The 144,179-nt window shown below is 38.7% G+C and overlaps 6 protein-coding genes and 1 pseudogene across 7 annotated transcripts in view; all 7 read right to left on the bottom strand.

The window, feature by feature from the left end:
• Positions 1-8,428: 8,428 nt before the first annotated feature.
• LOC306859033 (antigen WC1.1-like) lies at positions 8,429-25,629 on the bottom strand (the record flags this gene model as incomplete). The annotated part of the gene is made up of 30 exons (XM_079399842.1): positions 8,429-8,769; positions 8,934-8,993; positions 9,076-9,120; positions 9,234-9,287; positions 9,881-9,964; positions 10,063-10,275; positions 10,374-10,688; positions 11,106-11,198; positions 11,285-11,587; positions 11,802-12,119; positions 12,196-12,516; positions 12,651-12,965; positions 13,088-13,399; positions 13,516-13,824; positions 16,452-16,514; positions 16,609-16,671; positions 17,871-17,936; positions 18,372-18,467; positions 18,566-18,766; positions 18,864-19,178; positions 19,313-19,387; positions 19,515-19,814; positions 20,820-21,137; positions 21,214-21,537; positions 21,670-21,984; positions 22,128-22,412; positions 22,643-22,891; positions 23,434-23,748; positions 24,767-24,835; positions 25,467-25,629. The coding sequence occupies 30 exons, from the start codon at positions 25,627-25,629 to the stop codon at positions 8,726-8,728; spliced, it is 6,003 nt and encodes a 2,000-aa protein (XP_079255968.1). The 3' UTR covers positions 8,429-8,725.
• A 7,373-nt stretch (positions 25,630-33,002) lies between these two features.
• LOC306859032 (scavenger receptor cysteine-rich type 1 protein M130-like) lies at positions 33,003-53,394 on the bottom strand (the record flags this gene model as incomplete). Its single annotated transcript, XM_079399841.1, has 14 exons — positions 33,003-33,052; positions 33,395-33,457; positions 41,363-41,458; positions 41,557-41,769; positions 41,867-42,181; positions 42,328-42,399; positions 42,503-42,805; positions 46,370-46,687; positions 46,765-47,088; positions 47,182-47,496; positions 47,606-47,920; positions 48,043-48,357; positions 52,480-52,782; positions 53,085-53,394. The coding sequence occupies 14 exons, from the start codon at positions 53,392-53,394 to the stop codon at positions 33,003-33,005; spliced, it is 3,312 nt and encodes a 1,103-aa protein (XP_079255967.1).
• Positions 53,395-54,773: 1,379 nt separating this feature from the next.
• LOC306859031 (scavenger receptor cysteine-rich type 1 protein M130-like) lies at positions 54,774-99,198 on the bottom strand (the record flags this gene model as incomplete). Its single annotated transcript, XM_079399840.1, has 22 exons — positions 54,774-54,835; positions 54,934-55,200; positions 63,302-63,460; positions 68,014-68,076; positions 68,204-68,269; positions 68,551-68,616; positions 69,647-69,706; positions 69,907-69,990; positions 90,178-90,378; positions 90,494-90,808; positions 92,050-92,121; positions 92,247-92,543; positions 92,983-93,300; positions 93,377-93,700; positions 93,781-94,095; positions 94,192-94,503; positions 94,613-94,924; positions 95,068-95,361; positions 96,097-96,411; positions 97,329-97,643; positions 98,669-99,010; positions 99,153-99,198. 22 exons carry the CDS (start codon positions 99,196-99,198, stop codon positions 54,774-54,776), a joined length of 4,605 nt encoding a protein of 1,534 aa, XP_079255966.1.
• Positions 70,085-82,275, bottom strand: LOC306858493 (scavenger receptor cysteine-rich type 1 protein M130-like; the record flags this gene model as incomplete). The annotated part of the gene is made up of 9 exons (XM_079399059.1): positions 70,085-70,298; positions 70,476-70,716; positions 71,219-71,521; positions 71,676-71,993; positions 72,070-72,393; positions 72,614-72,928; positions 73,449-73,763; positions 77,616-77,948; positions 82,194-82,275. 9 exons carry the CDS (start codon positions 82,273-82,275, stop codon positions 70,085-70,087), a joined length of 2,445 nt encoding a protein of 814 aa, XP_079255185.1.
• A 32-nt stretch (positions 99,199-99,230) lies between the features above and the next one.
• LOC306859029 (antigen WC1.1-like) lies at positions 99,231-123,839 on the bottom strand (the record flags this gene model as incomplete). Its single annotated transcript, XM_079399838.1, has 21 exons — positions 99,231-99,307; positions 101,162-101,224; positions 101,401-101,463; positions 101,591-101,644; positions 101,784-101,858; positions 102,252-102,347; positions 109,506-109,568; positions 109,768-109,830; positions 113,180-113,239; positions 113,613-113,696; positions 113,795-113,998; positions 114,108-114,422; positions 114,582-114,653; positions 114,767-115,069; positions 115,167-115,484; positions 115,561-115,884; positions 116,132-116,446; positions 116,770-117,084; positions 117,263-117,421; positions 123,395-123,559; positions 123,794-123,839. The coding sequence occupies 21 exons, from the start codon at positions 123,837-123,839 to the stop codon at positions 99,231-99,233; spliced, it is 3,234 nt and encodes a 1,077-aa protein (XP_079255964.1).
• LOC306858492 (antigen WC1.1-like) lies at positions 117,569-120,064 on the bottom strand (the record flags this gene model as incomplete). The annotated part of the gene is made up of 7 exons (XM_079399058.1): positions 117,569-117,577; positions 117,676-117,832; positions 117,942-117,978; positions 118,335-118,649; positions 118,783-119,073; positions 119,253-119,567; positions 120,004-120,064. The coding sequence occupies 7 exons, from the start codon at positions 120,062-120,064 to the stop codon at positions 117,569-117,571; spliced, it is 1,185 nt and encodes a 394-aa protein (XP_079255184.1).
• A 2,226-nt stretch (positions 123,840-126,065) lies between the features above and the next one.
• LOC306859028 (scavenger receptor cysteine-rich type 1 protein M130-like) overlaps positions 126,066-144,179 on the bottom strand; it is a 50,027-nt pseudogene continuing 31,913 nt past the window's right edge. Inside the window, exons 6-22 of the transcript in view lie at positions 134,902-135,204; positions 134,570-134,788; positions 133,396-133,710; positions 132,733-133,026; positions 132,325-132,639; positions 131,192-131,506; positions 130,326-130,640; positions 129,786-130,109; positions 129,392-129,709; positions 128,936-129,238; positions 128,107-128,421; positions 127,794-128,003; positions 127,612-127,695; positions 127,352-127,411; positions 126,499-126,564; positions 126,309-126,371; positions 126,066-126,115 (exon numbers count right to left, since the gene is read on the bottom strand). The product of the transcript in view is annotated as a scavenger receptor cysteine-rich type 1 protein M130-like (transcript). The remainder of the gene's footprint in view (positions 126,116-126,308; positions 126,372-126,498; positions 126,565-127,351; positions 127,412-127,611; positions 127,696-127,793; positions 128,004-128,106; positions 128,422-128,935; positions 129,239-129,391; positions 129,710-129,785; positions 130,110-130,325; positions 130,641-131,191; positions 131,507-132,324; positions 132,640-132,732; positions 133,027-133,395; positions 133,711-134,569; positions 134,789-134,901; positions 135,205-144,179) is intronic.

Genomic DNA, 144,179 nt, shown 5'->3' with positions numbered 1-144,179 from the left:
AATGTCCATTGCAACTTTCTGTTGATCTCAAATGGTTTGGGTTTCTAATTCTTGTCATGTATACTCCACTTTGCATTTTTCCTTTTTACTTGCACATGTAGCCTCTTTCTGTAAACATTTAGAGCTCGGTTTGAGTGAATCCTCGCACAAGATTTTAGCAGACAGCATTTTAGCTCTGCTGAAAACCAATCCTGTCTTGTATCTGTCACTCTGTCTGTCTATGAATTTGTATTAGCGCTATCCTGATCAGTGTGAGCCAGAGGTTATTCTGTGATATATGAGTGTTGTCATGTTGAGGGGATGTAGTGGACAGGGTGCTCATCTCTTCATTATGACGGTCATCACAATCACCCTGCAATGCTTCACAGACATTGTGGTTCATGGCTCGATCACGAAGCTGCCAAGCACAGATTATTTTAATGCTGAAAATCAACGAAAAATTGTGGATTGAATAATAAGCGGGAGGACAGGTAGCAATGCTTTCCTTATAACAGCTCTGGTGAACATGTGAACACAATGCTTCCATATGCATCTGACTCATAAACACCGCACATCTTCTTCTGTAATCATCAGCTAAGAGCTGTCATGTCATTTCAAGGTTTAATTATTAGAGGGCATCACACATCTGCTGCTTATATTTCACACATTCTGGATGAGAAGTCCCAGTCAACATGCCCCATCTGACTGCTTTCCTGCACTGACATTATGTGAAAAGAAAATGCATTGAATTTCTATACTTCAGTTACTATTTATAAACATCAAACTATATGTGCAAAAACATGCTCACATAAGCATGAAATGGCTTTATTGCATTATGGTAAAAAGCATGCACAAAAATGCATAAAAAAATATATATTTGAAAAAAATCAAGATAAATTAATATTTAAATATGACAACACTATATATGATTTTCACATTTTTCTAAGCTAATTTTAAAGAACATTACTGATAATTATTAAAGCTAATAATTCTTAGTTTCATTTTTCAATATGCATGTACATACACACACAGTGGTGTGAAAAAGTTTTTGCCTCCTTCCTTTTTTGTTTTGTTTTGTTTGCATATTTGTCACACTTGAATGATTCAGATCAAACTAATTTTAATATTACACAAAGATAACCCGAGTAAATACAAAATGTTGTTCTGAAATAATGATTTCATTTATTAAGGGAAAAAAGCAGTCCAAACCTGCCTGGCACTACGTGAAAAAGTAATTGCCCCCTAAATCTAATAACTGGTTGTGCCACCCTTTGCCGCAACAACTGCAATCAAGCATTTGCGATAACTGGCAATGAGTCTTTCACATTGCTGTGGAGGAATTTTGGCCCACTCTTCTTTGCAGAATTGTTTTAATTCAGACACATTGGAGGGTTTTCAAGCATGAATGGACTGTTTAAGGTCATGCCACAGCATTTCAAATGGACTTAAGTCCGGATTTTGATTTGGCCTCTCCAAAACCTTAATTTTGTTTTTCTTGAAGCATTCAGAGGTGGACTTGCTGGGGTGTTTGGGATCATTGTCCTGCTGCATAACCCAAGTGTTCTTGAGGTAACAAACTGATGGCCATTCTCCTTCAGGACTTTCTGATAGAGTGCAGAATTCATGTTTACATCAATTATGGCAAGTCGTCCAGGTCCTGAGGCCCAAAAGTCCTGGTGAATGTGAGATGGTCCTTTGTGTTCTTTTTGGTCAGCAGTGGCTTTTACCTTGGAACTTTCCCATGGATGCAGTTTTTCATGAACACTGACTTTAATTGAGGCAAGTGAGGCCTGCTCTTTAAATGTTGTTGTGGGTCATTTTATGACCTCCTGGATGAGTCGTCATTGCGCTCTTGGAGTAATTTTGGTAGGCTGGCCACTCCTGGGAAGGTTCACCACTGTTCCAAATTTTCTCCATTCGGTTCGCTGGACACCCAAAGCCTTAGAAATGGCGTTGTAGCCCTTTCCAGATACATGTCAACTATTTTGTTTCTCATCTGTTCTTAAATTTCTTTAGATCGCAGCATGATGTATTGCTCTTTAAGCATGCTTCACTTTGTCAGACAGGTTCTATTTAAGTGATTTCTTGATTAAACAGGTCTGACAGTAAACAAGCCTGGGTGTGGCTAGTGAAATTTAACTCAGCTTTCCAAAATAATGTGGTTAATCACAGTTCTTTCATGATTTAACAGGAGGGGCAATTCATTTTTCACTTAGGGCCAGGTAGGTTTGGACAGCTTTTTTCCCTTGATAAATGAAATCATCATTTAAAAACTGCATTTTGTATTTACATGCATTATCTTTGTGTAATATTAAAATGTATTTGATGATCTGAATCTTTTAAGTGCGACAAATATGCATAAAATAAAAAAATAGGAAGGGGCAAAAACTTTTTCACGGCACTGTATATATATATATATATATATATATATATATATATATATATATATATATTCTTCTACAAAAAAATAAAGAAACTATCTTAGTATCATTTTTCAATATACTTTTTACCACTAATGACTGCTTAGATAATCTCTATCATTGTCCTTAATGAGCATTATGCAGTTTGTTGAAAACAACTTAATCCATTACTGTCTTTATTTCTTGAAACGCTGGTGAGAGCACTCTCACATACAAAGCACAGCGCCGGCTGTCCACGCTACTAACAGAGGTGCCGGCGGTGGATGTTTATTGATATGAGGAACCAGAAATAGACATTTTGCCCCTTGGATCAGGGCACACAAATCATCTTTCATTAGAGCTCTCTTGCCTGATATCCTTTGACACACACACGCACACATACAAATTCATGAATAAACAAGACTGGTGTATTTGTGTGTGTGAAAGGAGGGGAAAACAGTTCACAAAGGGATGCAGTGCAAACTAAGGGCATTATCAAATATATAATGGATCATCATCTAGCTTTCTGAAAATGTTTGAAACATGCTTTTTATAATCTGTTTCCATGTAACACTAGAATAACCTGTTTGAAGTCCGGTACAATTTGAATAAACACCTTCAGATCTTATAGTTTGTGCCGAATGGAGGAATGACTTCTTGAAATTATTCCATATTTTCTCTTACAATATGCAAAGACAACCTTAAGTATCCATTTATAGGTTGATTTTGCTGCAAAAAAGTGAAAACACCGTGTCTATGCATCCCAATGAGCCTAACAGTCTTTATTATTCACAGTTCTGTTTGGTGATGGAGGTGGTGCAGAAATGATGCACTTCAGCTTTAATGATGTTCTAATAAAGCAGGTAAATTGTTCAAGACACACGTCCTATTTATTTAGCACATGTCCTATCCGGTCTACTTGATGCTTGAAACTCTCTAGGATTAGTGATGGCGTCCACTTCATGTGTTATGACAGCATTCCTATCACTTACAGAGCTCCAGCTCTAATTCCCTGGAATACCTTTGACTCGCAATCACTTCACATTGGTGGCACTAAACCTGTGTTTTAATCCAAGCTCCGTATTTCGCATTCGGTCATTCAACATGGTCTTGGATTTAAGCGTGATTCTCTATTCCTGTTCCAGAGTCTAATTTAAGAATGCTATATCATAAATCACTAGTGAAAACAGAGAAACGTGACAGTGAATTTTAATGTTGACATTCATTACAATGATCGAGGAGTGAGCCATGGTAAATACAGACTCATTTCTTTCTCCTGCTGTCTGCACACACCGTCCTGCTCTCATAAGCTCATAAATGGCCTATATGCTATATCCATAAAATACTAAATGGCCATGTTTCCTTATTCATTTTTAACTCATCCATTTTAAAGTAACCTTTAATATACTGATTAATGGTGGGCAGGAATTCTAGATAGACCGAATGATAGAACAGCCAATGACACACGGACGGAACAAACAAATGATGGATGAATGGATGGAGAGACAGACAGATATAATAGACAGATCAAATGAACAAATCAATAAATAAACTAATTATGGATTTTAATGATGGAAATTAATAATGGATCTAGATAAATATATAGATAGACAGACAGACAGAAAGAACAAAATACAGACAGATGGATAGAGACAAATCGATAGAGAGACAGACACAAAAAAAGACAGACAAATGGATGGATGGATACAAACAAATGACAGACAGATTTTCACCACTGTATTCTAATGAATGTACTTTGTATTACGTGAAGTCAGAAAAAAAGGCTATTGTTAAAAATGTTCTGTCCATAGGAAATGGTATTTCTATGAATGAGTGTCCAGACGCCCACTCCACACATCATGAGTCATTGACTGAGACTTGGTGTTCAGAGTCAGTGAGTGCTGCCAACTGTGCATTGTTAGATCACTGCACTGAGGCATAACCCGAATTGACTTTCAGACATGTACACCAAAACACACCAATATACACAGTCTTACTGGAATTTAAACACGCTAATATCAATGCTGTAGGTTTAGAGGTAAAATAAAAATATACCATTTGTTCATAATTATTTAATCATAATTTATAACAATAATTTAATCATAATCCTTCTATATAAACTGAAACATACACATAATGACACAAAGATATCACTAAATTACATCTGTATTGTTGTATAACCTCCCTTCTCAGACATTGGTGCATGCCACCCATTGATTTTCCATACTCTCCAAATTCTTAAATTTGTCTTTAGTCTCATCTGAAAAAACAAACAAACAAACAAAAAAAAAAAACGCTTTGAAACAGCATTTAGCAAATATCTCCAATATGCCCTAAAGTGAGACTGCTCACCATCTGGCTCATAATCACTAGGCTTTTAACAGCAGGCAAAACATCTGTGGTCAGTCTGATGTCCATTACGGGAAGGCAAGGCTCTGCTGTTGGCTTGAACGGTGACAGGCTTGAAATTTGAGAATAAGGATCATCAAGGGGGAGGTAGATTGATGCCCTCATGGTCAGGCTAAAGCTGTTTGATACCGTCGGCTAGACACAGGTCCCATCTCAATTTGGTGAGCAGTGGAGATAAGCCTGCCAGTACTGTGTGTTAAACCGATCCATCCATCCTGGTGCCAATAGAGCGATAAGAAGCCCAGCGTGAGAGTGCGAGCTGGAGGGTTACAGGGATGTCTTGCCTACATTGTAAATTTTAGTATGGTAGCGAGGTGAAAAAAAAAAACTCCAATATAAGATGGCAAAAGAAATACAACTGCCTCCATTTGCAACATATACAACTGCACAAACAACACAATTAAAGGAATAGTTCACCCAAAAATGATCATTTGCTGAAAATGTATTCACCCTCAGGCCATCCAAGATTTAGAAGAGTTTGTTTCTTCATTGGAACAGATTTGATTGGAACAGCATTACATCTCTAGCTCAACAATGGAACCTCTACGGTGAATGGGTGCCGATAGCAAGCAAGCAAGCAAGCTATCTATCTATCTATCATCTTCCACTTCAATTACTGACTAAGAAGTTTAAGGGAATGTTTGAGCCAGAGGGTGTAATGATAGTTTGGGGGTTGCTTATTGTGGACTTGGCCTCCTGCGGTCTCTATGGAAACCCCCGTCTGCTTCTGCAGTCTCTGTAAGAATTTAATAGGTATACCTGCGTTCCCACGGTGACCAGACGGCTGATAAAGCTGGTGTCAGTCACAGCTGTTCTTTGAGAACGCATCCTTTATTGCCAGAGCGCATTCGTGATTTAATTGCTTGTGAGTAACACTTCACATTACAAGACCATCCAGCTAAAGCGCAGTGAATAGATCAGCGATTAATATGACCACAATATCTGTATTGTGGAGCAAAGCAGTGAATTTGGCTACAGCAGAGCAGTATGACCTAACATGGCCCTAATTTGATTATCTTTGGCAATTGAATGAATACGTACTGAATAAAGCCCAAATGTAAATTAAGAATTGGATGATAATTTTGTTGTTGTTTTATATTTTAAGATAAAGGATGGATAGAGAGACAGAGATAAAGACATCACACATATTTTAGTTGTCTAGATCTCCTCAGTCACATGTTTCCACCTTGTGATCATAATGTGAACTGCAGTTGAAAGTGTGGATCATGCAACCTCATCTAACCTCAGTTAATCCCTGCTGTTCCCGTCACTTTCAAGCATGCTGATAAACTTCATAAAAATACATGAATATATAAAAATATATGTAATACAAGCAAGTTAGGTTTACACAACTCTGGTACCAGAGACATAATGAAATTAAAGTTGCATAAAACCTTTGTTTAATTTTAACATTAAGAAATCAAGTTGGTACCCTTGACACAATGAAATCACTTTAACAGTACACAATTCATTTGTGTAATGACAATCAATAATGACAAATAATATCTTGAATGAACATGATTATGTTTAGTAGTCCTAACCCTAACGTGAAGGAAATATTTTGGTCTGGCAAGCAATAAATCATTGAGAAAAAGAGGGCAATTATGTCAGTCGAACACATTTTGATCATGTGGGACCGATGTAAACATTAAAATTAAGTAAATTCAAAGTACTTTTTTCACTGCAGTACAAGATTTAGGTTTTGGGGTTTTAACGTATCCATTTAAACCCCAAATGGATTTAAAATTGATCAATATTTTAGAGGCAGGCAGCTAAATGGTTTAGGCTGTTTGAACAACTTAAAAAAGGTATTGCGCCCATTTTCGACTCCCTGACAAATTATTACCCCCTCTTTGAAATCGCTACCTACTCCTAACACCACCCCTAATCTTAATTCCTCCCCCACACCTAAACCTACCAATACTAGGGGGGTAATAATCTGGCAGGGGTCAGAATCTGGCCCAACACCAGCATCAAACCTATGACAGTAACTTGGCAAATTACTTTATATTTTTAATTCTGATGACTTCATAAATCCTAGCCAGTCCTTGAGCAGACATTCACTGTTTTAATTACACTGAGAAAACTATTTACATGAAATTATAAATGATAAATTTTACTGTTGTTACAGATAAATTCCCAGGATTCTGATTTAAAATAGTTGGAGAATACAAAACTGTTTACAACGCTGAGACATCTCAATCATCTTCAATCACATCTCATAAGTAAATAAGCAAGCAGTTCTCTAACCTGTAAGATCCATAATATTCATATCTGGAGGACTTGTCAGACAATACTTTAGCTGAAAGGGGACGAAAAAAGTCGATTATAAACACTGCATTCACAACTCCAGTCCAATAAACAAACAAAAATCATAAACTAGGCAATTAAGTCCTTTCCTCGTTGTGTGCTCTGTGTGTTGTGTCCAAAAAAAGAGCAACACACTAACAGACTTTTTAATTTATGATGGGAAGACTAACGACAAAACGAATTGGCTATCAGAACAGTAACAACATTAACGTTACTTGATTTATGATTACTCAACTCGGTGTAGTCAGTCATATCAACATATTATAAACACATTTAAAATGGGTTTAGATGTCATAGCTTACGTTTTCATGTAATAAGCCTTATCCATCGTTCGTAATGGGAATATTAAGTTTATTTTTCTAAAGTTAACGCCGTCATTCTTCGTTAAAGTCTGCAAACTGATCTCAAACAATCAATTTACGCCACAACGAGCGCGTGCGCGCCAATCAAATGCCCATATGAATAAGGATTTAAAGAGACCGCAATCGTTTTTATTCAAAACAATACACTCGCTAATATTTGACTATTGTGTTGATATGATATATTGAGAGTTTGCCCCATTTATATTGCTTGTGTGTTATTTCCTAATTCAGCCTCAGGGCTTTTCTTCCCCTACAAATATCACTTCAGATCAGGGCTGTCCAAGCTCGGTCCGGTCCGGTGTCCTGCAGAGTTTAGCTCCAACTTGCCTCAACACACCTGCATGGAAGCTTCTAGTATGCCTAGTAAGAGCTTGATTAGCTGCTTCAGGTGTGTCTAATTAGGGTTGGAGCTAAACTCTGCAGGACACCGGCTCTCCAGGACCGAGTTTGGACAGCCCTGCTTCAGATGCTCTATACCAGGGGTGTCAAACTCAGTTCCTGAAGGGCCATAGCCCTGCAGAGTTTAGCTCCAACCCTAATTAAACACACCTGATCCAGCTAATCAGGCCATTCAGGCTTAATGGGAAACAAGATGGTTTGTGTGTTGGAGAAGGATTGGAACTGCGGCCCTCTAGAAACTGAGTTTGACACCCCAGCTCTATAAGTTACCCTATTGATCGTAATTTGTGAAACTTGCAGGGGAAAATGCTATCATTATATGAAGAAAAAAAAAAAACACAGATAATAGAAGCTCAATCGTGGACACAAAAAAATGTTTTAATTATAATTAAATAAAATTGCAGGAATAAACTGTCTGAAAATAAAAACTGTAACGCCGTTTTATGTCCAGAAGATGGCAGTAAAGTAAAAGCAATATATGACCACCCAAGCAAGGGGTCTTAGGTGTGAGTATTTAGTGTAGAATACTGTACAAATGACAGAGCATGACCAAAGAGAGCCATTCGTTTTGATTCATTGTTATAAAATAGTTTTATTCGGAGGACAACCAAATACTGCTATTATATTCAACTTAGTGAAGGCAGTTAATTAGAATGGGTAACTGTATGGGTAACATATCTATTTATACTATTACATCTAGCTAAATATATTTTTTTCTGGCAGTTGACAGTGTGGATGCTCAACCAGCACCATGGACAGCGACCACTAGCATTCAGCAATAGTGTAAGCAGATTAATACAAAACGATATCAAATAACAATAACAAGAAGAAGAAGAAACAACAACAGAAGCAGTAAATGTAACCAGTTCACACACTCTCTTCAACTTCAACTGGCTCCTCTTCTTCATACTCTGTTGTTACAAAAAAGGAAAGAAGATTAATCTGTAAATTTTGCAATATCTTCGGAATTTAGTCTACACATGCACCAGTTGGTGACTACTTTAGCTGACATGTATATGACATTTGTTTTAGATGAAACATAAAATATGTCTGATTGAAACATCATTAGACTCACCCCTTACAGCTCCAACATTTTGTTCACATATGATATTACCAGAATTCTTCAGAGTTTCTTCTAAAGATGTACAGCAGATGCATATTATGCAAATATTTGTCATGCCAAAACAAATATTAAAAAACTACCCTGTAAAAATCACCTTCTCTCATGGTTGTGGCATCATCATAGGTCTCATTCGTGCAATCTGTGAAAAAATACAGAGACAACATCACTCTCTCTAAACTAGGACTAAGTTATAGTTGCTGTCCTATGTCATATTTATTTTGGAATGATCGTTTTAGTATGAAAAATTCTCACAATTCAGCCTAACGGTGTTTACATATTCTTCTGGAGCCTGTTGGTCCATTTTGTCTGCATAAATGAAAACCAATAAATCATACACTCTTACAAATGTCCATTACAACAGCTCTAAATAAACATAGTGGTGGATTTTGATGTGAGGGGACAACAAGGGTTGGACTCTCATTCTGACGGCACCCATTCACTGCAATAGATCCACTGGTGAGCAAGTGATGTAATGCCTTTTCAATGAAGAAACAAACTCATCTACATCTTGGATAGCCTGAGGGTGTGTGTTTTTATTTTGGGTGAACTTTTCCTGTACTAAGAGAGTTCAGAAATGCTGCCTTGAATATCTACACTTGTTCAAACCTCCCCCACAGACTAACACCTGTGTGCTCTCACCCTGACTGCAGCTTGCACAAACATGTTTTTACGCAAACACAGCGATGTGGTTTTCACTGCTGAATTATGAGGTTAAAAGCAGGAAGCCTAACAGGATTAACATATCTTTAACTCTAACTGTCAAAAAGACATGTAGAATCAATAGACATGTCAGCATAGAAAATTAATTAACAAATACTTTCAGCTATGAATTCATCATTTTGACTATTCACAACAACATTATAAAATGTTTTCATATTAATTCATTTCAACAGACTCACCCCTCTGAGTGAGGTGATTGTGTCTGTGCTGAATCTCCTCATAAACGGCCTCAGTCGTCGTCCTGTGTCTCCTCTTAGAGAGAGCTGTGAGTGTAGACAGACAAACCTGCTGTCAGTTCACAACACATGACTGATCACACACTGAATAAGACACAATATGACAGTCTCTGGATCTCTCCTACCTCTCCTCATCACTCTGTTCTGCTGAATCAGTATAAGCAGTGGCACTAAGAGCAGTAAGAGCACAACTCCCAGTACAATCACAAGCACTGGGGGGACGGAGAGAGACTCTGCTGGAGGAGTTTGTGGAGGAGAGAATGGTGTTGAGCGCACTGGAGGAGAAACTGGAGGAGAAGCTGATGTTGTTGTGGCAGGAGTAGTGAACACTGACAAATCTGTCAAAACAGACACAAACACATTCAAAATCATGATTTTCTTGAATACATAAAAAGATAAAAAAAAATGAATAATATTTCTCAGTGTTTGCTGTGACCTGCACAGGTGAGTCCAGCGTGCTCTTTGTGGGAGCAGTCAGTGTGGTTTTTCAGGGAGAGAGGACAGTCCCACAGGTGAATCTCATTCCCTCTGCACTCGACTCTGTTCAGCCACACAACACCTTCACCAGCACCAAAGACTGAATTCCCATCAGCCCTCAGTGCTGCTCCACAACCCAGCTGCCTGCAGACCACCTGAGCATCGCTGATGTCCCACTGATTATCACAGACTGAGCCCCACACAGCGTTATGATACACCTCCAGCCTCCCAGAGCACCGGCCCTTACCTCCACTCAGTCTGAGAGGAACATAATCTAAAATATACACAGCATTATACACAGCATACACAAAGAGATTCATCAGTTATCACTTAAAGGGATAGTTCACCCAAAAATGAAATTTCTGTTATCATTTACTCACAGGAAGATATTTTGAAGTTTGTGATCAGGCTGTTTTGGGGCACCATTGACTTCCATAGTAAAATATACTATGGAAGTCAATGGTGCCCCAGAACTGCTCTGTTTCTCACATTCTTCAGAATATCTTCCTTTGTGTTCAGTAGAACAAAGACATTTATACAGGTTTGGAACTACTTGAGGGTGAGTAAATGATACCAGAATTTTCATTTTTGGGTGAACTATCCCTTTAACAGACAATTTACAATTATATGGTGAAGAAAAAGCAATTAGCCATTTAATATTGATCTTACTAATAAAACATAACCTACTCACTTGAACACTGTCTTTGGTGAGGAGATGCTGAACATGTCAGATGACTCGGCAGAGACGCAAGACTCTCTTTCGCTGAGATTAGAACATGTGAAACTAAATAAAAACACATGTATTTATTATTTTGATTTACTACAAAAAAATGAAGAAAATCATTATTAAATCATTAAATTAATTCTTACCAAAGCAAGTGATATTAGCCACTTCATTATTGTAACAGCTGTTCTGGCTCCAGGGTAAAGATGGACACTGCCACAATGTTTTGTCATGTTTTCGACATTTAAGATGATCTAACCAATTAGGAGCAGATCTCAGTCCCACTGAATTACTGGGTTCACTGCCAGATCTTCCACAGTTCAGCTCTTGACAGATCAGACTCGCTGTGTCTCTGTCCATCTGGTTGTAACACACATTACCCCAGGATCCATTGTAGAAAACCTCCACATTCCCTTCACAGCCCTCAGTTAACCTGATCTCTTTAAAATCTAGATAAAAAATATTGCATTCAATTTAGTTCTTTGTATTTTTTGGAAATTTCTTTAACTATTAAACTTGAACTAAACTTTAACTAATAAACTAAAAATAATTTGATTCTAAATCCTTCAAGATTAATATTTTCATTTTGGATATTGAAAGCAGCAGCTGCTGGGCAATTATTTGCATTTGTTACTAAAATTTACTAAAATTGTGAGGCTTTACCTGAGCACACGACTCCTACATCCTCCTTGTGTTGACAGTCATGTTTTCCCCAGCCTGGAGAAGAGCAGCTCCACAGGGACGTCTCATTCCCCTCACACTCCACCTCATCCAGCCATATGGGTCCAGAACCAGGACCAAACCAGGCTGGTACCTGCTGGTTACTGAGGGCCACTCCACACTGCAGCTGTCTGCACACCACATGGGCATCTTTAATATCCCAGGAGTCATCACACACTGTCCCCCATGAGCCGCTGTGAAAAACCTCCAGCCTCCCTGCACAGTCTCCCCCAGAACCCACCAGCCTGATGGACCCACGACCTGATATTCAGAGAAAGAAAAACACATTATTGACCACTAACAACTGAAGAATATGCCCAGATGTTGTTCTTCTCACCAAGGCAGGTGATTGACAGCTGTTGTGTGGAGCCGCAGTTGAGAGTTAGTGGAGAGCTGCAGTTCCCCAGATGAGCTTCACTCCCAGAGCACTGGAAGCCCGTCACACACTCATGACTGTGTTCAGGACTGGATGAAGAGGAAGAGAAGTTCAGCACAGAGCCACAGCCCAGCTGTCTGCAGACCACAGAGGATTCAGTGAGACTCCAGGAGTCCAGCAGAACTGTCCTCCAGACCTGATGAATGAAAACCTCCAGCTCCCCCTCACACTGTCTCTCTCCAGACAACCGCACCAGACCATCATGAAGAGCCAGAGAGGAATCTGAGGAGAAGATGTGATGTTTTACTGAACTGGCAGAACAAAGTATTGTAGTTTAAGCACAATTAAATAGTTTATTCCTAATACATAAGACTATTGAGTTTTTTTTCCACTATTGGCATAATGACTCTCTTTACCAGAGCAGATGACTCCAACATCTCGTCTATGAGAACATTCAGCTCGACTCCATGAAGAGATGGAACATTCTGAGAGTTTTGTTTCATTCCCGTCACAATCAAACACATCAGCCCAGATTTCATCACTTCCCTCTCCAAACCAGTCTGATCCCACAACAGACACAGCAATCCCACAATTCAGCTGTCTACAGAGGACACTGGCAGCTCTCATATCCCAGCATGCATCACACACTGTGCCCCATTTACTGAAGTATTGATGTTCAACTCGACCAGAACAGGAGTCTGGACCATTTACCAGTCTGAGATCTGTGTAACCTGTGCAAAGGATATTGAAACAAAACATAACATAGTTTATGAGCACTTACTTTTCTTTGGAAAAGACAGCAAATGTCTTTATCTGTATATTACATGGAAAGAGAGTTCAAATATTACTCAACCAGAGCAAATTACTCCTACAGCACTTTCAGGGGAACAGTGTTTATGTGAAGACTTGGATGTAGAACAGAACACAAAGTATGTTTCATTTCCTCTACACTGAAACTCTTTTTTCCACATCTCAGCATCTCCTTTGCCAAAAGCAGCTGATCCCAGCACCTGTACAGGAGCCCCACAGTCCAGCTCTCTACACACAACCTCTGCATCCTGCTGGTCAAAGGCAGCGTCACACACTGACATCCACTTCTTTATGTTACGAATCTCTATTCTCCCAGCGCAAATATGAGATCCATTAATGAGTCTGGGGAGGCGACCTGTGAGTTTACATTATATAAATAACTATCAATATAATTTCATAGTTAAGATACTGACATCAATTCTGTTAATTTTTGTTTAATCAAAACATTTAGGAAAATTGGACAAGGCTTACCTACGCAGATGACTCCAGCATCTTCATCATGATTACAATTATTTTCACCCCATCCTTTTGATTTACAGTTCTTCAGTGTTGACACTGATCCAGTACAGTTCACTTCATCCATCCATATTGGTCCTGATCCTTGCCCAAAGTGAGCAGCACCAATTGCACGCAATGGTTTACCACAGTTCAGCTCTCTACACACCACTGCAGCATCAGTCATATCCCAACCATCATCACACACTGTTCCCCACTGACCTCTATAAAGAACCTCCACTCTACCACTGCAGGGACTGCTGTCACCAACCAACCTCACATTGCCTGTACACAAGAGCCTTTATTTCTATAAATATCCATACATTTAAAAACAAATTATGCTGCTTTTTGCAGTTCACTTAAGTGGTTCTGTGGTGTAACAAATGACTTTTGCATTTGATTAAATTTACACGAGGTCATAAAAATGGCATGTATAGTATTATAGCACATCAAACCATAGGAATATTTAATGCAATTTTTTTTAAAAAGTGATAATATATATATATATATATATATATATATATATATATATATATATTCATTTGTAAGTCGCTTTGGATAAAAGCGTCTGCTAAATGACTAAATAAATAAATATATATATATATATATATATATATATATATATTATTAAAAATCAATAAATATCAGTCAGGAAATCTAAACAATAATTTATAAAATACAAGACAGAAGATAAATATTATACAAGTTAGCAGTATCCTTATGTTAAATATTTAACTATACTTGCATTAAATATTTTAAAAGGAACAGTTTGATTCTTTATCTTAAAGTACAAATACCTGCAGTAGTGAGTGTGACAACAGTGGACATAAGAAGGATTGTCAGACAGCTCTTCATCTTCCTTTGCTCTGCATTTCAGTACAAACTTTTCATCGGCTTTCTCAGCAATTCTTAAGAAAAAGTGACTTCTGCCTTCCCTAGAGAAAGATAGAGAAAGGGGAGGGCTCTTTTGACAACCTCCAATCACATTTAGAGTTAAACTTTAAGGGAACAGCTTCAGTGACAAATCAGTCAAGACATTTTCGATTATCTTCATATATATCAAGAGAACGTGACTGCTGATGAACAGGACTCCTCCATCTTACAGACACACTACACTGAGAAAAGCTGAAGTAGTCAAAGTGCTGACAAAGTCACCCAGCTGTGATGAGAGTGATTGTGGGAACCACTTAAGTGTACATTCAGCGACATCTGACATCTGCAGAGAAGAGATACAAGCACTGATAACTAACTGCTGATGAGAAACACTGATAAGAAAGAGAGACATATCAAAGGACTATTCCTGAAAGACAACACTGTTATTGTGAAGTGATGTTATTTCACAAAATTATATTGAACATTTATATTTAATGTGCAAAAACACAATGTGTTGAAACAAAATGAATTGTGACTTTCCCCTATTTTAAGCTTATAATAAAAAACAAAACAAAAAAACATGCACATTGGTAGTCTGATTGCAGTCAAATAGAAGTCAAATAGAAAACAACATAAAACATTCAGGGTCTCTAAAGCTTATACATGCCATGTGTGTCTGACTGTCAACATGCTGTGTTCAGTTAAAAGAGTTACCACATTCTTTTGTGCTGTTTGCAAACTTATTTTCAAATTTTCATTCTAATGTTCTTCAGCAAAATAGATAAGTCCACCAATCAAACTTCATTCGTTCCTTCATTCCTATGACATGTTAAAGACAATTATATACAAATTAAATGTTCTCAAAAACTGCTAAGTATACATGATGTGATGTGTAAAAACCTCTGGAAAGAGACATGTAAATATTTTGAAAAAGCCATGAAGGAAAAGCATTTTATTTTTACCAAATCTAATTGATTTAGTACATTTCACACAAAATGTAACAAAACTTTAGATTGCAATTAAAACATATACCCCCGGTTTCACAGACAAGGCTTAAGTTAGTCCTGGACTAAAATGCATGTTTGAGCTGTTTTAACTGAAAGCTTGTTGCACTGACATATCTTAAAATTTGTCAGTGTTATTGTTTTGTCTCAAGAGGCACACCAATAATGTTTTTTGTTTCCTAAGGCACGTTTATAATAGCTAATTAAATGCCCTAACTGAACTAAGATTTAATCCTGCTTTAGTTTAAACCCTGTCTGTGAAACCGGGCCATAGTATATAAAGCCATTTAAACTCTGCACACTAGTTAAGGCTAGATGGTAGACAGATTCGTCTACTGGGCATGCAAACATCAATATAGTGTATTTTTTGTCACACTGTACAACCATAATTACTACTTTTGCATTATTGTAAGGGGTAGGTTTAGGGTTGGGGTAGGTGTAGACATCAATAAAACAATCTAGCAGGTAGAAAACTTTCCACATTCCTGCACAACACAGTGTGGGTGTGGTTTCATTTATTCAGCTCCTCCATGTTTTCTTGGCACCTCCTCCACATCATCATAGTCTGTTATTAGAAATCAAGAGCAAATTCATGTATCAACATACAGTATGCTTTTAAAAAGTATTATAATTAACCCGTCAATATTGGCAGTCCAGTTAAATGAGCTATCATGACCACAGAAATTGATAATATAAACCAATTGTCAGACTGTTTTGTTGTGTTTTTCTCCCCATGTGCTCCCCATGACCCAGTTTATCCCTCCCGTTTGATTTGGTTCAGGTTTGTCCTGTTAATTACCCTCATTTAATTCTGTATTTAAAGTGTTGTCTGTTCCTTGTTTCCTTTGTCCGGTGTTAACGTCATTTTGTGTCTCCTGCCTGCCCTATGTTCACTGCTTTATTGTTCATTAAAGATTGTCAAGTTGAATCTCCTTCGTCTCCTCGCTCCAACACAGCAGCAGCATGACACCAATTATAAAAACTCAATAAAAATTCAGTGTAGTGTGTAAAAAAAAAAAAAAGTCAATAACGTACCCAACATGTCACTCACATATTCCCTGACATTCTCCAGATCATCATACTCCTCCTGAACACCCTCTGATACAAATGTGTCAATTATTAATCTACATACTTTATATGCCACTATAAAGAAATTGATGAAAAACAAAATAAAAACAACAAATAACCTCACCTGTTTTATCATTGAAGAATTGTGGTACGATGATGACATCATCATAGTTTTCTAGTAAGTCATCTAAAACAAAATAATACAATTAAATGCACCCATTAAATGTACATATATTGGGATTTTGAAACAGTGTATATGTATAATTAAAGAGTGTGTGACTTGTTGCTCCTCTAAATTAATAGCAAAGAGAGAATAAATAGAAACTGATTTTACTGTTTAGAGGCTCAGTAGACCAATTGATTAAGTGAAATCAGGGCTGCGTTCAACCTCGACAAAACGGTTCAAAACGTTTATTAAATGAAAACGATGGTGCGTTGAACACCCTGTTCTGATGACGCAAGTGTTGCAACTATGGCATCTGAGAAGGCCATCATTTGTGTTCTTTTTGAAAAATTTTCAGAGCCTGATGAATTCAGTATAAATACAAATACATGTTTAATACTGCAAAATACACTCGATGTTACAATCACTGCCCTTGCCGTCCAGAATAAAAGAGAACATCCCAATCCAGTGAAGGGATTTGTGGAAACTGTGGTTCCTAATTATTGTGATCCAACATTTGCCTCGCTTTTCAGGACGAAAAGAAATTTCAGGTGAAGGATAATCCACTTCTTACCTCTGAGACTGTGTTATGATCTATTATGACCTTATTATTTTTATTGTGAGTATTAGGCTTATCATTATTGCTGATCACTGTTGTTGTGCTATGATATTGTAATATTTACCATTGTATAATCAGAGGAGCATAGAAAAGTTTATGAAAGTGTCACTCCACAATACAATAGCAAAATATATAAATATAGCATTTTTATGTTACATTAATCAGTGTCTAGCACACCTTCCTAAGGAAAGGATATGGATCAGAAGACATTGCAATTACAACATGATATTTAGACTAAAGTTCCAGATGTATACTTGTGCTCTTATTATTTCAGTTATTTTGGCTTTCATGTAAATAATCATGTGCAAACAATATCCTTGCTCAGTTTATTTTGATGTTAATTACATTTACTTACAAATTCATCATCATAATGTTACTATAAAACTCTTACGACAAATATGTCTTCTAATATCTTCAATTGTTGTGTATACCAAGCTGCAGCGGACACATTTGTAAACGACAAGAAAGATGAGAAAACGTATCTCAAACCCCGTTGCACATTGTTGCACACCGTTTCCAGGAAACATGTCGTTCAACCCGGAAACCGTAGCAAAACGTTGGGCACCGGTCTGAGCTTGAACGTGCCCCAGTTGAAGTCACTGACCTGCTGGGCTGTTAGTGGTAGTGACATCATTACAATAGTCAGGTGTGGCTCCTAGTGGAGAATTTCCTTAAGACAACATAGATTAAAGAAAAAAAAAAAGATTCAATAGATCCTTATCTGAATTATGTGCTAAAAGGTTTATATAATTTGACCTCTGTTAATATAACTTGCTAGGGGAATGATTTTAATTAATTTATTTTGCATTAATTTCTGTATGTAGCAAGTAATATTTCAGTCCTCTAAACTGAAAGAAGCTCCTCAGCATTTTCATACTGAGAATGCTGTTCTGAGAAAGAACACTTCCTGTTATGGAGGGTTAAAAACCAAATGACACATTCAGAATCATAAATCAGCCAAAATCCCCACTTTTGTATGACAATTTTCTATTATATAACACACAAAAAGTTCCACAAATTAATCAATATGATTTACTCCACTTACCCATCTGAATAAAGTGATTATGTTGATCTCAAAACATCAGACACTATGACAGTTACTCACCCCTCTGAGTGAAGAAACTGTGTCTATTAGTGGTTCTGTGCTGAATCTCCTCATAAACGGCCTCAGTCGTCGTCCTGTGTCTCCTCTTAGAGAGAGCTGTGAGTGTAGACAGACAAACCTGCTGTCAGTTCACAACACATGACTGATCACACACTGAATAAGACACAATATGACAGTCTCTGGATCTCTCCTACCTCTCCTCATCCCTCTGTTCTGCTGAATCAGTATAAGCAGTGGCACTAAGAGCAGTAAGAGCACAACTCCCAGTACAATCACAAGCACTGGGGGGACGGAGAGAGATGCTGCTGGAGGAGTTTGTGGAGGAGAGACTGATGTTGAGCGCACTGGAGGAGAAACTGATGTTGTTGTGGCAGGAGTAGTGGACACTGACACATCTGTCAAAACAGACACAAACACATAAAAAATGATGATTGTCTTGAACACATAAAAGTGATCTAAATAAGGACATTATTCCTCAGTGTTTGCTGTGACCTGCACAGGTGAGTCCAGAGTGCTCTTTGTGGGAGCAGTCAGTGTGGTTTTTCAGGGAGAGAGGACAGTCCCACAGGTGAATCTCATTCCCTCTGCACTCGACTCTGTTCATCCACACAACACCTTCACCAGCACCAAAGACTGAATTCCCATCAGCCCTCAGTGCTGCTCCACAACCCAGCTGCCTGCAGACCACCTGAGCATCGCTGATGTCCCACTGATCACCACAGACTGAGCCCCACACAGCGTTATGATACACCTCCAGCCTCCCAGAGCACCGGCCCTTACCTCCACTCAGTCTGAGAGGAACATGACCTAAAATATACACAGCATTCATCAAGAGACTCATCAGTTATCACATAACAGGCAATTCACAACTATATAGTGAAGACAAAGCAATTAGCCATTAATTTATTATTGATCTTACTAATAAAGCATTACCTACTCACTTGAACACTGTCTCTGGTGAGGAGATGATGAGGTGGAACATGTCAATTGACTCCGAGGAGACTCATGACTCTCCTCTGACATTACATGTTAAAATTTGTGAACATCACTAATCAAGAACATTATATTTAATACAGAAAATAATCATATTTAAACAAACATGACTTCTCCAAACCATCTTAAATCAGTTAAATATCATCTTACCTGAGCAAGTGAACTTGGTCACTTCATCGTTATTACAGTAGTTTTGACCCCAGGCTAAAGATGGACACTGCCATAAAGAGGAATCACATTGTCGACATTTAAGTTTATCAAGCCAGTTATGAGACTTCAGTCCCACTGAATTACTGGGTTCACTGCCAGATCTTCCACAGTTCAGCTCTTGACAGATCAGACTCGCTGTGTCTCTGTCCATCTGGTTCCAGCACACATTACCCCAGGATCCATTGTAGAAAACCTCCACATTCCCTTCACAGCCCTCAGTTAACCTGATCTCTTTAAACTCTAGATGGAAGAGGATGATAATCAACCTCAACTCTTATTTAACTCCAGTCTGTTAATTAGGAATGGGAATCATAAAGAATTGAACAATTCCTACATTAATGTGTTTGTGTGTGTGTGTTTGTACTTGTTTATGCTACATTGTGGGGACCAAATGTCCCCACAAGGATAGTAAAACCTGAAATTGACTGCAGTCTTCACGAGGAAAAAAAAAACAAAAAAAACAAAATTATGTTTATCTGAAAGTGTAACAATGCAAACAGGTTTTCTGTAAGGGGTAGGTTTAGGGGATAAAAAATATTGTTTGGTCAGTAAAAACAACAACAGAAGTCTATGGAAAGTCCCCACAATTCACAGAAACAAACGTGTGTATGTGTTTATTTTGGAAAAAATAGCTGCAATTCCATTACCAAATAATGAGATGATGTTAGTGATAAAAACTTTTTTAAATAATTCCAACTTTTTAGTGTTCACAGGCTTTTTCGTGGCAATTTGAATGTATTAATGCTAAACACACAAAATTATTTCAGAAATTAAAACTATTTTGTCAAATCAATGCATAATGTGAATCTTTAGCTTCTCTTTGTTACATGAACATCCAGTCATTAACTACACTGATTTAAGTCTCAGTTGTAAAATTCATGTAAAATTCATTCTTAGTCGTTATGGAATCAGACACTTGATATGTCACTGAAAGAACCAAGTCATTTGAGTCATCTGGGAAATCAGACTACTGGCCGTGCTGTGTTCAGCAGTGTTGTGCTGCAGTACCGATGAAGAAGTAGTAAAGCTTTCGTTGACATCAGGAAATTTGATGTGCAAGAATCGTAAATGTAATTTCTTTCTTTGTTTTTGATGAATGATGAAACTGGCTCTGAATAAGAATTGGTTCTTGGTTGATTGAAAGTGCTGTTAACATACAATGCAAATATACTGGATATTGCTAACCATCAGTGCCATATATGGGCTATTGAAATGTTATATTTTAAATTATTGTTTAATGTTTACCTGAGCACACAACTCCTACATCCTCCTTGTGATTACAGTCATGTTTTCCCCAGCCTGGAGAAGAGCAGCTCCACAGGGACGTCTCATTCCCCTCACACTCCACCTCATCCAGCCATATGGGTCCAGAACCAGGACCAAACCAGGCTGGTACCTGCTGGTTACTGAGGGCCACTCCACACTGCAGCTGTCTGCACACCACATGGGCATCTTTAATATTCCAGGAGTCATCACACACTGTTCCCCATGAGCCGCTGTGAAAAACCTCCAGCCTCCCTGCACAGTCTCCCCCAGAACCCACCAGCCTGATGGACCCACGACCTGATATTCAGAGAAAGAAAAATACATTATTGATCACTAACAACTGAAGAATATGCCCAGATGTTGTTTATCTCACCAAGGCAGGTGATTGACAGCTGTTGTGCGGAGCTGCAGTTGAGAGTTTGTGGAGAGCTGCAGTTCCCCAGATGAGCTTCACTCCCAGAGCACTGGAAGCCCGTCACACAATCATGACTGTGTTCAGGACTGGATGAAGAGGAGCCATAGAAGTTCAGCACAGAGCCACAGCCCAGCTGTCTGCAGACCACAGAGGATTCAGTGAGACTCCAGGAGTCCAGCAGAACTGTCCTCCAGACCTGATGGACGAAAACTTCCACCTCCCCCTCACACTGTCTCTCTCCAGACAACCGCACCAGACCATCATGAAGAGCCAGAGAGGAACCTGAGGAGAAGATGTGATGTTTTACTGAACTGGCAGAACAAAGTATTGTAGTTTAAGCACAATTAAATAGTTTATTCCTAATACATAAGCCTATTGAGTTTTTTTCACTATTAGCATAATGACTCTCTTTACCAGAGCAGATGACTCCAACATCTCGTCTATGAGAACATTCAGCTCGACTCCATGAAGAGATGGAACATTCTGAGAGTTTTGTTTCATTCCCATCACAATCAAACACATCAGCCCAGATTTCACCACTTCCCTCTCCAAACCAGTCTGATCCCACAACAGACACAGCAATCCCACAATTCAGCTGTCTACAGAGGACACTGGCAGCTCTCATATCCCAGCATGCATCACACACTGTGCCCCACTCATTGAGGAACTGAAGCTCCACTCTTCCAGAACAAGAGTCTGAACCATTTACAAGCCTGAGATCTGTGTAACCTGAATAAAGAGGGGAGAGAATATAAATAATGTATAATCCAGCTGACAGAGATGTACTTATAATTATACTTAATTAAAAACAAATAAAAAGACACTGAATATTTATACTCAACCAGAGCATATCAGTCCCACAATGTTGTTACTGGTGCAGTTGTGTTTGTGTGATGATGATACTGAACAAAATGAAATCTGAGACTCATTTCCTCTGCACTGAATCTCTTGTGTCCACATCTGAGTGTCTCCTTTGCCAAAAGCAGCTGCTCCCAGCACCTGTACAGGAGCCCCACAGTCCAGCTCTCTACACACAACCTCTGCATCCTGCTGGTCAAAGGCAGCATCACACACTGACATCCAAGTTTGATCATCAAGTATCTCTAACCTCCCAGAGCACAGGTGAGATCCATTAACAAGTCTGGAAGGTTTATCACCTGTTTGTATTACAAACATTAACCACAGTGTAGAGTAGACAAAAAATGCTTGATAGATAAATACCATACCACAGCAGTGCAAAAATTTCATTATAGAATTCCAGAAAAAACACTAATAATTATTTGTCACCATTTGTCCATGGACAACAAATTAAATGATTTACCCAAACAGATGACTCCGGCATCATAATTGTGAGTACAGTCGTGTTTGCTCCATCCTGATGACCCACAGTCCTTCAGTGTAGACTCTGATCCAGTACAAATCACAAGACTCATCCAGATTGGTCCTGATCCTTGCCCAAAATGAGAATCACCCAAAGCATCTATAGGTTCCCCACAGTCCAGTTCTCTACACACCACTGCAGCATCAGACATATCCCAGCCAATATCACACACTGTTCCCCACTGACCTCTATGAAGAACCTCTACTCTACCAGCACAGCGACTGTTGCCATCAACTAACCTCACATTTTTGTTGTCTAAGTGGAAGAGAGAGACTATGAGTAAAAGGTAAGCTACTTAATAGATATTGTTCTTATATTATTTTAATTCTTACCAACACATAGCATCCCTTGGTCATGGTCATGTGAACAGTTGCTTTCTTGTGTTGGTGAGGTTGGACAGAGGTGAATCTGAGACTCATTTCCTCTGCACTGAATCTCTTGTGTCCACATCTGAGCGTCTCCTTTGCCAAAAGCAGCTGCTCCCAGCACCTGTACAGGAGCCCCACAGTCCAGCTCTCTACACACAACCTCTGCATCCTGCTGGTCAAAGGCAGCGTCACACACTGACATCCACGACTGATCATGAAGTATCTCTAACCTCCCAGAGCAACTGGAGTTTTTAGTAAGGCTGAGGCCTGAAGTAGAAAGAGACAGGAATGCTAAATGTTAAGTTGTATAGATTTGGAAAGACATGGGGGTGAGTAAATGACTGAATTAACATTTTTGGGTGAACTGTCCCTTTGAAGCAGGAGGATCATTAGTGATGTAAACACAGAGCAGGTTTTGGAGCAGCTTACCTGAGCAGATGACTCCCGCATCTCTAGTATGATCGCAGTTGTAAATACCCCATTCTACTGACCCACAGTTCTTTAATGTAGACTCTGATCCTGTACATGTTGAGCGATTTGCCCAGATTGGTCCTGATCCTGATCCAAAGTGAGCATCACCCAGAGCATCTACAGGTTCTCCACAGTCCAGCTCTCTACACACCACTGCTGCATCAGCCATATCCCAGCCAATATCACACACTGTTCCCCACTGACCTCTATAAAGAACCTCCACTCTACCAGCACAGCGACTGTGACCATTTACTAACCTCACTCTCATAATGTCTATATAATAAACAGGGACAAATGAGGACAAAAATGGGCAAAGTGTAAAAAATACAGTGACAAATAATTCTATATTTATTTTTAGTTAGGGGACATTAAATTTGAATTATTTGAAAAAAAAAAAGATCAAACCTGCACACACCAGTCCAACATGACTTTCATGAGAACAATTGTTTTCATGTGATGGTGATATTGGACAGAGGTGAATCTGAGATTCATTTCCTCTACACTGAATCTCTTGTAAACCCCACGACTGATCATGAAGGATCTCTAACCTCCCAGAAGAGTGAGATTCTCCAACCAGCCTCACTTCTGAAAGGACAACATTTAAATAAGGGAATTTAAATTCTGCAGCATATATCATAAATCATATTTTCTTTGATCTAATGTAATTTACTATGAAGTTTTAGCAAAACTTCCTCCTCTAGCTCAAAAAGGCCTTCACTGAGAGCAAGCTAAAATTGCTCATATCATATTGGTATGGTTACTTTAATCTGAATACACAGTGTCATTATCACACCGCTCACATTTTCATGTCTACCTTGGCCAGCCAAGTTGCAGTGAGGAAATAAGTATAGATGCTAACAAGCTGATATAGTATAAAAGGTTGTATAAAACTGAAAAGTTAATTTCATACAGTTTGTTTTTCTTATGCTGATCTGACAGCCTGTGTGGTCACTAAGGAGGTGGAAATGGTTAAAGAAAATAAAATTATGACTATTCTACTTTTGGTTAAATTGTTCTGTATAATAAAGACAGGATTTTAGCTTACCTGAACAAATGATATAAGCATTCTTATCAAGACACACATCAGGATAACTTGATTGGACTAATCCACATTTCTTCAGTGTAGACTCAGATCCAGTACACGCTGCATTTTTCATTGAGATCGGTCCTGAGCCTGGCTCAAAACGAGCAACATACAGAGCATCTATAGGTTTTCCACAGTCCAGCTCTCTACACACAACTGCTGCATCAGCCAAATCCCAGCCAGCACCACACACTGTTCCCCACTGACCTCTATGAAGAAGCTCCACTGTACCAGCACAGCGACTGGTACCATTTACCAGTCTCACATTCTTTATGTCTAGCAAAGAGAAAGTGAGAGAGATAGAAAAATTGAGTGGAGAAGATGTAAAATATATTACAATTAAATAAAATAAGACCGATCTGTTACATTTTGAACACCTACCAGAACACATTAAGTCAATGGTTTGCTCATGAGAACAGCTGCTTTTGACTGATAGTGATGTTGGACAGAGGTGAATCTGAGATTCATTTCCTCTGCACTGAATCTCTTGTGTCCACATCTGAGTGTCTCCTTTGCCAAAAGCAGCTGATCCCAGCACCTGTACAGGAGCCCCACAGTCCAGCTCTCTACACACAACCTCTGCATCCTGCTGGTCAAAGGCAGCGTCACACACTGACATCCACGACTGATCATGAAGTATCTCTAACCTCCCAGAGCAGCGAGAACCTCCAACCAACCTGACTTCTAAGACAACAAAGATCAACAAAAATCATGGCTTATAGAAAAATAAAATTAAACTCTTTGAAAAACATAGAAACACTACAAAGATTAACACAAATATGGAATTTTTTATATTTCTTTCTGAAGTCGACATTTTAATAATTAAAATCTTGTATGTAAAATATGTAAAGTGCATTGCCTGAGCAGATGACACCAGCATCTTTTGAATGATCACATCTGCTTTTACCCCATCCCATTGAGCCACAGTTCTTAAGTGTAGACTCTGATCCATAGCACATGACATAACTCATCCAGATTGGCCCTGATCCTGGTCCAAAATGAGCATCATCCAGAGCATCTACAGGTTCTCCACAGTTCAGCTCTCTACACACCACTGCAGCATCAGCCATATCCCAGAAATCATCACACACTGTTCCCCACTGACCTCTATGAAGGACCTCCACTCTACCAGCACAGCGACTGTGACCACCAACCAATCTCACATTCGCATGGTCTAAATATTGAGCAGTAACAAATGAAAGAGAGATGATGGGATGAGAGAGAGAGAGTGAGTGAGTTTAAGGAGCAATTTAAGTTTTTCTATTTAAAGGCACATTCTGGGTTAAACTCAAGTGTCAAAATTACCTTCTACCTCCTTTTCTTTAAAAATATATAAATAAGTAATATTTGATTTCATTTTTTCTTTTGTATATCTCCTCTGAATAGTGAAGTGAAGCTATCCAGCTATTAAAAAAAGGTTGTGTATAAGAGGTTAACTTTTTTTGTCTTGTTTTGTCTCAAATTTTCTTGTGATTTTGACATGCGACAATATATTGTTTGCGCTGATGCATAATGAATGAGCAATTCAGTTTTACTATGGTAAATGTTCATGGGACTCGTTCAAACTAAAACGTGTGTCAGAGACAAACCACTTCCACCAATTTTAAGTAATAAAAAGAACATAAAACTCTGACTAATACTCTGAAAACATTTCAGGAATTAACATCTGTGATCTCATTCCTTATTTACTTACCAGCTGTGATGAGTATTACAACTGCAGACAGTAAAATGAGTGTCAGGCATCTTCCCATCATCCTCAGCATGATTAACTCAACACCCAGTACAAGCTTCTCTAAACTGATGATACAGAAGCACAGGCATCCTCTCAGCCCCCTTAATGAGAGAGAAAGAGACCCAACACCCTCCAATCACACTCGCTATTACCTTATTAGACACAACAGAGGAAATCATCAAACAACTGCAGTGACAAATCAGAGAAGACATTTGTGATATTTCCCATATACATCAAAACTGTCAGAGCTGATGAACTCCTCCTCCTCACTGAACAAGATGCCTCAATTGGGGGGAAGCACACACACACAGGAGACAGGAAACTCTCCAGTTTATTTACAGCATTTGATTCAAACACCTGCAGCCAGAGACAAGATCAAAAATCTGAAAAATACCGTTAGTTTATTTTTATATTTATTCTCTTTATATTGCATACCATTGTAAAATTCGTTTTTTTTTTAATTAATCAGATTTTTAATAAGAAGTACAGTGTTACAATAGAGAACAGCAGAAAATACAGTAATAAAGTTAATCACTTACAAATGACTGAAAACTTTCACCTATATTGAAAATAATTATTGTGATCAATGTGAAATTTGCTTTTAGTTCCTCAATATTGTTTTTTTTTTTTTCAGATGGCCCATAAAGAACATAACTCACACTCTTAACTCTCATGAAGATGAGCATGTTGTTCTCCTTGTGACCAGCAGAGTTTACTGTGCACTATAAACTTATTTCATTAGCATTAATGAAATAATGCTAATGAGCCTATTGTTTAGTGCTTCCTTATACAGCCAGCTAGTTATGAGCTAATTCAACACAATCGGACCCAGTTCTTCTTTTGACAAAAACAGCACGTTGTACTATTAAAATCTAACCAAAACACGATATTTATAGAAGTTGTGAAAACACTTAACCATTTCCTTATAGCTTCAAATCTTCAAACTAGCGCAGTTTAATTAAATATGAAAACAAATTTAGGGCAAACTGCAGTGTTTGTGGGACGTTTTAGTTACAACGTAATTGGATGTCTGGACGTCTCAAAAAAACAAAATACAAATAGACATTACATTATGATTACAAGACTTTAATTGACCTTATGCACGGTTACTTCCTGGTTGTAGATAAGCCAGCTCAGTCATTTCCGGTCAAGAGGAACGCCCTTTGCTCGGTTTCTCTACATAATCCTTTCACAATTAGGAGAAAAGTTTTGTTTGTTTAAGATGACCAAATGTCCACGTATAAAGCTGTGCATTAAGTGATTCAGACTAAATTCAGACTAACAAAACTGGGTCTGTGTTGAATAAAACTTAAACTATGTAGCCTACTTATTAAATTAAATCTAAACATTTCAAAATATTGAATGCATTATTTATTTGTTATACCAAGTTATTTAATTTGTATTTGACTATATAGGTATTTAAATAATTCAGCGTTATAGGCTGACTTTGTGACTTCCTGCACTTGCTATACTTTATACTTCTGTGCAACAAAATACTAAATTTATAATATTTATTTTATATTAAATCAAAAGATGTGAAACATTAAGTTGAAATGGCAGCTGCAGTCAATCAGTGATCATCTACTGCCATGTCTTGGTTATAATGGTAATTTCATTTTCATCTTAAAAAGTCACCGAGATACGTTAATTGCATATTTCTTCATGTGGTCTTCATGAATGAAAAGTAAACCTTTAATAATGGGAATTTTACCGCACAGAGTTGTGAAATAATAAATGCTTAAAAATTTTATAAGATTTTAAAAATGTGTTCATGGCTATGAAGGTAAGATATTGATTATCGAGAACACCATTACAATGTCCTTTCAGAGATTAGCCTAACTGCCTAAACAGTTACGATAGTGTTTATTTGTCAGCATATAAATGTACAGTTATACTTACGTGGGTACTTTCCTGTGATTACCAGACTCTGCATATACAATTATATGTTCTTTAATAACATGAAACTGTATGTTAATTCCGCTATCATTATTTACGGTGTTACAATTATTTTGTTTCTCAGTTTATGATAAGAATGAGGCATGAGAGGTTTCTGCGAGAGTCTCTACCTATATGTAGAACATATAAAATGAGCTTCACCGGAAGATTACGAGCTGGTTTATCTTTATCCGGAAGTTCTAAATAGCGCTCCGTGCATATAGTCAATTCAATGGCAAATCTGTACCAAAACCAGTCTATTTACAACAAATGCCTAACATTTATTTTAAATAAATTGTGGTTTTCAGCTGTGAAGAGACATTAAAGGGATAGTTTAGGCATTCTGCATAATGATAGCTTAGATTTTAAGTAACGCATAAACGTATAGCATGAGATGAAATTAGAGTTGAACCACTGATGTCACATGGACTAGGGCCTAGGCTATTAATGATGTCCTTACCTTTCTGGGCCTTAAACATGGTGGTTCCGTTGCTGTGTATGGACGGTCAGAAAGCTTGAAATATCTTCTGAAATATTATCATTTGTGTTCCAAAGATGAAGGACGACATGAGAGTGAGTAATTGACAGAATTGTCATTTTTGGGTGAACTAAACCTTTAAATCAGCTGCCTTTCCCATAATACATTTCAGCTGCCTCATTCAGACTGGCCTGTTTGTAGACAAACACACATATTATTACAATAAACTGTAAGTTATAATGAATATTATTATGCATACATATGTACATTATTATTTTGATGATGACTGATAATAATAACAACAACAAGAACTACAAGTTTTTGACAATAACAGCATTATTATTATTATTATTACTATATTGAGAAGTATTTAACAACAACAACAGATAACAAGTTTTATAATAATAATGAGCCCATGATCAATCAATTAATCAATAAATATATTTCGGTCCTCACAGACAACTTTTCATAAAATAAATAAATAAACATAATTAATTAAAAAAGGTGTAGGCCGAAGCCTTGCTTATTATGTTAAGTAATACATAGTTAAGTGATGAGCGACACTTTACACTAAGTTAGATAATACAAGATAAATAATGTTACATAAACATTTCCTAAAATATACATACATAATTCAAAACAAACATAACAAAAATGCACATTCCAGCTATTACTTCAGTATTTTAACAACACATTCACAATTTATTGATACGGAGTCATATAAATATTTATCACCTTATTTTAATACATTTTCTTAAATTTGCAAAGTGAATTACATAATTTTAATTCCTTATCACATTTATTTCATAAATTTACCCCTTTGACACCTACTTTTTGCATTAGTTATTGCCCTTACTTTTTTAAACATATACAATCCTCTTAGATTATACTGACTTTCTCTTATTTCTTATTGAATTTATATTGGTTTTATATGTATGACCCCACACCTCCACACAATAAGTAATGAAAGTAGTCAAAGTCTGTTATCATCAAACCATTTTTTGAAAACCATCAGTTAGATTTCCACTGTATTCAGAAACTGTTCCAAATTTTTCCCTGAACAATATAAATTTGTATCATCAGCAAACAAAACAATTTTGAATACTTTAGACACTTTACAAATATTGTTTAAGTAGAGTACAAACAACTTGGGGCTTAGCACCGAACCTTGCGGAACACCACAAGTAACTTTCATTTAATCTGATTCAACATTATTTATTTGTAGAAATTGATATCTGTGTCACGATTGCAGACTGTGACAAAACGAAAAACACCGGAGACGAGGATAAACTCAAACTAAAGTCTTTAATAATCCAAAACGGGGTAACACAAATCAGGAAGACTCACAGAAACACAACATCGATGTTAATCCAGGATGCCAGACAATGGAAAACACAGAGCTTTTAAACACAGTGAACATAATCAGGGAGAACTGAAACAGGTGGGACTGAATTAACGAATGGCGTTTTTCCACTGCGTGGTATAACTCGGATTGGGACGGTTCAGTAGAGTACGGCACGGCTTGGTTAGGCTCGGTTTGCCTTTCCACTGCAGTTTAGTACCGCTTTAGAGTGGGTGGGATTATTCACATGTCGTTGTAGTTGCACTACCTCTACTGCCGGGACTTCTGAAAAACTTTTTCATTCTGCATCACTCCATCAAGCTCTCGCTGGATCCGCTCCTCAGCTATCAACGAGAGGAATGTCTGTACTTCCTCAACAGATTTAAGGCTTTGAGATTTTGCTATCAGTTTGTGTTGGGGGATATCAGCATATGGGGGGTTATCGCTGCTCTCCCTGCTCTCGTCCATGCTAGGCTGCAGGGAGTTCTTGCCCAGAACAGACCCATACCGCCAATCCAAACTGTATGCTAATTGTCAATCATTTTGACAATAGTGTTCCTGACAGAAATCAAGCATAGCGTTAGTTCTGGCAGGTCACATTAGTCAAGCTCACATCAGCTGACTCTCAGCTGATCCCCATCTACCTATAGGAATATGACACCTAAGCATCCATATATAAGGTTCTTCAGTATTATCTGCAGTTTTCACATTGCTCAATAGCTAATTACCCTCATCCATCTCCAACTGTCAGTCAGGATCCAAACTGTATGCTAATTGTCAATCATCTTTGACGATAGTGGTCCTGGCAGAAATATGCTTTTTGTCACATCCTTCATCATGTAACTATAAGATTAGATCACTTTTTCAAATGGAGCTTGTAACAACTTCATATGTGGTGTGGTTGGTCATATTGATTGAAAAAAATGTGGTTGGTCATATTGATTGGAAAAAAGTATGGATTCTGTCTTTGAAATATATAACTAACAAGGTTAGAGAAATCTCATTCAAATTATTACACAGATTTTACCCAGCTAAAGTGTTTTTGAATTAGTTTAAATCAGACGTAGGTACAAGCTGTTATTTTTGTCGTGACCCAAAAGAAACTGATATGCATATCTTCTGGGATTGTCCTCACACACAGCTATTTTGGACTGAATTCTCTAATGTTATCAGTTGCAATGTGCTCCAGGGTTTCTCTTTTTTTAAAAGTGTACTGTTCGGCTTCTTTAATATACAAAAAGATAAAATTAGTGCTGTCAAATGATTAATCACAATTAATCGCATTAAAGGTTTTTGTTTACATATTATAGGTGTGTGTACTGTATATATTTATTATATATATATATATATAAATACACACACACACAGGCATGCATATATTTAACAATAATATGTTATTTTTATATATGAAATATATTTATATATAATATAATATAAATTATATGAATATAAATATATACATGTAAATATATGTAAATATTTTCAAAATATATAGGTGTATGTATTTATATAAACATCATAAATATATACACAGCACACACATATTATGTAAACAAAAACCTTTATTTTGGATGTGATTAATCACTATTAATCGTTTGACAGCACTAGATAAAATTAATGAAATAATTCTATTATTAACCTATTATTACTTCTTGCAAAGTTTCATATTCACCGCAGTAAATTCACTCATCAAAATCCTTTATTTATTGTTTTTAAAAAAGAGGTTCAACAGTATATCCAAACTGTTTCATCTTCCAAGAATCTTAAAAGCTTTTAAGAGTTAATTTATTTCATCCTTTTAATGTATTTTGTTAAAGCTTTCCATTTTGTATTATTTATTTAGCCTATTGTTATATATGTCTATAAATGGTGCTTTGCATGTAATGTCACCTCTTTGTACGTAATGTTGGTATTTTCTGTACGTGTATCTTTGGTACCTTGGCATTAATAAAAAATAACAAAACAAAAAAAATAACCCATATACGTGTTTACCCTAAAGTAGATTCAATGACATTTAGCAAAATGTAAAAATCCACCAGCAGTGGGTATATAGTAATATTTTTATAATTTGAAGTTGCTGTAAACTGTTACAGATTGGGGTTGTGGCAGCTTAAAGGACAAAAATACAGTGGCTGAGAGAGTTCAACACGCTGCAACTTCAGAAAGCACATGCAAATAGAAAAAGCACCAGCAAATTAAGAAGACTTCTTCATCAATTTGACAGCACATGTGTTGCAAATCCTCACAATACAAACAAAGAAACATTCTCCAAATACTCACAACCCAGCCAAATACAGAAACACAAGGAGATGAATCAATGCCATAAGGAAGAATAAGGAATCGAATGATCAGGATGTCAAAATAAACAAAAATCTCACCTTTCAGAGCAAACATTGATAAGTATGTCCAAGCCGTTCACTTTGCTGTTCCCTTAAACATTTCCGATGTGGTCTGTGCAGTGCTTTTCTGTTTTTGTTTGTGTTGTGAGTATTTGCAGCACGTTTTTGTTTTTTGCAGCCTGTTTCTTTATTTGTTTGTGTCGTGAGCATTTGCAGCACGTCTGTTGAGATCAATTGTTGAAGATGTTTACTTAATTTGCATGCGTTTTTTCATTTGCAGCACATTGAGCTCTCTCGACTACCGTACAAAGATTCTGAAGTCATCACACAATATATCCAAAATGATTGAATGTAAATTTATTTTTTGTTACCTCAAATTTCTAAGGCTACACGATAGAAATGTGTCAATGTAAAATGTAGCAATACATTTTGAAAAGGTCACAAAAGCAAAGCATTTTTTCTCTCAGAAATTGCAACTGATTTAGAATATTCTGATACACAGCGTAACATAGAACATCGGTGGATTGCAGCTAAAACATACAGTATATTGAAATCAAACACTTAAACTCTGCAGACCACTTAAAAACATTGATTTGAGGCAGTGGGTGTGGTTTCAATTATTCAGTCCCTCCCTGTTTTCCTGTATCCTCCTCCACATCATCATAGTCTGTTAATAGAAAACAAGAGCAGGTTCATGTATCAGCATGCTTTAAAAAGAATGATCATGAACACAATGTTTGCAGTCTATTTAAATGAGATATTGTGATAGAATAAGAGAAAATTATCATATAAAGCAATTATAAAGACCAAATCAAAATTATTCAGTAACAAAAGGTGTTAATAACGTAGCAAACATGTCCCTCGTATATTCCCTGACATTCTTCACATCATCATACTCCTCCTGAACACCCTCTGATATAAATGTGGATAGTATTAATAACATAAAAAAAACTTTGCATACTTCATACTTTGCATGCCACTATAACCAGAAGCAGTTCAAAAACCACACCTGCTTTATCATTGCAAAACTGTCGTACAATGACAACATCATCATAGTTGTCTGGTAAGTCATCTACAGCAAAATAAAGAAAAAATAAATGTTTCCATCAATGTACAAAATCTTGAATTTTGAAAATGTAGATATGTATAATAAAATGCCTATTAATATAAAGTTTTAAAAATTAGTATTTAATGTAGAAATAATTAAAAGAAATAAACCTGTAGCATTATGTTTCCATTCAGCATTGAGTACATCATCATAAGTCTCTGGTGTGATTTGTAGCTTTACTAAATTGTTTAACAGGAATAAACAGAAATTAATTTATAGTCCAAACTGGTAATTAAATGAAGTGAAATTAAAAAAGCCACTGACCTGTTGGACCTCTAATGGGAGTGGGGTCATTATAGTAGTCAGTTTTCACTTCTACTGCATATTTTGCTTTAAGAAAGAAAATGCATACATACATATTATTATTATATCAATAATGATAATAATAATAATAGCTTTAAAGGAACGCTCCACTTTTTTTGGAAATAGGCTCATTTTACAAGTCCCCAAGAGTTAAACAGTTGAGTTTTATCATTTTTGAATCCATTCAGCCGATCTCCAGGTCTGGCGGTAGCACTTTTAGCTTAGCTTAGCATAGATCGTTGAATTGGATTAGACCATTAGCAACTCGCTCAAAAATTACCAAAGAGTTTCAATAATTTTCCTATTTAAAACTTGACTCGATTCAAACTCTGGCCGTTTGATAATACCTAGAATATCAAAATTGACTGCGGGCGGCAGATCCTTTTCCTATTTAGCACCCAAACTCTGGAACAATCTAACACTGTTCGGGAGGCAGACACAGACTTAAATCTAGATTAAAGACACACCTCTTTAGCCTGGCTTACACATAACACACTAATACGCTTCTATAATTCAAATCCGTTAAAGAATTGTTAGGCTGCATTAATTAGATCAACCGGGAAACACTCCCCATAACACACGATGTACTCGTTACATCGTAAGAAGAATGGCATCTACACTAATATTTGTCTGTTTCTTTCTTTCTCTTTCTTTCTTATTCTGTTTCTCAGTCCGTGTCCAGATCAGATGGTGGATCGTCGCTGGGAGATGATGTCTGTGGCCCTGATCGTCGGTGGAGGCCAGGACACCTGGATGAGCCCCAGAGACCTATCCCCAGTGAAGACCTTGACTAAAAATACAATAAAACTAAAAATAAAACAAAATAACTAAAAATATAATAAAATACCTAACTACATAATACTATTATTGTTAGAAATTGCAACAATATAAAAATAGAAATATAATACATTTATACATTTAATTTTTTAATTACTACAATAATATACAAATATGAATAAATACATTTTAAAATAAATAGTATTATATATATATATATATATATATATATACACAACAGAAATTATAATAAACAAACAAATATATATTATAAAAATAGACAGAAACAATAAATACATTAAACTATACATTACAATTATAGCAAATTAATAAATCACATAAATGAAAATAATGAATAAAACACAAATATAACAAATACATAAAATTATAGATTAAAATGCCCCATCGGGACAAGACTACGGGAATCAGATAAGCCCTTTACACAATCTGACATGGCTGGGGTTGGACTTGAACTGCGGGTTTCGTCTGGCCAGAGGAGAATTGACCCCCCAACTGTGCCTGGTTTCTCCCAAGGTTTTTTTCTCCATTCTGTCACAGAGGGAGTTTTGGTTCCTTGCCATTGTCGCCTCTGGCTTGCTCATTTGGGGACACTTAATTTCTAGCGATTATCGTCAATTTGATTTCACAGATACTATTTAAACTAAACTGAACTAGACAATGACATCTCTGAATTCAATAATGAAATGTCTTTAACTAAAAATTGAGTGTTTAATCTTATAATTATACATTACTGACACTCTATCCTCCAATTTGATACTGTTAAGTGCTTTGACACAATCTGTATTGTTAAAAGCGCTATATAAATAAAGGTGACTTGACCTTTATTTATATATTGCGCAGCGCCTGAAAGTAGTCCCCAGCTAGGTAACTAGTTATTGTATAGCTGGGGACTACTTTCAGGCGCTGCGTAATATTATTGTGCCTGCTGCACCTATAGTACAGCAACAAAGTTCCTTGATTATTACACCGGAATGAGAGTATAGTTCCTAGCCATATCGGTCTAGAAAATTGCAACTTTTCATTATCCATCGGCCTTAATTGAAGCTTGACAGAAGAGTCAAGCTTTAAATAGGAAAATTATCGAAACTCTTTGGTCATTTTTGATGACCAAATCCTAATGGTCTAATCCGATTCACTGATCTATGCTAAAATAAGCTAAACTAAAAGTGCTACCGCCAGAACCGGAGATCGGCTGAATGGATTCAAAAACAGTAAAACTCAACTTTTTAAATCTAGGGGAGTTGTAAAATGAGCCTATTTCCTTTAACATCTAAATTTTACATAAAATACATAAAAATCTAAATTATGTACAGAATGATTTACAATTTAAATTGTTAAGAATGTTTTTAATTAAGTTAACATACATACAGTTCTGTATGTAGCAGGTGACATTATTATATTTCAATCATCTAACCTGAAGAAAGTAGCTCATCAGCATCTTCATACCCAGAATGCTGTTTGGCAGAAACAGCACTTCCTGTTATGTAGTAGTAGAACCATCAGACACATGTTCACAATAAAAAAATCAGCGAAAACTCCCATAAACTTTGGCTCATGTAACACTAACTCTATCATTACGGGTGACACACACAAGGCCCCACAAATAAATCAATGTGATTTACTCCACTCACTGTCTGAATAAAGAGATCACCATGTGGATCTCCACATTTCTGACACTATTGGCACTTTTCCACTGCATGGTACAGCACGGTACGGTTCAGTACGGCTCACTTTTGGGGGGTTTTCCACTGGGTACAGTACCTGGTACCTGGTACTTTTTTTAGTACCACCTCAGCCGAGGTTCCAAGCGAACCATACCGTTACCAAAATGTGACGTGTAAACTCTGCTGATCACTGATTGGCTGAAGAAAATCGTCACTGGCTGCCTCATTGAATTTGTGGCACGAGACACAACAGACCTGCTAGATTTAAAGGGGTCATATGATGCAATTTCAAGTTTTCCTTTCTCTTTGGAGTGTTACAAGCTGATTGTGCATAGATAAGATCCCTGAAGTTGCAAAGACTAAAGTCTCAAAACCAAAGAGATATTCTTTATCAAAGTTAAGACTCTGCTACGCCTCCCTAAAACGCCTCACTCAAACACGCCCCCATATGTCTAGATTAGATTAGATTAGATTCAACTTTATTGTCATTTATGCAGAGTACAAGTACAGAGCTAATGAAATGCAGTTAGCATCTAACCAGAAGTGCAAGAATATAGTGTTTTATATACATATAAGTGCAGAGTAAATGAAGATATGATTTACAGAATGTACAGTGGAATTGCTATATACAGTATTGAGCAGAGTATATACAGAATATAAATAGGAATGCAATGTAGGGATTGTATGTACATTATGAACAGAGTAATGTGGGATTATATATACACATTATGAACAGCAGAGACGTGAGAACAGTGGTACTAAATAAATAAATACAGCTGGATGAGTGTGTGCAAGTATTGATAGAACAATGTATTCTATGCAAAATAACAGTAGTGCAGTATTTTATAGAAATAGTTTACTGTGCTTTGTACAGTAACAACTTTAGACAGTTTATATTGTAATAACTTTAACAATGTGCAGTCTGTGCAAAATATGAGTAGTGCAAATGCATGTGTGTAAAGTACTGTGACCAGTGCAGTAATAAGCAGGTGCAGGTTAGATTGGTGGTGTGGCGTTCAGAAGTGTCACAGCTTCGGGGAAGAAGCTCTTCCTGAGCCTACTAGTGCGAGAGCGTAGGCACCTGTAACGCCTGCCGGATGGAAGGAGGGTGAAAAGTACATGGTTAGGGTGAGAGGCATCCTTGATGATGTTTCTTGCCCTGCCCAGACAGCGCTTATGATAAATGTTCTCAATGGAAGTTAACTGGGTGCCGGTGATCCGTTGAGCAGTTTTCGCCACCCGCTGGAGTGCTTTGCGGTCAGATGCAGAGCAATTGCTGTACCATACTGAGATGCAGTTCGTGAGTATGCTCTCAATGGTACAGCGGTAGAATTCCACCAGGATCCTGGGATTCAGGTGAACTTTCTTAAGGCTCCTTAAGAAGTAAAGGCGCTGCTGTGCCTTTTTGACCAGAGTGGAGGTGTTATGGGACCAGGTGAGGTCATCAGAGATGTGGATGCCAAGGAACTTGAAACTCGACACACGCTCCACTACAGCTCCGTTGATGTAGATGGGTGTGTGTGCATGACTCCTAGTCCGCCTGAAGTCCACAATGATCTCCTTTGTCTTCTGGGTGTTTAGTTGTAGATTATTGGTGGCACACCACACAGCCAGGTGCTGCACCTCATCCCTGTAGGCTGACTCATCGTCATCCTTGATCAGACCTACCACCGTGGTGTCATCTGCAAATTTAATTATGGTGTTGGAGCCATAAACAGGAACACAGTCATGGGTGAAGAGGGAGTACAGGAGAGGGCTCAGTACGCAGCCCTGTGGCACGCCGGTGTTCAGGGTGATGATGGAGGAGGAGAGGTTATCTAACTTAACGGACTGAGGTCTGTTAGTCAGAAAATCTAGAATCCAATTGCAGATGGGTGTGCTGATTCCAAGCTGGCTGAGCTTGGAGATCAGCTTGGAGGGGATTACTGTATTAAATGCAGAACTGAAGTCTATGAACAGCATTCTCACATGTGTGTTTTGACTGTCCAGGTGGGTGAGGGCAGAGTGAAGTACTGTTGAGATGGCGTCCTCTGTTGACCTATTGTGGTGATAGGCAAATTGGAATGGGTCTAGTGTAGCAGGGAGACAGGATTTTAAGTGGGATGCAACCAGTTTCTCCAAATACTTGGCAATGATGGGGGTGAGTGCAACAGGACGGAAGTCGTTAGGGACCGAGGCAGTGGAGTATTTCGGTACTGGTACGATGGTGGAGGTTTTGAAGATAGTGGGGACAGTTGTTTGGGCCAGGGACAGATTGAAAATGTCCGTGAAGACCTCAGCTAGCTGCTCCGCACAGGCTTTAAGCACACGACCAGGTATTCCGTCAGGGCCAGCTGCCTTCCGTGCATTCACCTTACGCAGAGTGGAGTAGACATCTGATGTGGAGAGTGTGAGAGGCAGTTCACTGGGTTGATGCTCAGCTTTGAGTGAGATCTCATTATTTTGATTAAAACGAGCATAAAAGTGATTGAGCTCGTCTGGGAGGGAGGCAGAGCTGGAGGGGGGCACAGAGTTAGGTGGTTTGTAATCTGTGATAGATTGTATGCCTTGCCACATACGCCGGGGTCTGAAGAATTGAAGTGATCTTCAATCTTCTGTTTGTGTGTGAGTTTGGCCTGGCAGGTACCCTTCCTCAGGTTGGCTCTGGCTGAGCTGTAAGCCTCCTGGTCTCCAGACCTGAAGGCTGCATCTCTTGCTTTGAGCAGGAGGCGAACCTCTTTGTTCATCCAGGGCTTCTGATTGGGGAAAATTTTAATTTTTTTGTGTGTGGTCACAGCTGTTGATGTGCTCCATGACAGAGTTGGTGTAAGTGTCAATGTTAATCTGAGAGTTTGTGGTGGCCTGGGCAGCAAACTCACTCCAGTCTGTGTGCTGGAATTGATGTTGAAGAGTGGAGTCAGCACCTTCCAGCCAGATTTTAACAGTCCTTGTTGTAGGTTTCACACATTTGATGACTGGGGTATACTTGGGGAGCAGGAACAAAGATAGGTGATCAGACTGACCCAGGTGGGGGAGGGGTGTGACTTTGTAGGCATCACTCACATTAGTATAAACGTGGTCCAATGTTTTATGTCCCCTTGTAGTGCAGGAGACATTTTGATGGAATTTAGGGAGAACAGATCTAAAAGTGCAGTAATTGAAGTCCCCAGCAACGATAAAGGCTCCATCCGGGTGCAGGGTTTGTAATTTGCTAATAGCAGCACAAAGTTCTTTCATAGCCACGTTAGCATTAGCGTCCGGAGGTACATAAACTGCAGCAGCAACAATGCAAGTGAACTCACGTGGTAAATAGAATGGCCTGCACTTGATAATCAGGAACTCCAGCTCAGAAGAGCAGTAGGTATCAACAATGACAGAGTCTTTACACCATGATTTATTTACATAAATGCATACTCCACCACCCTTGTTTTTACCAGAGGTTGCTGCTACTCTGTCAGCCCTGAAGAGAGAGCGTCCATCCATATGCACCACGCTGTTTGGGACATCGTTGCAGAGCCATGTTTCAGTGAAGAACATAACATTACAGTCCATAAGCCATTTCTGTGTGAGGGTCCAGATCTTTAGTTCGTCCATCTTGTTCATCAGAGACCGTACATTGGCAAGGAAGATGCTGGGCAGAGCTGGTCGATGTGGGTTTAGCCTTAGCTTAGCACGCAGCCCTCCATGCTTTCCCCGTCTTTGTTTACGGTCTCGACGCCGACGCCGAGCACTTCCGGCCGGTACGAGTGATCCGCTTGTCCGCGGTGATCTCAGTAGCTCCGGCGGGAGTTCGCTGAAGTCGAAAGGATGATCTAAAACTATGTTGGAACACTGTTTGTTGATGTCCAAAAGTGACTGTTTACTATAGCTGTAGTTCGCATAACTGAATCGCGCGAACACGAGTGAAATAACCAGGTAAATTAACACTATTTTCCTAAATCTGGTAAGACGCTGAGCCTCGCGATGTGTTCGCGCCGCCATCTTGGTGTCTACATCATGATGTGGAAATATTTGCGTAATGCCACACAAATGTTCACGCAAAGAAAGAAGGCGTGGTTTCAGTAACCGCAGTAGTGTTGATGCAGCCATGACAGGGAAACGCTGTGTGTTTCTATGCGAAAGCAAAAGCACTTTATTTGGCCTTCTGAAAGTAGATGCATTTAGGAATCATTAAGATTACTTAAAACAGAACAGCACAACCCAAATGTTATCATAACGCATTTTATGGACGACAGTTTCGTGAACCTAGAAGAGGAGGTAATTCTGACAATCTGGTGCTTCTGAATCAGCGACTGTATGTTTTGTTATTAGTTTAAGTATTTGTCATTGACTGTTCAAATGCGGAGTTGCGCATCGTGTGTGTGTTTGTGTGTGTGTGTGTGTGTGTGTGTGTGTGTGTGTGTGTGTCGCGTGTGTGTCGCGTGTGAGAGAGGGAGAGGAGAGAGAGAGATGGTCACATCACAGTGGATTCAGCAGTATTAACCGCAGCTTGTGTACTGCAAATACATACAAGCTTCATCACGGAGTCTGTCATGCGACTCCTCTCGAGCTTGAACTGATGGTAAAACTAAGGACATTATTAACGGTCTTTACTTTTATTTTGAGAGCTGAAGCTCGCGATTATGGAAAGGGGCATTACATTTCTGACGAGTGCTTGCGGTGTTCGGCCAATCACAATGCAATGCAATAATGTGTTTTTTGCACATTAAAACATGTCAACATATTCTGTTACACCAAATACACAAAATAATGATCTTTAAAAAAGCATCATATGATCCCTTTAAATCAGCACAGCCAGCAAAGGATCGAACGCAACCGTTTTGACTGAGCACACCTTTCTTTTAACAACCAAAAAATGGCTGTTTCGTTGTCTGTTGAGGAAGTACAGACTGTCCTCTCGTTGATAGCCGAGGAGCGGATCCAGCGAGAGCTTGATGGAGCGATGCGGAATGAAAAAGTTTTTCAGGAGTCACGGCAGTAGAGGCGATACTATAACGACACGTGAATAATCCCGCCCACTCTAAAGCATTACTAAACTGCAAACCGAGCCATGCCGTACCTTTCTGAAACGTGCCGAGCCAAGTCGTACAACGCAGTGGAAAAGCACCAAAAGACATTTACTCACCCCTCTGAGTGAAAAGATTGTGTCTATTGGTGGGTCGGCGCTGAATCTCCTCATAAACGGCCTCAGTCGTCGTCCTGTGTCTCCTCTTAGAGAGAGCTGTGAGTGTAGACAGACAAACCTGCTGTCAGTTCACAACACATGACTGATCACACACTGAATAAGACACAATATGACAGTCTCTGGATCTCTCCTACCTCTCCTCATCACTCTGTTCTGCTGAATCAGTATAAGCAGTGGCACTAAGAGCAGTAAGAGCACAACTCCCAGTACAATCACAAGCACTGGGGGGACGGAGAGAGACGCTGCTAGAGGAGTTTGTGGAGGAGAGACTGATGTTGAGCGCACTGAAGGAGAAACTGAAGGAGAAGCTGATGTTGTTGTGGCAAGAGTAGTGGACACTGACAAATCTGCCAAAACACAAAAAATAATGTATGTCTTAAGTAAACAAATGTTATTAGCTCTAAAATGATCAAATTAATATTATTCCTCAGTGTTTGCTGTGACCTGCACAGGTGAGTCCAGCATGCTCTTTGTGGGAGCAGTCAGTGTGGTTTTTCAGGTAGAGAGGGCAGTCCCACAGGTGAATCTCATTCCCTCTGCACTCGACTCTGTTCAGCCACACAACACCTTCACCAGCACCAAAGACTGAATTCCCATCAGCTCTCAGTGCTCCTCCACAACCCAGCTGCCTGCAGACCACCTGAGCATCGCTGATGTCCCACTGATCAACACAGACTGAGCCCCACACAGCGTTATGATACACCTCCAGCCTCCCAGAGCACCGGCCCTCCCCTCCACTCAGTCTGAGAGGAACATGATCTAAATTCACAGACAAGATGACACACATTGTTTGGTTAACAGAGTTATGCCGGAACAACAGCAGCTACATGCCTTAAGATCAAATTGCATCAACTTATATTGCATATAGCTCTCATGATTTCATGCTCTACATCAAATTAAATTACCTGAACACTGTCTCTGGTAGGGAGATGTAGAGCATGTCAAATAGCTACGAGGGGACTCATGATTCTCCCGTTCTGTAATTATAAACAAAGTCAATATATTTTATATTTATATTTATTCTTTATGCATTGCTGTAGTAATTTTTCAGGCAAAGAATTTTGTCTGCCTTAGTCTTACCTGAGCAGGTGATTTTGGCCACTTCATCTCTATCGCAGTCATTCTGTCCCCACGGTGAAGATGGACATTGCCACACACTTGAATCATGTCGTCGACACTTCACGTCATCCAGCCAGTTATGAGCTGATTTCAGTCTTGGTGTAGAATCAGATAACACACCAGATCTTCCACAGTTCAGCTCTTGACAGATCAGACTCGCTGTGTCACTGTCCATCTGGTTCCAACACACATTACCCCAGGATCCATTGTAGAAAACCTCCATATTCCCTTCACAGCCCTCAGTTAACCTGATCTCTTTAAACTCTAAATAGAAAATTCAAAAATTGGACATTATGGAGATGTAAATCTATTGTTAATCAATCAATCTATCTATCTATCTATAGTGGGGAAAATATTTGATCCCCTGCTGATTTTGTACATTTGCCCACTGACAAAGAAATGATCTCATATAATTTTAATGGTAGGTTTATTTTAACATTGATAGACAGAATAACAAAAAAATCCAGAAAAACGCATTTCAAAAAAGTTATTTTAATACAAATCAGTTTAATGCAGTGGGCCCCTGCTCTGTCGGCCCTGTCCTGGACTCTGGCTCCGCCCTGGCTCCCTGCTCTGTCGGTTTCACTCTGGTTTTCTGCTCCGCCTTGGTCCTCTGTCCTGCCGGCTCTACCTCAGTCCCCAGCCTCTCCACTTCCACGTGGACCTTGCCCTCCGTCCCTCCCCCTGTTCTGCCTCCACTCCAACGCCCTCCTGGATTATATTAAGTTAGGAGCGGCTTCCAGACGGGGGTGGGGGGCTCTGTCACGAATCCTGTCTATGAACTTCCGTTCTATCACCACCAGATGTCACCCGCTCACCACTTGGACTACACTACTGTTGCACTTCACCCCGGAGAAACTTCACTTAATTTATTTGTATGGTCTATGTGGTCATATGGCGTATGCCTGCAAATACGGGACGAACTGCGTTCCGTATATCTTTCATACGGAATGCTTCTCTGATGCCTTTAATACGGCACGATTCCATATTATATGGAACAGGAGAACTGTTCAAGTCGATTAGTCCAATTGTTCTCGAATAACATGCAAACAAATTCTACGAAAAGCACGCAAAAATGGATATGAGACTATATCTCCGCAAGTATGGAGACCAAATTTGGTGTGTGTTATAACAAGCATGACCTGAGGCTACCTGCAGTGTTTTGGCGCTGTGCCACCTAGTGGTCTGGAGATATGAAAAATGCATATTTTTGCTTATAACTTGTGAATGGTTTGGCCAAAAATCACAAAACTCGGCCATTTTGAATTTGGTAGTAAAATGGTATATATTACGAACGCATCAACGTATCTTTATGAAACTCGGTATAGTTCATCAGCACGATGAACCTGAGACGTGTGGTAAAATCAAATATTCGCATGCTTATAACTTTGGGTGTGGTCAACGTATTTTCATGGAAGTCACCTTTTTAGACTCCTGAATCCTTGTCAAGTCCAGTGATACTAAAATTGCCAGATTTTGCCTTATGGTTTGTGCAACATTGCATTTTAGTGCTTAAAAACATTTGCCGATATCTTAGAAACCGTTACTCCGAGCGACACAAAACCACCATAGGAAATTCAAAAACATAGTGTGCCGGCTATACGCTAATACCCAATTGCCAAACTTTTGATAGTAAGTGGCACAAAAATGCAAACAAAGTCAGTGATCAGACATTTGTTCTCTTCTCATATATAAAAATTTCTATAATGACAAAACAAAATGAGATATTTTCACCAAATTTGACATGGTCAAAATGATTCATTCAGGAATGAAGTAAACAGCTCTCTTTATGAATGGGACTTTGAATCATTGATTCACAGGATTCGTTCAAAACGCTGATTCAATCAGAAACTAAACACAGCTGTGCTGCTCAGAGACACACTGCTATGGCTTTAAAGGAAATTATGTTATCTGCAAAACTGAGCAAAAACAGACAATATTGTGTTTAAAATACAACACAATATCAACTTCTTATTTGCTGAACTGTTGTATAAAATCACATTTAAATGTGTCATCAGATGCCCATTTTCCACAAGTTGATATGATTCTTTAGGGTCTTAATGAAAAGTCTATAACATACTTTGGTTAAAATTTCTCAATGGTAGTGTAAAAAACACCCCTTTTAACCTGTCAAAATCAGCTCTGTTTTCTGTGTGGCTCGAGCCCCTGCGCCTCTATGAGGTCCGACGGTAAAGTGCCCTTCTGGTCCGGTGCTGGTCTGTGATTTCTGCCGAGGGTAGTGGTGTTCGATATGACGAAAAATGTCTCCACAATGTGCATTTTTGAAGAACTATCGTAGTAGTGCTACAGTGCACATTCTATCAGTTAACAGTTCTGGTAAAGCCTTGTCGGTTAAACGTTTCATTCACGTGCTGGTCTGACGTGCGCTTTTTCTGAGTACACCCAAAGCGCGCGCACGAAAAAGCCTGTCAAACAGTGCCTGATTACTGAACTAAGTTATCTTTTGTGCTAATACTGTTAATACTGTTAAAACACACAAAGTTTATGTATAGACCCAGTTGGTTATGTCTAAAATGAAAGTAAACAGCTCAGAGAAACGGATGTGTGCCTGTATATTAGATGCGAGCAAGTCTTATAATTAAAGGGATAGTTCACCCTAAAATTAAATTTCTGTCATTATTTACTCACTCACATGTTGTTACAAACATGTATTCATTTCTTTCTTGTGCTGAACACAAAATAAGATATTTTGAAGAATCTGGGTAACCAAACAGTTTCTGGTACACAGTGACTTTGATAGTAGGAAAAAATCCTATGTAAGTCGCTGTGGACCAGCAACTGTTTGGTTTTCCGCATTCTTCAAAATAGCATTTATGTTTAGCAGAAGGAGGAAACTCATTCAGGTTTAAAACAACTTTTGAGTGAGTAAATGATAGTATAAAAATAGCACTATTTTTATTTTTGGGTGAATTATCCCTTAAATGTTAATAAAACACCAAAACACACACACACACACACACACAAATCACTCACTATTTGACTGAAAAACTTTAATACAGTTGCTTTAATAGGAATCTATATAGTGTTTTATTTTTATATTTGTTCATTCAATTTCTTGAATGCTCCTGCTAAATACACCTATTGTAGCCTACCTGAAAATAAAACACTGTTTATATTATTATGTGTATTGGTAATGTGCATCTTTGTTCTCATTTTTTAATAACAAAGATAAAATGATCTTCACCCACTTTGGCCTAAATATCCGCAATATTTTTTTTATATTTTGTTACCTTGAAAGGCTTTGTCTTTATAATAAGGAAATTAGTTTGTCTGTAATGCTCAAACAACTTGAAAAATAGAAAAAAACAGCATGACAAAGAATCGGGATAAAATCAAGAATCGGGATATTTAAAAAAAAAAAAAAAAAGTGATATGATATTTTGCCATTTCGCCCACCCCTAGCCGAAGGGGACGAAACCCATCACCCAGCCCAATCTACACCCCTACCCTGGGTCTGAGTGCCCTTGTAACACCATTTCACCCCTGCCCCTCCGGAGGTCTGTGCAAGCCACTGAAAACCCTTATACTCACTTCTTCTGTAAATGAAGCTGGATCACGAATGATTCGCACGAACATAGAGGCATTTAGGCAGATAGGGGATCATCACATTCCCTTCAAAAATGAAAGTTAATCGTTAACGTTAAAGTTAACGTTAATCCTCTGCATCTACAGTGGCTCAGATGTCGGGAGTAAATGTCGACTGCTATATTCATTACTACATCCAAGAAAAATTACTACATCCTCAGTTGCTTAATCGGAGACATTCTTGACTTCCGTCGACACAATGGCGGACTGATGACTGTATACCTGAGCACACGACTCCTACATCCTCCTTGTGTTGACAGTCATGTTTTCCCCAGCCTGAAGAAGAGCAGCTCCACAGGGACGTCTCATTCCCCTCACACTCCACCTCATCCAGCCATATGGGTCCAGAACCAGGACCAAACCAGGCTGGTACCTGCTGGTTACTGAGGGCCACTCCACACTGCAGCTGTCTGCACACCACATGGGCATCTTTAATATCCCAGGAGTCATCACACACCGTCCCCCATGAGCCGCTGTGAAAAACCTCCAGCCTCCCTGCACAGTCTCCCCCAGAACCCACCAGCCTGATGGACCCGCGGCCTGATATTCAGAGGAAAAAAAAACACATTATTGATTCTGAACAACTGAATAATCTGCACAGATGTTTTTATTCTCACCAAGGCAGGCGATTGACAGCTGTTGTGTGGAGCTGCAGTTGAGAGTTTGTGGAGAGCTGCAGTTCCCCAGATGAGCTTCACTCCCAGAGCACTGGAAGCCCGTCACACACTCATGACTGTGTTCAGGACTGGATGAAGAGGAGTCATAGAAGTTGAGCACAGAGCCACAGCCCAGCTGTCTGCAGACCACAGAGGATTCAGTGAGACTCCAGGAGTCCAGCAGAACTCTCCTCCAGACCTGATGGATGAAAACTTCCAGCTCCCCCTCACACTGTCTCTCTCCAGACAACCGCACACGACCATCATGAAGAGCCAGAGAGGAACCTGAATTGTGTTAGAATGTAATGAAATAGTGTTTATAAAATACATTAAAAAGTTTTACAGTAACACAACGCTCTCAAAGTCTAAAAAGTTTACCAGAGCAGATGACTCCAACATCTCGTCTATGAGAACATTCAGCTCGACTCCATGAAGAGATGGAACATTCTGAGAGTTTTGTTTCATTCCCGTCACAATCAAACATATCAGCCCAGATTTCATCACTTCCCTCTCCAAACCAGTCTGATCCCACAACAGACACAGCAATCCCACAATTCAGCTGTCTACAGAGGACACTTGCAGCTCTCATATCCCAGCATGCATCACACACTGTGCCCCATTTACTCAAGTACTGAAGCTCCACTCTTCCAGAACAGGAGTCGGAACCATTTACCAGTCTGAGATCTGTGTAACCTAAAAAAAAGTGAGTGCTATTAAAGTATAAAACAATTATTATGAAATTCAGATTAAAACGTAGCAGTGCAATTCACAATTCAGAAAAATCTAATTTGTTATGTAGTACCAGAACAAACAAGTCCCACGTTGTTGTCATTTAAGCATTTATGTTCATCTAAAGACATTTTTGGACAGAGCGACAAATGGGATTCATTTCCTCTGCACTGAATCTCTTGTGTCCACATCTGAGCATCTCCTTTCCCAAAAGCAGCTGCTCCCAGCACCTGTACAGGAGCCCCACAGCCCAGCTCTCTACACACAACCTCTGCATCCTGCTGGTCAAAAGCAGCATCACACACTGAAACCCAGCCCTCCACAAGTAGTACTTCCACTCTTCCAGAGCAGAGGTGTGATCCAGAATGAAGCCTTGGCGTTATGTGATCTATGGATAATAACAACTCTGAAATAATCATGGTTCATATCATTTTTATTTACACTGACATCAACCTCACTACATTTTTTTACTACATTTTAATACATTATCTGAAGAAATGCAACACCTACCTGAACAAATAACACCAGCATCTCTGTAATGATCACAGTCATGTTTTTCCCATCCTCTTGATCCGCAGTTCTTAAGGGTAGACTGTGATCCAGGACATAACACAATAGTCATCCAGATTGGTCCTGATCCGGGTCCAAAATGAGCATCACCCAGAGCATCTACAGGTTCTCCACAGTCCAGCTCTCTACACACCACTGCAGCATCAGACATATCCCAGTAATCGTCACACACTGTTCCCCACTGACCTCTATGAAGGACCTCCACTCTACCAGCACAGCGACTCCCACCATTTACCAACCTAACACTCATTCTATCTGTTATTATATAAAAAAGAAAAGAAATAAATGAGCAGGGGTGTGTGAGTAAGAAAGAAACCAGTAAAATTTAATAACCTTTTATGCAATAAAATGATACAATACTGGAATACTTGGTTTTTACAAGTTACAGAGGTGTAAAAATAATAAAAAATTTTACTCAAGTGAAAGTACAGATACTCAGTGAAAATTTTACTCAATTAAAAGTACAAGTATCTCGCCAAAAACATACTTGAGTAAAAGTAAAAAAATACTTCTTTAAATTTTACTCAAGTATTAAAAAAGTAGAAGTACTTTCTTTTCTGGCAGACATTCAGAAGTTTGGTTTAAGGGAGAAAATTAAACAAATTGCAATGGCACAGTTCAAACACGTATATCTAGTGCAACAACAACAATTAAAATGCAGCACAGTGGAACACAGGGAAAGGGATTAAAAGGAAACTCCACCCTCATACCATCCCATATGACTTTCATTTATCAGATGAACACAAATTAAGAGTTTTAGAAAAAAAATCACGTGTATGGGACATCCAAAAATGACACTTCAGAAACTACACAAAGTGAATATGACAGTAACTCATGCAACCCCTGTTAATGAATCAGTGTCTTAAGTGAAATGATAAGGATACAAATACTAATATAATGTGGGTTCTGAAGTGGTTCTGTCCCCTTGCGTTATCTGGACTAAAAATATTTGCATGTGCTCATCTTAAGAAAGAAAATAATAAACATCTGGGATGACACTAGGGTCAGTAAATAATGAGAGAATTTTCATTTTTGGGTGAACTATCCCTTTGAAGAGCAAGATGTGATGCAGAGGATAGAAACATATTCCAGACAGAATACAAGAATGTGTTGAATTAATGAAGAGAGTCATAGAATTAAAACATACAACATTAACATTTTGAAAGGCCAATTTTTTTGTGTTGTCATTTCAACGTCACTGTCTGAAAGGATAATTAATCTTTTAATTGTTTATTTGGGGCTTTTAGAGTTTTTTCTCAGCAAATATTGATAAATAATTATTTGTGACTAATTTGATTAATTAATGAGCAAATCATGTAATCATTAAGATTTAAAAAATATATATTCAAATATTCATTCTAATTCCTACTCAATGTGTCATATAATGACATATTATAAATACAACTTATCCACTACCTGGTGAGAACATCACTAAACACGACTTGCAACTAATTTAACAAACAATGTTTATTTAAACACTTTTGGAGATTTTTAATTAATTAAAAAATATATTTCCACAAAAATATTAATTGTATTTAAATTCTTATCACTGATTTTATTTGCACTCAATCTTGTGCATTCAGCTAATATATTACACATCTAATGGCTCTATCAAAACAGAACAAATAATGAATAAACATTTTTTGGGAAAATGCAACTTTGCTACCTCAATATGCTTCCTCAGATTTGATGGTGAATTTGTGAAGCCAGACATTTACCTGATGAAAGTAATAAGTGAAGTAGAAATGTGTGTGCTCGATGCATGAAAACAATGATCATTGGTTCTCACATCAGGCACGCATGTTTGAGCTTCCGTTTACCATTTAATGTGCATAAGATAAAATAAAAATGTAATGTACTTTTCAAATCCCCCAAAATAATACTTAAGTAATCAAGTAAAATTACTCAAGTATTTTACACCTCTGCCAAGTTGAAACAACAAATGCTTTTGAAGATTATTAAATGGATTTATCTGATATTTTCTGTCTTATGTCTGTGAAATAGGATGTGCTTGTTACTTTTACATAGTCAGAAGTTCTGATCACAGAGTCTATGCATTTTTCTGTGTTTTGCATAACACAGAGACTGCTGTGACATTAATGAAATTGAAACAGAAACAGTTTCAGAGGCTCCTGGGTCATATGGAAGCAGCAGCGGTAGTCACGCCACTGGGCCTGCTTCATATAAGACCGCTTCAACACTGGCTCCATGGCCGAGTCCCAAGGTGGGCGTGGCAACATGGCACTCACCGGGTCCAGGTCACACCAGCCTGCCACCAAACATTCACTCCGTGTCAGACCTTGCATTTCACTGGGCAGGAGTGCCCCTGGAACAGGTCTCCAGGCATGCTGTGGTTTACCTGGATGCCTCTAACATTGGCTGGGGCACGTACGACGGGCATGCAGTGCCGGGGGTTGGGCATCCAACTGCACTGGCACATCAACTGCCTAGAGTTGTTAGCAATACGCCTTGCCTTGAACCGTCTCAGAGGGCTTCTTACGAGATACTTACGTGCTGGCCTGCACGGACAACAAACGACAAGGTGACATCAAACATCAAACGACAAGGTGGTCTATGCTCCCATAGCATGTCGCAACTCACCCGCCACCTCCTCCTCTGGAGTCAGAAGCATCTGAGGTAGAGCCCTGCATCTTAGCCCGGGCCCAGCGGGTCCTGACTTTTTTACTTCGGGCCAATTTTCCCGTCATAGTATGCCTCGGGCCTGTTTTAGGCTTCTCCTTATTTTTGTATTTTAGACATCCATCAATTTGTGATGGAAAAATGCAGAGCTGGTGGAAACAACACGAGTGGAGTGGCTAAGCGAGATCCCAATTCGTCAGTCACTGACATGATGTCTCCATTCCCTCCTTCAGAGGAAAAGGGTTATATATGTAACCAAGACATTTCATTAAATGACCATCCCTACAGTATAAATTCCGGGTATCTCTTGTTCTTTGAAACCACAACAGTGGGGAAGACTGCTGACTTGGCAATGGTTCAGAAGACAATCATTGACACCCTCCACAAAGAGGGTAAGTCACAGATGGTCATTATTGAGAAGGGTGGCTGTTCACAGAGTGCTATATGAAAGCATATTAAATGCAAAGTTGACTGGAAGGAAGAAATTGGGTAGGAAAAGGTGCACAAACAACAGGGATAACCACAAGCTTGAGAATACTGTCAAGCAAAGCCAATTCAAACACTTAAGAGAGCTTCACAAGGAGTGGAATGAAGTTGGAGTCAGTGTATCAAGAGTCACCACGCTCAGACGTCTTCAAGAAAAAGGTTACCAAGTCACTTCTGAAAAAGAAACAACGTCAGAAGCATATTACCTGGGCTAAGGAGAAAAAGAACTAGACATTGCTCAGTGGTCCAAAGTCATTTGGAAATCAAGGTCAGGAGTCTGGAGGAAGACTGGAGAGGCACAGAATCCAAGCTGAAATCCAGTGTGAAGGTTCCACAGTCTGTGATGATTTGGGGTGCCGTGATGTCTGCTGGTGTTGGTCCATTGTGTTTTATCAAGTCCAAAGTCAATGCAGCCGTCTACCAGGAGATTGTGGAGCACTTTATGCTTCCATCTGCTGACAAGTTTTATGGAGATGCTGATTTCCTTTTCCAGCAGGACATTAGCACCTGCCTACACCACTTCCAAGTGGTTTGCTGACCATAATATTACTGTGCTTGATTGGCCAGCCAACATGCTTGACCTGAACCCCATATGAATATATGGGATATTTTCAAGAGAAAGATGAGACAACAGTTGATCCAACAATACAGACGAGCTGAAGGCTCAATAGTGCCTCAGCAGTGCCACAGGCTGATCGCTTCCATGCCACACCTCACTGATGCTGTCATTTGTGCTAAAGGAGCCCGACCAAGTATTGAGTGCATAAATGAACACAGTTTAAAGAACTTGAACTTCTCTGTTTTGCAAATTCTTTCTTTGATTAATCTTAGGAAACATTCTAATATTTTGAGATACTGGATTTGTGACTTTCACAAGCTGTAAGTGTAACTTGTGTAAACATGCTACATAAGCTCTAATCATCCAAATTAAATAATAAAAAAAACGTTTGAAATGTTTTACTTTACATGTAATGAATCTAGAAAATATGAAAGTTTCACTTTTTGAAATAAAAAAAATATATATTTTTCACAATATTCAAATTTTTTGAGATGCACCTGTATACAGTTTTTGGGACACAATTTATTTCAGGTAAACCTGTGTTAATAATGATACCTAAAACTATCTATGTTTTCTTTGACATGTCAATCATGCGGTTATCTTCAATTCAGTGGTTCTTGAAGCTGCAATGTCGACCTTTTACCAATTATTCAAAAGTTCGGTTACACAAGATTATGAGATAAGACTCCTACCAGAGCACAAAAGATCCACATTGCTGTTATATGAGCAGTTGTATTTGGGTGATGTTGATGTTGGGCAGAGGTGAAGCTGAGACTCATTTCCTCTACACTGAATCTCTTGTGTCCACATCTGAGCATCTCCTTTGCCAAAAGCAGCTGCTCCCAGCACCTGTACAGGAGCCCCACAGTCCAGCTCTCTACACACAACCTCTGCATCCTGCTGGTCAAAGGCAGCATCACACACTGACATCCACGTCTGATCATGAAGTATCTCTAACCTCCCAGAGCAGCGAAAACCTCCAATAAGACGAACCCCTGAAACAAAACAAAAAAACAAAAAAAACAAAACATGAACATTACTCAGAATACTGTTTCCGTAACTTCGGCCCAAAACGCTAGAATAGGCTTCAGAATCCCTGTGAATCATATATAGGATAAGCGATTTAGAAAATGAAAGGATGGACATGCCGATACCTAAAAAACTGTTGCAGTACTTTACTATGTATTTTATGTGAAGTACAAATCATGTGGCACCAAACAAATTACATGTGGCACAATTACAAGTCAATGAAAAATACATTTATAAAATAACAGGGTGAGATCTGAAACCTAGTTACCTGAGCAGATGACTCCAGCATCTTTATTGTGATCACAGTTGTGTTTACCCCATCCTATAGATTCACAGTTCTTCAGCCTAGATTCTGATCTAGTGCACATCAGTTTACTCATCCAAATTGGTCCTGATCCTGGTCCAAAATGAGCATCACCCAGAGCATCTACAGGTTCTCCACAGTCCAGCTCTCTACAAACCACTGCAGCATCAGCCATATCCCAGCTATCGTCACACACTGTTCCCCACTGACCTCTATGAAGAACCTCTACTCTACCAGCACAGCGACTGTTGCCATTCACCAGTCTCACACTCATTATGTCTGAATAGATAGAGGGATAGATCCTTTTAAATAATTTTAAATGTAAAAGAAAATATGTAAAAATATGTACATGTAAAAGAAAATGTCATATAAAATACATTTGCCTCTCTTTCATATTCCATCTCTTACCTGCACACACCAGTCCAATATCATTGTCATCAGAACAGCTGTTTTCACGTGATGGTGATGTTGGACAGAAATTAATCTGAGACTCATTTCCTCTGCACTGAATCTCTTGTGTCCACATCTGAGCATCTCCTTTGCCAAAAGCAGCTGCTCCCAGCACCTGTACAGGAGCCCCACAGTCCAGCTCTCTACACACAACCTCTGCATCCTGCTGGTCAAAGGCAGCATCACACACTGACATCCACGTCTGATCATGAAGTATCTCTAACCTCCCAGAGCAGCGAGAACCTCCAACCAACCTGACTTCTTAAAAAATACAAGAGCGAATACAATATAGTAACATTTGCCTTTGAAACAATAGTTTTCCGATGCATTTACTTTTTACTGAATAAATTTTCCATGCATTCATTTTTAAACAATAGCATATGAACAAACTATAACAAGTAAACATCAATTGCTGTGCTGTGTGACATATCCCCAGTGAAGACCTCGACTATAAATACAATAAAACTAAAAATAAAACAAAATAACTAAAAATAGAATAAAATACCTAACTACATAATAGTATTATTGTTAGAAATTGCAACAATATAAAAATAGAAATATAATACATTTATACATTTAAAATCTTAATTAAATCAATAATTAAACAATAAATAAACAATAATATCCTGGCCAGAGGAGAATTGACCCCCCAACTGTGCCTGGTTTCTCCCAAGGTTTTTTTCTCCATTCTGTCACAGAGGGAGTTTTGGTTCCTTGCTGCTGTCGCCTCTGGCTTGCTCAGTTGGGGACACTTAATTTCTAGCGATTATCGTAAATTTGATTTCACAGATACTATTTAAACTAAACTGAGCTAGACAATGACATCACTGAATTCAATAATGAAATGCCTTTAACTGAAAATTGAATCTTATTATTATACATTACTAACACTCTATCCTCCAATTTGATACTGTTAAGTGCTTTGACACAATCTGTATTGTTAAAAGCGCTATATAAATAAAGGTGACTTGACTTGACTTGTAAAGGCAGCTACAGATAAATAAACAAAAGAAAGAAAAGAGTTGGGAAAACTTCAGTCTTGTGTTTCTTAAAACAAGATTATGTTATTTGAATATCTGAATAGTTTGATGAGAGATTTAAATATTTAAGGTCATGTTTATATCACATATTTTTGGAATTGCTAGGAATTAAATAGCATGTGTTGGGTGGTATAGGTGTTACTAAGTGGTTGACAGAATGTTGCTAGTGGGCTTTACAGGGTTGCTGGAGTTGGTAGGCAATTCTAAAGGTGTTCTGAGTGGTTGCTAGAGAAAAATAATACATATAACAGAGGATTGCACTCAGGGTAACCTACCTGAACAGATGACTCCAGTATCCATATTATGATTACAGTTATTTTTACCCCATCCCCTTGATTCACAGTTCTTCAGAGAAGATTCTGTTCCACTACAGAATATATCAGTTGTCCAGATTGGTCCTGATCCTGGTCCAAAATGAGCATCACCCAGAGCATCTATAGGTTCTCCACAGTCCAGCTCTCTACACGTCAATGCAGCATCAGACATATCCCACCAGTTTTCACACACTGTCCCCCACTGACCTCCTTTAAAAACCTCCACTCTACCAGCACAGCGATGAGAACCATCCATCAACCTCACACTTTCACGGTCTACACAAAGCATAACACAAAAAGCAAGAAAAGAGATTTAATTATAAATTTAGCATTAAGTTTATGCACTCTTTTAGTCATAGCCCACCAATGATTCAAATACACAGTGATGTTTGGGATAGGGGACATTTCATTTAAATGTCTTTCTTTTTTTGGATGTGGTTTCTAAAACATTTTCTGTGATGTAACCTAATTTCAGCCAAAAACAAAAAATGTTTTGTGCTTGCCATTCAAGGAAATTAACCTTACCACCAGCACACAGCAGTCCTACAACATTGTCATTACAGCTGTTTTCATGTAATAGTGATGTTGGACAGAGGTGAATCTGAGATTCATTTCCTCTGCACTGAATCTCTTGTGTCCACATCTTTGTGTCTCCTTTGTCAAAAGCAGCTGCTCCCAGCACCTGTACAGGAGCCCCACAGTCCAGCTCTCTACACACAACCTCTGCATCCTGCTGGTCAAAGGCAGCATCACACACTGACATCCACGACTGATCAAGAAGTATCTCTAACCTCCCAGAGCAGCGAGACCCTCCAACCAGTCTGATTTCTATAAAAGAACAGAGAACATTTTAAGTGTAATGTCTGAAGAACAACAGACAAAAGAGGCTCTGTGTCTTAACTTTTAATTAGAACGAAGAACATCTGTGCTGGGAACATTTTGTTTGCCATTCTGGCACTAATCTCTTGTGAGAGAGCTATCAGCGGTGTGTTCTTATTGGCTACTGAGTTTTTGATTGACAGCTTCTTGACCTGAAAGTGAAGACGTCAGTGTTGCGCCCCCAGAGTGGATGTTAACTTCTGTTAGCGGCTTCCTATTTCATTTTAGTGCTATAAAGTTAGGAGTTTTTTTTGGAATTCATTCTGTTGCTACTACTCTGTCAACATAAGCTTTTAGGAGCACAAGCAATCAAACGCGAGAGAAAAAGGCCACATTAAGGGTTAATTATTAAAGTACTGTATATAATACTTGTTATTATATATAATATTTGTTTATTGCTTATGGTTCTTTTGCATTGTCGGGTCTAATTACGTTGAGCTGTTACATTTGAAAGATAATCCTATCATATGTGTGATATATTCAGACGTCAAGTCTCACTCCAACCTGGCAATCAAGCTCATTTCATTACATATTCCACACAAAAGAATGTTCTTGCTGCCAATTGCTTTTATCATGCTGATCTTTTTAGTTATTTTATTAAGTTAACATTATCATGCAACATTTAAAATTGGAAATACATTTTTAACAATCATCAGGTCTTTCAAGTGTGACTTTTATAAATCAGTTGAATGAATGTAAATTAATATATGAATTAATTCAAATAAATTTACATTCTTTATTGTTACTATAGCATATACACAAGTATCAAAGTAAAAGTCTTGGATGCAATTATTTTGTGACAGAAAAAGATCAAAATCCACGAAGCACTAACTGCATAGTATACATATAATGCACAGTATTCTCATAATTTACATTATTATACATAATGCACAAGAACATAATATACAGAATCTCACAGAGTACACCCCTCACATTTTTGTAAATATTTTATTATATCTTTTCATGTGACAACACTGAAAAAATGACACTTTGCTACAATGTAAAGTAGTGAGTGCACAGCTTGTATAACAGTGTACATTTGCTGTCCCCTCAAAATAACTCAACACACAGCCATTAATGTCTAAACCGCTGGCCACAAAAGTGAGTACATCCCTTAGTGAAAATGTCCAAATTGGGCCCAAAGTGTCAATATTTTGTGTGCCACCATTATTTTCCAGCACTGCCTTAACCCCCTTGGGCATGGAGTTCACCAGAGCTTCACAGGTTGCCACAGGGGTCCTCTTCCACTCTCCCATGACAACATCACGGAGCTGGTGGATGTTAGAGACCTTGCGCTCTTCCACCTTCCGTTTGAGGATGTCCCACAGATGTTCAATGGGGTTTAGGTCTGAAGACATGCTTGACCAGTCCATCACCTTTACCCTCAGCTTCTTTAGCAAGGCAGTGGTCGTCTTGGAGGTGCGTTTGGGGTCATTATCATGTTGGAATACTGCCCTGCGGCCCAGTCTCTGCTTCAGTATGTCAAAGTACATGTTGGTAATCATGGTTCCCTCAATGAACTGTAGCTCCCCAGTGCCGGCAGCACTCATGCAGCCCCAGACCATGACACTCCCACCACCATGCTTGACTGTAGGCAAGACACACTTGTCTTTGTACTCCTCACCTGGTTGCCACCACACATGCTTGACACTATCTGAACAAAATAAGTTTATCTTGGTCTCATCAGACCACAGGACATGGTTCCAGTAATCCATGTCCTTAGTCTGCTTGTCTTCAGCAAACTGTTTGCGGGCTTTCTTGTGCATCATCTTTAGAAGAGGCTTCCTTCTGGGACGACAGCCATGCAGACCAATTTGATGCAGTGTGCGGCGTATGGTCTGAGCACTGACAGGCTGACCCCCCACCCCTTCAACCTCTCCAGCAATGCTGGCAGCACTCATACGTCTATTTCCCAAACACAACCTCTGGATATGACGCTGAGCACGTGCACTCAACTTCTTTGGTCAACCATGGTGAGGCCTGTTCTGAGTGGAACCTGTCCTGTTAAACCGCTGTATGGTCTTGGCCACCGTGTTGCAGTTCAGTTTCAGGGTCTTGGCAATCTTCTTATAGCCTAAGCCATATAGCCTAAGCCATCTTTATGTAGAGCAACAATTCTTTTTTTCAGATCCTCAGAGAGTTCTTTGCCATGAGGTGCCATGTTGAACTTCCAGTGACCAGTATGAGAGAGTGTGAGTGATAACACCAAATTTAACACACCTGCTCCCCATTCATACCTGAGACCTTGTAACACTAACGAGTCACATGACACCGGGGAGAGAAAATGGCTTATTGGACCACTTTTGTGGCCAGCGGTTTAGACATTAATGGCTGTGTGTTGAGTTATTTTGAGGGGACAGCAAATGTACACTGTTATACAAGCTGTACACTCACTACTTTACATTGTAGCAAAGTGTAATTTCTTCAGTGTTGTCACATGAAAAGATATAATAAAATATTTACAAAAATGTGAGGGGTGTACTCACTTCTGTTAGATACTGTATGTTTAAAATTTATTCTATGTTTTAAACACTTCAATGATCCTTTCAACATTTCCTGTTACAGTAGAAGTTACAAAACAGTGAAGGAGTATGTTATGAAATGGAGTGCTTTACAGGGATAGTCCACCCCCAAAAAATGACAATTCTCTTATTTACTCACCTTCATGTCATTCCAGATGTATATGACTTTTTATTGACATAAGCACAAAGATTTTTAAGAAAATAATCCATCTCTGAGAATCCACATAACACAAGTAAATTGTAAACCATGCACGTATGACAGTTGAACGGAAGCGATTGTTAATAGTCAAAAGTTTGAATTAATGTTTTTCTTATCTGTTGTTTCACTTCAAAAGGTACTGATTGAACCACTAAGGCCAGATGGATTACTGTCATGGTCGTGGTGTGTTGTTTTTCTTTAGGACTTTAGCATCTTTAGGACTCACAGAGATGGATTATTTGCCTAAAAATCTAAATTTGTGTTTACCTGTTCAGTAGAAAGAAAGTTATATTCATTTGGGACAGCATGAGGGTGAGTAAAAGATGAGAGAATTTTTTTATTTTTGGGTGAACTATCCCCTTAACAATCATATGCCGTTGGTATGCTAATCCAAGATCAGCATAGACTAATAAGAATAAAGTGCAACCTCTTGTGAACTGTTTGTTTTAATCTAGAGCTCCAAAGAAATTAAAATATTTGCATAATATCAGGTGTCTGAAGATCAAGATCCCAGTCATTCAAAGGTGATGTGTCTGAACAAAATAAGATTCATGTCTGATGGGGGAAATGGATCTCTGGTACTACATCCTCTGGGTCAGCATCAGAAGTTTGTTTATGGAAAAGTTGCTCCGCTCCCTGTAAATTGAGAAAGTACATGTACGAGTACACTTCCGGCTTTGCTACTGTTCGGACGCTCTTGCTTATTGCTCTATGCTTTGCTCCCTATTTTTGTACTTTTCTCAGATCTCTCTAAGATTTTAACTTCAGCAGATCAGCACAGTGCTCAAACAACAAATTTTTTGGAAAAAGAGGACTCGTTGCCTCCCACTGCCAGCAATTTACATTCCGGAGAAGGAAAAACACAGCTGTCTACATTCAAACAGACGAGAGAAAATGCCTCTCGTGAAATCTACTTGCTGCATGAATTGCCACAGACTTCTACAAAGGATTGCGGTTCTTGAAACAAAGTTACTTCCTGGACTTCCAAAACAGGCGGAACACACAGCAGATGGTCATCACAGACCCTCTCAGCATACAGCCGGCGAGTCCTGTGAATCTAGTGAATCTCAACAGTTTAAGTGTAGAGGAACAAGCCGAAACTGATCGACAGACTAATCGATGGCACAAACAGGGAGCGAGACCCAAAGGCACTCGAGACATCAGATTGTCATGAGTATCTCGTATTGCTGCCGTAGCATCCTCTACCCCAGATACGGGTATGACAAGACTTGTAAACACTGGTATTCTACCACCCCCTATACATCTTGAGAACAGATTTGAAGCATTAATGAATGCGGGTGAGGAATCCGCAAATGTAGCTAAACACGGATCGAACCAGCCAGTAGCTAACATTGCTACTAACAGGCGCTCAAGGTCGAGCAGACAGCGGCACTCATCTCAGAGCGCAGCCGAGACCAGGACTCTGATAGTGGGTGACTCTATTATCAGAAACATCAGTAGCAGGACTACAACTACATGCTGCTTTCCTCTCTGATGTGAACAAGGAACTTCGGAACATTCTGATGAAGCACAAGACTGTAAATCGAGTCATCATCCATGTGGGGAAGAATGATATTCGGAAAGAGCAGTCAGAACTCCTTAAGAAGGATTTCAGTGAACTCTTTGAAACTCTTCAAAGACTTGAAGTTCAGTCGTTCATCAGTGGACCACTCCCAGCAAGGGGAACTAACAAGTTTTCATAGCTGCTTGAGCTGAATACATGGCTACAAAGAACCTGCGGTATAAAAGGAGTCAACTTCATCGACGACTTCAATCTTTTCTGGAGCCACAGACAACTGTTTAAACTGGATAGCCTCCACCCAAACAAACTTGGTGCAAGAGTGCTAAAGGACAATGGGTCTCATTCATTAACATGCATACGCACAAATTTTGCGTGAAATGTGTGTACAGACGTTTTCACAAATAAATCATGATTCATCAAAAACCTTTTGTACTAAAATTTATTCTAAATGTACGAAAAAATTCAAGAAAAACTTATACCACACGTACGCAATAATCATGTACGCCCGGGGCCTTATAAGCATGTATAAAGAACCCTACATATAATTAGATATGTTATTTACAGGGTGGGTGAAAAGTAACTAGACATTAAAATTGATAATAAAGTAATTAGAGGTCCAAACAACAAATCACCTGATCTATCCTTATATAAATGGTGATTATTATGTCTCACCTTGTGTTTGGAGGCATGGCACACTTGGTACTGCTTGAAGACATTGCGGCACGTGCTCTAAGGAGAGAGCGCATCTTGAGAGAGCGCACAGATATGTTTGCTGAGTGACGAATGGCTGTTCAGTCGCTTTTAAATAGCACATTTTTTCTGGCTTCCACCTCCGACAGCAAAACCTCACATTCATTATCGTTAGAGTTCTTTTTCTTTGTCTTTTGTTTCGGTGCCATAATTGTCTTTCTCTGGACGAGTGCCACTTTGCGGAAAGCCCTTATATGGAGCTGGTTTGGGCGTGTATTATGCTAATCACTAAACTCGTGCACACGGGCGCTCATTTAGAAGACTCCAGATTCACTAACAGAAGAACGAGTTTAAGAATAAGCTCATGTGCGTACGCACGTGTTGTGAATTAGGCGGAAAGTTTTCGTGAGAAGTTCAAATGTGCATATAAATACGAAAAACGTACGCAATTATTAGTGAATGAGACCCAATATCTATTTCTCCCCCAGTCATCCTTCAGTAGTGTGTGCCAATCCACTCGGCCTGAATGGCACACACACACCTTGACAGAGTATGAGTGACCACAGCACTTCATATCAGCTTTCAAGTCATCATGTGGTTGACACATCCCACAAGGACACTGATAACACCACGCAGCCAAAACAACCACTGCTCATGGACATCCCAGCTGAGCATGTCATCTTCAGATCTTCATGATCTAACTGAAGACTGTAACTGTATGTAGATAACCAGGTCCTGTAATGATTGGGCTAAATCAAGACAATTTACCAAGAGTATCCTGATAATGATGATGATATCATTCGTCTGTGCTATTCCTAAAAAATAATCTCAACAATGTAGTGCAGCAGCAGATAAATACTGATAAAATAATAGTAAAAAAAATCTTTATTTATCATTTTATATCACTAAAATGAAATAGGAAGCCGCTAACATCCATACTGGGGGCGCAACACTGACGCCTTCATTTCCAGGTCAAGAAGCTGTCAAACAAAAACTCAGTAGCCAATAAGAACACACCGCTACTAGCCCCGCCCCCACGAGAGATTGGTGCCAGAATTAACATTATGTGCTCAGCAAATGAAAGAGGAGAAAACAGTTGCAAAACAAGCAAAAACGAAGTTAAAGATTTTGGCCGCAATTTTTTTTTTCAGTTTGAATGAAATTTTATATTTATATATATCGTGCATTTGTGACCAGGGCTGCGTTCATAAATGTATAAATCGGTATAAAAAAGGGAAATTGATCAATTTTATTATAGTATAAAATAACTGTTTTCTATGTGAAAATATTTTAAAGTTTAAATATTTTATTTCTGTGATGGCAAAGCTGAATTTTCGAGATGGTCCTCACTGCAGAACACAAGATCCAGGGGGCGTAGTAGGATCTAGATCCAACTCCTCCCACCTTACATATACCTAAACCTACCCGTCTCCACCCCCTGATCCCTAAACCCACCCATCTCCACCCCCTAGATGTGGATCCAACCCCACCCCCTGGATCTTTGTTCTGCAGCGAGGGGCTACTGCAATTTTCAGCATCATTACTCCAGTCTTCAGTGATACATGATCCTTTAGAAATCATTAATATGCCGATTTGCTATTTCACGAGTTCGCCCTTGCGTATAATGAACAGAGTTTAAGGTTTATGCGTATTTGGCGTGCTGTCCGGGGAGAGGGCTCCGAGCTCTGTGAATTACTCCCGAACCCGGGGCACTCCTCCTGTCCGGGGAGAGGGGTCCGAGCTCGGCATTTAGCCCGGACCCAGAGCGCTCCCCCCCGAGCTCCTCCCCACGCTGGGGTAGGAGCGGGCTGATGGTGAGGAGTTGGGGTGGAGGTGGGATGCTGAAAACTGTAGAGAGAATGAAGGTAAGATGGCTTGGTCTATTTATAGAAGTTCTCTCTCGGCTGATGGGATAGACTGAGTGATTGCTGATGGTGAATTGGCCGTGTTAATTATCCGCGCGTGCTCCTCCCGAAATTTGTTAATAAAACATCACTTAATAAATATTTCTCATTACCATCAATGCTGAAAACCTGCTTTTTCAGGTTTCTTTGATGAAGAGAAAACAGCATTTAAGTCCAAAACAGAACTATTTACCTGTCTCTGAAATGTAAAGATTTTGTAACATTATTTAGTATCTTCAAAAGTTTAGGGTCAGTAAGATTTTTGTTTGTTTGTTTGTTTTTAAGAATGAAAGATTAATCATTTTATTCAGCAAGGATGCATTAAATTCATCAAAAGAGACAGTAAAGACTTTATAATGTTAATGATGCTGAAAATTCTAATTCATCAGATAAATGCAGCCTTGGTGAGCAGGAGACTATTTCAAAAACATTTAAAAAGAATTACAGTTCTAAATCATTCATTTTTTACATTTGTTCTTATATAAATGATACATTTTATAAAGGAACTTGCCTGCACAAATGACTCCAGCATCTTTAGCATGAATACAGCTTTGTTTGCCCCATCCTGCCATTTCACAGTGCTTCAGTGTCAACTCTGATCCTGTACATACTACATTAGCCATCCAGATTGGCCCTGAACCGAGTCCAAAGTAAGCATTACCAGGTGCATCCACGATATTCCCACAGTCCAGCTCTCTACACACCACTGCAGCATCTATCAAATCCCACCAATTGTCACACACGGTTCCCCACTGACCTCTATGATGAACCTCCACTCTACCAGCACAGCGACTGTGACCACCAACCAACCTCACATTTTCTGCAAATCCGAGAAAAACAGGAAATATTTTAATTTGGTAGCAACCAATTTACATTTTTTTGTTTGTTTGTAAGTTAATAATTTTGTAATAATTTGTGTATTTCCAGGCAAAAAAAAAAATCCCAGATTTTAAAACTTTTGGACTTTGTATTATATAAATCATGGCATTTCATTCAAAATCAATATGAAAATATTTTAACGAGTCTCTGAAATGGTAGTTTCACTGAACTACAGACACTTACCAGCTGCGTTGAGGGTCAGCAAGGAGGACAAATAAATGAACAGGCATTTCTGTAGCTCCATTGCACTATACGCATACACACTGTTAAATGTAATCCACCTAACACTAATTTTGTTTATTTTCTTTCTGTTTTTTTAAACAAACAAAATACTTTGTGCTCAGCTTCTGTTCCTCTTCAAGAGACACTCACTTAGGGCCCCTCAGTGCCCCTAAAATAAGTGAGTGAGTGAGTGAGAGAGAGAGAGAAAGAGAGAGAGCAACTCACAGCCTCCAATCACACACACTGTTACCTTATTAGACAGAACAGAGGAAATCATCAAACAACTTCACTGACAAATCAGAAGAAGCATTTATTATTTTCACCATATACTGCATATCAAAAGAATGACAGCACTAATGAACAGGATGCCTCCTACACAGCATTTAAGATGCAGATGATGCATTTAAGTCACAAACGGTAAACAGTTTTTTTTCTCTAGGCATTTTAAATTCAAATTTAATATTAAAATAGATCTGATTTAATCTGTGAATACACAATAATTGTACAATATGCAAATATAGCACAAATATAAGCAAATATATATCATTATATTTCATGTTTAAATGTCATTATTATATAGTAACTTTTATTAGAGCAATAAGACTGGATCTGGAACTTTATGGCTGACAATTGTGACTTTACGTCTTGCAATGGTGTCCCTCTATTTTGACCCAACTTCAACTGCAAATTTCTCACAACGTGACTTTATAACTCACAACTGCCGCTTTATTTATGGCAATGTGATTGATAACAGCAATTTATTAATCTCACATATTCTCCCCTAACTTGAGCACACTCTCTTTTACTCCGTCTCATAATACCTATAACTGATTATAAGCACATTTACCAGTTCAAATGCATACAGGAAGACACTCACTCACACACACACAAACAAACACACCAGGGGCATAAAATAGTCACACATGATACAGGAGACTTGAAAGCTTTCAGAGAGAGGAAGCACTCCAGGATAATTACAGCATCAACACCTGCTGAGATGCAGAGACTGATAACTGCTCACTTCAAACTCATCATTTGATTTTCTTCTTACAAGAAATAAAGAAAAATTCTTTAAAAATTGTTACACCAAGCAAATAACATCATTTATACACCATGACTGGTAAACAAGTATCTCATTCCATTTTCTCAGTTTATAGACTTCGATCATTATGCTCAACCATTTAAAACCTGTTAACCAAAAAATTATATATATTTAAAAAATAATAATTTATAGGAATGCATATCTTTATAAATAATTACAAAATATAATTTCCAAACTCCCAAATTTAGGATCAATTTGCAACCCATTCAAGTATATAAATTCTTTTAAATTTGAAAGGTAATTGTTAGCAAAATGGCAAACATCACACAAATCAATGTCTAATTGTAAATAACCCGCTTGCATTCACTATAGCAGCTTGTGTGTTGAATGTGGCAATGCGCTATTCAACCACAAGATAGAAGCAAAACGCTATTTAGTCTAAAGTTAGGCCCTGTCCCAAATGAAACACTTGCGGTCATACGAACTCCAACACGCCACGGCGTGCGCGTGTCTGTTAAATCCACGAGACCTGCGGGTGCTGGATTTATCGATCGGAAACTTCTGAACCAAGTGTGTTTGAAACATCATATTAGCATATGTACAGTGTTTGATCCGCTAAAAAAACTTTTGAACAGAATGAAGATGTCCAAATTTTTCTTATTTTGTAGAAATATAATTTTTTTTCCATTTAGTTCTGCCCTTCGGAAGCAACAGAAGCTACTTGCATGTTTCCTGGAAGACAAATTAAGTACAATTTAGTAATTTACCTTGATCTTCAAATTCAAAAAGTTTTTCAATTGAAAAAAAAAGTCCCTCAATTGTCCTCAGTGTGAAAAGGTGGATCTCAAAATCATACAGTCACTGCACTACACCAACCCTACACCTAAACTTAGCCCTCACAGGAGACTTTGTGCATTTTTAGATTTTCAGAAAAACACCATTTAGTATGTTTTTTAAGCCTTTTGAATTACGGGGACATAGGCAGTGTCCTCATAAACCACCTTCATATTGTAATACCTCTGTCATACCCATGTCATTATACAAATTTGCGTCCTCATAAACCACATAAACATGCACACACGCACACGTGCACACGCACACACACACACACACACACACACAAAACAAAAAATAGTAACAGGAAGCACTCCAGGATATTTACAGCATCAACACCTGCTGAGATATAGAGACTGATAAATGCTCACTTTAAACTTAAATTTAAAACAAGGAATGAAGCAAACGTGATCATTCAAACTTTATAAAATTAAAATTTGGGCAAACAGCTTCCAGCGATTTAAATGTATTTATTACAGAAATACAAGTATTTTGGCCAGTTGCCCCTCAGAATGTCTTGACTTTCTTGGGTCTTTCCAACGGCAATCCACACATCATAATTTTATTTAATTTTAATGATAATATTTCATTGATGAATTATTTTAATTGTCCAACATTTTAATTGTCCACAAAAATCTGTCAAATCAGTTTTAAACTGTGTTTAAAAAAAAAAAAAAAAAAACCTACTGTAAGGGCTTGTGCGTTGATGTAGTAATCCCTTACTCACGCATTAGATGGCAGCAAAAATATCATGGGCAGCCAATGAGCATTTATTACTGCAGTGTGCAGTACTCAAGATGTTAGAAGGTCATGACCCCTACTTATTTATGACTCCTCCCCCACATCATCATAATCTGATGTGTCAAGCTGTGTTCCACATTACAATGTGAGGTTTTATTTCACATGTGTATCAGAGGGAGATCAGGAGGAGTATGATGATGTGAAGAACAACAATGAAGATGAGATAAACCTGTTAATTATATTTGTCTCATCTTTGGTATCTTATAAACTATAAAATAATAATGTTCTGATTTAAATTAAAATTTTAAATGTTAATTGGTTTTGTTTATTATTGTAGATTTTCTGCTAAGGGGACCGGACAACTGCACTGCATCAAAGGGACGATGGACGGGACGGGCCATAAACCATCAGGGCCAGGGCATTAAAAATAGGTCGTGGATGGGTATTCCGACATGACAATGACTCAAACACACGGCCAAGGCAACAAAGGAGTGGCTCAAGAAGAAGCACATTAAGGTCCTGGAGTGGCCTAGCCAGTCTCCAGACCTTAATCCCATAGAAAATCTGTGGAGGGAGTTGAAGGTTCGAGTTGCCAAACGTCAGCCTCAAAACCTTAATGACTTGGGAGGGGTTATACAAAGAGGAGTGGGACAAAAGCCCTTCTGAGATGTGTGCAAACCTGGTGGCCAACTACAAGAAACTTCTGACCTTGTGATTGCCAACAAGGGTTTTGCCACCAAGTACTAAGTCATGTTTTGCGAAGGGGTCAAATACTTATTTCACATATTACAATGCATATCAATTTATAACTTTTATGAAATGCGTTTTTCTGGATTTTTTTGTTGTTGTTGTTGTTGTTATTCTGTCTCTCACTGTACAAATAAACCTACCATTAAAATTATAGACTGATAATTTATTTTTCAGTGGGCAAACGTACAAATCAGCAGGGGATCAAATAATTTTCCCCCCACTGTATGTACATTATTATTTTAATGAAGACGATTACTAATAATCATAAGTTTTTGACAGCAGCAGCAGCAACATCAAATATGTGATCAACTAATTCATAATTACATTATTATTATTATACTATATTGAGAAGTATTTAATGACAACAACAAATAAGTTTTGGTAAATGGTAAAAAAACAGAAATCATAAGACAATTACATATAAATTGATCAAGTGTTAGGAATTTTTTTTTTTTGTTGTTGTTTTTTTGTTCTAAGTATACATGACAGAACAATTGGATTACAAAATCAATGTGATATATTTTTTCTAAATATTGTTTCTGGCTAAAGGTCATTGATTTAAGTACATATACAAAATGTAACAAACAATTGGATTGTAGCGAACACACAGTATATAAGAGCACAAACACTTTAAAAGGATTTGAGGCAGTGGGTGTGCTTTCAGTTATTCAGTCCCTTCATGTTTTCTTGGCACCTCCTCCACATCATCATAGTCTGTTATTAGAAAACAAAAGCATATTAACGCATCAATATATGCTTATAAAATAGTATTAAAATCAACACATCAATATTAGCAGTGACATTAAATGAGGTATTGTGACCACAAAAAAATTAAAACACAAAGCAATTATTAAAACTCAAAAATTCAGTTTAAGGTAAAAAAAAAAAAAGTGCCAATAACGTACCAAACATGTCACTCACATATACCTCGACATTCTTCAGATCATCATACTCCTCCTGAACACCCTCTGATAATATAAATGTCTATTATTAATTACACAAGATTACATATATGCAACTATAATTTGAAGAAAAACTAAAGAAAAAAATGCAACTATGTTTGTATGTACAAGGGTGAAATTTGACACCCCCTACCTGCATTATTATCATTGCAGAACTGTGGTACAATAACAACATCATCATAGTTTACTGGTAAGTCATCTACAACAAAACAATGAAAAATGCAATGCAGTCATTAAGTGTACAAAACTAGATGCATATGCCTAATTAAAATGCATATAAATCAAGTGTTAAAACTTGTAGAAATAATTATAAAAATAATATTAACCTGTACTATGATAATGTTTAAGTCCAACAGTGATTATATCATCATAATTCTCAGGTGTGACTTGTTGCTCTTCTAAATGAGTTAATAGAAAAGACAGTATAAATAGAGGCCCAGTATGTCATTTAATTCAGTCAAATCAGTTGAAGTCACTGACCTGTTGGGCTGTTAGTGGTGGTGGCGTCATTATAGTAGTCAGGTGTGACTCCTAGTGGAGAACTTGCTTAAAACAACATAGATGAACAAAACATACAATAAATCCTTTCTGAATGGTGTATACAACTCTGCTAAGACAACTTGCCAAGTTAATGTTTTTAGTTAATTTAATATTTTATATTTGACATTCATTACTACAGAGCCCTTGAAGGGACATGGTGGTGGGAAGAAAAAATATTTTTCAAATGTTTTGCAGTCCCTCGAGAAACTTTTGCATTCTCTCACAAAACTTTTGATTTCTCTTGGAAATATATTTGCATTCTCTCGCAAAACCAGTTCCTGTTTACAGCTTGCAGTGATCCATACAGCTCCGTATGTTCACAATGGAGTGATTCATAGAGTTTTATTTTTAACTTGGACTCAAATAAAGAAATACTTCAGTGCTTAGTTCAAGGCACGGTTTTGGGACTTTCTAAAACTCTTAATGTGGCTTAATGTTTTAAAACAGTGACATTGGAGGACCAAATTCGATAATAATAAATACTAAAAAAAATATTAGGCTAATATTAATAACATTATTAATAATATTACTATTAATAAAGCAGAATAACCCAGAATATGAATGCAACTCCCTGCACGTTAAGCTTTTTCTCCCCCATAGAAAACGCTTAGGCTATATGAACAAATACGGTGATTTTTTTATAAAATACCAAATCTGATTACAGTTTATATTCCACACAGAAAAGCAGATGAGCCCAGAACGGAACAGCTTGCAGTGGTTCATAAAACGCTTAACGCGGCCTAATGAAGATGATAAAAAAAAGATCAAATATGCTATAGCCCATTATATATGTATTAAAAATATGTACTGTGTACATGCAAGCCCAAAATATGAGCTGAACTGCACGATAAACGTTTTCTCCCCCATAGAAAACGCAAAAGGGAACGCAAATATCTTTGAGAGAACGCAAAAAATACTTTTTCCTCCCACCCCAAATTTTTTTCACTCACCCTGAATTTTTCCCACCACCATGTCCCTTAAAGGGCTCCGTACATTTCTGTATATAGCAAGTAACATAATATTTCAGTCCTCTAACCTGAAAGAAGCTCATCAGCCTCTTCATATCCAGAATGCTGTTCTGCAGAAAGGACACTTCCTGTTATGGAGATTAGAACCATCAGATGCATGTTCACAATCAAAAATCAGCTAAAATCCCCACTTTTAAATTACAATTTCAAATAGCGCACAAAAAAATGTATCCACAAATGAATCAGTGTGATTTACTCCACACACCCCTCTAAATAAATTGATGACCCTGTTAAACTCCACAAATCAGAAACTATGACAGTTACTCACCCCTCTGAGTGAAGTGATTGTGTCTGCGCTGAATCTCCTCATAAACGGCCTCAGTCGTCGTCCTGTGTCTCCTCTTAGAGAGAGCTGTGAGTGTAGACAGACAAACCTGCTGTCAGTTCACAACACATGACTGATCACACACTGAATAAGACACAATATGACAGTGTCTGGATCTCTCCTACCTCTCCTCATCACTCTGTTCTGCTGAATCAGTATAAGCAGTGGCACTAAGAGCAGTAAGAGCACAACTCCCAGTACAATCACAAGCACTGGGGGGACGGAGAGAGACGCTGCTGGAGGAGTTTGTGGAGGAGAGACTGATGTTGAGCGAACTGGAGGAGAAGCTGATGTTGTTGTTGCAGGAGTAGTGGACACTAACACATCTGGGAAATCTGAGAAAAGAGACAAACATTAACACTCATGCAAATTTTTGATATAAATAAACAAATATTATTGCACTAAAATTAGCAAATATTTTGAAGTGTTTGTTGTGACCTGCACAGGTGAGTCCAGCGTGCTCTTTGTGGGAGCAGTCAGTGTGGTTTTTCAGGGAGAGAGGACAGTCCCACAGGTGAATCTCATTCCCTCTGCACTCGACTCTGTTCAGCCACACAACACCTTCACCAGCACCAAAGACTGAATTCCCATCAGCCCTCAGTGCTGCTCCACAACCCAGCTGCCTGCAGACCACCTGAGCATCGCTGATGTCCCACTGATCATCACAGACTGAGCCCCACACAGCGTTATGATACACCTCCAGCCTCCCAGAGCACCGGCCCTTACCTCCACTCAGTCTGAGAGCTAGACGTTCTAAATTATATAGACAAGTCAACACATTATCAGCAGCATAGTATTGTTAGAACAGCAGCACCAGTGTGCGGTGCATGAGATCAAATGCTCCCAGAACACAATTACATTGATACATTACATACAGGAGGTATGGACCAATGTCAGTGCTGGAGAGCCACAGTACTACAAAGTTCAGCTTCAACCCTAATCAAACACACCTGAACCTACTAATCAAGGTCTACTAGAAAGCTACAGGCAGGTGAGTTTTTGTCAAGGTTGGAGCAAAACTCTGAAGGACTATGGCTCTCCAGGATCGACATTGACCACCCCTGACATACAGTATGAGTGTTAAGATATTCTATGCCATCAAATGAACTTACCTGAACACTGTCTCTGGTGGGGAAATGTGGACCAAGTCAAATAGCTTTGAGGGGACTCACTTTTCTGTTCTGTAATTAATGGAAGTTTATATTATATTATATTATATTATATTAGATTATTAGATTAGATTAGATTATAATACCTGAACAGGTGATTGTGGCCACTTCATCCCAATTGCAGTCATTCTGTCCCCAGGGTAAAGATGGACAGTGCCACAGACTTGAATCATGTGGTCGACATTTCACTTCATCCAGCCAGTTACGAGCTGATTTCACTCTTGCTATAGAATTGGAAAAAGCACCAGATCTTCCACAGTTCAGCTCTTGACAGATCAGACTCGCTGTGTCTCTGTCCATCTGGTTCCAGCACACATTTCCCCAGGATCCATTGTAGAAAACCTCCACATTCCCTTCACAGCCCTCAGTTAACCTGATCTCTTTAAACTCTAGATGTAAACAGGAGCATATACTCAGCTTTCACAATACAATGTTTTGACCCACAGTTTTTTTTTTTATTCTTTTTTTTCAACCACCTGTAATAGTTTGTTGAGATATGTGCGCACTACTTTAAATACACTTTTTGTCCCCACAACTGTTTACCTGAGCACACAACTCCTACATCCTCCTTGTGATTACAGTCATGTTTTCCCCAGCCTGGAGAAGAGCAGCTCCACAGGGACGTCTCATTCCCCTCACACTCCACCTCATCCAGCCATATGGGTCCAGAACCAGGACCAAACCAGGCTGGTACCTGCTGGTTACTGAGGGCCACTCCACACTGCAGCTGTCTGCACACCACATGGGCATCTTTAATATCCCAGGAGTCATCACACACTGTCCCCCATGAGCCGCTGTGAAAAACCTCCAGCCTCCCTGCACAGTCTCCCCCAGAACCCAGCAGCCTGATGGACCCGCGACCTGATATTCAGAGAAAGAAAAACATATTATTGATCATGAACAACTGAAGAATCTGCTCAGATGTTGTTTTTCTCACCAAGGCAGGTGATTGACAGCTGTTGTGTGGAGCTGCAGTTGAGAGTTTGTGGAGAGCTGCAGTTCCCCAGATGAGCTTCACTCCCAGAGCACTGGAAGCCCGTCACACACTCATGACTGTGTTCAGGACTGGATGAAGAGGAGCCGTAGAAGTTCAGCACAGAGCCACAGCCCAGCTGTCTGCAGACCACAGAGGATTCAGTGAGACTCCAGGAGTCCAGCAGAACTCTCCTCCAGACCTGATGGATGAAAACTTCCAGCTCCCCCTCACACTGTCTCTCTCCAGACAACTGCACCAGACCATCATGAAGAGACAGAGAGGAACCTGTAGAGAAGAACTGTTTTACAAAAATTTTGCAAGTCTGAGAATACGATTTACATTCAGAAATGAATAATGAGACGAGAGCATTAATATTTTAGACTGAAATTAATGTTTGAAATACATGTAGTGAGATGAATATTGCATTTTTATTATTGAGTCTCTCAGCAGCATAAATAAATCATCATCAGTAAGTATCAGTAAATCGCACAGTTAATGGACTCACTAGAGCAGATGACTCCAACATCTCGTCTATGAGAACATTCAGCTCGACTCCATGAAGAGATGGAACATTCTGAGAGTTTTGTTTCATTCCCATCACAATCAAACACATCAGCCCAGATTTCACCACTTCCCTCTCCAAACCAGTCTGATCCCACAACAGACACAGCAATCCCACAATTTAGCTGTCTACAGAGGACACTGGCAGCTCTCATATCCCAGCATGCATCACACACTGTGCCCCACTCATTGAGGAACTGAAGCTCCACTCTTCCAGAACAAGAGTCTAAACCATTTACCAGTCTGAGATCTGTGTAACCTGGACAAAAAAAAATTCTCATTATGAAAAAATCATATAACATATGTTGATTGAGAAAATCTTTTTCTTTATGTGTGTGACATCGTCAAATAATTATTTACTTTTCAGTAACAATGCAAAAAAAACAACTTAGGGAATAACTTATATAATTATAATAAAATATATTTAAAGTTATAGGATACCCAAATATTAGAGTTCTGTCATCATTTACTCTCCCTCCACTTCTTCCAAACTTGTATGAGTTTCTTTCTTCTGTTAAACACAGAATAAAGTATTTTGAAGAATGTTGGTAACTGAAGAGTTGATGTTAGCCATTGACCTCCATAGTACTTTTTTCATTACAATGGAAGTCAAGAGCTACCATCACCAGTTTGGTTACCAACATACAGGTTTGCAACAACTTCAGGGTGAGTAAACAATCACATAATTTCCCTTTTTGGGTGAACTATTACTTTAAGATTGATTATAGTAAATCTTCCAATACAAATAAAGGAAGAGACACTGAATATTGATTCTTTACCAGAACATTTCAAGACCACATTATTGTCACTGCTGCAGTTGTGTTTGTGTGATGATGATATTGAACAGAATGAAATCTGAGATTCATTTCCTCTACACTGAATCTCTTGTGTCCACATTTGAGTGTCTCCTTTGCCAAAAGCAGCTGATCCCAGCACCTGTACAGGAGCCCCACAGTCCAGCTCTCTACACACAACCTCTGCATCCTGCTGGTCAAAGGCAGCATCACACACTGACATCCACGTCTGATCATGAAGTATCTCTAGCCTCCCAGAGCACAGGTGAAATCCAGCAGCAAGTCTGGAAGGCTTATGACCTGTTTATATTGCATGAGCCACAGTGCACAGTATAGAAAACACATATAATACAGACGTAATGCAGATAAAACATGTAACAATACAGCTATGTTAGTATACAAAATGTTTTCCTCATAAAACACAATAATTCTTTGCATAAACATGAATCCATGGCCAAGAAGTAGGGAAAAAATACTTAAAGGGATAGTTCACCCAAAAATGAAAATTCTGTCATTAATTTCTCACCCTCATGTAGTTCCAAACCCGTAAGACCTCTGTTCATCTTCGGAACACAAATTAAGATATTGTTGATGGAATCTGAGAGGTCTCTGACCCTCCCACAGACAGCAAGTGTCCTTACATGATCAAGGTCCAGAAACGTAGCAAGGAGATTGGTAAAATAATCCATGTGACATCAGGGGTTCAAAGCGTGGCGCCGCTGACAGGATATGCTGTTTACATTCAGTGGATACTCTCCAAAATGGCACCAGGTTGACGCGGAAGAGACAAATTGTTGAATAAAGTCGTTATTTTTTTTTCTTTTGCGCACAAAAAGTATTCTCATAGCTTCGTAAAATTACGGTTGAACCCCCTGATGTCACATGGATTTTTTTACCGATGTCCTTGCTACGTTTCTGGACCTTGATCATGTAAGGACACTTGCTGTCTATGGGAGGGTCAGAGAGCTCATGGGATGAATCAAAAATATCTTAATTTGTGTTCCGAAGATGAACGAAAATCTTACGAGTTTGGAACGGCATGAGGGTGGGTAATTAATTACAGAATTTTAATTTTTGTGTGAACTAACCCTTTAACGCTTAGAAGTACACCATTATTTACCTGAACAGATGACCCCCGCATTTGAATTGGGAGTACATCTATTTATGCTCCATCCTGATGACCTACAGTTCTTCAGTGTAGACTCTGATCCAATACATAATACAGCACTCATCCAGATCGGTCCTGATCCTTGCCCAAAGTTATCATCTGTCAGAGCATCGACAGATTCTCCACAGTCCAGCTCTCTACACACCACTCTGGCTTCAGACATATCCCAGAAATCACCACACACTGTTCCCCACTGACCTCTATGAAAAACCTCCACTCTACCAGCACAGCGACTGTTACCACCAAGCAACCTCACATTCTTTCTCTCTAAGTAACAAAAGAATACAGAGAGAAACTAGGAGTAAAATGTAGAATATTAAAAAGATATTACTCTCATTTTACTTTATTTCTTACCAGCACAGAACAACCCCTGGAAATGATCATCTGAACAATGGTTTTTATAAAGTGATGTTGGACAGAGGTGAATCTGAGACTCATTTCCTCTGCACTGAATCTCTTGTGTCCACATCTGAGTGTCTTCTTTGTCAAAAGCAGCTGATCCCAGCACCTGTACAGGAGCCCCACAGTCCAGCTCTCTACACACAACCTCTGCATCCTGCTGGTCAAAGGCAGCGTCACACACTGACATCCACGTCTGATCATGAAGTATCTCTAACCTCCCAGAGCAACTTGTGTTTCCAATAAGTCTGGCACCTGAAGTAGCAAGAGATAAGAAATTTGCCTATCCTGCATGTGTTTTGATTGTGGGGAAATTCATCCTCATCTTAATCGAAATCCTTATGAATTCCTTTCTTTTCATGGAACACAAAAAAGAGAATATTTCTGAATATCCTGGCCAGTCTTTTCAATATAATTTAAGTGAATTAAGAATGGGGCTGTAAAAGCACCAAAGTGACAAAAAAAAATACCCTCCATACCTTGTGCTCCACAGAAGAAAGTCATTCTGGTTTGGTTTGGCATGAGGGTAAATAAAGTATTCTCATTTTTGTTTAACTACCCCTTTCAGGCAGGTGGATCATGAGTAACATAAAACAGAGTGGGCTTTGGAGCAGCTTACCTGAACAGATGACTCCTGCATCTTTAGTATGATCACAGAGATATGAACCCCATTGTACTGATCCACAATTCTTAAGTGTAGACTCTGATCCAGTACATAACTTGCGATCTGGCCAGATTGCTCCTGATCCTGATTCAAAATGAGCATCAACCAGAACATCTACAGGTTCTCCACAGTCCAGCTCTCTGCACACCACTGCAGCATCAGCCATATCAAAGTCAATACCACACACTGTTCCCCACTGACCTCTATGAAGAACCTCCACTCTACCAGCACAGCGACTGTGACCACCAACCAACCTCACTCTCATATCGTCTATATAATAAATGTAGAGAGATAGAAAAAAGATACAGACAGAAGGAAGGAAAAAAGTAACACACTAAGATATAAAACTATGGAAGTAATATTTATTAATTCAAGGGACACTCAATTCAACTAATTTCAGTTTATTAAAAGAAAACCCACAGACCTGCACACACCAGTCCAACACTGTATTCATGTGAACAGTTGTTTTCATGTGATAGTGATGTTGGGCAGAGGTGAATCTGAGACTCATTTCCTCTGCACTGAATCTCTTGTGTCCACATCTGAGTGTCTCCTTTGCCAAAAGCAGCAGCTCCCAGCACCTGTACAGGAGCCCCACAGTCCAGCTCTCTACACACAACCTCTGCATCCTGCTGGTCAAAGGCAGCATCACACACTGACATCCACGTCTGATCATGAAGTATCTCTAACCTCCCAGAGCAGCGAGAACCTCCAACCAGCCTGACTTCTAAATAAGTAAACACATATCAACAAAATCATGCCTTATTTTAAAGGTACATAAGAGGACACGTCTCCACCTCCAAGGCCCTGTCCTGAGGTTAATTTGGGGTCTTGCAGAATTGCTATGGCTACTGCTTGTGTATGCCATTGAGGTCCACAGGGCCATTGGGTTTTCCATAGATTTCAATCAGGGTTTTTTTTATGTCAATTATTTTACCAAACAAGAAAGTGAAAACAGTCATGGAATGGGTGCTTTTGGCACATCTGTTTTCTATAATAATACAACACTTTTAATGTACCTGAACATATGACTTGAGCACTCTTATCAAGACATTTGTCAGGCAAATGTACATATCCACATTTCTTAAGTGTAGACTCTGATCCAATACAAATAGCAATTTTCATTAAGACTGGTCTTGATCCTGATCCAAAGTGAGCATCATCCAGAGCATCTACAGGTTCTCCACAGTCCAGCTCTCTACACACCACTGCAGCATCAGCCAAATCCCAACCAGCACCACACACTGTTCCCCACTGACCTCTATGAAGAAGCTCCACTGTACCAGCACAGCGACTAGTACCATTTACCAGTCTCACATTTATTATGCCTAGGAATGTAAGAAACACAGAAAGGAAATAGAAAAGGTAAGTGGAAATTTACATGAAATAGAAATGAAATAAAACTGCTTTGTTGCATTTTGAACTCCTACCAGTACACAGTAAACCAATGTTGAACTCATGAGAACAGTTGTTTTGATGTGATGGTGATGTTGGACAGAAGTGAATCTGAGATTCATTTCCTCTGCACTGAATCTCTTGTGTCCACATCTGAGCGTCTCCTTTGTCAAAAGCAGCTGTTCCCAGCACCTGTACAGGAGCCCCACAGTCCAGCTCTCTACACACAACCTCTGCATCCTGCTGGTCAAAGGCAGCGTCACACACTGACATCCACGTCTGATCATGAAGTATCTCTAACCTCCCAGAGCAGCGAGAACCTCCAACCAGCCTGACTTCTAAATAAAACAATACAAATGTACAAAATAAACAACAGTAAACAAACACATCTTCATTTACAGATACTCAAGATAGCGATAACTGATAAATGTAAAATAATTTGAAAATAAAATAAAAAAATTATAAACCAGTATGTAAGTGCAAAAGTTTTACACAGATAACACTTAGAGTACGTATAGTACTTTACCTGAGCAGATGACCCCAGCATCTTTATTATGATCACAGTTGAATCTATCCCATCCTCCTGACCCACAGTTCTTTAGTGTGGATTCTGATCCAGTACACATGACAAAACTCATCCAGATTGGTCCTGATCCCGGTCCAAAATGAGCATCACCCAGAGCATCTACAGGTTCTCCACAGTTCAGCTCTCTACACACCACTGAAGAATCAGGCATATCCCAGTCATCATCACACACTGTTCCCCACTGACCTCTATGAAGGACCTCCACTCTACCAGCACAGCGACTGTGACCACCGACTAACCTCACATTCACACAATCTATATATTGAGCTGAATCTATGACAGAAAGATGACGGGATTAGAATGAGGATGGGAGAGGAAGAGAAGGAAGAGAAAAATTAATGCATATGGTGACAAAGTGGGGCAACTAGACAAATGGAACACCTACACTTTTACATTTAATATTTCTTTCTTTTTTCTCTGTATCATGCAGTGTATCTAGAAGCTTTTATCTCTTTATCTACAGTATAAGCTTTTATCTCAATTAAGCACAAATCAAGATAGGGAAATAAATAAATAATAAAATAAAATAAAATAGTGCATGCCTCTGGTATTCTGTAAATAAAAAATAAACATGATTAATCATTATTATTATTATCTGAGACACCACAGTAATTGCTTAAAATTATAAGCTTGACTCTGAAATAACATCTCAAAATAACTTCATCTGTTTCATTCCTTATGTACTTACCAGCTGTGATGAGTATTAAAACTGCAGAAAGTAAAATGTGTGTCAGGTATCTTCCCATCATCGTTAGCATGATTAACTCAACACCCAGTACAAGCTTCTCCGCACTGATGATACAGACGTACAGGCATCCTCTCAGCCCCCTTAATGACAGAAAAAGAGGTCCAACACCCTCCAATCACACTCGCTATTACCTTATTAGACACAACAGAGGAAATCATCAAACAACTTCAGTGACAAATCAGAGGACGCTTTTCTGACTTTCTCCATATATATCAAAACTGTCAATGCTGATGAACTCCTCCTCCCCATACATCAAGGAACCTCACTGTGGGGAAGTACACGCACAGATATATATATATATATATATATATATATATATATATATATATATATATATATATATATATATATATATATATATATATATATATATATATATATATATATAAAAGACTTACAGGAGACAGGAAGCTCTCCAGTTTATTTACAGCATCAAAGCCAAACACCTGCAGAGATGAGATAAAAGCACTGATAATTAATGGCATATGTCCTAAAAATGTCTATTAGTGTAAACGTCGATTAGTGCCTATGTTAGCATGACATTAATACATAATAAACTCAACTCTGTAAAATGAATAATATTGTAAAATGGCTTTTTTTAATTAGTTGTTTAAATGTTTATCTTAAAATTTTAAGTAAAAATAAACTTGTGACTAATGTGAAATTTCACCATATATAGTCTACTGTATCAATAGAACATCAGCTCTCAAAATGACTCCTCCATCATATAAAGACACTTCAGTGAGGATGCACACACACACACACAGACACACGTACACAAACACACACACACACACACATACACACACACACACACACACACACAAACACAGTTTATAGACTTCGATCATTATGCTCAACCATTTAAAACCTGTTAACCAAAAAATTATATATATTTAAAAAATAATAATTTATAGGAATACATATCTTTATAAATAATTACAAAATATAATTTCCAAACTCCCAAATTTAGGATAAATGTGCAACCCTGTTACCCATTCAATTAGCAGTAGTATATAAATTGTTTATTAAATTTTAAAGATTATTGTTAGAAAAAATGGTAAATATCACACAAATCAATGTCTAATTGTAAATAAAATGCTTTCTTTCACTATAGCAGCTTGTGTGTTGAATGTGGCAATGCGTTATTCAACCACAAGATGGAAGCAAAACGCTATTTGGTCTAAAAACAGGCCCTGTCCCAAACGAAACACTTCATGTGCACTTGCGGTCTTACGGACTTACAATGGCCGCCGAATGCACATGAAGTGTTCCATTTGGGACAGGGCCTTAGTCTTCCAATAGACTGAAGCAGTGGCATCACTAGGAATTCTGGGCCCTCTGCACTGAATTTGCTATGGGGCCCCTCACGTTCAGTTGGGTGCGCATAGTCCTATGCACTCTGTCACCCTTTTTACTCCACTAGTGATGCCCCTGGATGAAAGCAAAAAACTTTTTGCTCATAAGGGTCTTGTCCTTATGTTACGACAGAAGAGCGCCTGTTGGATGCTTACTGGAACAGAAATTGTTTGGTTCTTTCTGATAATAACAATTCTGAATGTTTTTCTGGTTGAATATACATTTATATTTTAGTAAAATGTTTCAGTAAAAAGCCTAAAATCAAACAAAGCAACAGTGCTTCATCAACAACCAGGTGATAAACCATTGATTTATCAACAATAAATTACGAGAGACATTTTATATATCAGCATAAGGAAAATCTCTTTTTTTTAAGTCATTAAAGAAAAAAACTAATTGGTACAAGTTACAGATGACATTTTTAGCCTTTTGCATTTGTAAGACAGGATGGGGAAAAATAATCACTGAAATTCATCCTGGTCAGTGCTCTCAAAAATACAATCCATCTCTTCTGTGTTTGTGCACTTTACTGATCTTACACTTTTAGGAGTATTTACTTCACAGAGGCTGCGCATAAGATTCTTCACTCTCATCCTCCAGACTAGTTCAAGTTTTAAACAGTTCCATCAACATCTGTCCATAAGCCGTGAATTGGATTGGATTGGATTCAATTTATTGTCATTGCACATGTAGGTACAAGGCAACGAAATGCAATAAAGAAGAAGAAATACAGCATAACATGAGGAAAGAGAGGAGAAAAAAATTGTCCTCACACTACGCTCCTGGACGAGAGTGCAGTGTGAGAACAGACAAAAACCTCAGCATAAAGCACAGTCAACACAGGAACATAACTTGCATAGTAATCCTAATTCAGATGAAACAGCCATCCGGCCAGCAGCCATCACAGCGCAAACACACGGACCCGTTATCACTGACAGGATGAAGCGACAAAGGCGTGGGATGGGGGTAGGGAGGTGTATGAGTGTGTGTATGTGTAAGTTCGTGTGAGTTCGTATGCCTTGAAATCCGTTTCGCCAACACTCCAAACCAGTCGACTCAGTTCGCAGGTTGTGATGCGACATAGCAATTGCCATGGAAACGACCTTGGACAGAGCACAAGCGCCCGACAATAACAAGGTGTTTGATGGGGGGAGGGAATGGAAGAAAGAGCGTCTCCCTGCAGTATTCACCGGAGAGTTGATACCAGAGCGGCCTTGCCAAGCCGTTCTGTTGTGGGAAGCCGGAAAGAGATAAGATTGTTTTGTTTTAGGGCGAACAGCTGTCTTCCAGTTTCACAGCTATTCTCATTGTCCATTCTGATCTGCTTGTCCATCAATTTTTCTTTCCAAAGCCGAGAGCTTAGCCGTGATCGAATCCATCTCTGCCTACAGCCTCCATCATGACGGGCAGCCTTGAGAGGTTTTGGATAGCCAGTCCCGTCTCCTTAATTTTCTGATAATTTAGGGCAACGCCTAATCCAAATAGCAGAAACCCAGTTATCATTGTTCCGAATAAGAAGATGTCTTCAATGTCCTCCACGGAGAGAGCCGCCAGACACACGACCCGCCATCTCTCCCATGCGTCCATCGTGTAGCCAGCAGCAAACGTCCCAGCGGGACATTCCGGTTCTCCAGATCCCGCTTTCCTAGTCGAGAAGATGGTGTCAATTGCGTTAAGAGACCAGTTGATCAGATCCATAATTACGGTTTTGTAAATAGTGCAGCGAGAGTCTCTTAAGAAGGACAGGACAATACAAGAGAGCAAGCAGGGAAGTTCAGGAGGGAGGGAGGGAAGAAAAATGCGACCGCCTTCGAACAGAGCCAAACGAGAAAAATCTGCACAGAATCAGCACAGAACTCACAGAATCAGCACAGAATCAGCACAGAACTCCAGCTCAAATTAGATCAGACATCCACAGATGAAATAATTAGTCTTGAGTGTCTCCTTTATCAAAAGCAGCTGTTCCCAGCACCTGTACAGGAGCTCCACAGTCCAGCTCTCTACACACAACCTCTGCATCCTGCTGGTCAAAGGCAGCGTCACACACTGACATCCACGTCTGATCATGAAGTATCTCTAACCTCCCAGAGCAGCGAGAACCTTCAACCAGCCTGACTTCAAAATAAAACAACACAAATAAACCAAATAAACAACAACAAAGAAACATTCATCTACAGATACTTAAAATAGTGATAACTTACAACTTATGTAAGTATTAGAAACCAATATGTAAGCGCAAAAGTCTTACACAGATTTTACTTAGAGTATGTACAGTACTTTACCTGAGCAGATGACTCCAGCATCTTTACTATGATCACAGTTGTGTCTATCCCATCCTCCTGACCCACAGTTCTTTAGTGTGGATTCTGATCCCCTACATATAAGAAAACTCATCTAGATTCGTCCTGAACCTGGTCCAAAATGAGCATCACCCAGAGCATCTACAGGTTCTCCACAGTCCAGCTCTCTACACACCACTGCAGCATCAGGCATATCCCAGCTATCGTCACACACAGTTCCCCACTGACCTCTATGAAAAACCTCCACTCTACCAGCACAGCGACTGTGACCACCAACCAACCTCACATTCACACTATATTGAGCTGAATCTATGACAAAAAGATTATGGGATTAGAATGAGGGTGGGAGAGGAAGAGAAAAATTAATGCATACGGTGAAAAAGTGAGGCAATTATACAAATGGAACAGCTAAGCTTTTTAATTTAATATTTCTTCCTTTTTTCGCTGTATCATGCAGTGTATTTCTCTCTATATAAACTTTTATATCAATTAAGCACAAATCAATATGAGAAAAAAATAATAAACAGTAAAAAACTGTGTTTTGGTATTCTGTAAAGAACAAATAAACATGATTAGGCATACTACACCATCTTCTTTTTCTTCTTCTTCTTATTATTATTATCTGAGACACCACATAAGTTACTTATAAATAAGCTTGACTGTGCTCCGAGAGAACATCTGAAAATAACTTCATCTGTTTCATTCCTTGTGTACTTACCAGCTGTGGTGAGTATTAAAACTGCAGAAAGTAAAATGAATGTCAGGCATCTTCCTATAATCCTCATCTTTAGCATGATTAACTCAACACCCAGTACAAGCTTCTCCGCACTGAAGATTCAGAAGCACAGGCATCCCCTCCGCCCCCTTAATGAGAGAGAAAGAGGTCCAACACCCTTCAATCACACTCGCTATTACCTTAGACACAACAGTTGGAAGACTTTTTTGTCCTGACGTGGAGTTCGTGCTGCTTAAATATAGATCGTTTTATCTCCCAAGAGAATTTTCTGTTCTGTACATCTGTGCTGTATATATCCCCCCAGACGCTAATCCTAAACTGGCTCTAGCACAGCTACATGACAGCATTAATAACAGCCTGGCTGCACACCCTGACAGTATCTTTATAGCAGTGGGGGATTTTAACCATGCTGACTTAAAGACTGTATTTCACAAATTCCACCTTAATGTGAACTGTGCTAGAGGAGATAAAACACTGGACCAGGTGTATACCAATTTGACAAATGCTTACAAAGTCCAGGCATATCCTCATCTGGGTTTGAGTGATCATAGCTCACTCATGCTCCATCCTTGGTATACACCTATTATTAAGACTGCCAGGCCCATCACAAAGCCAGTTAGAACATGGCCTAAAAATGCTATCCCTGAACTACAGGACTGCTTCCACCATACAAACTGGGATGTTTTCGGAGAACTGGAATTACTAACACGCCAGGCCCATGATAAGTACACCACCACAGTGATGGACTATATCAATTTCTGTGTAGATCCTGGAAGCAGATCCATGTCTTTCCTAACCAAAAACCATGGATGACACATGAGGTTCGGCTGCTGATTAAAGCTAGAGATGCAGCCTATAGGTCTGGGGACAGGGGGGCCTACAGCACAGCCAGGAGTGCTCTCAGAAGGGGCATCAAGTCTGCTAAATTGGATTACAAAAGGTGAATTGAAGCCCACTTTAACACCTCAACAAACTCCTGGCAGGTGTGGGCTGGAATTATGGCAATATCGGACTACAAGGGAATAACAGCTGCCTCTGTAAGTAGGGCTGCCACACTAGCAGAGGAATTAAACCTGTTTTATGCCCGTTTTGAGAGGGAGAACAAGGACACTTTGTTGCCCCAGCTTCCCTCCAACGACAACACGGCACCTGTCCTGAGCCTTCATGAATTGAAACTCTGCCTTAGTAACATCAACCCCAGGAAGGCATCTGGTCCAGACGGAGTGCTGGGCCGGGTGCTAAAGGACTGTGAGGCCGAGCTGGCAGAGGTCTTCACGACCATATTCAACATGTCGCTGTCCAAGTCATGGGTCCCAGCATGTTTCAAAGCAGCCACAATCATTCCTGTCCACAAAAAAGCTAATGTCACATGCCTAAATGACTACAGGCCTGTGGCACTCACACCTATCCCTGCCAAGTGTCTGGAACGGCTGGTCATGTAACACATAAAAAAGGCTTTACCACCTGCTCTCGACCAGTACCAGTTTGCATACCGGGAGAACAGATCAGTGGAGGATGCCATTGCTATTGTGCTTCACATACTTCTGGAACACCTGGAGCACAAAACACCTATGCTAAGCTGCTTTTCATTGACTTTAGTTTTAAAACAATCCGGCCAAACATACTCCTGCTGAAACTGAGCAACCTTGGATTGAACAACGTACTATGCAATTGGATTCTGTTTTTTTTAACCAATCGTTCTCAATGTGTGCAAACGGGTGAACACATTTCAAACACCACATACATCAACACTGGTGCCCCTCAAGGTTGTGTGCTCAGTCCACTACTCTACACACTTTACAACTGTGCTCGGCCTCATAACAAACAACAATGAGACGGCATACAGGGAGGAGACTGAACTACAGGCAGAGTGGTGTAAAAAGCATAACCTGGCTCTTAACATTAAAAAGACAAAAGAAATTATAGTGGATTTTCGTAAATTACATCATCCTGGACATTCACCTCTCTACATTAACGGAGAGGCTGTATAAAGGGTGAACAGTTATAAATTCCTGGGTCTCACTGTGTCGGAGGATTTGTCCTGGGACAATAACATAATCTTAGCTGTAGGGAAGGCCCATCAGCGTCTCTTTTTCCTGAGAAAGCTGAAAAAAGCCAAATTGCCCCAGAACTTCATGTTTAACTTCTACAATTGTGTAATTCACAGTTTGCTAACCTATGGGCTGCTAGTGTGGTTTTCCAGCTGCACTGCAGCTGAACAGCAGATGATTCAGAGGGTGGTAAAAACTGCTGGTAAAATCATCGGGACCGTCCTCCCGGAGGTTTCACCTCCCGCTGCCTACGTAGGACACATAACATCATAAGAGACCGGTTTCATCCAGCACACTTTTTGTTCCACCTTTTGCCCTCTGGTAAGAGGTTCAGGTCTCTTAAGGCAGGACCACCAGAATGGCCAACAGCCTTCATCCCCAGGCAGTTAGACTGCTGAACAAACACTGTTGCCCTCTCCACAGGCCACCCACTTAAATTTGGATTCATCACTCTTCAACAATAGCATTAACTGTGAACTGGACTTTGCATTGCTGCAGCACACACAACAATACACATCATTATTGGCTATTACTGTTTCTCTACCTCATATACTTTATTCCTTGTCAATGTCATACTGTCCGGTTTACATACTGGGCTATTGCTGATCATGTTGGACCTTATTATGTTTACATTCTATGTATTTGCACTTAAGAAACTGCACTGTCGATTGAGGCTCTAATGTAATCTCGTTGTTTTACAACAATGACAAATTATTTATTCATTATTCATTCATTCATTCATATATATTCATTCATTAACAGAGGAAATCATCAAACAACTTCAGTGACAAATCAGAGGATGCTTTTCTGATTTTCTCCATATATATCAAAACTGTCAGTGCTGATGAACTGCTCCTCCCCATACATCAAGACACCTCACTGAGGGGATGCACACACACACACGTATGATACTTACAGGAGGCAGGAAACTCTCCAGTTTATTTACAGCATCAAAGCTCAACAACTGCAGAGACAAGATAAAAGCACTGATAACTAACAGCATATGTCCTAAAAATGACTATTAGTGTATACATATGTTAGCATGACATTAACACATAATAAACTCAACTCAGTAAAATTAATAATATTGCAAAATGGCTTTAAAAAAAAATCACCTAATTTACCTAAATCCACAAGTGGTTTCAGATGGCCCACAAAAACCATAACTGTCATGCAGTGAAGATAAGCAAGTTGTTCACTTTGTGACCAGCAGAGAGAGTCTGTGAGCTCCATTTCTGTTTGTACTAATACTTTGAGTATTTTACAATGTGGATCTGAGCTTTTGTCTTCTTGTCCCATTTCTGTACGTGAGACTAGGCTGTCTTTAAGCTACTCAGAAGAATACAATGTTTGCCACACCAACCAAACTGATTTTTCTTGTAAAGTGACATGCAGAAAATGTTCCTCATACCTGACAGACAGTGAAGAACTCTCTGGCCCTGGCATATGGCAAACAAACAAACAACTGATTTTTTTACCATCTTTCAGTGACATTTACTACTAGCAAATGTGTCTAAACACCATTTACAGAAAAGCAGTAATGACATAATCATCATCGGATGTGTTCTCTTTCATCATCCGTTACTGCTAGATTAGCGCAAGGAGAATATCTTCAATTATCAATTTAAGAAATAACGTTTTTTTTAAATAAGGTGGTTTCAGCAGTTACCCAAGAAAGCATAAGCTTTATGTGTTTAATTTAGTTTTTAAACCACTCTTGTTTGATTTTCAAGTCCAGAGTAAAATCCACCACAACATTATGGCCTGGTTTCACAGACAGGGCTTAGACTAAGCCAGGATTTGGCCATAGTTCAATTAGGATATTTAGGTCATTTTTATAAACATGCCTTAGAAAAAACCATTACTGTTGTGCATCTTGAGACAAAACAAAGCCACTGATACATTTAAAGATCAGTCAATGCAAGTTTCTTTCAGTTGAAACAGCTCAGGGTTAAGCCTTGTCTTTGAAACCGGGAGTATAAATTCTAAAATAATTTTATAATGAATGCATAATTGTGCTAAATCAAATCCCCACTGTCCCCAATGTGAAAAGAACACCATTACAAACTTGAATTATGTGATGCACGTTTGACTTCATCCTGCCAGTTATGGACAGACTCAACCCTGGATCTTTAAAGGGATAATTCACCCAAAAATGAAATTTGAGTATGGCAGTTATCGGAAGCTAGAGATTACGGTTAATAAAGTTTGAAATATGGATATTTTCTTATCGATTCACTTCAGAAGGCCTTTATCAACCCCCCGGAAACATGTGGAGTACTACTACAATGGGTTTATGCACTTTATTTTGCTTCAAAATCTCAACAGCTGCCATTATAAAGCTTGGATAAACCAGGATATTTTTTTATTATAACTCCAGATTGTACTCTGAAATAAGAAAGTCATATGGCTTAAGGGTGATTAAATCATGGGGGAATTTTTCATTTTACAGTGAACTATCCCTTTATGTCTTCAGCTCTTGACTGATTAGACTGGTGTTATTATACTTTTACCAATACAACACATTTGTGAAAACACCTACCCGTTTACCTCTAGCCTCAAAATGTGAAATAATGTACTTTCATTTCCGAATGCAAATTCAGGCATGCAACAGCAACATCTGTGGAATGTTTCTTTTAGGTTTAGCCTCTCAAAAATTGTACATTTGATGGCAGGTTTCAAAAACTGCCCAATACAACCAGGCCACATTACAAGACAGTTGAGAATCTGTGACAGAATCTTATTTAGGGTTGCTCTAATCATACAGGCAAGTAGCCAATAAACCTTTTCTTTGAAGTTTCTATTACTGCATTTTATCTGTAGCCCCAAGATGGCAGTAAAAGGCCGTATAAAAAAGAAAGAAAAAAAGCTATTACCTGTTGTTCACAGAAAAACAGAGTTTTCAGAAAAAACAATCAATCACCAATCAGTTAACAATATTAAAAATATATATTCTAAGTTACAGTTACAATGATCAAGATAATGAATCAGATATTATTCAGATTTCATACATTTTTTTCATACATATTCATTTCTCATTCTTAATGTTCTCTGTATTCATAACAATTCAGGAATCAGGAGTAGAGTAATCAGTAAAAATGTTGTTTGATTATGTATCACTTGCACACATTTTTTGTCATATTTAGCAGAGTCATTTTTTAGGCGAGACATGCAATTCTTGCATTCCACCATGCAATCATATTCTTATGACAGTTGTTTTAGACTACTACACAGCCAGTGAATAACATTTATGCAAACATCTTATTTTAGGTTGATTATGAATGCTTTCTAACATGTATTCAACAAATTTCAGAAACATATTTGTGCAAGTCATTGTAACTACCACATTTTGTCAATGGAAGCCTCTCCTATATTTCAGCTATTTGAAAGGAAAAAACACTTTCTGAAAAGAAGAAACCAAACCACAAATGATTAAGCGTAGAAATACTTAACCCTAATTCTGATCCATAACCTTGGTATGTTAACTATAATTTATCATGTTAACAGTCGTTCTGTTAATCTAGATTTGTGTTCATGACCATATTACAGAATATTAAGAGAATCAAAAGCAACTCTTTAAAAAAAAAAAAAACTTGAAATAAACAGAGGCAGTAGGTGTGGCCATTGAGTCATACGGCCCCTCCCTCATCGTTTGACTCCTCCCCGATATCATCATAGTCTGCATTTAGAAAAAAAACTTGTTTAATGTTATGATTGCATCAGTATTCAGAGTTAATTTCATTTAAATCAGCAAATTACTAATAGAATTACTTCACAGTTTTGTCTTAAAATAGGCGCTAATAAAGAATGAGGTGTGTCTGAAGTTTTGATAGGCAATTTTATTCTTAATATTTAAAATACATGTTGGAATCATAAGCCAAAAAGGTTACCTAACAGGTTTGTCACATCTTCAGTGATACTCCACACATCATCATACTCCTCCTGATCCCCCTCTTTACACATGTACAAAAAAGATCATTTTAATACACCTTGAACTTGTGTCATGTCATAGGTCCCTGTCCCCTCATGACAGATTATTAGATTACACCTAATATAGCCATAATACTTCATTAATGGTATAAACACATTCAGTAGATCATCGAAACAAATGTAGTTTTTTAAAAATAAGTTCATTGTGACTCACCTGTTGCACATTGAGAGCATTGTCCATTAATGACGACATCTTCATAATTCTCTGATGTGTCCACTACACACACACACACACACAAACAACAATATAAGCTCTTAAATGTAACAAGATGATAAAATAACATTTTACTTTATCAGAACTCCTTCCCTTTAAAGAAGTAGGGTGTAAAAATCCATGAGCAAAATTATATAAAAATAAAGTCACCTTTTTCAGTAGCATAGTTCTGTCTACTAGTAATGACATCATAATATCCTTCTGGTGTGTCATCTACAAATTTAACATGAAACCATTGTTATCACACTCAAAACAAACTTGAATGTACTGTATATTAATATGCACATTGTAGAATCACAGAGAACGAAATACAACTCAAGTACAGAAGAGCATCAGCACCTGTCTCACGATCCGGTATCGGTCCACCAGTGAAGATATCCTCATACAATCTTGGTGTGATTTCATTGACCCGCTCTTCAAAATCAAAATAGTACTCATACATACATACATATATATATATATATATATATATATATATATATATATATATATATATATATATATATATTATATATATTATATATATACAGTATATTACACAGTTTACATTTATAACTTTGTAAATCAAAGTTTGTAAATCATCTCTCTAACCTGAGAGAAGCTCACCGGTGTCTTCAGAGATGAGACTCCCTATTAAAGCAAGGCAGGACAATTAGAAACATGTTTTATATATATATATATATATATATATATGTATATATATATATATATATATATATATGTCATCTTTGTAGGATTCAACTTTGCAAGCTGTTTTGAAAGTTAATATCAACAACTTGATCCTTATATAAGCATGAGGTGCCAAGCTGACTTTAACATTGTAAGGGTAATTAGTATTGTGCTAGCAATCGAGGAGAAGTAAACACCTTTGAATCAGTACAGTTACGTTCTACTCATGATGCCTCACCTCTATGAGTAAATTGATTGTGTCTGTGATAAATTTCCTCATATACTGGTTCAGTCTCAGACTGAGTCCTGTGTAGTCCTGTGTACCAGTCAGAGAGAGCTGTGAGTGTAGACAGACAAACCTGCTGTCAGTTCACAACACATGACTGATCACACACTGAATAAGACACAATATGACAGTCTCTGGATCTCTCCTACCTCTCCTCATCACTCTGTTCTGCTGAATCAGTATAAGCAGTGGCACTAAGAGCAGTAAGAGCACAACTCCCAGTACAATCACAAGCACTGGGGGGACGGGGGGAGACGCTGCTGGAGGAGTTTGTGGAGGAGAGACTGATGTTGAGTGCACTGGAGGAGAAGCTGATGTTGTTGTGGCAGGAGTAGTGGACACTGACAAATCTGGCAATGTAAAAGATACTGAAATTATAATCAGTTCATGCAAGTGTCTTGAATATACAAATATTTTACTTTAAAATTATGAAATGAATACTATTTGCTTGTGTTTTGCTGTCACCTGCACAGGTGAGTCCAGCGTGCTCTTTGTGGGAGCAGTCAGTGTGGTTTTTCAGGGAGAGAGGACAGTCCCACAGGTGAATCTCATTCCCTCTGCACTCGACTCTGTTCATCCACACAACACCTTCACCAGCACCAAAGACTGAATTCCCATCAGCCCTCAGTGCTGCTCCACAACCCAGCTGCCTGCAGACCACCTGAGCATCGCTGATGTCCCACTGATCATCACAGACTGAGCCCCACACAGCGTTATGATACACCTCCAGCCTCCCAGAGCACCGGCCCTCCCCTCCACTCAGTCTGAGAGGAAGATGATCTAAAACACATATCAAACAGCATGGACCAGCTTCAGCACAACATTGTCTTTAACCTCAAGTTCGTTTTTGTATTATTAACTCCCTCTGTGCATTCCATTCTAGAGCCCTCTACTTCTTTCTGTGACAACTTTGGGAAGATTTCGTTGTTGAGAAGATCACAACATTAAGATCCCATCTGTCTAATTCAGTGTACACTTTGCATCAATCCTTGGGCCAGTATTGTTTACCCTGTACATGCTAATGATTGCCTTCCATTTTTTAACAAATATAGAGTATGATGATGCTCAGATCTATTTTCCCTTAAAGCATAAAAATGGTTTTCAACCACTGTTGGCCTGTTTAGAAGAACTTAAGCTTTGGCTATCAAGTAATTTTCCAAATTTAAATGACAATAAAACCAAAATAATTCGGGCCTAAGGAATATTGTGTGCTAGATGTTGACCATGATTTTCTAGCCCCATATGAAAGTCAATGCACTAGACTTTCAAAAATGAAACCCTTTTTACCACAGAGTAACTTCCAAACAGTGATTCATACTTTTGTAACAACTTGTTTAGAATATTGTAATTCATTTTATTACAGTGTTTCAGCCTTCCCCCTCCCACCTACAGCTAGTGCAAAAAGCAGCTGCTAGACTTCTCTGGGACCCGCAACAATAAGACAGTAGCTTTTATTTTATGTACACTGCACCGGTACCCTATCAAATACAGAACTGATTTTACAATTCAATTACTTGTTTATAAAGCCCTCAACAATTTGGCCTGTCAGTACCAGTATGAATATTGTTTTAGTATTGGTGTGTTTGAAATTTGGTAGTCTTATTATTTATTTATTTAAGTTTTACTCTATTTCTTTACAGCACTTTTGTCAACCTTGGTTGTTTTTAAATGTGCTTTACAATAAATATTGTAACAAAACACACACAGAGAAGGAAGGTAAAGGTCTTCAAATGTGGAGAACAAATAATTCAATATTTAACTGCACATATAGTAAATATGCTGTAATCAATGTTAGCCTAAAAATGCAAAACAAATGACTGGCAGAAAGCACCTCCAATTTTTCTTATTCTGAAAAAAAATCCTGCAGCTACTTTATTATTTGTGGTTTACAGAGTCAAGGGCTGTCACTGTATGAATAATGGTACTCATTACTATTATTTTCAAAGATATGTCAGCTAGTCAGTTTTACACGTGGAAAAAGTAATAAATATTTAAACCAATTTGTTGTCAAATAAACTTACTTGTACACTTTCTCTGGTAAGGAGATGCTGAACATGTCAGACGACTCCGCAGAGACTCTTGAATTTCCTCCTCTGAGATTATAACATGATCACAGTTTCATGAAAATAATTTTAAATAATTTATTCAGTGTTTCATGTAATTTTTAACTTTTATATTCACAGAAATATCACTGAGTTTAAATGGTTTAAAAATGTACCTGAGCAAGAGATCATGGCCACCTCATTATCACAGTCATTCTGTCCCCAGGGTGAAGATGGACACTGCCATAAAGTGGAATCATGTCGTCGACATTGAAAATAATCCAGCCAGTTATGAGGCTTCAGTCCCACTAAATATCTGGGTTCACTACCAGATCTTCCACAGTTCAGCTCTTGACAGATCAGACTCGCTGTGTCTCTGTCCATCTTGTTGTAACATAAATTTCCCCAGGATCCATTGTAGAAAACCTCCACATTCCCTTCACAGCCCTCAGTTAACCTGATCTCTTTAAACTCTAGAGAGAAAGGAAGGAGAATTAATTAATTAAAAAATGAACAGTTCTTTTAGAGCTTTTAAGAAATAAATATTTCGGGGGCGGGGGTCTTGTATTTCACTGCCAGATGACAAAACGAACCGACTCAGAGTCATTCATTTGAGAACTGGATTATAATTTTCATGTGTGTTTTCCAGTGAATAGTCAGCAGCAGTGTCGCACCGTGGAGTAGGGAAAACTTCATCAGAGCGTGTTAGTACTGTTTTACATCTACACTAGAAAAATGCATGTGCATGAACCCTTCATGAAATCACTTTCGGAATTCTTCTAAAAATGCATAAGAACCTTTTTCAACCCTGTTCTTAATGTGTATAATGCAAACACAATGGATATTGCTAATCATGGGTGCCATTTATGGGTTATTAAAATGTTATTATTTAAATTATTGTTTACTGTTTACCTGTGCACACGACTCCTACATCCTCCCTGTGATTACAGTTATGTTTTGCCCAGCCTGGAGAAGAGCAGCTCCACAGGGACGTCTCATTCCCCTCACACTCCACCTCATCCAGCCATATGGGTCCAGAACCAGGACCAAACCAGGCTGGTACCTGCTGGTTACTGAGGGCCACTCCACACTGCAGCTGTCTGCACACCACATGGGCATCTTTAATATCCCAGGAGTCATCACACACTGTCCCCCATGAGCCGTTGTGAAAAACCTCCAGCCTCCCTGCACAGTCTCCCCCAGAACCCACCAGCCTGATGGACCCACGGCCTAATATTCGGAGAAAGAAAAACACATTATTGACCACAAACAACTGGAGAATCTGTCCAGATGTTGCTCTTCTCACCAAGGCAGGTGATTGACAGCTGTTGCGTGGAGCTGCAGTTGAGAGTTTGTGGAGAGCTGCAGTTCCCCAGATGAGCTTCACTCCCAGAGCACTGGAAGCCCGTCACACACTCATGACTGTGTTCAGGACTGGATGAAGAGGAGCCGTAGAAGTTCAGCACAGAGCCACAGCCCAGCTGTCTGCAGACCACAGAGGATTCAGTGAGACTCCAGGAGTCCAGCAGAACTCTCCTCCAGACCTGATGGATGAAAACCTCCAGCTCCCCCTCACACTGTCTCTCTCCAGACAACTGCACCAGACCATCATGAAGAGCCAGAGAGGAACCTGAGGAGATGTGGCATTTTACTAAGATGTTGCAAGATATTGCAGTATATATTCAACATTTTTGCTCAAAATCCTCTCACCGGAGCAGATGACTCCAACATCTCGTCTATGAGAACATTCAGCTCGACTCCATGAAGAGATGGAACATTCTGAGAGTTTTGTTTCATTCCCGTCACAATCAAACACATCAGCCCAGATTTCACCGATTCCCTCTCCAAACCAGTCTGATCCCACAACAGACACAGCAATCCCACAATTCAGCTGTCTACAGAGGACCCTGGCAGCTCTCATATCCCAGCATGCATCACACACTGTGCCCCATTTACTGAAGTATTGATGTTCAACTCGACCAGAACAGGAGTCTGGACCATTTACCAGTCTGAGATCAGTGTAACCTAAATGAAGAACAATATTTTTAGTTTTTTTTAAATAAAGTAAAAAAATAAATACATAAAACCTTTGTTATTAGTGGAAAACTACAGCTCTATTACCAGAACATAACAGCCCAATGGCATTCTCATGGGTACAGTTGTGTTTGAGAGATGATGTTGGACAGAAAGAAATATAAGATTCATTTCCCCTGCACTGAATCTCTTGTGTCCACATCTGAGTGTCTCCTTTGCCAAAAGCAGCTGCTCCCAGCACCTGTACAGGAGCCCCACAGTCCAGCTCTCTACACACAACCTCTGCATCCTGCTGGTCAAAGGCAGCGTCACACACTGAATTCCATGCATTCACATGAATCACCTCTAATCTCCCAGAGCACAGGTGAGGTCCATCAATAAGTCTGGAATGTTTATGATCTGTTTATATTTAATAAATGGTACAAAAGAGACAAATCACAGTTAATCAAAGTGTATGCGTTAAGTATATGACAAACAGTATTATAACAGTATATACTATGTCATTCACCTGAGCAGATGACTCCAGCATCACCATTATGAGTACATGTGTGTATGCCCCATCCTGCTGAACCACAGTTCTTCAGTGTAGATTCCATTCCAGAACATAAAGCACTCATCCAGATCAGTCCTGATCCCGGTCCAAAATGAGCATCACCCAGAGCATCTACAGGTTCTCCACAGTCCAGCTCTCTACACACCACTGCAGCATCAACCGAATCCCATTCCTCATCACACACTGTTCCCCACTGACCTCTATGAAGAACCTCCACTCTACCAGCACAGCGACTGTGACCACCAACAACCCGCACTTTCATTGCATCTGAGAAAGAGTAAGAGAGAGAGAGAGAAAGAAAGAAAGAGAGAATGTGAATTTGTCATATTTAAAATAATGGACCACTGTGTTGTATACATACATAAGTGCCTCTCTCTTTCTCTCTCTCTTAATCCAGCTCTTACCAGCACACACCAATCTAACATTGTTGTCATGTGAACAGTTTTGATGTGATGGCGATGTTGGACAGAAGTGAATCTGAGATTCATTTCCTCTGCACTGAATCTCTTGTGTCCACATCTGAGTGTCTCCTTTATCAAAAGCAGCTGCTCCCAGCACCTGTACAGGAGCCCCACAGTCCAGCTCTCTACACACAACCTCTGCATCCTGCTGGTCAAAGGCAGCGTCACACACTGACATCCACGACTGATCATGAAGTATCTCTAACCTCCCAGAGCAGCGAGAATCGCCAGCCAACCTGACTTCTGAAAGAACACAGACAATTTAAATAATTTACTGGGGAAAATAAAATCCCTTTTGTACACTTGATGTATAACAGTAATACATCTTCTGGCCTGTTTATTTTTTTTACAACCACCAACTAGAATCATAAACCTATAAACAACATTGAAAAAAAAATCTGAAAGGTTACAATATGATTTTTTTTAAATACAAAAATCAATTATTGAGCAAGTACATTAAAAACAGTGTTCAGCCTTCTTGCCTTACCTCGATTAACAATGGTAAGGCTAATAATGATTTAAAATGGGAGCTGTAGTGTTTCATTTTGCAGGAAATGTCTGTTTACATATTTGCTCTTTGAATGGTTTGTTCAGTCCATAAACAAAGATAATGGTGCTAGTGGTGTTTCTTGAAGGTGTAGAGCAGTGGTTCTCAACATCGGGCCTGGGGACCCACTGCTCTGTACATTTTGTATTTCTTCCTTATTTAATGCATCTAATTCAGATCATCAGCTCATTGAGAGACTACATCAACTGAAGTGAGTGTGTCAGATAAGAGAGACACACAAAATGTACAGAGCAGTGGGTCCCCAGGACCAGAGTTGAGAACCATAGAGAAATTAAGCGGGTTTATTCAAGTAACAGAGACAATTTTTTGCCAAATATTTTGTGTTTTTTGTATATATCAAACTAAATTATTTTAGTAGAGGCTATTTTTAGTGATTAAGGTGAGGTACTGTACTGTATGGAGCAATTTACCTGAGCATCGGACCCCAGCATCTTCATTATGATCGCAGTCGGTTTTACTCCATCCTGTTGAGCCACAGTTTTTTAGTGTAGATTCTGATCCAGTGCACACAACATAACTTATCCAGATCGGTCCTGTTCCTGGCCCAAAATGAGCACCACCCAGAGCATCTATAGGTTCCCCACAGTCCAGCTCTCTGCACACCACTGCAGCATCAGCCAAATCCCAGTTATCGTCACACACTGTTCCCCACTGACCTCTATGAAGAACCTCCACTCTACCAGCACAGCGACTGGTACCATCAGCTAACCTCACATTCACACTGTCTGTATATTGGACAGAGAGAATAAGAAATGAAGAGACAGTAAGGAAAATAGAAAATCATTATGAAAAAATTAGAAGACCAAATTACATTATGAGAGGGAAAAACATTTTGGTAACATTACATTTTGAATATAGAAAAGAAATTAGCTCCAACCTGCACACATCAGTCCAACACTGTTTTCATGTGAACAGTTGTTTTCATGTGATGGTGATGTTGGACACATATGAATCCGAGACTCGTTTCCTCTGCACTGAATCTCTTGTGTCCACATCTGAGCATCTCCTTTGCCAAAAGCAGCTGCTCCCAGCACCTGTACAGGAGCCCCACAGTCCAGCTCTCTACACACAACCTCTGCATCCTGCTGGTCAAAGGCAGCATCACACACTGACATCCACATCTGATCATGAAGTATCTCTAACCTCCCAGAGCAGCGAGAATCTCCAACCAGCCTGACGCCTGAAAGCAAAAACAATTAATAGATATTAAAAAAAAACTATGTATAAAAACAATATTTTATAAATTCCTAAGATCACATTTCACAAAGAAATCACTACACATTTTATATATTTGTATTGTATTCAGAATACATGGAAAAAAAGTCTATATTAAACAAAGGTATCACACATACTGTAAGTATATTCTTATTTATTTAGTTAGCATACACTTCAGGGATAAGTGTGTGATTTTTGTGTATACCATTCAAAAGTTTGTGGTCAGATATTTTGTTCAGCAAATGTATCAAACATTACAGTAATGACACTTATGATGTTACAACAGATTTCAGTTAAAAAATAAAATAAAATTTATGTTCAAAGAATCCTGAAAAAAAAGAAATAAAATACCGCCAAAGTTTTTATAGAGTAGCTGGGGGACCATTTCTGATGATGTTATATTATTTTGAGGAGTTGAGCGGTTTACCTGAGCAGATGACTCCAGCATCCCCATTATGATCACAGTAGCTTTTATCCCATCCTGTTGAGCCACAGTTCTTCAGCGTGGACTCTTTTCCAGTACATAAGACAAAACTCATCCAGATTGGCCCTGATCCTGGTCCAAAATGAGCACGACCCAGAGCATCTACAGGTTCTCCACAGTCCAGCTCTCTACACACCACTGCAGCATCAGCCATATCCCAGTCATCATCACACACTGTTCCCCACTGACCTCTATGAAGAACCTCTACTCTACCAGCACAGCGACTGTGACCATTTACCAGTCTCACATTTGCACTGTCTGTATATTAAACAGAGAGAACAAAAAAATTTAAAATTGACAGTCTCATAATGTGAACGAATCACATCATGAGAGGGAAAAAATGGCATTTAGCTAACATTAAATTTTCAATCTGGGGATTTAAATCTGAAGAAGAAATGAGTTCCAACCTGCACACATCAGTCCAACACTGTTTTCATGTGAACAGTAGTTTTCATGTGATGGTGATGTTGGACACATATGAATCTGAGATTCATTTCCTCTGCACTGAATCTCTTGTGTCCACATCTGAGTGTCTCCTTTGCCAAAAGCAGCTGCTCCCAGCACCTGTACAGGAGCTCCACAGTCCAGCTCTCTACACACAACCTCTGCATCCTGCTGGTCAAAGGCAGCATCACACACTGACATCCACGTCTGATCATGAAGTATCTCTAACCTCCCAGAGCAGCGAGAATCTCCATCCAACCTGACTTCTGAAAGAACACAGACAATTTAAATAATTTACTGGGGAAAATAAAATCCATTTTGTACACTTGATGTATAAAGTCTACTAGTATCTACTAGCCTATTTGTTTTTTAACAACCACCAACTAGAATCTTAAACCTATGAACAACATTGAAAAAAAAAATTTAAAAGCCTGAAAGATCACAGACTATTTAAATGATTTATAGGGGGAAAAAACACACTAAACATTTCATATTTGTATTTTAAAATCCAACTAAAATAAAATAAAATAAAAAAGGTTGACATATTAGAATGATTTCAAAAGGAACATGTGCCAACGAAGACTGCAGCCATGCAAACACCGGAATAAATTATAAAAAATAATAAATTATAAACACTAAAAATGATAATAAAACAAAAAATATATTTTAAATTGTAATAATAATAATAATAATAATTCACAGAATTACCATTTTTACTGTAACAATAAATGCAGGCCTCGCACACACAAGACTCAAATAAAAGACAAAAATAAAAAAAAATCACCTTACTGACCCCAAATTTTTGGGGGATTATTATGGTGAGGTGTGGAGCAGTTTACCTGAGCATCTGACTCCTGCATCTTTAGAATGATCACAGCTGCTTTTACCCCAACCTGCTGACCCACAGTTCTTCAGTGTAGACTCTGATCCAGTGCACACAACATAACTCATCCAGATCGGTCCTGATCCCGGTCCAAAATGAGCATCGCTTAGAGCATCTACAGGTTCTCCACAGTCCAGTTCTCTACACACCACTGCAGCATCAGCCAAATCCCAGCTAACATCACACACTGTTCCCCACTGACCTCTATGAAGAACCTCCACTCGACCAGCACAGTGACTGTGACCATCAGCTAACCTCACATTCACACTGTCTTTCTGTGCAACAGATGTATGACAAACTGAGAGAAAGAAGGAAAGTACAATTGGAAAACAGAAAAGAATGACAGAAATAAAACTTTAAGAAATCACTTTAAAAATGCATAAAATCAGTTGAATTAAGAATTGAATTGAAATCCTTCTCAACTGAAAGTATAAACCTACCAGCGGTGATGAGTTTTAGCAGAAACATCATCTTCAGGCTCCTCATCTTCTCCTTAATGCACGACACACACTATTTCATCAGCTCAGAAGTTTCTCCTCTAAAGAGCCTCCTAAAGAGAAGAGCCCTAAAACTTTCCAATCAAGTTCATCATTACCTTATTAGACAGAACAGAGGAAATCATCAAACAACTTCAGTGACAAATCAGAGGAGGCATTTCTCATTTTTACCATATATATCAAAAGAACGTCAGTGCTGAAAAGGACTCCTCCTCCTCCATATAGAGACACACACACACTCCTGCCGTAGGCAAAAATAGTCACACATACAGGAGACATTAAAGATTTCAGAGAGAGGAAGCACTCCTGGATATTTACAGCATCAACACCTGCTGAGATACAGAGACTGATAACTGCTCACTTCAAACATTATAACACATAGGCTACTGTACAAAAATACATTCAAATGTATATTTATTGATATTTTGTCAAATATATATTATGTCAAGTCCATTTAATAAAAATATATTTAAAATTACTGAACGATTATTAAATAATTAATAATTAATTATTTTATTTTAATTAAAAAAAATACAGCCCTGTTAACAATTTTACCAGGGTTTCTTTTCTTTTTATTTTATGGTGATGGTGATGATGATGATGATGATGATGATTATACTTGTTAATACACGAGTCATTAATCACACACCAGATCACAAATCAGTTTTAAACTAATCAAAAAGGTTTAATTTACTGTGGCAGTAACTAAGGCACACAGAAATGAGCAGCCATGGCCATATGCGTCAAACGTAGCAATGCGTTACTCACCCACAAGATGGTAGTAAAACTCATTCATTCTAATGACAGGAAAGACGCTACATATTTCTTCCTGCAATGCGTTAGTCTTCCAACAGATGGCAGTAAAACACTTATTGTAGAAACCAGATGTTAAGCGTCGTGTGCTTGTGTCACTAGTACAGGAGGCGAGAGCAATGTTGAACGCTTACTGGAAGAGAAACTGTCAAGTTATTTCTCATATTCATTTTTTTCTGCTCAAACAGAAAATTGAGGTAAAATGTTTTGAGAAAAAAAAGCAACATACTGTAATGTTTCACAATAAACATAATCGGCTGAGTGATGGGAGAATTTAAGTTCTACTGTTGGTGACAAACCTTTGATTTATCAACGATAAATTAAGAGAACATTTTAACATGTTTAGCTTTATGCATTTGTACAGGACAGGAAAAATACTTCTCATCACTAAAATTAATCCAGAGCTATCAGTAGAATACAAACCAGCATCTCTCCTGTGTGTGTGTGTGTGTGTGTGTGTGTGTGTATTTGTTTGTGTACTTTTCTTTTATAGTCTTAAGGGCCTTTACTGTCCATAACAGAACTATTACTAAAGTTGGCCAGTATCCTGTTTGAGGTTGGTTATAATATTTTCATTCTCTAATAATCATAAATGAATAAGGATTAGGAGAAAATGTTAAATAAGCATCTGATTTATTTGTTTTAATTATATAAAACAGAACAGGGAAATGGCAACAACTTCAAGTGAGGAATAAGGCACGGAATCAATGACATTTGCTAGAAGAAATACATTATTAGCATTACTTTATGTAGTTATTATGTGTGTGTGTCATTGTTTTAATGACCTTTAAAAAGTGTGTTACAGAAAAACAAAAAGAGGATCATAGAAATAGTACTAAAGCAATTTAACCCATCAATAAGAACTCATTGAGAAACCTGAAGTAGCTGTAAGATCATTTAAACTCAACTCTAGCATAACATTGTGATTTCATGAACCGAAGCAGTGGGTGTGGCCTTTAAGTCATAAAGTCCCGCCCTAATTTTGATTCCTCCCCCACATCATCATAGTCTGTTGTTAAAAAACAAAAGCAAATATATAATGTTAAATGTTAAATATATCATGTAACTATATCATGTTAAAGCCATTTAAATCAGCAAATGCTAATCTAATAAAGATTAAAAAGGAGACAAAAACTTACCCAAAAGGTTCCTCTGATCTTCACTGCTATTCTTCACATCATCATACTCCTCCTGATCTCCCTCTGATACACGAGTGAAACAAGACCTCACATTGTAACACAGCTTGTGTGATTGATCACTTTCTCCTCATGACTGTCTGAGACTATTAGATTAAACCTGATAAAGCCATGATGATTCATCGATGGTAGAGATGCATGTTCAATTTATCACAGAAACAATCTGGTTGTGTGTGCCTCACCTGTTACACCTTGAGAGTCTTGTCCATTAATGATGACATCATCATAATTCTCAGGTGTGTCCACTACACACAAATAGACATACAGATAGAACAAACTTTACATTTTCTTGGTTGTGAGAATTACTTTAAACTGACTGTGTTAAATAATGCACTTCAAAAATAATAATAAAAATAAAGGCCCTTTTAATACCAGAGTTCTGTCCGCTAGTGATAACATCATCATAGCTCCCAGGTGTGTCTTCTACTAATTTAACATAACAGATTTAACAGATACCATTACACTCAAAACAAACCTGTATATTTTCTTAATATATTCTTACAGGTAATTTTTAACATATAGACTATAGAACAGGAGATACAGAAACTCCAGTACAGAACTGCACCTGTCTCACGATCTGGATTCAGTCCATCAGTGATGACATCATCATAGTATTCCCCCGTGATTTCATTCACCCTCTCTTTAACATCAAAACAAAATAGTTTTAGAAAAGAAAAATGCTCTTGCCGGCCATTATCATTTTAATTAGGTAATAAATTATGTGACCAGTTTACAAGACAAGAATATACAAGATCTGTGAAAGAATTCAGAGATAGATGCACGCACGCGCACACACACACACACACACACACACACACACACACACACACACACACCTGCAGCTCTGTGGTTTTTTGTTAGGAATTTTGTGGTTTGAAGCAGGTGGTGTAATAGGAGGCCTAATAATAGATGCGCATCAACTGTCTGACAGATTCTCTTATTAATGGTATTATATGAGATTCTGGCTCAACCCTCTAAATTATGTGATTAGCCTGCTGATAATGACAAATCAGACACTATAAAATTTACTCACCTCTCTGAGTGAGGAGACTGTGTCTATTAGTCGGCTTGTGCTGAATCTCCTCATAAACGGCCTCAGTCGTCGTCCTGTGTCTCCTCTTAGAGAGAGCTGTGAGTGTAGACAGATAAACCTGCTGTCAGTTCACAACACATGACTGATCACACACTGAATAAGACACAATATGACAGTCTCTGGATCTCTCCTACCTCTCCTCATCACTCTGTTCTGCTGACTACTCTAAAATATGAGTGGGTCTAACTCATAGTGTAAAATAGTCTAACTGATTGCTTTTAGATGGAAAAACTGCCCATAACTCCTGGTCTAGGATCGGTTTTCTTCGTAATAATAGCATAACGAAATGGATTTGGCAAACAATCCAGTGTATCTTCTGCTTTGGAAAGCGTCAAATTATTTTACAATGCATTTTATATATGCGATAATATATTCAGATTTTTTTTTTTACTTATTTTTCCATGCTTGACAAGCGACCACGTACGACACAGAGATAGCTAACTACACTATATAGATGAAGATAATAATTTCAGAAGCACAGAGTGATGTGATTCTGCAACTGAGCCTGGTCCAAACGCAAGATTTAGCTAAGGAATCGGTTATTAATTATTTGTATTTGCTGCCATGCCAAATGCACCTGCTTGCTTTTCTGTGTAATTTAAGTGTTAGTGAATTATTTCACTATGTTAAATATTTAACAACATTACAAATATTTAACTACATAATTTAACTACATTAAATATTTTGAAAGGAACTGCTTGGCCCTCTAAGGTACAAACACCTGCATGGTGAGCAGGGGCGGACTGGCCATCTGGAAGACCGGGCATTTTCCCGCTGGGCCGACGTACTTTTTGGGCCGGGCCTATACATCTTCTCATACCATATTTGTCTGATCGGCCCATAAAACTCTTAGCAGCCTATAGTTTTTTCTGCCTAAATAGTTTAGGGCGCTGTGGTCTTTGCGGCTGTTTAATGTATTTGTCAAAAAAAGTCGTTTAGGATTTTTTTTCCCCCAGACAGACCGGCCCATGAGACATTTAATCAGCAGCCCATTGGTTATTTTCTTAATTGACATTGGGCTGACCCCCAATCACATCTTTAAACAACTCCCCTTTTGGGCTCTCTCGCTCTCTCTCTCACACACACACACACACACAGTGGTGTATTGTAACAAAGTAATAATACAGTACTTTGTTACAGTAGCCTACTTAAGTATTTTTTGGAAGTATCTGTAGCCTACTTGAGTTTTTATATTTCAGCCAACTTTTACTCCATTACATTTCCTAACTAAAACGTATACATTTACTCTGATACATCGCGGATGATTGATTTTCCACTCAAAGTCGAGTCTGGGGTGTGTGATATACAGTATATCTTCTGCAATAATTACGGTGGCCGAGAGAGCTCAACGCGCTGCAACTTCAGAAAACACATGCAAATAGAAAAAACACCAGCAAATCAAGAAAACATCATCATTTTGACAGCACATGTGCTGCAAATGCTCACAACACATGCAAATTAAGAAACGCTGCAAATGCTCAAAACACATGCAAATTAAGAGACGCTGCAAATCCTCACAACACATGCAAATTAAGAAACGCTGCAAATGCTCACAACACATGCAAATTAAGAAACGCTGCAAATCCTCACAACACATGCAAATTAAGAAACGCTGCAAATGCTCACAACACATGCAAATTAAGAAACGCTGCAAATCCTCACAACACATGCAAATTAAGAAACGTTGCAAATCCTCACAACACATGCAAATGTCCTTTCTTTCATTAGCCTACTAAAAGGGCCTGAATAAATTTTAAAATATTATTCTTACTGACATTTTTATTTTGACCTGGTTTTAACAATTAATGAAGCATTGCGAATTTATTTTCATTAACCTTGAAATTATATTTATTATTTTAATTATATTTAAGTTAGCCATTTTATATAATAACGTTAATCGTGTAATTTATCATTAATAATCTAATAATATCCAAAAGACAATAACAACAACAACAACAAAAAACACTCACCTTTCAGTTTACCAACAACTCAACCAATAGCCACTGCACAATAAGCAAATCCCAGCTGGTCTATCACTTTTTTGGGTCCCCTTGAAACATTTCCATTGTGGTCCATGCAGCGCATTTTTGTGAGGATTTGCAGCGTTTCTTAATTTGCATGTGTTGTGAGCATTTGCAGCGTTTCTTAATTTTCATGTGTTGTGAGGATTTGCAGCGTTTCTTAATTTGCATGTGTTGTGAGCATTTGCAGCGTTTCTTAATTTTTATGTGTTGTGAGGATTTGCAGCGTTTCTTAATTTGCATGTGTTGTGAGCATTTGCAGCGTTTCTTAATTTTCATGTGTTGTGAGCATTTGCAGCGTTTCTTAATTTTCATGTGTTGTGAGGATTTGCAGCGTTTCTTAATTTGCATGTGTTGTGAGGATTTGCAGCGTTTCTTAATTTTCATGTGTTGTGAGGATTTGCAGCGTGAGCATTTGCAGCGTTTCTTAATTTTCATGTGTTGTGAGGATTTGCAGCGTTTCTTAATTTGCATGTGTTGTGAGCATTTGCAGCGTTTCTTAATTTTCATGTGTTGTGAGCATTTGCAGCGTTTCTTAATTTTCATGTGTTGTGAGGATTTGCAGCGTTTCTTAATTTGCATGTGTTGTGAGGATTTGCAGCGCATGTGCTGTCAAAATGATGAAGATGTTTTCTTGATTTGCTGGTGTTTTTTCTATTTGCATGTGTTTTCTGAAGTTGCAGCGCATTGAGCTCTCTCAGCCACCGTAAATAATAGGGTAAGTGTTGTTGTAAATTAATGATGTGTGATCTGACATTATCAAGTAGGCTATATCATCAAATCGCACACAGAGTGCACGCACTTGATTTATTAATGTATTAAAACTCAAAATTCCAGGCATTCTAAATTGTTGATGGAAAAATGCTTCTGTATGTTTTTTATATTTATATAATATAGTTAACTTCTATATCTTTATCGTTAACTTCTATCTATATCTATATAATCTATATCACACAAAGGGTACCGTTTTTCTGCAGATATCAGCATGAACACATTTAATAATCATTTCATACAAGTTCAGTAAAGCAATAAGTGACTTACGTTTTAGACTTATTGCTTGTTTTTGCTCAATTTTGCCAAAGAAAATAGTTCCAAACAAAGATCACAGCACTGTTTTGCGTCTCCGAGCAAGGGACGGTGTACTTATTGAATGAATCTGCTTTTTGAACGAATCGATTGAATAAAGGATTCAGTGATTCACTCATTAACACAGTCAAATGCTCTGTTCCTGAATTAATCAGCCGTTTGAATGAATCGGTTGAATCTCAATGACTCACTCATTAATGGTCACGTTCTGTCACCAAAGTTTTTGCTGTCACCTAGCGGTTTTAATTTAACTTTTCTTTTCATGTTTTCAATTATTTCGTATATCAGTATTCAATGTTTTATTTTAAAAACACAACATTAGGCCTATTTATGCATCTGTAACTGCAGTTTAAATGCATCCATGTCTCCTCTGAGATACATTAAACTGTGTAAATACATCTTAATGCTATTTCAGATGCAGATTCCAGAAATGTTTTCTTATGTTGGAATGAAAGACACCAAGTACTGGATGAAGTTCTTCCTATTCTAAATACAAAATGGAAGAAACAGTTAAAACTGAACACAATCTTGCTACTAAAGCTGTATGAATATTTATATATATATATATATTTGCTTCTTTTCCATTTTGCATTTACTTGTACTTTTACTTTCAATACTTAAGTACGTTTAAATATCAATAAATATCACAAACTTTAAGACTTTTACTCAAGTAATATTCTAAACGAAGACTTCAACTTCTACCAAAGTCATTTTTTGGTAAGATACCTGTACATTTACTTTACTATGGCTTTCAGGTACTTTATACACCACTGCAGTGCACGCACACACACACACACACACACACACAGGATGCCTTCTTATGCTTTTAAATGTTCATCCAAGGAGTTTACACATTTGACTAAGTTTAAACAGTGAAACAGTGATCATCTGATCAACAAGTTATCATGTCTCTTTCCTTTCTCCCTCAAACACACAGGCACATATACAGGATGTCATAACTATATAGGCCTATAGTTTTAGGATTCATCCGTGTGGATTATAGTTTTATTATATTAATAAATTACACTTTTTAGAAGTTTTTAATGTGTCAACTCTCACTGTTTCCTACCTATTATTATATGGCTTTAGTGCTTTTATGGAATAGGAGCTGATCTACATAATCAAGAGCGTGCAAAGATGGGTAGTATTTTGATCGTATGTAGTGGGCCGGTCTGGGCCAAAATGCCAGGGCCAGTCCAGCCCTGAACTGATGCAATGCTTTTCAATAAACTTCCTTTAGTTAGCGTTCGTTAATGCATTAACTAACATTAGCAATACATTTGTTACCGTGTTTATTCATCTTTTTTAACCAGCTCAGGCAAATGTTAACAGATACAACTTTGAATTTTAATAATTTCCTAAATTTTGAAATTAACATTAATATGAGAAATTACTAATGTTAATGCATGCTTTAGAAGTACTGTGTAACGAACCTTGGTGCTGTATTTTTTGTTGGCAATTTGACATGCAGTTTTTATATGCTAGACACTTAGCCCACCCAGTTTTATGTAGGCCCACCCACTTTAACATTTCTGGCTATGCTAATGATAACTTAGTTATCATTAGTCAATCGATTAAAATATTTAATCGTGATTAATTGCATGACTGTCATGAGTTAACTCGCGAATAATCGCACCTTAATCGCACATTTTTATCTGTTCTAAATGTACCTTAAATTAATGCTTTTCAAGTTTTTAATACTCTAATCAACATGGGCATTGACAAATATGGATGCTTTATGCAATATATGTTTATTATTAGTGAAACCATAGTTAACAGAGCATGAAGAGTAGACCTGTTTCATAGGTCATAGATGTTTTTCAAAGAACCTGTTCATGTCTGTTAGACACATGAAAAACAGAACATAGAAATACCAGGTTCCTATTACTTCTCTTTCTTTACATTGAGCAACTTACTTACACAAACCTGTTTACATTATTTGCATGACAGGGTAGCTCACTTCTTCTGAGCATGCAAAATGTACATTTATTATTTATTATTACATTTGTTTGCCTCTATGTGCCCACATACTGTATTTTGATGCAGCTAAATTCTCAATAAAACTGTTTTCATTAATATATTTGACTGTTTCTGTTGTCAGACAACAGAATGAATATGAAATAGTGACTGAAACACGACCCATTAAGATTACATAACCAGCTCTCCCTTCCACAAAAATCCTGATTTATAATCCAGCCATCGTTTGATAAAATCAAATAGGCTATCATAAGATTATGTTACACATAAGATAAAGACAATAGCTGTGCTGTGATTTCGGCTATACTTGCAGGTAAAATTAGAGAAGCAACATATCTGTGTTTAGCATATGCAGAGAGAGAGAGGTGTGCACGCGCTGCGAAAGAGAGTGACGTGACATGTGGCCAAGTATGGTTACCCAAACTCGGAATTTGTGCTCTGCATTTAACCCATCCTAAGTGCACACACACAGCAGTGAACACTCACACCGTGAACACACACCGTGTTTATGCTGCCCATTGCCTGGGGAGCAGTTGGGGTATTGAGGGTGGAAGAGAGCACTGTACATTCACTACCCCACCTACAATTCCTGCCGCAACCTTTGGGTTACAAGTCCGACTCTCTAACCATTAGGTCACGACTGCCCCAAGAGTTTTGAAGTTTTGAGGTTACCTGAGCAGATGACTCCAGCACTCTTCCTATGACACAAACCATTAAAACCCCATGTGACTGATCCACACTTTTTCAGTGTGGACTCAGATCCAGTACACATAGCATCATCTACCCAGACTGTTCCTGATCCAGGTCCAGCTTGAAAAAAACTTGAATCAGGTTGTCCACAGTCCAGTTCTCTACACATCACTGCAGCATCAATCATATCCCAGTCATCTACCAGCACAGCGACTTTGACCAGTTTTGTATATCCAACAAAGTTAAGGAAGTTTATTATAAAATCTACTCTGTTAACTCCAAAAATGCTCTGATATTGATGAGACTTGCTCATTTTGCGGTCTTTTGGAAGAAACAGCTGCCCATTTATGTATGTATTTATTTAGCATAACCAAGAAATTTTGGGGTGATTTAAGTTCTTACATTTTTAACCCTACATATTTGATTCAGTCCTGACTTCAAAGATGCTATTTGTTATTATGAAACCTGAAAACATGTTCTAAATGTTTTATTTTATTTGTATGCAAAATTCTTTATTCACAAGCAAGAAAATGGTAAAAGTTATTTTTCCTCAATTTGTATCTCAACTTTTTCTTAGTTGAATTTAACTCTCTAATTTCATCCATCAGACTTATAAACAAGCAAAAAAACTTTACTGTAAATGTCTTGAGATATAACCATGTTTTTTCCCTGATCATTATATGTTCTGATAACTTACAAGTTTATGTAAAAAAACTGATATGGCGGTAAAAAGGCAAATGTTCCACATTGCAGCTTTAATAAAGAAAAAAAATCTGAACATGTCATCATTCATTATTGTTGTCTAAATAAAATTTTAAATATTTGAAGAAACTCTAAATATCAGAAAAGAGAGAATCATTTTTATTTTTTTGCTAAATGCACTCAAGATAAACACATTTACAATACATAGCAGTGTGCAATAATCTTTTCTTTCAAAAGAATATAACTGTTTTCATAGAGCAAAAAGCATGCTGGTCATTTTGTTCTGCAGGTGCTTTTGACCGGGACACCTTCAGCTTTTTAAACTGATCACATAAATGTGAAAATACAAAAGAACATGTTAAACACCCTGTCATTTTAATTAATTTGTTCTATATTTGTTTTGAATTGATGTCCATGTTTTCTAATGTCTAGTAATTGTAACAGTAAACTTTGGCTAAATGCAATTGTGTTGGTACATTCAACATTAGGTAAATTCAACACTTTTAAGTGCAGAGCAGCTAAAAGCTGTAAGATGATGTGAGGCAGTGGGTGTAGTCACTGACTTAAACAGTCCCCCCCAGTTTTCCTGACTCCTCCCTCAAATATCATAGTCTGCTGTTAGAAAACAAGAAGAAATATTTGCATTGCATTATAATTTTTAGTTATGAAAACTACACAATGTAATCAGTGTGAGGTAAAGCAGGTCACAGTAACCTACCAGACGGGTCTTGAACATCTTCACTGACATTCATCACATCATCATACTCCTCCAGATCTCCCTCTGATATAAACGTGTCAGTCATTAATTACACAAGCAAAATCTCACACTGCACTTCAAAATACACTAATATATTACAATATACAATATAAAAACTAAGTCTGTATAATTTATATAACACTATAATGAACTATAGTAAAAGAAAAGAAAAACACTGTACCAGTCTATTTTAATACAAAAGTAGTAAATAAGAAACTCACACCTGCTTTATTATTGGAGAGCTGTCTTATGACGACAACATCATCATAGCTTTCTGATATGTCACCTGCAACAAAAATAAAAAAAAGTCAAATGTGACAATCAAAAGACACATAATTTAGAAATTATAATAGAAATAAAATACCCATAAAAATAAGCATACATGCATATTCAAATAAAGAAATAATTAAAGAAATAAACCTCTACTATGATGTGTTAGTCCAACGGTGATTATACCATCATAGTTCTCTGGTGTGACTTGTTGCTCTTTAAATGAGTTAAAAGCAAAAACAAGAGAGGGGTCAGAAAAACTTGATTTTACTGTTCACAGGCTCAGTAAGTGAAATCCTATGATCAAGTTACAAATTCATTGACCTGTTGGACCTGTGGTGACATCATTATAGTAAGGTGTGACTCCTACTGCAGTTTCTGGGGGAAAACAATTTAAATAAAAATTAACCTTTAAAATAACAATGGACAGTGTGCTCCATTTACAGATAATTATCCATCTTTTTCCTAGCAAGCCTATAATGTGTTTTAAATTATGGGATGCACTTCCAGTTTGGGGACATTCTATACTAAAAGACTGAAACAAATCATTTTAAATTAAAAAAGTTGTACTAAAAACAATCCTTATCTGTCAGTTTCACTGTTTGAGTTGTAAGTTTTATTTCATGTTCAATTTTCAGACTTTTTTCATGTTCATAACACTTGGTATTTTAATGTGATATGCTATAACAAGAATATCTATGAGAAGAGCACTTTTCAGTCTGCTGTAGTCTTTTCCTCATTATTTTCATTTTTCCTTTGTATTCTGCTGTAACTACATGGGAAGAAAAAAAATTATAAAATAAATAAAAAACACTACTGCACATTTGTGGTCTGACCTCCTGATTTAATTTACAATAGGCCAGGGCTGTCAAACTCAGTTTCTGGAGGGCCGGGGTTCTGCAGAGTTTAGATGCAACCCTAATTAAACACACCTAATCCAGCTAATCAAGTCCTTCAGGCTTAATTGAAAACTATATGGTTTGCATGTTGGAGCAGGGTTGGACCCTGAGTTTGACACCCCTGCAATAGGCTACAGTATATACCATGATTAATTTACTGGAATGCACTAAGAATCTCTTGTTTTTCTCCCCAAATATTCATGTCTCTTTCCAGGTTTTTTTCACATGCTTTAAAATGTAAACATAATCGTCTCTCCTTTTCACTTCTAATCCTATCAGATCACCTGAAATGTATGTATTAGGCTACTACAGTGACATTTAACACGAGCATGATATTCTTGCAGAAATAATCCAGCTTTTTGTGTTTTTCGTGGTATATTGAAAGTAATATGTTAATACCTTTAAATTTATTTTTTAATTATTATTGATGTCAACTCATTGTACCCAGTGTAACTGCCGAGAAGTCAGTTTGTATTTAATTATTTTAAGTGTTTTTTACTTTTTTATTATGAAAAGGCGCATAGTAAGTAGAAGAGAAGGATATAAAGACCCAAGAACAAGGATTACAGGAATAGGAGTGTATATTCCAGAGTCTAAAACTATCTAAATGATTAACCAACATGTATTTTTTTTTGTATTCAGCACAAACTGTGCTACAATAATATGACCAAGATGGATGTACATGTTTGCATCTAAATTGTCAATATATATACTGTTGAATGGCTATTATAATAGGATTAACATGGGTAGAGGAGGTAAAACCAGACAGAGTAGTGATATGCTCTGACTCCGCTTCTGTTTTAATATCATTATTTACTCATCATTCTTCTAGAGAAGGTCTGATGTGTGAAATATTTTCATTATTATGGCAAATACAAAGGAAAGGAGTGGTAGTTGGATTCTGCTGGGTGCAGGCGCATGTAGGAGTCGCTGGTAATGAATCTGCTGATGAATTAGCAAGAAATGCTTTAAAAAGGGAAGACATAGATTTTAATGTTCCTAAAGGTAAAGTTAAATCTATTATTAAGGAAAATATTATTAAAGAGTGACAGGAAAAATGGAATACAGATAATAAGGGGTGCATTTATGTAATATAAAAAAAATGGTAGATACTAAGAAAAGTATAAGTGGTAGAAATGGAAAAGAAGAGGCCATAATTACTAGGATGAGGAAGGTAAATAAGGGAAGGTAAATAAGGATTTGGCATATTTGTTAGCTTGTGATTTTAATAGAGATAGAGTAGGATACACAATACTAATAGAATACATATATACTACTAGATTAAGTTAAAGGATTTAACATAGAATAAGGATATAGAATAAACTCTGGTCTATTCCAGATTTTAGGGTCCAATCTGGAGGAGCTGAACACGCAGCGCCAGGTGGGACTTTGGGAGATGGAATGGGATGGAGCATCAAATAATTATATAGCCTATAATATATGGATGGATGTGAGAAAGAGGCAAGAGCAAAAACAAGGAAAAACTGATTATAAATAAATCATGACTTCATAGCAAAGGTAGGTGGCGATATGCACAAAGAATGCAACGCGCCAAAAAAACGGAAGTAGAAGAGAAAAAAAGGTTAATTTAAGATGGCGAGTCAAAGATAGCGAGCTAAAATTAAGACGAATTAAAATGTGTTTAACGTTTATTCTACTCATCGTGAGTTAAAGGGAACATCAGAAGCGAGTTTAAAGCTCTTCCTTTAGTAACAAGCAGCCAGTGAAGTAAGTTTCACTTGTATTACATGTGGTTGTTGTAACTGATGTTACTGTGTGAAAGGGAAATATCTGTATAAATATTGTACTTAAGTTATTAGGTGACCTTAACTTTGTTTGGAATGCTTGTAAAGACAACTTATGTATGTATTTTATTTTTATATTCTTTGTTTTTATTCTACATTTGTGTATTTAGTTCTCACGGCATCTCAAGTCGGTTGGTTATGAACCAATCAATAAATCGCCAGTAATCAAAGAATTCTTGTGCTCTTAAAGTTACTGGGGGAAGCTACTCGCAGTTTTTGCTAATGCTAAGGTTTCACTGATTGTTTACAGTCATGGTAAGTTATTTGTGCAAAGCTTCATGGGGTGTAGAAAAAAGGTGGATACTGCAATTCCAGGCATGTCTTAACTGCATTACCAAAGACTTTAGATAAACCAAGATGGTGCACTCCTATTACTTATGGATGGGAGAAAGAGACTTGCCTCATAGTCTACTATGCTATTAATGGCTCAAGCCTCCGTTACAGCTCTAAAATTATGTTTTGGAATTAGCAACAGAAGCGTGGGATAAGAAGCGTAAGAAATAAGTCCTACACACAAGAGCGTTTTAAGGACAAAAACCTGACGAATGTCTTGAAAAACATCATCTGAACAATGTCTTGTGTCAGTTTAATTATTAGAAAATAATGCAGACCTGAGGTGAATGTTTTCAATTATTTTCACATTTCTGTATGCTCTTCTAACCTGAAAGAAACTCATCAGCATCTTCGTACCCAGAGTGCTGTTCTTCAGAAAAGACACTTCCTGTTATGGGGAAGCAGAACCACAGAAATATGTTTACAATCACAAACCTCTGGAACATATAACACTATATTATTTCAAAAAGTCACATCCTTACAAAAATGAACCATGGTTATTGTAGTTAAACCATGGTAACCACAAATTAATCATGGATTTGCTATACCAACCACAGTTCAACTATGATATTTGTAGTAAAACTGATACAAATGGCAATCAATCTGGCAAAAAACGCTTTTAAAAAAAACTTTTACTATTATAAAATTATGGTTAACTGGTAAGGGCACAAATGAATCAATGTGATTTACTCCACTCACCACTCTGAATAAAGTGAAACCCTGTTGATCTCAACACATCAGAAACTATGTCAGTTGCTCACCCCTCTGAGTGAAGTGATTGTGTCTGTGCTGAATCTCCTCATAAACGGCCTCAGTCGTCGTCCTGTGTCTCCTCTTAGAGAGAGCTGTGAGTGTAGACAGACAAACCTGCTGTCAGTTCACAACACATGACTGATCACACACTGAATAAGACACAATATGACAGTCTCTGGATCTCTCCTACCTCTCCTCATCACTCTGTTCTGCTGAATCAGTATAAGCAGTGGCACTAAGAGCAGTAGGAGCACAACTCCCAGGAGAATCAGAAGCACTGGAGAGAGATACGCTGCTGGAGAAGTTTGTGGAGAGACTGATGTTGAGCGCACTGGAGGAGAAACTGGAGGAGAAGCTGATGTTGTTGTAGCAGGAGTAGTGGACACTGACAAATCTGGCAAATCTGTGAAAACACATTTAAAATCATGATAGTCTTGAATTCAAAAATATTATTAGCTCTAAAATTATCAAATGATTATTATTCCTCAGTGTTTTTCTATGACCTGCACAGGTGAGTCCAGCGTGCTCTTTGTGGGAGCAGTCAGTGTGGTTTTTCAGGGAGAGAGGACAGTCCCACAGGTGAATCTCATTCCCTCTGCACTCGACTCTGTTCAGCCACACAACACCTTCACCAGCACCAAAGACTGAATTCCCATCAGCCCTCAGTGCTGCTCCACAACCCAGCTGCCTGCAGACCACCTGAGCATCGCTGATGTCCCACTGATCATCACAGACTGAGCCCCACACAGCGTTATGATACACCTCCAGCCTCCCAGAGCACCGGCCCTTACCTCCACTCAGTCTGAGAGCTAGATGCTCTAAAATATACACATCAATGACAAGGAGACAACAGAGTGCTGTCAGAATAGTGGCACCTATGAATGTGTATTTGGATTAAATCCTCTTAGTGCCCTCAGAACAAAAGTACATACATACATTACATACGGCTATTATGATTCTCCATCAGATAAACCAACCTGAACACTGTCTCTGGTAGGGAACTGTGGAGCATGTCAAATAGCTTCGTGGGGACTCATGACTCTCATTTTCTGGACAAGATAATTGAATATCTTACTACAGTAAATATGCAATTTCTTTATATACTTATGAATGTTAAAGGACCACTACTGTTTTTTAATGACAGAAAATGTATAAGTCTTACCTGAGCAGGTGATTTTGGCCACTTTATCCCTATCACAGTCATTCTGTCCCAAGGGTGAAGATGGACACTGCCATAGACTTGAATCATGTGGTCGACATGTAACTTTATCCAGCCAGTTACGCGCTGATTCCACTCTTCGTGTAGATTCAGACAAAACACCAGATTTTCCACAGTTCAGCTCTTGACAGATCAGACTCGCTGTGTCACTGTCCATCTGGTTCCAGCACACATTTCCCCAGGATCCATTGTAGAAAACCTCCACATTCCCTTCACAGCCCTCAGTTAACCTGATCTCTTTGAACTCTAGATGGCCATGAAAAAAAAGCATATTTTAAAATCCCATATTGTTGGTTTTCGTTGTATTCATTTGAAGTTTAATTTTATTATATAGTATGTTTACCTGAGCACACGACTCCTACATCCTCCTTGTGATTACAGTCATGTTTTCCCCAGCCTGGAGAAGAGCAGCTCCACAGGGACGTCTCATTCCCCTCACACTCCACCTCATCCAGCCATATGGGTCCAGAACCAGGACCAAACCAGGCTGGTACCTGCTGGTTACTGAGGGCCACTCCACACTGCAGCTGTCTGCACACCACATGGGCATCTTTAATATCCCAGGAGTCATCACACACTGTCCCCCATGAACCGCTGTGAAAAACCTCCAGCCTCCCTGCACAGTCTCCCCCAGAACCCACCAGTCTGATGGACCCGCGACCTGATATTCAGAGAAAGAAAAACACATTATTGACAATAAACAACTGAAGAATATGCCCAGATGTTGTTCTTCTCACCAAGGCAGGTGATTGACAGCTGTTGTGTGGAGCTGCAGTTGAGAGTTTGTGGAGAGCTGCAGTTCCCCAGATGAGCTTCACTCCCAGAGCACTGGAAGCCCGTCACACACTCATGACTGTGTTCAGGACTGGATGAAGAGGAGCCATAGAAGTTGAGCACAGAGCCACAGCCCAGCTGTCTGCAGACCACAGAGGATTCAGTGAGACTCCAGGAGTTCAGCAGAACTCTCCTCCAGACCTGATGGATGAAAACTTCCAGCTCCCCCTCACACTGTCTCTCTCCAGACAACCGCACCCGACCATCATGAAGAGACAGAGAGGAATCTGAGTGAAAGATGTGGTTTTATTAAACTGATAGAAAAAAAGATTTGTAGTTAGAGCATACTGAAAATGTTTATGCCTAATATATAGAGGTTAGATAAAATAACGTGAACACCCATTTTTACTGGGGGCTAATATATTTTGTTGAGGTTACAGTGAAAAACAACAAAAACAAACATTGCTATTATTATTTTATTTAACATTTAGCATTACATTAACATTCATGACTCTCTTGATTGAATATGTTTACCAGAGCAGATGACTCCAACATCTCGTCTATGAGAACATTCAGCTCGACTCCATGAAGAGATGGAACATTCTGAGAGTTTTGTTTCATTCCCGTCACAATCAAACACATCAGCCCAGATTTCACCACTTCCCTCTCCAAACCAGTCTGATCCCACAACAGACACAGCAATCCCACAATTCAGCTGTCTACAGAGGACACTGGCAGCTCTCATATCCCAGCATGCATCACACACTGTGCCCCACTCTTTGATGAACTGAAGCTCCACTCTTCCAGAACAAGAGTCTGAACCGTTTAGCAGTTTGAACCCAGTATAACCTGAATAAAGAACTGCCTGATTATTTAAAGTGCAAAACTAGAGGCAAGTGAATGGAGCAGTAAAACTTGCTGTCCATAAATATGTGAGTATTATGTAACACTGTGTTTTGTATACAGCATTCTCCACTAATATTGGTACTACTATTTCTGAGCAAAGTTGGCTGTATTTATTTATTTATGCAGTTTATCTAGTTTGTCATTCATTTAAAATAAATGCAATTTTTTTTTTATATATATTTTGTTTGGTCATATTTGCAAAGGAACCCAATATGTGTGGAAAGCACTGTATACAGTTAAAAAGATGCCAAATATTTATACTCAACCAAAACATATCACTCCCACATCCTTGTTATGGGAACAGTTGTTCTTCCTTGAGGATAGATGTGGACAGAAGTATATTTGAGACTCATTTCCTCTGCACTGAATCTCTTGTGTCCACATCTGAGTGTCTCCTTTGCCAAAAGCAGCTGCTCCCAGCACCTGTACAGGAGCCCCACAGCCCAGCTCTCTACACACAACCTCTGCATCCTGCTGGTCAAAGGCAGCGTCACACACTGTGTGCCACGTGTTCCCATGAATCATCTCTAATCTGCCAGAGCACAGGTGAGGTCCATCAATAAGTCTGGAATGTTTATGATCTGTTTTATGAATAAACAGCAAAAAATGCAATTTTATGTGTTTGTTTAAAACTCATAACAATTATTTGCCTAAAATACAATGATTGTTTTTGCCCTTAATCATTTACTGCAAAGTGTTATATGACATCAAATTAGTCAAAAATAAAATATTAGTTTGTTGTAGATCAGGCTCTTTCACCTGAGCAGATGACCCCAGCATCATTGTAGGGACCACAGTGTGAATTAGACCATCCTAGTGATCTACAGTTCTTCAGTGTGAACTCTGATCCAGTGCACCTGACAGAATTCATCCAGACTGGACCTGATCCTGGTCCAAAATAAGCACCACCCAGAGCATCTACGGGTTCTCCACAGTCCAGCTCTCTACACACCACTGCAGCATCAGCCATATCCCAATAAAAATCACATACTCTTCCCCATTGACCTCTATGAAGAACTTGCACTGTACCAGAACAGAGACTGCGACCACCAACCAACCTCACATTTACACTGTCTGAATATTGAACAGAGACAATGAGAGATGAACAGACAGTGATGAAGAAAGAGAAAGAAAATGAGATAAAAGAATCTGAAGAGAAAATTAGTACCAACCTGCACATACAAGTCCAGCACTGTATTCATGTGGACAGTTGTGCTTGTGTGACGATTGTGTTGGACACATATGAATCTGAGATTCATTTCCTCTGCACTGAATCTCTTGTGTCCACATCTGAGCGTCTCCTTTGCCAAAAGCAGCTGCTCCCAGCACCTGTACAGGAGCCCCACAGTCCAGCTCTCTACACACAACCTCTGCATCCTGCTGGTCAAAGGCAGCATCACACACTGACATCCACGTCTGATCATGAAGTATCTCTAACCTCCCAGAGCAGCGAGACCCATCAAATAGTCTGACATCTGAACAAGTAAGAGGAAAATAGGTTATAAAAAATACTTATGTAACAAAGAGAAGTGATTTCTCATGAAATTTATGGGCATTTTATTTAACAACATATTATTATTATATTACATAATATATTATTTAAATCATGTCATGACTTTTGTGCACTTCACTTCTGCTTCTTGTGTACTAATCTAGCTCATACTTGAAACTTGGCATTGTGTACTGCAAATATTGTTGGCTCTTGTGAGAATTTGGTTGTGATAATCCTCACTTGTAAGATGTAGATAAATGCATTTTTTATACGAATTCATAAAAATTTGATTAATCAGTGTTGTACAGTAATAATAAATGGAGGTTTGGGACAGTTTACCTGAGCAGATGATTCCAGCATCAACGGAATGATCTCTGTCATTTTTACCCCAACCTTTTGATCCACAGTTCTTCAGTGTAGACTCGGATCCAATACACCTGATATAGTTCATCCAGATTGATCCTGATCCTGGTCCAAACTGAGCATCATTTAAAGCATCTATAGGTTCTCCACAGTCCAGCTCTCTACACACCACTGCAGCATCAGCCATATCCCAACCAAGATCATACACTCTTCCCCACTGACCTCTATGAAGAACCTCCACTCTACCAGCACAGCGATTATTACCATCCACCAACCTCACATTCACACGTGCTGTATATTGAAAACAGAGACCAAGACATATTGAGAAAAAGAGCCAAAGAAAGAGTGAGAAGAAAATTAACATGTTTCTATAATTCTAAATCCAGAGATTTCAATCTGAAAGAAAATTAGCTCAAACCTTCACACACTAGCTCAACACTGAATTTATGTGAGCAGTTGTTTTCATGTGATGTTGGACAGAAGTGAATCTGAGACTCATTTCCTCTGCACTGAATCTCTTGTGTCCACATCTGAGCGTCTCCTTTCCCAAAAGCAGCTGCTCCCAGCACCTGTACAGGAGCCCCACAGTCCAGCTCTCTACACACAACCTCTGCATCCTGTTGGTCAAAGGCAGCGTCACACACAGACATCCACGTCTGATCATGAAGTATCTCTAACCTCCCAGAGCAGCGAGAACCTCCAACCAGCCTGGTGCCTTAACGAGGAAAAAATACAAACATAACACTGATACTTATCTTGTAATTTAAAAAATATTTTGTAAAAACAGAATAAATGAATGAATGAACAAATGTACGAACAAATGAATGAACGAATGAATTAATAAATGCAGGTGACTCATCATGAATGAAATTTCAGAGGTTTGGAACAGCTCACCTGAGCAAATGACTCCAGCATCTCCAGTATGATCACAGTTTTTTTCACTCCAACCTGCTGACTCACAGTTCTTCAGTGTAGACTCTGATCCAGTACACATGACATAACTCACCCACACTGGTCCTGATCCTGGTCCAAAATGAGCATCACCCAGAGCATCTACAGGTTCTCCACAGTCCAGCTCTCTACACACCACTGCAGCATCAGCCATATGCCAGAAATCACCACACACTGTTCCCCACTGACCTCTATAAAGAACCTCCACTCTACCAGCACAGCGACTGTGACCACCAACCAGCCTCACATTTACATGGTCTGTATATTGAACAAAGAGAATAAAAGATTAAGAGGCACCGAGAAAGAAAGAAAGAAAGAAAGAAAGAAAGAAAGAAAGAAAGAAAGAAAGAAAGGAGGAGATAAAGTATTCACACACCGAGGGTCAAAAAAACAAAAAACTTGATTTGAATCTGAAAATTTGCCCCAACCTGCACACACAAGTCTAGCATTGTTGCCATTTGAACAGTTGTTTTGATGTGATGGTGATGTTGGACAGAGGTGAATCTGAGACTCATTTCCTCTGCACTGAATCTCTTGTGTCCACATCTGAGTGTCTCCTTTGTCAAAAGCAGCTGCTCCCAGCACCTGTACAGGAGCCCCACAGTCCAGCTCTCTACACACAACCTCTGCATCCTGCTGGTCAAAGGCAGCGTCACACACTGACATCCACGACTGATCATGAAGTATCTCTAACCTCCCAGAGCAGCGAGAACCTCCAACCAGCCTGACTTCTGGAAGAACACAAAGGGGGACATTTATCAAACATGTTAACAAAATCTATATGGTCAATTTCCTATATTTATAATACTGTTTATGTAGACTTATGTAGACATATGCAGCTACAGGGCCGGCATAGTAATTGCTTGGGGCCCCACGTTTTGAGAGGTAAATAGTTAGATATTTTCATCTTATTATCCCCATAAAATCAAAATGGAAGTTTTGTGACTTTTAGTATGTTAGCCTCAAGGTTATTATATAGTTTGTTAGTAATACACAAGAAATGGGCTCTTTGTAAACCAAATTTCTTACATTTTATAAATGAAAATAAAATATATGTAAACATTTTTTGTGGATTTAAGAAGTAGATGATGATGATGATGTAATGATATTCAGTCCAATTAGTTTGAAGTATGCCAAAAATATGCTAAAGCTGCAAATTTAACTGTTCTAGCTTCATTAAACTATTGCATTTTTTGTTTCTTTTTGGATTATTTTTGCATTATCAGAGATTTAACAATAGTCAATCATAGGAATTATTATACAGAAATATAGCTAATTAAATAACTGATTAACTACATTTTTCACTTGTGCAGTTGCTGCCATTTTGAGTGTTGCATTAGCCAGTTATATTGTTGAGAATCCTTTGCAAGCAATGACTGCCTTAAGTCTGTAACTCAGGGACATCACCAGAGACTGGGTTTCTTCCTTTGTGATGCTTTGCCAGGCCTTTACTGCAGCTGACTTCAGCTGTTGTTTGTTTGTGGGGTTTTCTGCCTTTAGGTTTGTCTTCAGCAAGTAAAATGCATGATCAGTTGGGTTGAAATCAGGAGATTGACTTGGCCGTTGCAGAATATTCCACTTTTTTACCTTCAAAAACTCCTGGGTTGCTTTTGCTGTATGTTTTGGGTCACCATCCATTTGTCCTATGAAGCGCCACCCAACTTTCCTCCATTTGGCTGAATCTGGGCAGACAGTTAGGAAGCCCGTTTCCGCCAATGAATAAAAAATAAAACAAGGTAATTGCGACTTTTTATCTCACAATTCTGACTTTCTCGCACCATAGCAAACCACTCTCCGTGTAAGGCTTTGCAGTGCTTTGTTCAATTTGCTATAGATGAACTATATATTGACTAGATGATGTTGCGTCCGAATATGATTTTTGAACAAACATAAAAATGACTCTTTATTCTTTATTTCTGTGTTTTGCGCTCGTGTTGGACAGTATACCATTAGCCTACCGCCGGGCTTTCAGACACAACATCCTTCATTTCTTTATAGTTCTGAGTTTGAGGCAGCTTCTATCGCGTTATTTTAATAACAGCTGTCAAGTAAAGAGTGTATTATTGTAACACTATTATTGATAGCTCATCAGCAGCTTTATTTCCAGAAATCCCTTTATGTGCTGGTACAGCAGAATCCGACTGTCCTTCAAGAGCATAATACTTCATTCATACTTCATTTATACTGCAAAGTTTAGCATCAACCCAAATACATTCAGCTATAAATCTGAATAAAAAAACAAACAAAAAAAACAACAGTGTTTTTGAGCAGGGTTGGAACTAAATTCAGCAGGGCTGTGGTCCTCAAGCAACTGAATTTTGCACCCCTGAATTTATAATTTAACATTTAACATTTATCTGGAATATAGGCTTCCTGTGTTTAGACATTTTCATAAACGTTTTCCTGAATATGCTTCTTAGATTTTACACTACCTAGTTTACAGCCAGAACTGCAACCAGAACGAGACCAACTTACATTATTATTGTCTATAGCAATGATAATTTAATCACAGAAGCACGTATATTATATAGGCTAGCCTATATGAAGAGTTCAGATGCAAAAGCCTCTAGCCTACCATCTGAAATTTTCTTCTAAAATGAGCATTTTTCTCAGGTACAAGTTCTTTTCATTGTTATTAAAGTGAAATAACTGAACATAAACGAAAAATGCTAATTTAATTTCAGATGGCATTTTTTTGCATCTGAACTCTTCATATATAATTGACCAAATAATAATAATAATAATAAACTTATTTAAAAACAATGAATCCTTAATTTATTTATAATTTTCATCGGGGATGTCTTGCTTGGTCGATATCTTACAACATTAAATACAGGAGATAAGATAATTTAGCAAGAGCATAGAGGTGAAAGCGGCGTGCGAGAGTGAAGGAAATCCACCTGTGCATTCATATCCACTCTCGTGTTACAATAATACGCTCTTTACTTGACAGCTGTTATTAAAATAACGCGATAGAAGCTGCCTCAAACTCAGAACTATAAAGAAATGAAGGATGTTGTGTCTGAAAGCCCGGCGGTAGGCTAATGGTATTGTCCAACACGAGCGCAAAACACAGAAATAAAGAATAATGAGTCATTTTTATGTTTGTTCAAAAATCATATTCGGACACAACATTCATCTAGTTCAATATATAGTTCATCTATAGCAAATTGAACAAAGCACTGCAAAGTCTTACACGGAGAGTGGTTTGCTATGGTGCGAGAAAGTCGTGAGATATAAACTCGCAATTGCGAGAAAAAAAAGTCAGAATTGCGAGAAAAAAAAAGTCAGAATTGCGAGATAAAAAGTCAGAATTCTGAGAAAAAAAAGTCAGAATTGCGAGTTTATATCTCCGAATTGCGAGAAAAAAAAGTCAGAATTGTGAGATAAAAAGTCGCAATTACCTTGTTTTATTTTTTATTCATTGGCGGAAAACGGGCTTCCATAGGTTCATCTTAATTTCAGCCATCCAAAGAATGCTTTTCCAGAAGTGGTCTGGATTTTTTTTAGATGTTTTTTGGCAAAATCCAATCTGGCCTTGTTTGCACCTTGTGGTGAACCCATATGTATTTGCTCTGGTGATATTTTATTATATTTATTATATATTATATTTTATTCCTTCCTTTACTATATTATTATATTATATTATTTTCCTTCTTTATTTCTACATCAATTAAGCAGGTAAAAGGTCTGGAGTTGGTCTAAATCTGCCATTTGCATTTGGAAACGGACTACTGAAATAAAAACCAGTGAACCCTTAACAACTGACATTCATTATTTCCAGCATAATTAATTAATTAATTAAAGTAAAGTTACATGTGCTAACACTGCATAAAAATATTTCTGTAAAGATTGATTAATTATTCCATGCAAATTAGCTATAAACCTCAACATCCAGACATGTGTCTGAAAAAAGGTCTTAGGGAGCAGTTTACTTGAGCAGATGACTCCAGCACCCTCATTATAGTCACAGGTGTTTTTACCCCACCCTGATGACCCACAGTTCTTCAGTGTGGACTCTGATCCAGTGCATGCAACATATTTCATCCAGACTCGTTCTGATCCTGATCCAAAATGAGCATCACCCAGAGCATCTACAGGTTCTCCACAGTCCAGCTCTCTACACACCACTGCAGCATCAGCCAAATCCCAGTAATCGCCACATACTGTTCCCCACTGACCTCTATGAAGAACCTCCACTCTACCAGCACAGCGACTGTGACCACCAACCAACCTCACATTCACACTGTCTAATTGCAAAACAGATAAATAAGAGACGGAGAGAAAGATACAATTAACATGACTGGAAAACTGATGATATAGGGGGGGAAACAGGAAGAAACATAATACCATAAAGCTCTAATAAATATATTAATAAACGCATAACATTTGGAAGTTTGACAGAATTAAGCTGAGGCTTCATATAAGTAACTGCAGAAAAATGTTTGAACAGATTATTTTCCTCCACGACTAAAAGTACCTACCAGCAGTGATGAGTTTAATCAGAAACATAAGCATTAGACTCCTCATCGTTCTCAGCTGAGAACACAGTTTCGAGTTTCTCCTATTCTCTCTCTCTCAAAAAACACAGAAGAAACTGGGTTTTGTCAACACCCTAAAAAAAGTGAGGGAGAGAGAGACCTGCACCTGCCAATGACACTCTTTATTACCTTATTAGAGACAACAGAGGAAAACATCAAACAACTTCAGTGACAAATCAGAGGAGGCATGTATGATTTTCTCCAAATATATCAATAGAACATCAGCACTGAAAAGGGCTCCTCCTCCTTCAGTATACAGAGACTCTTCAGTGAGAATGCGCACACACACACACACACACACACCTGTCAGAAACAAAATATAGTAACACATCATGCAGGAGACTTGAAAGATTTCAGAGAGAGGAAGCACTCCAGGATATTTACAGCATCAACACCTGCTGAGATGCAGAGACTGATAAATGCTTCCTTTAAATTTAAAACAAGGAATGAAGCAAACGTGATCATTCAAACTTTATAAAATTAAAATTTGGGCAAACAGCTTCCAGCGATTTTAAATGTATTTATTACAGAAATACAAGTATTTTGGCCAGTTGCCCCTCAGAATGTCTTGACTTTCTTGGGTCTATCCAACGGCAATCCACACATCATAATTTAATTTAATTTTAACGATAATATTTAATTGATAAATTATTTTAATTGTCCAACATTTTGCTCACCACAAGAAAAATCTCACAAATCAGTTTTAAACTGTTTAAAATAAAAAAAATAATAAAAAAAACCTACTATAGCACAGTAAGGGCTTGTGCGTTGATGTAGTAATCCCTTACTCAAGCATTAGATGGCAGCAAAAATATCATGGGCAGCCAATGAGCATTTATTACTGCAGTGTGCAGTACTCAAGATGTTAGAAGGTCATGACCCCTACTTATTTATGACTCCTCCCCCACATCATCATAATCTGATGTGTCAAGCTGTGTTCCACATTACAATGTGAGGTTTTATTTCACATGTGTATCAGAGGGAGATCAGGAGGAGTATGATGATGTGAAGAACAACAATGAAGATGAGATAAACCTGTTAATTATATTTGTCTCATCTTTGGTATCTTATAAACTATAAAATAATAATGTTCTGATTTAAATTAAAATTTTAAATGTTAATTGTTTTTGTTTATTATTGTAGATTTTCTGCTAAGGGGACCGGACAACTGCATTGCATCAAAGGGACGATGGACGGGACGGGCCATAAACCATCAGGGCCAGGGCATTGAAAATAGGTCGTGGATGGGTATTCCGACATGACAATGACTCAAACACACGGCCAAGGCAACAAAGGAGTGGCTCAAGAAGAAGCACATTAAGGTCCTGGATTGGCCTAGCCAGTCTCCAGACCTTAATCCCATAGAAAATCTGTGGAGGGAGCTGAAGGTTCGAGTTGCCAAACGTCAGCCTCAAAACCTTAATGACTTGGAGAGGATCTGCAAAGAGGAGTGGGAAAAAAATCCCTCCTGAGATGTGTGCAAACCTGGTGGCCAACTACAAGAAACTTCTGACCTTGTGATTGCCAACAAGGGTTTTGCCACCAAGTACTAAGTCATGTTTTGCGAAGGGGTCAAATACTTATTTCACATATTAAAATGCAAATCAATTTATAACTTTTATGAAATGCGTTTTTCTGGATTTTTTTGTTGTTGTTGTTGTTATTCTGTCTCTCACTGTACAAATAAACCTACCATTAAAATTATAGACTGATAATTTATTTTTCAGTGGGCAAACGTACAAAATCAGCAGGGATCAAATAATTTTCCCCCCACTGTATGTACATTATTATTTTAATGAAGACGATTACTAATAATCATAAGTTTTTGACAGCAGCAGCAGCAACATCAAATATGTGATCAACTAATTCATTATTATTATTATACTATATTGAGAAGTATTTAATGACAACAACAAATAAGTTTTGGTAAATGGTAAAAAAAAACTGAAATCATAACACAATTACATACAAATTGATCAAGTGTTAGGAATTTTTTTTTTGTTGTTGTTTTTTTGTTCTAAGTATACATGACAGAAAGGTTACAATTGGATTACAAAATCAATGTGATATATTTTTTCTAAATATTGTTTCTGGCTAAAGGTCATTGATTTAAGTACATATACAAAATGTAACAAACAATTGGATTGTAGCGAACACACAGTATATAAGAGCACAAACACTTTAAAAGGATTTGAGGCAGTGGGTGTGCTTTCAGTTATTCAGTCCCTTCATGTTTTCTTGGCACCTCCTCCACATCATCATAGTCTGTTATTAGAAAACAAAAGCAAATTAATGCATCAATATATGCTTTTAAAATAGTATTAAAATCAACACATCAATATTAGCAGTGAAGTTAAATGAGGTATTGTGACCACAAAAAAATTAAAACACAAAGCAATTATTAAAACTCAAAAATTCAGTTTAAGGTAAAAAAAAAAAAAAAGTGCCAATAACGTACCAAACATGTCACTCACATATACCTCGACATTCTTCAGATCATCATACTCCTCCTGAACACCCTCTGATAATATAAATGTCTATTATTAATTACACAAGATTACATATATGCAACTATAATTTGAAGAAAAACTAAAGAAAAAAATGCAACTATGTTTGTATGTACAAGGGTGAAATTTGACACCCCCTACCTGCATTATTATCATTGCAGAACTGTGGTACAATAACAACATCATCATAGTTTACTGGTAAGTCATCTACAACAAAACAATGAAAAATGCAATGCAGTCATTAAGTGTACAAAACTAGATGCATATGCCTAATTAAAATGCATATAAATCAAGTGTTAAAACTTGTAGAAATAATTATAAAAATAATATTAACCTGTACTATGATAATGTGCTATGATACTAACTCTTAATGTGGCTTGATGTTTTAAAACAGTGACATTGGAAGACCAAATTCGATAATAATAAATACTAAAAAAATTATTAGGCTAATATTAATAACATTATTAATAATATTACTATTAATAAAGCAGAATAACCCAGAATATGAATGCAACTCCCTGCACGTTAAGCTTTTTCTCCCCCATAGAAAACGCTTAGGCTATATGAACAAATACGGTGATTTTTTTATAAAATACCAAATCTGATTACAGTTTATATTCCACACAGAAAAGCAGATGAGCCCAGAACGGAACAGCTTGCAGTGGTTCATAAAACGCTTAACGCGGCCTAATGAAGATGATAAAAAAAAGATCAAATATGCTATAGCCCATTATATATGTATTAAAAATATGTACTGTGTACATGCAAGCCCAAAATATGAGCTGAATTGCACGATAAACGTTTTCTCCCCCATACAAAAAGCAAAAGTTTTGCGAGGGAACGCAAATATCTTTGAGAGAGAACGCAAAAATAATTTTTTTCTCCCACCCCAAATTTTTTTCACTCACCCTGAATTTTTCCCACCACCATGTCCCTTAAAGGGCTCCGTACATTTCTGTATATAGCAAGTAACATAATATTTCAGTCCTCTAACCTGAAAGAAGCTCATCAGCCTCTTCATATCCAGAATGCTGTTCTGCAGAAAGGACACTTCCTGTTATGGAGATTAGAACCATCAGATGCATGTTCACAATCAAAAATCAGCTAAAATCCCCACTTTTAAATTACAATTTCAAATAGCACACAAAAAAATGTATCCACAAATGAATCGGTGTGATTTACTCCACACACCCCTCTAAATAAATTGATGACCCTGTTAAGCTCCACAAATCAGAAACTATGACAGTTACTCACCCCTCTGAGTGAAGTGATTGTGTCTGCGCTGAATCTCCTCATAAACGGCCTCAGTCGTCGTCCTGTGTCTCCTCTTAGAGAGAGCTGTGAGTGTAGACAGACAAACCTGCTGTCAGTTCACAACACATGACTGATCACACACTGAATAAGACACAATATGACAGTCTCTGGATCTCTCCTACCTCTCCTCATCACTCTGTTCTGCTGAATCAGTATAAGCAGTGGCACTAAGAGCAGTAAGAGCACAACTCCCAGTACAATCACAAGCACTGGGGGGACGGAGAGAGACGCTGCTGGAGAAGTTTGTGGAGGAGAGACTGATGTTGAGCGAACTGGAGGAGAAGCTGATGTTGTTGTTGCAGAAGTAGTGGACACTAACACATCTGGGAAATCTGAGAAAAGAGACAAACATTAACACTCATGCAAATTCTTGATTTAAATAAACAAATATTATTGCACTAAAATTAGCAAATATTTTGAAGTGTTTGTTGTGACCTGCACAGGTGAGCCCAGCGTGCTCTTTGTGGGAGCAGTCAGTGTGGTTTTTCAGGGAGAGAGGACAGTCCCACAGGTGAATCTCATTCCCTCTGCACTCGACTCTGTTCAGCCACACAACACCTTCACCAGCACCAAAGACTGAATTCCCATCAGCCCTCAGTGCTGCTCCACAACCCAGCTGCCTGCAGACCACCTGAGCATCGCTGATGTCCCACTGATCATCACAGACTGAGCCCCACACAGCGTTATGATACACCTCCAGCCTCCCAGAGCACCGGCCCTTACCTCCACTCAGTCTGAGAGCTAGACGTTCTAAATTATATAGACAAGTCAACACATTATCAGCAGCATAGTATTGTTAGAACAGCAGCACCAGTGTGCGGTGCATGAGATCAAATGCTCCCAGAACACAATTACATTGATACATTACATACAGGAGGTATGGACCAATGTCAGTGCTGGAGAGCCACAGTACTACAAAGTTCAGCTTCAACCCTAATCAAACACACCTGAACCTACTAATAAAGGTCTACTAGAAAGCTACAGGCAGGTGAGTTTTTGTCAAGGTTGGAGCAAAACTGAAGGACTATGGCTCTCCAGGATCGACATTGACCACCCCTGACATACAGTATGAGTGTTAAGATATTCTATGCCATCAAATGAACTTACCTGAACACTGTCTCTGGTGGGGAAATGTGGACCAAGTCAAATAGCTTTGAGGGGACTCACTTTTCTGTTCTGTAATTAATGGAAGTTTATATTATATTAGATTAGATATTAGATTAGATTAGATTAGATTAGATTAGATTAGATTAGATTATAATACCTGAACAGGTGATTGTGGCCACTTCATCCCAATTGCAGTCATTCTGTCCCCAGGGTAAAGATGGACAGTGCCACAGACTTGAATCATGTGGTCGACATTTCACTTCATCCAGCCAGTTACGAGCTGATTTCACTCTTGCTATAGAATTGGAAAAAGCACCAGATCTTCCACAGTTCAGCTCTTGACAGATCAGACTCGCTGTGTCTCTGTCCATCTGGTTCCAGCACACATTTCCCCAGGATCCATTGTAGAAAACCTCCACATTCCCTTCACAGCCCTCAGTTAACCTGATCTCTTTAAACTCTAGATGTAAACAGGAGCATATACTCAGCTTTCACAATACAATGTTTTGACCCACAGTTTTTTTTTTATTCATTTTTTTCAACCACCTGTAATAGTTTGTTTAGATGTGTGCGCACTACTTTAAATATACTTTTTGTCCCCGCAACTGTTTACCTGAGCACACAACTCCTACATCCTCCTTGTGATTACAGTCATGTTTTCCCCAGCCTGGAGAAGAGCAGCTCCACAGGGACGTCTCATTCCCCTCACAGTCCACCTCATCCAGCCATATGGGTCCAGAACCAGGACCAAACCAGGCTGGTACCTGCTGGTTACTGAGGGCCACTCCACACTGCAGCTGTCTGCACACCACATGGGCATCTTTAATATCCCAGGAGTCATCACACACTGTTCCCCATGAGCCACTGTGAAAAACCTCCAGCCTCCCTGCACAGTCTCCCCCAGAACCCACCAGCCTGATGGACCCGCGACCTGATATTCAGAGAAAGAAAAACATATTATTGATCATGAACAACTGGAGAATCTGTCCAGATGTTGTTGTTCTCACCAAGGCAGGTGATTGACAGCTGTTGTGTGGAGCTGCAGTTGAGAGTTTGTGGAGAGCTGCAGTTCCCCAGATGAGCTTCACTCCCAGAGCACTGGAAGCCCGTCACACACTCATGACTGTGTTCAGGACTGGATGAAGAGGAGCCATAGAAGTTGAGCACAGAGCCACAGCCCAGCTGTCTGCAGACCACAGAGGATTCAGTGAGACTCCAGGAGTCCAGCAGAACTCTCCTCCAGACCTGATGGATGGAAACTTCCAGCTCCCCCTCACACTGTCTCTCTCCAGACAACCGCACCAGACCATCATGAAGAGACAGAGAGGAACCTGTAGAGAAGAACTGTTTTACAAAAATTTTGCAAGTCTGAGAATACGATTTACATTCAGAAATGAATAATGAGACGAGAGCATTAATATTTTAGACTGAAATTAATGTTTGAAATACATGTAGTGAGATGAATATTTTTTATTATTGAGTCTCTCAGCAGCATAAATAAATCATCATCAGTAAGTATCAGTAAATCGCACAGTTAATGGACTCACTAGAGCAGATGACTCCAACATCTCGTCTATGAGAACATTCAGCTCGACTCCATGAAGAGATGGAACATTCTGAGAGTTTTGTTTCATTCCCGTCACAATCAAACACATCAGCCCAGATTTCACCACTTCCCTCTCCAAACCAGTCTGATCCCACAACAGACACAGCAATCCCACAATTCAGCTGTCTACAGAGGACACTGGCAGCTCTCATATCCCAGCATGCATCACACACTGTGCCCCACTCTTTGATGAACCGAAGCTCCACTCTTCCAGAACAAGAGTCTGAACCGTTTACCAGTCTGAGATCTGTGTAACCTGGACAAAATTTTTTTGTCATTATGAGGCCCATTAAAAAAAAAAAAAAAAAGAATCATATAACATATGTTGATTGAGAAAATCTTTCTCTTTATGTGTGTGACATCGTCAAATAATTCTTTACTTTTCAGTAACAATGCAAAAAAAAAAAAAAAAACAACTTAGGGAATAACATATATAATTATAATATAATATATTTAAAGTTATAGGATACCCAAATATTAGAGTTCTGTCATCATTTACTCTCCCTCCACTTCTTCCAAACTTGTATGAGTTTCTTTCTTCTGTTAAACACAGAATAAAATATTTTGAAGAATGTTGGTAACTGAAGAGTTGATGTTAGCCATTGACCTCCATAGTACTTTTTCATTACAATGGAAGTCAAGAGCTACCATCACCAGTTTGGTTACCAACATACAGGTTTGCAACAACTTCAGGGTGAGTAAACAATCACATAATTTTCCTTTTTGGGTGAACTATTACTTTAAGATTGATTATAGTAAATCTTCCAATACAAATAAAGGAAGAGACACTGAATATTGATTCTTTACCAGAACATTTCAAGACCACATTATTGTCACTGCTGCAGTTGTGTTTGTGTGATGATGATATTGAACAGAATGAAATCTGAGACTCATTTCCTCTACACTGAATCTCTTTGTTCCACATCTGAGTGTCTCCTTTGCCAAAAGCAGCTGCTCCCAGCACCTGTACAGGAGCCCCACAGTTCAGCTCTCTACACACAACCTCTGCATCCTGCTGGTCAAAGGCAGCATCACACACTGACATCCACGTCTGATCATGAAGTATCTCTAGCCTCCCAGAGCACAGGTGAAATCCAGCAGCAAGTCTGGAAGGCTTATGACCTGTTTATATTGCATGAACCACAGTGCACAGTATAGAAAACACATAAAATACAGACGTAATGCAGATAAAACATGTAACAATACAGCTATGTTAGTATACAAAATGTTTTCCTCATAAAACACAATAATTCTTTGCATAAACATAAATCCATGGCCAAGAAGTAGGGAAAAAATACTTAAAGGGATAGTTCACCCAAAAATGAAAATTCTGTCATTAATTTCTCACCCTCATGTAGTTCCAAACCCGTAAGACCTCTGTTCATCTTCGGAACACAAATTAAGATATTGTTGATGGAATCTGAGAGGTCTCTGACCCTCCCATAGACAGCAAGTGTCCTTACACGATCAAGGTCCAGAAACGTAGCAAGGAGATTGGTAAAATAATCCATGTGACATCAGGGGTTCAAAGCGTGGCGCCGCTGACAGGATATGCTGTTTACATTCAGTGGATACTCTCCAAAATGGCACCAGGTTGACGCGGAAGAGACAAATTGTTGAATAAAGTCGTTATTTTTTTCTTTTGCGCACAAAAAGTATTCTCATACCTTCGTAAAATTGCGGTTGAACCCCCTGATGTCACATGGATTTTTTTACCGATGTCCTTGTTACGTTTCTGGACCTTGATCATGTAAGGACACTTGCTGTCTATGGGAGGGTCAGAGAGCTCATGGGATGAATCAAAAATATCTTAATTTGTGTTCCAAAGATGAACGAAGATCTTACGAGTTTGGAACGGCATGAGGGTGAGTAATTAATTACAGAATTTTTATTTTTGTGTGAACTAACCCTTTAACGCTTAGAAGTACACCATTATTTACCTGAACAGATGACCCCCGCATTTGAATTGGGAGTACATCTATTTATGCTCCATCCTGATGACCCACAGTTCTTCAGTGTAGACTCTGATCCAATACATAATACAGCACTCATCCAGATCGGTCCTGATTCTTGCCCAAAGTCATCATCTGTCAGAGCATCGACAGATTCTCCACAGTCCAGCTCTCTACACACCACTCTGGCTTCAGACATATCCCAGAAATCACCACACACTGTTCCCCACTGACCTCTATGAAAAACCTCCACTCTACCAGCACAGCGACTGTTACCACCAACCAACCTCACATTCTTTCTCTCTAAGTAACAAAAGAATACAGAGAGAAACTAGGAGTAAAATGTAGAATATTAAAAAGATATTACTCTCATTTTACTTTATTTCTTACCAGCACAGAACAACCCCTGGAAATGATCATCTGAACAATGGTTTTTATAAAGGGATGCTGGACAGAGGTGAATCTGAGATTCATTTCCTCTGCACTGAATCTCTTGTGTCCACATCTGAGTGTCTTCTTTGCCAAAAGCAGCTGCTCCCAGCACCTGTACAGGAGCCCCACAGTCCAGCTCTCTACACACAACCTCTGCATCCTGCTGGTCAAAGGCAGCATCACACACTGACATCCACGTCTGATCATGAAGTATCTCTAACCTCCCAGAGCAACTTGTGTTTCCAATAAGTCTGGCACCTGAAGTGGCAAGAGATAAGAAATTGACCTATCCTGCATGTGTTTTGATTGTGGGGGGGAAATTCATCCTCATCTTAATCGAAATGCTTATGAATTCCTTTCTTTTCATGAAACACAAAAAAGAGAATATTTCTGAATATCCTGGCCAGTCTTTTCAATATAATTTAAGTGAATTAAGAATGGGGCTGTAAATGCACCAAAGTGACAAAAAAAAAAAATACCCTCCATACCTTGTGCGCCACAGAAGAAAGTCATCCTGGTTTGGTTTGGCATGAGGGTAAATAAAGTATTCTCATTTTTGTTTAACTACCCCTTTCAGGCAGGTGGATCATGAGTAACATAAAACAGAGGGGCTTTGGAGCAGCTTACCTGAACAGATGACTCCTGCATCTTTAGTATGATCACAGAGATATGAACCCCATTGTACTGATCCACAATTCTTAAGTGTAGACTCTGATCCAGTACATAACTTGCGATTTGGCCAGATTGCTCCTGATCCTGATTCAAAATGAGCATCAACCAGAACATCTACAGGTTCTCCACAGTCCAGCTCTCTGCACACCACTGCAGCATCAGCCATATCAAAGTCAACACCACACACTGTTCCCCACTGACCTCTGTGAAAAACCTCCACTCTACCAGCACAGCGACTGTTGCCACCAACCAACCTCACTCTCATATCGTCTATATAATAAATGTAGAGAGATAAAAAAAAAGATACAGACAGAAGGAAAGAAAAAAGTAACACACTAAGATAAAAAACTATGGAAGTAATATTTATTCTAAATTCAAGGGACACTCAATTCAACTAATTTCAGTTTATTAAAAGAAAACCCACAAACCTGCACACACAAGTCCAACACTGTATCCATGTGAACAGTTGTTTTCATGTGATAGTGATGTTGGACAGAGGTGAATCTGAGACTCATTTCCTCTGCACTGAATCTCTTGTGTCCACATCTGAGCGTCTCCTTTCCCAAAAGCAGCTGGCCCCAGCACCTGTACAGGAGCCCCACAGTCCAGCTCTCTACACACAACCTCTGCATCCTGCTGGTCAAAGGCAGCGTCACACACTGACATCCACGTCTGATCATGAACTATCTCTAACCTCCCAGAGCAGCGAGAACCTCCAACCAGCCTGACTTCTAAATAAGTAAACACATATCAACAAAATCATGCCTTATTTTAAAGGTACATAAGAGGACACGTCTCCACCTCCAAGGCCCTGTCCTGAATAGAGCACCTGAGGTTAATTTGGGGTCTTGCAGAATTGCTATGGCTACTGCTTGTGTATGCCAATGAGGTCCACAGGGCCATTGGGTTTTCCATAGATTTCAATCAGGGTTTTTTTTTTAATGTCAATTATTTTACCAAACAAGAAAGTGAAAACAGTCATGGAATGGGTGCTTTTGGCACATCTGTTTTCTATAATAATACAACACTTTTAATGTACCTGAACATATGACTTGAGCACTCTTATCAAGACATTTGTCAGGCAAATGTACATATCCACATTTCTTAAGTGTAGACTCTGATCCAGTACAAATAGCAATTTTCATTAAGACTGGTCTTGATCCTGATCCAAAGTGAGCATCATCCAGAGCATCTACAGGTTCTCCACAGTCCAGTTCTCTACACACCACTGCAGCATCAGCCAAATCCCAGCCAGCACCACACACTGTTCCCCACTGACCTCTATGAAGAACCTCCACTGTACCAGCACAGCGACTGGTACCATTTACCAGTCTCACATTTATTATGCCTAGGAATGTAAGAAACACAGAAAGGAAATAGAAAAGGTAAGTGGAAATTTACATGAAATAGAAATGAAAATAAAATGAAATAAAACTGCTTTGTTGCATTTTGAACTCCTACCAGTACACAGTAAACCAATGTTGAACTCATGTGAACAGTTGTTTTGATTTGATGGTGATGTTGGACAGAAGTGAATCTGAGATTCATTTCCTCTGCACTGAATCTCCTGTGTCCACATCTGAGCGTCTCCTTTATCAAAAGCAGCTGCTCCCAGCACCTGTACAGGAGCCCCACAGTCCAGCTCTCTACACACAACCTCTGCATCCTGCTGGTCAAAGGCAGCGTCACACACTGACATCCACGACTGATTATGAAGTATCTCTAACCTCCCAGAGCAGCGAGAACCTCCAACCAGCCTGACTTCTAAATAAAACAATACAAATGCACAAAATAAACAACAGTAAACAAACAAATCTTCATTTACAGATACTCAAGATAGCGATAACTGATAAATGTAAAATAATTGGAAAATAAAATAAAAAAATGATAAACCAGTATGTAAGTGCAAAAGTTTTACACAGATAATACTTAGAGTACGTATAGTACTTTACCTGAGCAGATGACTCCAGCATCTTTATTATGATCACAGTTGTGTCTATCCCATCCTCCTGACCCACAGTTCTTTAGTGTGGATTCTGATCCCCAACACAAGACAAAACTCATCCAGATTGGTCCTGATCCCGGTCCAAAGTGAGCATCACCCAGAGCATCTACAGGTTCTCCACAGTCCAGCTCTCTACACACCACTGCAGCATCAACCAAATCCCAGTCATCATCACACACTGTTCCCCACTGACCTCTATGATGAACCTCCACTCTACCAGCACAGCGACTGTGACCACCAACCAACCTCACATTCACACAATCTATATATTGAGCTGAAGCAATGACAGAAAGATGACGGGATTAGAATGAGGATGGGAGAGGAAGAGAAGGAAGAGAAAAATTAATGCATATGGTGACAAAGTGTGGCAACTAGACAAATGGAACACCTACGCTTTTACATTTAATATTTCTTTCTTTTTTCTCTGTATCATGCAGTATATCTAGAAGCTTTTATCTCTTTATCTACAGTATAAGCTTTTATCTCAATTAAGCACAAATCAAGATAGGGAAATAAATAAATAATAAAATAGTGCATGCCTCTGGTATTCTGTAAATAAACAATAAACATGATTAATCATTATTATTATTATTATCTGAGACACCACAGTAATTGCTTAAAATTATAAGCTTGACTCTGAAATAACATCTCAAAATAACTTCATCTGTTTCATTCCTTATGTACTTACCAGCTGTGATGAGTATTAAAACTGCAGAAAGTAAAATGTGTGTCAGGTATCTTCCCATCATCCTCAGCATGATTAACTCAACACCCAGTACAAGCTTCTCCGCACTGATGATACAGACGTACAGGCATCCTCTCAGCCCCCTTAATGACAGAAAAAGAGGTCCAACACCCTCCAATCACACTCGCTATTACCTTATTAGACACAACAGAGGAAATCATCAAACAACTTCAGTGACAAATCAGAGGACGCTTTTCTGACTTTCTCCATATATATCAAAACTGTCAGTGCTGATGAACTCCTCCTCCCCATACATCAAGGAACCTCACTGTGGGGAAGTACACACACAGATATATATATATATATATATATATATATATATATATATATATATATATATATATATATATATATATATATATAAAAGACTTACAGGAGACAGGAAGCTCTCCAGTTTATTTACAGCATCAAAGCCAAACACCTGCAGAGATGAGATAAAAGCACTGATAATTAATGGCATATGTCCTAAAAATGTCTATTAGTGTAAACGTCGATTAGTGCCTATGTTAGCATGACATTAATACATAATAAACTCAACTCTGTAAAATGAATAATATTGTAAAATGGCTTTTTTTTTATTAGTTGTTTAAATGTTTATCTTAAAATTTTAAGTAAAAATAAACGTGTGACTAATGTGAAATTTCACCATATATAGTCTACTGTATCAATAGAACATCAGCTCTCAAAATGACTCCTCCATCATATAAAGACACTTCAGTGAGGATGCACACACACACACACACACACGCACACAAACAAACACAAACACAAACACAAACACACACACACACACACACATACACCAGGGGCATAAAATAGTCACACAGGAGACTTGAAAGCTTTCAGAGAGAGGAAGCACTCCAGGATAATTACAGCACCAACACCTAATGAGATACAGAGACTGATATATGCTCACTTAAAACTTATCATATGATTTTCTTCTTACAAGAAATAAAGAAAAATTCTTTAAAAATTGTTACACCAAGCAATTAACATCATTTATACACCATGACTGTTAAACAAGTATCTCATTCCATTTTCTCAGTTTATAGACTTCGATCATTATGCTCAACCATTTAAAACCTGTTAACCAAAAAAATATATATATTTAAAAAATAATAATTTATAGGAATACATATCTTTATAAATAATTACAAAATATAATTTCCAAACTCCCAAATTTAGGATAAATGTGCAACCCTGTTACCCATTCAATTAGCAGTAGTATATAAATTGTTTATTAAATTTTAAAGATTATTGTTAGAAAAAATGGTAAACATCACACAAATCAATGTGTAATTGTAAATAAAATGCTTTCTTTCACTATAGCAGCTTGTGTGTTGAATGTGGCAATGCGTTATTCAACCACAAGATTGAAGCAAAACGCTATTTAGTCTAAAAACAGGCCCTGTCCCAAACGAAACATTTCATGTGCACTTGCGGTCTTACGGACTTACAATGGCCGCCGAATGCACATGAAGTGTTCCATTTGGGACAGGGCCTTAGTCTTCCAATAGACTGAAGCAGTGGCATCACTAGGAATTCTGGGCCCTCTGCACTGAATTTGCTATGGGGCCCCTCACGTTCAGTTGGGTGCGCATAGTTTAAATAATTTACTTGCTACTAGGAAGGAATAGTTCGTTTCCTACCTATTTCTACTGTGCTTTTTCGTTGTTTTTTCTGTTAATTGCACTTACTGGAAATTTGAATAATTTGCGCCTCAGCTGAGAACGAGCCTTTGTGTTTGTGCAAAGTGTTAGTTTCGTCTTGAGCTATTTAGCAGTCCTTTAACCTTATTGGCTGATCAGAAGACGGCAACAGCGACTGTTAAAGTATTTAAACTGCTGGTCGCTACTCTAAGGTTGGGAAAGCCGATTTGTCACCAGAAGAGACAGACTACAGCTGCGTAAGTGCTTTGAATAACTTGGTTGCAGTTCTGTTGTTTAAATAATTTACTTGCTACTAGGAAGGAATAGTTCGTTTCCTACCTATTTCTACTGTGCTTTTTCGTAGTTTTTTCTGTTAATTGCACTTACTGGAAATTTGAATAATTTGCGCCTCAGCTGAGAACGAGCCTTTGTGTTTGTGCAAAGTGTTAGTTTCGTCTTGAGCTATTTAGCAGTCCTTTAACCTTATTGGCTGATCAGAAGACGGCAACAGCTGTTTTCACTCTAGTTTCTTAGACTGTATTTAGTTGATGTCAGCGGAAACGCTCAGCCTCCTTGTGTAAAGACAGACAACTTTTTCCTGCGCGACTTTAACCGAGCAACGACACCGAGCACACACTTAAGTATCCTTTATATCTTCCCTCACGCTTTCCTATCCTCTATCATGTGTTTCCAAACCATTCCGGTTCTCTCTCTACCTCGCTCTAAAAATACATGCAGAAGGTCGCGTAACCCTGCTAACCTGCGCACTATCTCTACATCTTCCACTGCACCTCTTTCTTTCTCTGTAGGTCTTTGGAATTGCCAGTCAGCTGTCAACAAAGCCGACTTCATTTCTGCATTTTCTTTACATTCCACACTCAGCATCCTGGGCTTGACTGAGACCTGGATTCGTCCAGAAGACACGGCAACCCCAGCTGCTCTCTCTCACAATTTCTCTTTCTCTCACACCCCTAGGCAAGTTGGCCGGGGTGGGGGCACTGGCTTGCTCATTTCTAACAATTGGAAATACTCTACCCACTCTCCCCTAGGCAATCTCAACTCATTTGAATCGCATGCTGTTACTGTGACAGCTCCTATAAGACTCCAGATTGTGGTAATCTATCGTCCGCCGGGCCAAATACCACCAACCTTCCTAGACGAGCTGGACGGACTGCTGTCGTCTTTCATGGAGGATGGCACTCCACTCTTAGTCTTCGGCGATTTCAACATTCACCTAGACAGGCCTTATGCTACAGACTTCCAGTCACTCCTAGCTTCATTTGATCTCAAACGCCTCACCACTACTAGCACGCACAAATCTGGTAACCAACTCGACTTAATTTATACACGCAATTGTTCTACAGATAACATTCTGGTACAACCACTTCATATCTCTGACCATTTCTTCATTACATTTACGTTACATTTTTCAACTCAGGTGCCACCATCTCCCTTACCGGTTACTTTCAGACGCAACCTACGCTCCCTTTCCCCCTCCCTTCTTTCCTCTGTAGTGTCCTCCTCTCTTCCCTCGCCTACCCATTTCTCTTCTCTGGATGTAAATGCAGCCACTGACACTTTATGCTCTACCTTAACCTCTTGTCTAGACGACATCTGTCCTCTCTCCTCTAGGCCAGCACGGGCTGCTCCTTCTAACCCCTGGTTATCCGATGTTCTTCGAGAGAATCGGACCAAACTCAGAGCGGCAGAGAGAAAATGGCGCAAATCAAACGATCCGTCGGACCTGAGTAGGTATCAGTCTTTGCTTTCATCTTTCTCTACTGAAGTCCACACTGCCAAATCCTCACATTTCCACAACAAGATCACCAGTGCTCCAGACATGCGTAATCTCTTCAGAACATTTAATTCTCTCCTCTGTCCCCCCCCCCTCCACCTCCCACCACTTTGATAACCGCTGATGACTTTGCCTCTTTTTTCACAGACAAAACTAGAACAATCAGCCACCAGTTCTCAACTCCGCAGGACCTCCGATCACCCACATCCACCGCTCTAGCTCCCATCTTCTCCTTCTGTCCCCTCACCGAGGCAGAAGTATCCAAACTTCTCCTCTCCAGCCATCCTACAACATGTCCTCTCGACCCGATCCCCTCACATCTTCTCCAAACAATCTCTCCCACACTCTTACCGGCACTCACACACATTATCAACACATCTCTCCTCACAGGCGTCTTCCCCACAGCATTCAAGCAGGCTCTGGTAACCCCACTGATCAAAAAACCTACATTAAATGCTTCTCTTTTAGATAACTACAGACCTGTCTCTCTCCTTCCATTCATAGGGAAAACACTCGAACGAGCTGTCTTCAACCAGCTCTCACTGTTTCTTTCACAGTACAACACGCTGGATGCTAAACAGTCAGGTTTCAGGAGTGGCCATTCAACAGAGACTGCGCTACTCTCAGTCACTGAAGCCCTGCGAACTGCAAAGGCTAATTCCAAATCGTCAGTCCTCATTCTGCTGGATCTCTCTGCTGCTTTTGACACTGTCAATCATCAGATTCTCCTGTCTACCCTCTCTTCACTGGGCATCACTGGAATTCCACTTCGCTGGTTTGAATCCTATCTCACCGGTAGATCCTTCAGGGTGACCTGGGGAGGGGAGGTATCCAAACCACATCAACTGATCACTGGAGTTCCTCAGGGATCGGTTCTTGGACCCCTCCTCTTCTCCACGTACACTACATCGCTGGGTCCCATCATACATGCACATGGCTTCTCCTACCACTGCTACGCCGATGACACGCAGCTCTATCTCTCTTTTCAACCAGATGACCCAACGGTAGCTGCACGGATCTCAGGCTGCCTGGCGGACATCTCGGCATGGATGAAAGAACATCACCTACAGCTCAACCTGGCAAAGACGGAACTTCTGGTCTTCCCTGCCACTCCGACTCTACGGCATGACTTCACGATTCAGTTCGGCTCATCAATGATTACCCCATCAACTTCGGTCAGAAATCTTGGTGTAATCTTTGATGACCAGCTGACCTTCAAAGAGCACATTGCAAAGACTGCTCGTTCCTGCAGGTTTGCACTACACAACATCAGAAAGATCAGGCCCTTTCTGACAGAGCATGCTGCGCAACTTCTTGTCCAGGCCCTGGTTGTTTCTAGACTGGACTACTGCAATGCTCTTCTGGCTGGTCTGCCATCAAACGCACTCAAACCTCTACAAATGATTCAGAATGCAGCGGCACGACTGATCTTCAACGAGCCCAAAAGAGCGCATGTTACACCTCTCTTCATCTCCTTGCACTGGCTACCAGTGGCAGCTCGCATCCAGTTCAAGTCACTGATGCTTGCGTACAGATCTACCACAGGCTCGGCACCCTCCTACTTCCACTCACTATTACGAACCTACATCCCCTCCAGAAGTTTGAGATCTGCTAGTGAGCGACGCCTTGTGGTACCATCACAGAGAGGCTCAAAATCACTCTCCAGAACATTCTCGTTCACCATTCCTGGCTGGTGGAATGATCTTCCCACCCCTATCCGGAACGCCGGATCTCTGGCAACCTTCAAGCAACAACTGAAAACTCATCTCTTTCGGCAGTACTTGACTTCATCCTAAACTCAAAAAAAAAAAAAAAAAAAAAAAAAAACTTTCCCTCTATCTTTCTCTCCACCTACTAGCTTGTACTTATTTGAACAATGACTGAGACTTGGTATTACGAGCACTTCCTCTGTCTGATTGCCTCTTCAAGATGAATCGCTTTTTGTATTCCCCAATTGTAAGTCGCCTTGGATAAAAGCGTCTGCCAAATGACTAAATGTAAATGTAAATGTAAATGTAGTCCTATGCACTCTGTCACCCTTTTTACTCCACTAGTGATGCCCCTGGATGAAAGCAAAACACTTTTTGCTCATAAGGGTCTTGTCCTTATGTTACGACAGAAGAGCGCCTGTTGGATGCTTACTGGAACAGAAATTGTTTGGTTCTTTCTGATAATAACAATTCTGAATGTTTTTCTGATTGAATATACATTTATATTTTAGTAAAATGTTTCAGTAAAAAGCCTAAAATCAAACAAAGCAACAGTGCTTCATCAACAACCAGATGATAAACCATTGATTTATCAACAATAAATTACGGGAGACATTTTATATATCAGCATAAGGAAAATCTCTTTTTTTTTAAGTCATTAAAGAAATAAACTAATTGGTACAAGTTACAGATGACATGTTTAGCCTTTTGAATTTGTAAGACAGGATGGGGAAAAATAATCAATGAAATTCATCCTGGTCAGTGCTCTCAAAAATACAATCCATCTCTTCTGCGTTTGTGCACTTTACTGATCTTTTACACTTTTAGGAGTATTTACTTCACAGAGGCTGCGCATCAGATTCTTCACTCTCATCCTCCAGACTAGTTCAAGTTTTAAACAGTTCCATCAACATCTGTCCATAAGCCGTGAATCAGCACAGAACTCCAGCTCAAATTAGATCAGACATCCACAGATGAAATAATCAGTCTGAGTGTCTCCTTTGTCAAAAGAAGCTGATCCCAGCACCTGTACAGGAGCCCCACAGTCCAGCTCTCTACACACAACCTCTGCATCCTGCTGGTCATAGGCAGCATCACACACTGACACCCACGTCTGATCATGAAGTATCTCTAACCTCCCAGAGCAGCGAGAACCTCCAACCAGCCTGACTTCAAAATAAAACAACACAAATAAACAACAACAAAGAAACATTCATCTACAGATACTTAAAATAGTGATAACTTACAACTTATGTAAGTATTAGAAACCAATATGTAAGCTCAAAAGTCTTACACAGATTTTACTTAGAGTATATGTACAGTACTTTACCTGAGCAGATGACTCCAGCATCTTTACTATGATCACAGTTGTGTCTATCCCATCCTCCTGACCCACAGTTCTTTAGTGTGGATTCTGATCCCCTACATATAAGAAAACTCATCCAGATTCGTCCTGAACCTGGTCCAAAATGAGCATCCCCCAGAGCATCTACAGGTTCTCCACAGTCCAGCTCTCTACACACCACTGCAGCTTCAGCCATATCCCAGCCATAATCACACACTGTTCCCCACTGACCTCTATGAAGAACCTCCACTGTACCAGCACAGCGACTGTGACCACCAACCAACCTCACATTCACACTATATTGAGCTGAATCTATGACAAAAAGATTATGGGATTAGAATGAGGGTGGGAGAGGAAGAGAAAAATTAATGCATATGGTGAAAAAGTGAGGCAATTATACAAATGGAACAGCTAAGCTTTTTAATTTAATATTTCTTCCTTTTTTCGCTGTATCATGCAGTGTATTTCTCTCTCTATAAACTTTTATATCAATTAAGCACAAATCAATATGAGAAAAAAATAATAAACAGTAAAAAACAGTGTTTTGGTATTCTGTAAAGAACAAATAAACATGATTAGGCATACTACACCATCTTCTTTTTCTTCTTTTTCTTATTATTATTATTATTATCTGAGACACCACATAAGTTACTTATAAATAAGCTTGACTGTGCTAACATCTGAAAATAACTTCATCCGTTTCATTCCTTGTGTACTTACCAGCTATGGTGAGTATTAAAACTGCAGACAGTAAAATGAGTGTCAGGCATCTTCCTATAATCCTCATCTTTAGCATGATTAACTCAACACCCAGTACAAGCTTCTCCGCACTGAAGATACAGAAGCACAGGCATCCCCTCCGCCCCCTTAATGAGAGAGAAAGAGGTCCAACACCCTTCAATCACACTCGCTATTACCTTAGACACAACAGTTGGAAGACTTTGTTGTCCTGACGTGGAGTTCATGCTGCTTAAATATAGATCGTTTTATCTCCCAAGAGAATTTTCTGTTCTGTACATCTGTGCTGTGTATATCCCCCCAGACGCTAATCCTAAACTGGCTCTAGCACAGCTACATGACAGCATTAATAACAGCCTGGCTGCACTGACAGTATCTTTATAGCAGTGGGGGATTTTAATCATGCTGACTTAAAGACTGTATTTCACAAATTCCACCATAATATGAACTGTGCTACCAGAGGAGATAAAAGACTGGACCAGGTGTATACCAATTTGACAAATGCTTACAAAGTCCAGGCATATCCTCATCTGGGTTTGAGTGATCATAGCTCACTCATGCTCCATCCTTGGTATACACCTATTATTAAGACTGCCAGGCCCATCACAAAGCCAGTTAGAACATGGCCTAAAAATGCTATCCCTGAACTTCAGGACTGCTTCCACCATACAAACTGGGATGTTTTCGGAGACCTGGAATTACTAACACGCCAGGCCCATGATGAGTACACCACCACAGTGATGGACTATATCA

This window comes from Barbus barbus (assembly GCF_936440315.1).
Source record: "Barbus barbus genome assembly, chromosome: 39".
NCBI classification, from domain to species: Eukaryota; Metazoa; Chordata; class Actinopteri; order Cypriniformes; family Cyprinidae; genus Barbus; species Barbus barbus.
This window is presented reverse-complemented; position numbering and strand designations above follow the sequence as displayed.